This window comes from Oncorhynchus gorbuscha, linkage group LG16 (assembly GCF_021184085.1).
Source record: "Oncorhynchus gorbuscha isolate QuinsamMale2020 ecotype Even-year linkage group LG16, OgorEven_v1.0, whole genome shotgun sequence".
Taxonomy (NCBI): Eukaryota; Metazoa; Chordata; class Actinopteri; order Salmoniformes; family Salmonidae; genus Oncorhynchus; species Oncorhynchus gorbuscha.
In genome coordinates this window covers 5,545,976-5,673,545 of record NC_060188.1, presented here as the reverse complement: position 1 = coordinate 5,673,545, position 127,570 = coordinate 5,545,976, and the positions used below count along the sequence as shown (strand labels likewise).

The window sequence follows — 127,570 nt, the reverse complement described above, 5'->3', positions numbered from 1 at the left end:
AGCAGGCATGAGTACATATGTCCAGAGAGAGAGAGAGACCTACTGAACCTGCAGACAGTATGACACAACACACACAGATCACCCATACACTCTCAAAAGCACAATATTATTTTTTTTCATATATAACATTATTTTTGTGCACGTGTTTCGAAGTGAACAGCAATCACCCTCATACATAATTTGTCTTTGTCTTCCAGGCTTTGTAAAATAGAGCACTACCCAGCCCCAGTGAGCATCACCTATGCAGTACGACAGACAGACAGACAGATAGGACATCCCTCCACCCAAACCTGATGATGAGACGTCATGACGGACAGACGCATCAGCCAATGGGGACGGCTGGGGATCCTCTGAGGCACCACGATGGCAGCAATACAGACACAAGACAGCAGGTCCCTCAGAGCAACCCCCGTAACCCCTGGCAACGGCACTGCTTTATTTCAGCCACCCCTGATAACCAGACAGAGAGACAGAGAGACAGAGAGAGGGACTGCATTGTCTGTCTGACAGACAGTCTCCTTCACGGACAGACGGACTGCGGTGTTTTGAGAGAGTCTTTCACAGCCCTGTCTGTCTGTGTCTGGAGTCTAGACACCTGGCAGCCATGGTTACTTAGAGACCACCCCTCCAGAGAGAGAGGGGGAGAGAGAGGGGGAGAGACAGGGAGCTGTTTTAAATTCACGCTGCACTGTTCTGCCTCCGGAACGGTCGCTATCATTTTTGGACACCTGGTGGATTGCGATTGGCCAGAATAGGCCCCCTCCGGCTATGCTGTCCGAGTTCCAGGTCGCGGTGTGTGTGTGTGTGACATCAACTGTGTGTGTGTGACATGGACTGTGTGTGTGTGTGTGCTTGTACAAGGAAGGGAACGAGCGTGTTCCAATTCAAGATGTCATGCGTCAAAAGAAGCCGCCCCTCCCCTGGATGTATCTCAATGTGCGCTTAAGTGTTATAAAAATGTACATTGCGTGTTTTAACAGATTCTAAATATGATTCTGATATTGACAGAAAGAACAAATGACTGAATATAACGCTCTTCTTCCGGTATGTATTTTGATGTGCATATTACGGCTATACGACACCATTGAGTCAGCGTTGGTATCTGTGTTCAATTAAACATTTTTATAAAAATAAAGGTTTCAATATTCACACTAGCGTACTACTTTAGAATGCATGCCTTATACATTGCTCCATTCTAAGTGGGTAGTGTGCTAATTTGGATATTGGGGGGGGGTCAAAACTCTGGAGGTCACCGAGTCGATGTTCAGACGTGTGCTCATACAACATGATGTACAGTAGACGCCACATCATCACCATAAAGGTTAAAGGTCAGGGCTTAGGGCCCGGCCGGCATCATCTCACACGTCATGTCATCTCATCTCACCACAGTTCTTCATCCATATCTCTGTCCATCATCTCCATCACCAAAGGCTGCTGTCTCCATAAAAATGAACAAGTATTCGACTCCAATAGATTCTTAGTCCTACACGACTTGAGTTCTCAGCACCATAGAGCTGAATCAACCGTACAGAGACTCAAATATGTCATAATATAGACACCGTACAGTAACACAGTCCTCCCCATTAAATGGGGAACCGTGACTGTTGTACGGTGTCCGTATTCGGACTGTTTCAGTTTTCTGACTCCACATCAAGTGTGTCTCTCTCATTCCTTTCCCTGTATGTGGCACTCACAGTAGCGTAGCCTGTTCCCCTTACTGCAGCATTCTCACACACACAGACAGCCTCTTTAGGGTGTAGTGTACAGTACTTCAGTACTACTTTAGGGTGTAGTGTACAGTACTTCAGTACTACTTTAGGATGTAGTGTACAGTACTTTAGTACTTCATATCAGTGGACACATACAGTAATAGGGCGTACAGTACAGACAAGAGCAAAGCATAACACCACAAACCTCTTCTTCTTCTGATTCTTGATTATTCTCTCATTATTTAATGGTGTATATAAGTATTTGGCGCTGTTTAAATGTAAGATGTGATGTACTAATATAATTGTGTATAGTATTTCCTAGAGATGTTTATTTTCTATAAAATGAATATGTTATTGCTTATAAAAATGTTATTAAAAGAATCCATTCAGAAAAGAGACTTTTGGGAATGTCACTCGTTCTAAGTTGAGCATGCAGTGTTTTTTATTATTCATGTTTTCATTGTTTGAATCGATGACACTACAGCATCAATTTGTGTGAACTGTTTTTGTAACGCCAATGTCAAATATACCAGCACCTTTCAACGCTGCCCAGACCAAGAACTGTTCTTTTTTCTCATCTTCTTCCAAATCTGCACTGACACACAGACACACATTTGTGATCATTAATGACAGACTGTGAGGACAGAAATACAGATGTAAGAATAGGACATGTCATGACACACAAAGGTGCACACAGTACACACAGTACACACACACAGTACACACAGTACACACACACACAGTACACACGGTACACACACACACAGTACACACAGTACACTCACACAGTACACACACAGTACACATACACACACAGTACACACAGTACACACACACAGTACACACGCACACACCCACAGTACACACACACACACACAGTACACACACACACACAGTACACACACCAAGGTTATCATAGTTTAGTTGTTTTATATTCATGTATATTTCTAAATGTAGCTTTTTATTTTAAATTCAGTTTAGTTTCAGTTCATTTTCAGACCTGCTAGTTTTGATTTACTTTTAGTTGTATCGACATATTTCTATGCGTTGTTAATTATTATTCTGTTTCAGTTACAGTGTTATTAAGGACAGAAAGCATGCGTTGGAGCAGCAGCAATACATAAGGTCATGGGTCAGGTCATAAGTTAGGTTTGGTTTCTAAAATAAAGTCAATCTCAATGTGACTTGGATTGAAAAAGAAAGAGCGCTGAGACTGGTGCAAAACCTATGTTGTAAACACTCTTGCCCATGTTTACACCAATCCAATGCTGTTTAACTTTAGTAGCACATGTAAGAAGAATGCCATGTTTCCCTGTTAGCTAGCTATGTTTCCCTGTTAGCTAGCTATGTTTCCCTGTTAGCTAGTTATGTTTCCCTGTTAGCCAACTATGTTTCCCTGTTAGCTAGCTATGTTTCCCTGTTAGCTAGCTATGTTTCCCTGTTAGCTAGCTATGTTTCCCTGTTAGCCAACTATGTTTCCCTGTTAGCTAGTTATGTTTCCCTGTTAGCCAACTATGTTTCCCTGTTAGCTAGCTATGTTTCCCTGTTAGCCAACTATGTTTCCCTGTTAGCTAGCTATGTTTCGTAATAATTGTAATTGTGAAAGATGCATTCACAAGACGAAAGTGGTCCCCGAATATTGCGTACTACCTCACATACAGTATGGGCAGATATGTGCACCACCTCATTGCTCTCTCTCTCTCTCTCTCTCTCTCCCTCTCTCGCTGTGCTGTGTGTGCACGCATCTTGCTAGCTGTCACTCAAATGGCAAAGGGCTGAAGCTCATTGGCTAGGACCAGTGCTTGACATGGGCAGGAGTACCGGCATCTCAAATGTTCTACTTCTTGAATTCCTGCACCTCTTATTAGCTCAACAGTATTGTGGAGTTCCTGCACCTCTTATTAGCTCAACAGTATTGTGGAGTTCCTGCACCTCTTATTAGCTCAACAGTATTGTGGAGTTCCTGCACCTCTTATTAGCTCAACAGTATTGTAGAGGTCCTGCACCTCTTATTAGCTCAACAGTATTGTGAAGCTCCTGCACCTCTTATTAGCTCAACAGTATTGTGGAGTTCCTGCACCTCTTATTAGCTCAACAGTATTGTGGAGTTCCTGCACCTCTTATTAGCTCAACAGTATTGTGGAGTTCCTGCACCTCTTATTAGCTCAACAGTATTGTGGAGGTCCTGCACCTCTTATTAGCTCAACAGTATTGTGGAGTTCCTGCACCTCTTATTAGCTCAACAGTATTGTGGAGCTCCTGCACATAAATGTAAACAAAACCGGCACTAGAAATGAGTAGACACCTATTTCAGTCCAACTCAAGCACAGGCTATAACTGTAATTGCTAGGGGGCTGGCCCTCACGGGGGAAACATTTTGGGAAATGGTGGAGCACAGTTCTAGGAAAAACAGTTGCCTTCAAACTCGGGATTTGGTGGCTAATTGAGGTAAGACTAATTCTGCATGTATGAACTACACATTGACACATCCAAGCCCAAAGCAGGAGATTTAAAAAATACTTAGTAATCACCAAAACCCACCAAAAATGCCATATACAGCAATTACCCCTCCCCCCCACACACACACAAAATGTTCCCACAATGCACCATAATTGACAGCATGTTGCAGTAAAACTTTCACAGTAGCTTACTGCTGATAATAGCCCAAATGACTGTATGAATGCTAGTTTTATGTTAGTGTGGTGCAGAGCCTGTGAGCAGGGTTGTGGGTGGAAATCCTGTTCATCGCTCTCTTATGGAGTGGTGCTTGTCCACCGCTCTGTGCTCCATGTCCTTTCCCACCCTGTGCTAAAAAACTGCTCTGTGCCCCAGAGAGTGAAAAACACAGTGTAACGGCTGTTGGTGGAAGAAGGTGAGGACCAAAGTGCAGGGTGGTTCGTGTTCATCATTTATCAAATACAACTGAACACTAAATACAAAAGAACAACCAAAACAGCTCCGTCAGGTGCAAAACACACTAAACAGAAAATAACTACCCACAACTCATAGTGGGAAAACAGGCTGCCTAAGTATGGTTCTCAATCAGAGACAACGATTGCCAGCTGCTTCTGATTGGGAACCATACCAGGCCAAACACATAGAAATACAAAACCTAGACTACAAAACATAGAATGCCCACCCCAACTCACGCCCTGACCAAACTAAAATAGAGACATAAAAAAGGAACTAAGGTCAGGACGTGACAGTACCCCCCCCCCCAAGGTGCGGACTCCGGCCACAAAACCTAAACCCATACGGGAGGGTCTGGGGGGGCATCTGTCCGCGGTGGCAGCTCTGGCACGGGACATGGACCCCACTCCACCTTAGTCTGGGCCCACTTCGGTGGCACCTTTGGATCGCCGACCCTCGCCGCCGACCCCGGACTGGGGACCCTTTCAGCAGGCCCCGAATAGACGGGAGACTCTGGCAGCGCCGGAGTGAAGGGAGGCTCTGTAGCCCCAGCCTTTGGGAATCTCGAGCCACACTCCAGTCAAATTGGGCGAGCTCCACTCCAGCTCCGGTCACGACCTGTATGTAGTGACAGCAATGCCCAACATCTCCATCTCCTGGACGAATTTACCCGCCAGATTCAGCAGCGTGACAAACAACAAAAGGCATGGATTTTTGCCCAATTTTTTTTTTCAATTTCATGATGGTTTTTATTTTATTTAGTTCGTTTTGGAGCCAAATATAGAACTATACTGATTTCAAACTGGTTTGTTAATTTTTATTTCAGTTTACTAATTGTTTTTCATGATTAATTTTCATTTTGACACTTTTATAATAATATTTATTTGGTGGGTGCTTATATTTGTCCTATTTCACACATATACACACGTGTGTAATAATACCCATGTGTAAATGAACCCACACATATACAAGTGTAATAATACCCATGTGTAAATTAACCCACACATACGTGTGTAATAATACGCGTGTAAATTAACCCAGGCAGTTAACCTACTGTTCCTAGGCCTAGGCAGTCATTGGAATTAGGAATTTGTTCTTAATTAACTGACTTGCCTAGTTAAATAAAGGTTAAATAACATGTTTTTTTGCCTATCCCACTCTCCCTGAGACACCCTCTGAGTGGGGTCATAGCCAGGGTCAGCCATTATCAACAGTGACCCTGGAGCAATTAGGGTTAAGTGCCTTTCTCAAGGGAACATCAGATTTTCTTGTAGAATCAGGGATTAGGACAGCAACAGTTGGGTAGTTTCAGTTTCTCTCAAACCCCCGCCCCCATCAATGCACCACAAGAGGCCCTGAGGCATTTCGTTACAAAATTGTATTTTTATTTACATATCCAGGAATAAACCAATGAGCAAAGAAGGAGAAAGACAAGAAAGGAAAGAATATGTTGACTAAGAAACTAAATAATAATAATACTACATGTTCAGATGTGGTTGTGATGATTTAACATAGTCACACCAGACTGACCCAACACACTAGGAAGGAATCATCAGTCCAGTGTCCCTCAGTCAGGCATTTACAATGATACACTATTACAAACTAGCATGTCCTGGGATAAACACAACAAAAGCATGCTAAAGAACCAAATGGGGTTTTACAGTCTTCTGAAAACAAAAACTGTGGTTCTGGAACTGGGTTGTACACACACAACTCTTTCACTCTGTCATTTTAACATATGGGTCGGGTCCTGTTCAAAAGGAGCACACGTTTTAAAAACGTTTTTCAAAGTTAAAACAAAAATGACAGTTTTTTATTGGACAAGAACAACCCATTTTCTTCTATTTGGGGCCTAGTGAACAGGACCCAGGGGCCTGACTACAGGAGGGTGTGGCAGCCTCCCTACAGACCTTCTTTTGAAGAAGATGATAATAACAAGAGTCAATTAAATCATGAGATCTAGAAATACTAGATGAGACTCGGGCTCTTTTGTAAGCTATTGGTCTTGAACGGAGTGACTTGGGGGGGGGGGGGGGGGGGGGGTCACCACCATAGAAATATAATTACTAGAATGGACATTCCCATTAAAGTCAACGTTCTGTTATGGGTGGCCCAGCGGCTCAACCCTAGACTGGAGCCTATCGCTCGAGGACTCAACACTTCCAACTCTTTCTGATATCATCATAATGGCAGCACATACCTTGCGCAATAGTGCAAACGCTCACATGAGTCTGATGACAATATTGAATGGTCTTTGCCGCTTCTTGGCCCCAAAAGCACATGGACACTGTCCCCTTTTTTGATACACTTACCAACTGTGGCAACAAACATAGGTTAAGTAACACATACCAAATGGCACCCTATTCCCTTTTGGGGTGCACTACTTTTGACTAGGGTCTAAAGGAAGTAGTGCACTATATAGAGAATAGGGTGCCATTTGGAACTCACCCATACTCCCCATTGGACCCCAAGCCTCTGCCTATGCTACACAATGAGGGTGGAAAGTAATAATGATCACCCGGCCAATGGAAAATACTGATCAGCAGAACAAATCTCAGACAGATTATAAATACATTGTAAAATATATACACAGCAACAACGATAAAGAAAATAATATGAAAAGGAAAAGCTACAATATTACAGAACTCCTCAAATACAGCCCCTCTGGGCCAGTGCAGATTAAACGACATGACAGAGATGCAACATTTCAGACCATCGCAGATAGAAACACAATGTATAGAGCTGTCACGGTCCTCTTTTCAACATGATAGAGAAACCCGTCTGCTCTATACGATATATTTCTATTTTTTTCTGAAATGTTGTGCTCCTCAAAAAGACCAGTCTGTCCCAACGCAGTTTGCTCCTCCCACTGCAGCCAATCAGACAGACAGCCACTCTCTAAACACACCAATCACAACAGAGTGCTTTGCTGTGTACGGTGCATCGTCCAATCAAAACATGGGTCTAGTAGTGTACAACTGCAGGTAGAAACCTTTCCCCTTCTCTCACACACACACACTCCCAGCCATCACACCTTCACAGTCCTGCAGAGGGCGCCAGAACCCCACCCAGTGGACACACTCCGCCACTACAGTGCATTTCACGCAGGGGAATAGAAAAGAACCAGAAACGTGAACCTATATATCCTGGTGGATGATGACTAGCTTACATGACAGATCATGTCAACAATGTCAACAGCAACACTTTACTGGGGTGAAGTCCTCCCCTGCTAAACTGTCACTCTGAGAACTGTTTACTGACAGGTGATATGAAACTAATGGCAGGTAACTGTCAGGTATGTTTATTCGTCTGTCTGTATGCCTGATATGATTCTCAATGTCTAGTTAGACTGTCTGTATGTCTGTTCGTCAGCTGCAGGCCAAATGCCAAAAACCTCCTATATCCATTTGTGTGTGTGTGTGTGTGTGTGGGGCTGGTCTCTCTGCCTCGCTCTGTATCGTCTAGGCAGAGGTGACAGTGGTGCCGCTGCCCAGCTTAATGATCATCTGCTGGCAGTCGTGGAGGGTGCGCTTGTCCCCTAGCTTCTCCAGTGTCCGGGCTGCGTCCGCCAGCATGCCCACCCGCTGGCCCGGTGCCGACAGGAAGGAGGGGGGCAGGTAGCGACACGCCAACATCACCGCCTCAGCCTGCTCCCTCTGGCCAGGACGCATCTCACACTCCTCTGTAGAATCACACACACAACACACACAGGTGAGTTGTGGGGATACAGAGAGGGATACTACACAGATAACACTCATATCGCGCCGTGTCCCTTTCGACCTCATTATGAAAGGCTTAAAAAAGGAACACAAAACCCACAGAACTTCCAACCTTTCTCACACACGCAAACTACAAAAAACCCTCCATGCAGTTACCCGTCTTGGCTCCGGGGGTGGCTCTGCGTCTGAGCGAGCGGTCCAGGAGCTGATGTGTTCGCGTGGGACTGGCCCCAGCCATCAGCCTGGCGGTTGCCTCATGAAGAAACAACTGAGAGGGAGAGAGAACAGTGTTTGATGAGTGAGAAGTCAGAAATCTACCTAGATCAACCTGTGTCCATATACATGCATGTGCCCGTGTCTACATGTGTATGTATGTCTTCCTCCACGTCCTACCCTGCGCATGGCGGGCCTGAAGCTCTGGGCCAGCTTCCTGAGGGAGGAGAGGTCCTGCTGGAAGCCGTGCAGCTCGGCCGGGGAGGCCTGCAAGGAGAGACCCCCGGGACTGGAGCTCTGCTGCAGACGCCACACGTTAGTCCGCATCACCAGCAGCAGGTCACACAGCAGCAACTGGACCACCTGGGGAGAGAGAAAGAGAGAGAGACAGAAAGACAGAGAGACCGAGAGAGATCAAGAGAAAGAGAGAGAGAGACCGAGAGAGAGACAGAGAGAGATCGAGAGAGAGAGAGAGAGAGACACCGAGAGAGAGAGAGAGAGAGAGAGAGAGAGAGAGAGACACCGAGAGAGAGAAAGAGAGGGGTCAAGAGAGAGAAGCAAACCTTATGGTGTGCGTATTGAAAATGACATTAGTTTGAAAGGCAGTAACAGTGTGTCAGGGTGTATTGATGTATCCTGCTCATTGTGCTGTATGGGGCCCAGCTCTGTCTTGCACTGCAGGAACATTGCACCCAGCTGAGAGACACATGCAATGCAACTACAATGCACCACAGCTCTGGCCATAGCTGCTGTGTGTGTGTGTGTGTGTGTGTGTGTGTGTGTGTGTGTGTGTGTGTGTGTGTGTGTGTGTGTGTGTGTGTGTGTGTGTGTGTGTGTGTGTGTGTGTGTGTGTGTGTGTGTGTGTGTGTGTGTGTGTGTGTGTGTGTGTGTGTGTGTGTGTGTGTGTGTGTGTGTGTGTGTGTGTGTGTGTGTGTGTGTACCTTGTCTAGGCTGCTGCTGTGACAGTGTGGTCCCAGGTTGAGGCTGTCTCTCAGCAGGCCGCTGGCCCTCTCACTGTGGCTCAGACTCAGCTGACAGTTCTCTGGTTTGGTCAGCATGGCGCGCACCGCTCGGAACGTGTTCAAAGACGCCTTGGGCAACGGACTCCTGAGGACACATGAACAACTCTTTTCAGAAAGGTGGTGGAGAAGAACTGGGAAAGTGTGTGTGTGTGTGTGTGTGTGTGTGTGTGGGGAGGATAATCTGTATGTCACTCCGGAATGTTCTACTACAGCTTGGTACAGTCCCTCGGCTGTGTGTGTGTGTGCGTGTGTGTACACTCACTCTGCAGTCTGTAGACTACGGGGCAGGTGCTCGGCGGCGGGGTACAGTCTCTCAGCCGCTGCGTCGTCTCCTTGGAGCCAGTTAATGATCACCACGGCAACCGACGACCACCATTTGGAATGAAGGTCACAGCCTGGAGGTCCCAGACAAGGTTTACACACAGTCAATAAAGAAAATACACACAGAGACAGGTTATTATTGGGATAGTTCCTGTAGCTGATCTAGAGATATCAACTGTAACTCTGTTAATACACAACAGCTTGCTGGGGTTAAGTTCAGGGTTATGTTTAGGGTTAAGTTTGGGGTTAGGTTTAGGATAAGGGCAAGGGTTATGTTTTGGGTGAGGCCTAGGGTTAAGTTTAGGGAAGAGTTTAGGTTTAGGGCTAGATTTAAATGTATGTTGAAGGTTAGAGGATAGTTAGTTGACACGATGTTGACAGGTTTAGAACATCTATGTGGGACTATCCAGACATGCTGAAACACAGACACACCCCTTCATTTATCTCTCTCCCTTTCACACATGATCAAATCCAGCTGTTCTCTGGCATGTTCCCCCTCTGGCATGGTCACAACCTGCTAATACTGCAGCTATACTGATAGGCACATCTCTCCAAGGGAGAAGACCTCCGTTGCTTAACATTGGGCCAACACAGCTTTCATCAAATCAGATGGCTGATTCATCACAAAACCATTTGATGTTGCTAATTATTTCAATGATTACTTCATTGGATAAGTGGGCAAACTTAGGCAGGAAATGCCAACAACGAACAGTGAGCCATCATACACATGCATAACAAAAACAATACTGAAAGAAAAGCATTTTGTAAAGTTAGTGTGGGAGAGGTGGAAAAATTATTGTCATCGATCAATAATGTCAAACCTCTTGGCAATGACAACTTAGATGGTAGGCTGTCATTGTAAATGAGAATTTGTTCTTAACTGACTTGCCTAGTTAAATAAGGGTTAAATAAAACATACAAATGGAAAGCTACTGAGGATGGTAGCTGACTCTATAGCCACTCCTATCTGTCATATCTTTAATCTGAGCCCAGAGGAAAGTCTGTCCTCAGGCCTGGAGGGAAGACAGTCATTCTGCTACCCAAGTGTGGTAAAGCGGCCTTTACTGCTTCTAACAGTAGACCTATCAGCTTGCTGCCAGCACTTAGCAAACTTTTGAAAAAAATAGTGTTTGACCAAATAAACAAATTAACAACAGACTTTCAGCATGCTTATAGAGAATGACACTCAACATGTACTTCAATGGCACAAAATAAATATATAAGAAGAAGATTGTGGGAGCTTTACTGTTAGATTTCAGTGCAGCCTTTGATATTATTAACCATAACCTGTTGAGAAAATGTATGCATTATTGCTTTTCACCCTCTGCCATATCAGGGTTCTTTAATGGAAGCTTCTCGAATGTAAAACATGTAAAGTGTGGTGTACCGCAGGGCAGCTCTCTAGGCCCTCTACTCTTTTCTATTTTTACCAATGACCTGCCACTGGCATTAAACAAAGCATGTGTGTCCATGTATGCTGATGATTCAACCATATACACATCAGCAACCACAGCTAATGAAGTCACTGAAACCCTTAACAGAGTAGCAGTATTTGGAATGGGTGGCCAATAATAAAGTGGTTTCTTAAACTAAGAGCATTGTATTTGGTACAAATCATTACTGAAGTTCTAGACCTCAGCTGAATCTGGTAATGAACGTTGTGGCTGTTGAACAAGTTGAGGAGACTAAATTACTTGGTGTTACCATAGATTGTAAACTATCAGGTTCAAAACATATAGATTCAATGGTTGTAAAGCTGGTTGAGACTTCTGTCCGTAATAAAGAGATGCTCTGCTTTTTTGACACCACACTCCACAAAGCAAGTCTTTCAGGCTCTAGTTAGATGTCATCTTGATTATTGTCCAGTCCTATGGTCAAGTGCTGCAAAGAAAGACCTAGTTAAGCTGCAGCTGGACCAGAACAGCACGGCACGTCTGGCTCTTCCTTGTAATCAGAGGGCTGATATAAATATTATGCATGCCAGTGTCTCTTGGCTAAGAGTTGTTATAATAAATATTAATGTGTTGGAAATTCCAAATCGTTTGCATAGTCATCTTAGACACAGCACTGGCAGACACACACACTTACCCCACCAGACATGACACCAGGGGTATTTTAACAGTCCCCAGGTCCAGAACAAATTCTAAGAAACGTACAGTATTATACAGAGCCATGAGTGCATGGAACTCCCTTCCATCTCATATTAGCACAACAGCAAACCTGGTTTCAAAAAACAAATAAAGCAACACCTCACGGCACAACAAATAGCTTACAATACTCAGCAAACTGGATGCAGTCTATTATAAGCCCCTTATACCACCCACCACTACGACCTGTATGCTCTAGTCAGCTGGCCCTCGCTACATATTCATCGCCAGACCTACTGTCTCCAGGTCATCAATAAAAGCCTATGCTAGGTAAAGCTCCGCCTTATCTCAGCTCACTGGTCACAATAACAGCACCCACCCGTACCACGTGCTCCAGCAGGTACCTCTCACTGGTCACGATAACAGCACCCATCCATAGCACGTGCTCCAGCAGGTACCTCTCACTGGTCACGATAACAGCACCCATCCAAAGCACACGCTCCAGCAGGTACCTCTCACTGGTCACGATAACAGCACCCATCCAAAGCACGCGCTCCAGCAGGTATATCTCACTGGTCACGATAACAGCACCCATCCATAGCACGCGCTCCAGCAGGTATATCTCACTGGTCATCCCCAAAGCCAACATCTACCTCCCCACGCCATTTGCACACACTGTATATAGACTTTTTCCCCCCCTTTTTTTTCTTCTACTGTATTATTGACTGTATGCTTGTTTATTCCATGTGTAACTCCGTGTTGTTGTTTGTGTCGCACTGCTTTGCTTTATCTTGGCCAGGTCACAGTTGTAAATGAGAACTTGTTCACCACTGGCCTACCTGGTTAAATAAAAAGGTGAAATACATTTTTACAAATAATAATAAAAAAAACGCCTCTCCCCCATGTGACCTACTTGTTGTGTGTATGTACTGACGTATGTGTAACTGATAGATGCGCGTGCGCGTACACACACACACACACACTTTAAAATGTAAAGTATTTTGTCTGTAATGTATTTTTGGTTATGTGTCATACCCCAGTAAGAAAAGCTCCCATTGGCGTCCTAATAAATCACATCCAATCAAACGCCACTCACACAAAGAGATAGCTATGCTGACTGGGCAATCTAACACCATGCCAAGAAAAGTCTCCTTTCAAAAGCTCTTCCATCTCTACATACTTATCCAAGATGATTAGATGCTTGACAGGACAGGTAGATGGAGCGATGCGGAGGACCATGCCTTTTAACCTCCCATCTCCTCTCAGAGAAAATGAGCGAGAGAGAGAGAGAGGTGCTGAAAGGAGCGAGGCTATCTGAGGGGGCATCTCAATAGTCTAGAGTGGCTTCCTCTCCTCGTCTTTGATTGCACTGATCTGACAACACAGGGATCAGTGGAAGCAATGTCAGAAGATAGAGACATGTTACTGAAGATCAGTGTGACTGAAGGAAAGGAGATAAGAAGAGGAAGCCACTTTAGACTACAGATACACTGTCAAGTACACCCTAAATGAGAGACACCCAGTATTGTGCCTGAACTGCAGAGGTGAAACTCGGACCACAGCATATAGACACATAAATATAAGGCCAGGAGTCATACCAGTGACGGTGGCCATGTTGGATCCGATGGCAAAGGACTGGGTGTTTGCTCCGGCGGCGTCTGATGCACTAGTCAACAGCTGCAGGTACTCCAGAGCATCCGCATACTCCCTGGGGAATACACACACACAGCTTAGTTAGTTAAAAGTATTTAAAAAATACTATTAGTACTCCCTGAGGAAGGCACACACAGCTGGGTTATAGTATTTAAAATACTTATTAGTTCTCCCTGGGGAACACACACACACAGCTTAGTTAGTTAAAAGTACTTAAAAGAATATTAGTTCTCCCTGAGGAATGCACACACAGCTGAGTTATAAGTATTTAAAATACTATTAGTTGTCCTTGAGAACACACACAGCTTACAGTTGAAGTCGGAAGTTTACAAACACTTAGATTGGAGTCATTAAAACTCGTTTTTCAACCACTCCACAAATGTATTGATAACAAACTATAATTTTGGCAAGTCGGTTAGGACATCTACTTTATGCATGACACAAGTAAGTTTTCCAACAATTGTTTACAGACAGATTAGTTCACTTAAAATTCACTGTATCACAATTCCAGTGGGTCAGAAGTTTACATACACTAAGGTCACTGCCTTTAAACAGCTTGGAAAATTGTCATGGCTTTAGAAGCTTCGGATAGGCTAATTGACATAATTTGAGTCAATTGGAGGTGTACCTGTGGATGTATTTCAAGGCCTACCTTCAAACTCAGTGCCACTGCTTGATATCATGGGAAAATCAAAAGAAATCAGCCTCAGAAAATAATTGAAGACCTCCACAAGTCTGGTTCATCCTTGGGAGCAATTTCCAAACGCCTGAAGGTACCACATTCATCTGTACAAACAATAGTACGCAAGTATAAACACCATGGGACCACGCAGCCGCCATACCACTCAGGAAGGAGACGCGTTCTGTCTCCTAGAGATGAATGTACTTTGGTGTGAAAAGTGCAAATCAATCCCAGAACAACAGCAAAGGACCTTGTGAAGATGCTGGAGGAAACAGGTACAAAAGTATCTATATCCACAGAAAAACTAGTCCTATATCGACATAATCTGAAAGGCCGCTCAGCAAGGAAGAAGCCACTGCTCCAAAACCACCATGAAAAATCCAGACTACGGTTTGCAAATGAGCATGGGAACAAAGATCGTACATTTTGGAGAAATGTCCTCTGGTCTGATGAAAAAAAAATAGAACTGTTTGGCCATAATGACCATCGTTATGTTTGGAGGAAAAAGGGGGAGGCTTGCAAGCCGAAGAACGCCATCCCAACCGTGAAGCACGGGGGTGGCAGCATCATGTTGTGCGGGTGCTATGCTGCAGGAGGGACTGGTGTACTTCATAAAATAGATGGCATCATGAGGAGGAAAATTATGTGGATATATTGAAGCAACAACTCAAGACATCAGTCAGGAAGTTAAAGCGTGATTGCAAATGGCTCTTCCAAATGGACAATGACCCCAAACATACTTCCAAAGTTGTGGCAAAATGGCCTTAGGACAACAAAGTCAAGGTATTGGAGTGGCCATCACAAAGCCCTGACCCCATCCTATAGAACATTTGAGGACAGAACTGAAAAAGAGTGAGCGAGCAAGGAGGCCTACAAACCGCGGCAGGTAGCCTAGTGGTTAGAGCGTTCGTCTATTAACCCTAAAGGTTGCACTATTGAATCCCTGAGCTGACAAGGTAAAAACAATCTGTCTTTCTGCCCCTGAACAAGGCAGTTTACCCACTGTTCCTAGGCAGTCATTGAAAATCTGAATTTGTTCTTAACTGACCTCATTTTTTTTTTAATGACTCAGTTACACCAGCTCTGTCAGGAGGAATGGGACAAAATTCACCCAACTTATTGTGGGAAGTTTGTGGAAGGCTACCTGAAACATTTGACCCAAGTTAAACCATTTAAAGGCAATGCTACCAAATACTAATTGAGTGTAGGTAAACTTCTGACCCACTGGGAATGTGATGAAAGAAATAAAAGCTGAAATAAATCACTACTATTATTCTGACATTTCACATTCTTAAAATAAAGTGGTGATCCTAACTGACCTAAGGCAGGGAATTTTTACTAGGATTAAATGTCAGGAATTGTGAAAAACTGAGTTTAAATGTATTTGTCTAAGGTGTATGTAAACTTTCGACTTCAACTGTAGTTAGTTAAAAGTATTTAAAAGACGTAAAAGGCTTGTTCAAAAAGGGATTGTAGACAATTTAAGACAAAATAAGGCCTAGAATATTAATAAGTAAACATTCTGTATTTTACAACTCAATGTTAGATGGTTCTCCACGCCCTGAAAGTAGACTATGGGCATTTTTTAAATGTTTTTTTTTTACAGCCACTAGAAACATCAGCTAACTTTAGCCACCACTGGCTAAAATTCGGTGGGATTGATAAAGTCAACTTTTAAGACTTCTGCAGATAACCTGAGAACACTATTTGGCTGTGTGTTGCACCTACCCCTCTCCATCACTGGGGATCTTCTCCCCCCGGGGCTGGGCCACACAGTATAGAGCCTTCTCCAAAAGGTGTTCCCTAAAGGCCTGGGTCACCTGGGCCAGAGGGTCCACTACGGAGACAGAGAAGAATTAGGGTTAGCATAGTCATGGCAACCAATTTCGACAATGAAATCTTGTTGCCCATATTGCTTTCATCATAACCAGTTTCCATGACAGGTGTTTCCTTTCATAAAGACACAAGCTGTCCACCTGTAGAGCCTCTCAACGCTCATTCTTCTGAGGGGCTCTTGTCAATAGTTGTACACTATATACCAGGGAATAAGGTGCTATTGGTCACATACACGTGTTTAGCAGGTGTTGTTGCGGGTGTAGAGAAATGCTTGTGCTTCTAGTTCCGACAGTGCAGCAGGTGTGTCTACAGTACTGACCTGTGTTCCCTGCCTGGCTGTAGATGCTATCTTTGGGGGTGCTGCGGACGGCCCAGTCCCCGTCCACAAAGAAGCGGTGGCCCAGAGGGTGACAGAGCCACTGCATGGCCGGGGGGACACTGCCGCTGGAGGAGAGACAAGCCTGGCGGGCACTGCTCAGGAACACACGCTGGGGATGGAGAGAGACATGGAGATACAGGAGTGAGTAACGAGGTAGACTCAGAGAGACACACACGATACACTGAGCAACAAACCACACATTATAGCCAACGCCTCCCCCTCTCTCACAAACACCCACACCACTTGGTAACCGAACTATGTTACTCACGGAGGAGAAGTGAAGGAGTCTGGGTAGGCTGGCTTTGACTCTTAGGGCTGCAGAGACGTAGATCTCTCCTAGCGTGGCCACGGGGAGACAGGAGCCTGAACACTCGGCCAGGTTTACAGCACTCAGAGCCATGTGAACCGCAGACAGGTGGCTACCGCCCAGCTTACCTGCACACACACCCGTTGATTATAGACAGCTTGGCTGAACAAACACAGAAAACACACAGGATTTTCAGACAAAGACTCCTGAAAACACGCATCCATTCCTCTCAGGTCTACATAAAGTGTGTAGGAGTAGGGAGCTAGTGGATAACTCTGTATTGGACAGTAGTACTGCAGAGGAGAGAAGGTACCTACTGTGTGATCTTGGGGAAATCTGAACCCATTTAGTGTTTGTTTTATTTCCCACTGTATGAGGATCTGAGACACGTTGGTGACAACGGGACGAGCAGGGACACGTTGGTGACAACGGGACGAGCAGGGACACGGTGGTGACAACGGGACGAGCAGGGACACGGTGGTGACAACGGGACGAGCAGGGACACGGTGGTGACAACGGGACGAGCAGGGACACGGTGGTGACAACTGGACGAGCAGGGACACGTTGGTGACAACGGGACGAGCAGGGACACGTTGGTGACAACGGGACGAGCAGGGACACGTTGGTGACAACGGGACGAGCAGGGACACGTTGGTGACAACGGGACGAGCAGGGACACGTTGGTGACAACGGGACACGTTGGTGACAACGGGACGAGCAGGGACACGTTGGTGACAACGGGACGAGCAGGGACACGTTGGTGACAACGGGACACGTTGGTGACAACGGGACGAGCAGGGACACGTTGGTGACAACGGGACGAGCAGGGACACGTTGGTGACAACGGGACGAGCAGGGACACGTTGGTGACAACGGGACGAGCGGAGGCTTAAATTCTGTTTCAGACAGGGCATGTTTGAGATTGCTCAGTTTGTTCATAATGCCTGGAGGAGAAGGAGAAATGTATTGTTGGTGTAGTGCTGCTAGATGGCAGCCGGTTGTGTAGTGCTGCTAGATGGTAGCCGGTTGTGTAGTGCTGCTAGATGGTAGCCGGTTGAGTAGTGCTGCTAGATGGTAGCCGGTTGAGTAGTGCTGCTAGATGGTAGCCGGTTGTGTAGGGCTGCTAGATGGTAGCCGGTTGTGTAGGGCGGCTAGATGGTAGCATGATGGTAGCCGGTTGTGTAGGGCGGCTACATGGTAGCCGGTTGTGTAGGGCGGCTACATGGTAGCCGGTTGTGTAGGGCGGCTAGATGCTAGCCGGTTGTGTAGGGCGGCTAGATGCTAGCCGGTTGTGTAGGGCGGCTACATGGTAGCCGGTTGTGTAGTGCTCCTACATGGTAGCCGGTTGTGTAGTGCTCCTAGATGGTAGCCGGTTGTGTAGTGCTCCTAGATGGTAGCCGGTTGTTTAGTGCTCCTAGATGGTAGCCGGTTGTGTAGTGCTCCTAGATAATAATAAATAATAAATGCCATTTAGCAGACGCTTTTATCCAAAGCGACTTACAGTCATGTGTGCATACATTCTACGTATGGGTGGTCCCGGGGATCGAACCCACTACCCTGGCGTTACAAGCGCCATGCTCTACCAACTGAGCTACAGTTGGTAGAACCATGTTGGTTCAAGTTAACTTCATTGAAATGAAGTGGGAACAACGTTGATTAAAACATTGTGTTCCCAGTGGGACGTTTGGGTAGAGTCATGTATGCGTGGATGTGCGTGTGAATGCATTAATAAAACAAGTATTTTCACATCTCAACTTACTGTTGAGAATTAGAATAGTAGAATACACCATGTGCCATTTCGAAATGAGGCTGCATCAGCATTTTTGCTTGTTTTGTCAGTAAATGACAGCCACTTAATAAGCCCTTGTCAGCTAACATTTTGTAGATTGTAGTGAAAATGGTTGAATTAGTGAACGGGGGGCAGCCATTGATTTTGTTAGTCACTCACTTAGATATCATATTAAAAACTGCAAACATTTCTCTCCACCCTATTGGCATAATTTCTAGAATTGCATGAAATTAGTTATAAAATTGCTAAATCTTCTTTCCGCTCCATGGCAAAATGGTAGAATTGCAGCAAACTTGCTATAAAACTGCCTCCCTCAACACAACTTGACTTAGGGCCTCCAAAAGTCTAGGACTCTGACTGCATGTGTGGGTATGGATGTGGCTACGCAGACCCACGAGCCACTGCAGCCCCTCATGATGAGTTAATTTTTTTGTGGCCCCCACCCCCCATCAAAGTTGCCCATCCCTGGTGTAGAGCCAAGCTAACAGGAGAAAAACAGCACATTGTGTCAGAGACTGTCTTGATCTGTGATCAGGATTAAGGTGTGGATGAGCCTAATTCTGCTGACTGGAAGAGGCCCAAACACTCATTGAGAGGGAGGGTGGGGGGCTCGACCCTCCTCTCGCTGTGAGAGGTGTAGGCTGAAGGGGCTCTGCTATTCCCTCCTCCTCTCTCTGGCACCATCTTAATTGCTTAAAAATCTCCTCCCTTTCATCTTCACCAATTGGAAAAGACTTGATAGGTGAAAAGGTGACAGGCTTTCACCTGGTCAGATATTTCAGATCAGTGCAATAAAGGAAAGGAGGTGGAGAGGACGGACATTTTAGACAATTGAGCAAGAGCCATTGTGACTGTGTGAGGGGCTCAGGGAGACGACCCTCCTCTCCTTCTCATTGTGACCCTGGCTCAGGAAGACTGCAGAGTGCTTCTCCAGACCAGCAGTGCCAATGCCCACACAAAACAATGGGCCGGATCACCAGCCATCCCATTTGATTGGACAACAGTATGGACAGGAGGAGGGAGAGAAGGGGGGCCCGTTTGGCAAGCGCCCTCATTTCAGACGATAGAAATATAATAATTCCTTGAGGTCGGTGGAGCATGCATTCTTCACTGGATTAGCCTTCTGTCTGAGGAGAGTGGAGCGCAGTGGAGAAGCCAAACATGTTGACAGTCGGGCCAGATTTAGCTGGGTTAGAGTTGGGTGGTGTGAGTGTGTGGGGGGGCCCAGACCAGACGGTACTGTCAGTAAGCTTCTTCTGGCTACTCAGTGCAGCCCATCGCTCTCTCTCCAGGCAGGCTAAAACTAAGTGTGCCAGTAAACACCACACAGACCAGGGCAGGCCACAGGGAGACTGCTGCTGCTGTTCTACTTCTAACCAGGGACTGCAACAGAACACTTCCCATGGCAAGGGATGAAGGAAAGGCAACACATTTCAAAATTCAAGTCACTGTGCATGGCAGATGATGCCAAAAGCACCAAGGTTATGGGTTCAATTCCTGCAGCGATCACATCACAGAACTATTAGTCACTTTAGACAAAAGCGTCTGCTAAGATGGTAGCCGGTTGTGTAGTGCTCCTAGATGGTAGCCGGTTGTGTAGTGCTCCTAGATGGTAGCCGGTTGTGTAGCGCTCCTAGATGGTAGCCGGTTGTGTAGCGCTCCTAGATGGTAGCCGGTTGTGTAGCGCTCCTAGATGGTAGCCGGTTGTGTAGCGCTCCTAGATTGGTAGCCGGTTGTGTAGCGCTCCTAGATGGTAGCCGGTTGTGTAGGGCTGCTAGATGGTAGCCGGTTGTGTAGGGCGGCTAGATGGTAGCCGGTTGTGTAGGGCGGCTAGATGGTAGCCGGTTGTGTAGGGCGGCTAGATGGTAGCCGGTTGTGTAGGGCGGCTACATGGTAGCCGGTTGTGTAGCGCTGCTAGATGCTAGCCGGTTGTGTAGCGCTGCTAGATGCTAGCCGGTTGTGTAGCGCTGCTAGATGCTAGCCGGTTGTGTAGCGCTGCTAGATGCTAGCCGGTTGTGTAGCGCTGCTAGATGCTAGCCGGTTGTGTAGCGCTGCTAGATGCTAGCCGGTTGTGTAGCGCTGCTAGATGCTAGCCGGTTGTGTAGGGCAGCTAGATGGTAGCCTGTTGTGTAGGGCAGCTAGATGGTAGCCTGTTGTGTAGGGCAGCTAGATGGTAGCCTGTTGTGTAGCTGTACCGGCAATGATCACTGTATGCATATAATTTGTCAAATGTTATTTTGTTCTGTAGTGTCTTGTAAGCCCATTTGGGCTGGGTATCGGTAGGTGTATGACACTTAAATCATATCAATCAACTAGCTTGTAACATTGACAAGGTAGACAAGGTTAGCCTTACCCTTAGCATTTGAGCCACAGGTCAAGTCCCGTTTCCAATTTCCACCTACCGGTCATGTGCAGCTGGTGCAGGCGGTGGTAGACCAGGGCACCGTCGCGACTGCTCATGCGAGCATCCTCCCGGAGCCCCCTGGCACGGAGCCCCCCAGCCCTGGCAGCCAACCAGCGACCCACCCCTAGTCGCTGGAGGCAGAGGCGGAGCAGGGCCCACAGGGCAGCACAGGCCAGGTCCAACTGAGAGGTGGGTAAGGGGCGACCCAGGGCCTTGAGGCAGGTCCATAGGTTCTGACTGGCCTGGGCAAAGTCTCCCTATTGGGGGAGGGAGAGAGGTGGGTAAGTATGGATGGTGGGGGATGGGTGTGTGTGTTTGTTGACCTCATGAGCTTCCGACTGTTCACCCATACAATTCTTAATTAATTCACGGTTTATAGAAATATGTCCATCCAATAGAAAATTCTGTCAGAAAAACAATAGTTCCAACCCCATGCCTCTACCATATATGGTTCAAAGGTTACCAACAATTTACTCTGAGAATTTAGCATGTTTAGAGTGAATGGAATGTCATCACAAGCATAATCAAAAAGTGGTCACTGCTCAATAGAACTCTGTGGCACTGCTCTGCGGCAGGGCGGAGCTAACTTCGGATGTCAACTGACAACGGCGTTTTCTAAATGAAATCCACTGAAGACAAAACTAAAAAAATGGGGCCTAAATATATATTTATTTACAAAGCTAAAAGACTGAATTTCAATATCCACCCTCCACGAAGACAATCTGTTCCTGTTTTCATTGTGTATTTCTGAGTCTTCTCCCTTTAAATCGTCATGGAAACAGCCCCTCTCAATGTAGATTGATCAGTTATAGGCAATGAAAGACAAGGATCTGGAGGTGAAAATGACAAAGGTATCCAATTGACTTTTGAGTGGTCCAACCAGTTGAAACACCTCCAAATGATTCCACCTCATAACACCAAATTTGAAAGAGATACAACCTACAGCAGTGTAGTCTAAATGCTCACAGCAAATGAACGTTACATTTGACAACCGTGTAAAGTACAAGTTTATTCCGGTTATAATATTGTAGAGAACAATCTAATGATTAATTCTGTGTAATTTATAATGACATGGGGCAAAGAAAACTGTTTTGACATTCATTTTATAGCAACCTCTTGGATTGCCCCGTTTCTATCTACATTAGAGTGGTTCTTCCTAAAAGTTGCGTTGAACTGCAGAATTCTATGGCACGCTATTTAAGTGTCAGCCATTGTTGCCATTAATGCTAGTTACTGCTAGTTTGACCACCAGAGGGAATCTTTGAGAAGCATTTGACTGTTTTTAGTTTTGTAAGAACATAGTACACGGGATTGAATAAGAAATTTTGCTTAATTAATTTGATTAATATTATAGTGTGTCTACTCCAAGAAAAATGAAAGCCTCTGCGTTTCCATTAGGAAAATATGGCACTGTACAACGTGACCGGTCGGGAGTAGGCTACTAAGTGACTGCGAGTGAAGAGCAAAGTAATCCGAACATTTCCACACCCTAATTGCAGGCTAACCAATACCCAAATAGATTCAGTGAAAATGAAAATCTCATTGATTTATCAAGTCTAGTCCCCATGCTTGTCTTAGAGGAGTGCAAAACGGTGCAGAAAAACCTACACACTGGTAGGCTACTGCTTCAAATCCTCTTATAACAATTGGATGACTTTGGGTGTTCCAGTAAGCAACCATTTGTTGCCTTCATTAGCCTACTTTATTCCAATATTTCTGTCATTCAGTGATATTTATTCACATAGTAATTAGTTATGGAACCATCCAGATGAGGTTATAAAACAACGCAGCCTGTTGTCCTGCTGATAGCCCATCAGGGGTGGGCGACTTAAAAGAACTCCAGCACAGAGAAGAGAAAGGAGTCTTGGATAATTAAACATGTGGGTAAAATACTGTTTGACTTGGGGATTATGGTCATGGACAGTGCTATTTGCCGGTGTTATGCCGAACATGAAAGCCCAGGAAAATGAACAGGTACAGTAGGCGACAATACTGTAAAATATGCCTAATAATGCTAAACATAATGCCTAAATAAATGGACTGTTGGTCATTACTGTACGCTGCACATTTTGACATTGTATTCCATTTCCAGGGAGATTCAAGCCATCGACTCACTGATGGTTGAAGATGATGAGCGATCGGCAAAGGCAATCTGGAATGTGCTGGCACCATCGCACAACATCAACATCAGAAGACAGTTGAAGAAACTGGAGTGAACTTACGGAAAGGCTCTGTAAGACACTATCTAATGATTATTTATTTTATATTTTCTTCCTCAGAACATTAACCATCTCTTGTTTTGACCCAATGATTCGTCTGACAAACAAAGAACTTTGCGTGCTGCAGGCCAGGCATGGATCAAAGCTGGCGAGACATTCAATGACATCAAGAGATATGTTGGACCCTATGTCAGAGAGGTGTTTTTGGGACCACATCATGTCTATTGTCCTGCTAATAGCCCTTGTGAAAAACAAGTGTTGGAAAACATGTTATCTACTATCTAAGGGGATTTTATAGATCTATAATGCAGGGTTAATAGTAACAATAATAATCGTTGGATAACAGATGGGCTCTCGGGACTCATTAAGAGGCGGCTTCTATCTTCAATATAATCATTAATTCAGAAGGTTAAACCCTTAGGTTTCAGGCCTGCAGTAGGTTATGGAAACATTGTTTTCAAGTCCTCTGGTGGTTACAGTCCTAACCCTGGAACGTGTGGCACCATTGAAAGAAGCTAGTTTGATGAAAAACTTAGCTTAACTTTCTGAACATTCGAGACGTGTAGTCCACTTGTCATTCCAATCTCCTTTGCATTAGCGTAGCCTCTTCTGTAGCCTGTCAACTATGTGTCTGTTTATCCCTGTTCTCTCCTCTCTGCACAGACCATACAAACACTCCACACCGCGTGGCCGCGGCCACCCTACTCTGGTGGTCCCAGCGCGCACGACCCACGTGGAGTTCCAGGTCTCCGGTAGCCTCTGGAACTGCCAATCTGCGGTCAACAAGGCAGAGTTCATCTCAGCCTATGCCTCCCTCCAGTCCCTCGACTTCTTGGCACTGACGGAAACATGGATCAACACAGACAACACTGCTACTCCTACTGCTCTCTCTTCGTCCGCCCACGTGTTCTCGCACACCCCGAGAGCGTCTGGTCAGCGGGGTGGTGGCACCGGGATCCTCATCTCTCCCAAGTGGTCATTCTCTCTTTCTCCCCTTACCCATCTGTCTATCGCCTCCTTTGAATTCCATGCTGTCACAGTTACTAGCCCTTTCAAGCTTAACATCCTTATCATTTATCGCCCTCCAGGTTCCCTCAGAGAGTTCATCAATGAGCTTGATGCCTTGATAAGCTCCTTTCCTGAGGACGGCTCACCTCTCACAGTTCTGGGCGACTTTAACCTCCCCACGTCTACCTTTGACTCTTTCCTCTCTGCCTCCTTTCCACTCCTCTCCTCTTTTGACCTCACCCTCTCACCTTCCCCCTACTCACAAGGCAGGCAATACGCTCGACCTCATCTTTACTAGATGCTGTTCTTCCACTAACCTCATTGCAACTCCCCTCCAAGTCTCCGACCACTGCCTTGTATCCTTTTCCCTCTCGCTCTCATCCAACACCTCCCACACTGCCCCTACTCGGATGGTATCGCGCCGTCCCAACCTTCGCTCTCTCTCCCCCGCTACTCTCTCCTCTTCCATCCTATCATCTCTTCCCTCCGCTCAAACCTTCTCCCACCTATCTCCTGATTCTGCCTCCTCAACCCTCCTCTCCTCCCTCTCTGCATCCCTTGACTCTCTATGTCCCCTATCCTCCAGGCCGGCTCGGTCCTCCCCTCCCGCTCCGTGGCTCGATGACTCATTGCGAGCTCACAGAACAGGGCTCCGGGCAGCCGAGCGGAAATGGAGGAAAACTCGCCTCCCTGCGGACCTGGCATCCTTTCACTCCCTCCTCTCTACATTTTCCTCCTCTGTCTCTGCTGCTAAAGCCACTTTCTACCACGCTAAATTCCAAGCATCTGCCTCTAACCCTAGGAAGCTCTTTGCCACCTTCTCCTCCCTCCTGAATCCTCCTCCCCCTCCCCCTCTCTGCAGATGACTTCGTCAACCATTTTGAAAAGAAGGTCGACGACATCCGATCCTCGTTTGCTAAGTCAAACGACACCGCTGGTTCTGCTCACACTGCCCTACCCTGTGCTCTGACCTCTTTCTCCCCTCTCTCTCCAGATGAAATCTCGCGTCTTGTGACGGCCGGCCGCCCAACAACCTGCCCGCTTGACCCTATCCCCTCCTCTCTTCTCCAGACCATTTCCGGAGACCTTCTCCCTTACCTCACCTCGCTCATCAACTCATCCCTGACCGCTGGCTACGTCCCTTCCGTCTTCAAGAGAGCGAGAGTTGCACCCCTTCTGAAAAAACCTACACTCGATCCCTCCGATGTCAACAATTACAGACCAGTATCCCTTCTTTCTTTTCTCTCCAAAACTCTTGAACGTGCCGTCCTTGGCCAGCTCTCCCGCTATCTCTCTCTGAATGACCTTCTTGATCCAAATCAGTCAGGTTTCAAGACTAGTCATTCAACTGAGACTGCTCTCCTCTGTATCACGGAGGCGCTCCGCACTGCTAAAGCTAACTCTCTCTCCTCTGCTCTCATCCTTCTAGATCTATCGGCTGCCTTCAATACTGTGAACCATCAGATCCTCCTCTCCACCCTCTCCGAGTTGGGCATCTCCGGCGCGGCCCACGCTTGGATTGCGTCCTACCTGACAGGTCGCTCCTACCAGGTGGCGTGGCGAGAATCTGTCTCCTCACCACGCGCTCTCACCACTGGTGTCCCCCAGGGCTCTGTTCTTGGCCCTCTCCTATTCTCGCTATACTCCAAGTCACTTGGCTCTGTCATAACCTCACATGGTCTCTCTTATCATTGCTATGCAGACGACACACAATTAATCTTCTCCTTTCCCCCTTCTGATGACCAGGTGGCGAATCGCATCTCTGCATGTCTGGCAGACATATCAGTGTGGATGACGGATCACCACCTCAAGCTGAACCTCGGCAAGACGGAGCTGCTCTTCCTCCCGGGGAAGGACTGCCCGTTCCATGATCTCGCCATCACGGTTGACAACTCCATTGTGTCCTCCTCCCAGAGCGCCAAGAACCTTGGCGTGATCCTGGACAACACCCTGTCGTTCTCAACCAACATCAAGGCGGTGGCCCGTTCCTGTAGGTTCATGCTCTACAACATCCGCAGAGTACGACCCTGCCTCACACAGGAAGCGGCGCAGGTCCTAATCCAGGCACTTGTCATCTCCCGTCTGGATTACTGCAACTCGCTGTTGGCTGGGCTCCCTGCCTGTGCCATTAAACCCCTTCAACTCATCCAGAACGCCGCAGCCCGTCTGGTGTTCAACCTTCCCAAGTTCTCTCACGTCACCCCGCTCCTCCGTTCTCTCCACTGGCTTCCAGTTGAAGCTCGCATCCGCTACAAGACCATGGTGCTTGCCTACGGAGCTGTGAGGGGAACGGCACCTCAGTACCTCCAGGCTCTGATCAGGCCCTACACCCAAACAAGGGCACTGCGTTCATCCACCTCTGGCCTGCTCGCCTCCCTACCACTGAGGAAGTACAGCTCCCGCTCAGCCCAGTCAAAACTGTTCGCTGCCCTGGCCCCCCCAATGGTGGAACAAACTCCCTCACGACACCAGGACAGCGGAGTCAATCACCACCTTCCGGAGACACCTGAAACCCCACCTCTTTAAGGAATACCTAGGATAGGATAAGTAATCCCTCTCACCCCCCCCCCCCTTAAGTTTTAGATGCACTATTGTAAAGTGACTGTTCCACTGGATGTCATAAGGTGAATGCACCAATTTGTAAGTCGCTCTGGATAAGAGCGTCTGCTAAATGACTTAAATGTAAATGTAAAACTGTCAATTTCATCTGTTCTCTTTGGTCACAATGTCATAGTTTTTTTTATGAACACAGTTACCATTAAAAAATCAATATGTTTATCTCTTCCCAACTATTTTACAATCTATATGGCAGAGCTGGCATTTTTTTGGTCCTTAAATGAAACCGGTATATATTTTTATTTATCACAATTTTCTTTTACCAATTTTGGTCTTTAAATTGTGACTAGGGGGCAGTATTTTCATTTTTGGAAAAATAACGTTCCTGTAGTAAATGGGATATTTTATCAGGACAAGATGCTAGAATATGCATATAATTGACAGCAGGATAGAAAACACTAAAGTTTCCAAAACTGTAAAAATATTGTCTGTGAGTATAACAGAACTGATGTTGCAGGCGAAAGCCTGAGAAAAATCCAAACAGGAAGGGACTTTTATTTAGAAGGCTCTGCATTCCTATGCATCCCTATTGAGTAGTGAATGGGCTATCAACCAGATTACTTTTTCTATGGCTTCCCTAATGAACGTCAACATTGCATCAGTGGTCAGCTGAAGTCTCTCAGAGTGTTTGGTGCGTAAAGGACAAATGCGGCCATTATTTCTCTCTCTCCTACTAAGATGCCACCAGTCCCAGTTGATATATTATCGAATAGATATTTGAAAAACACCTTGAGGATTGATTATAAACAACGTTTGCCATGTTTCTGTCGATATTATGGAGCTAATTTGGAATATTTTTCGCCATTTTCCTGACTGCAATTTCCGGGCGATTTCTCAGCCAAACGTGAAGAGAAAAAAAAGGAGCTATTTCGCCTACAAAAATAATATAAAGTATAAAAAATGTTTAAAAAAATATATAATATAAAGAACATTGGCTATCTAACTGGGAGTCTCGTGAGTGAAAACATCCGAAGCTCATCAAAGGTAAACGATTGAATTTGATTGCCTTTCTGATTTCCGTGACCAAGTTACCTGCTGCTAGCTGGACAAAATGCTATGCTATCGATAAACTTACACAAATGCTTGTCTTGCTTTGGCTGTAAAGCATATTCTGAAAATCTGAGATGACAGGGTGATTAACAAAGGGCTAAGCTGTGTCTCAATAGATTTCATTTGTGATTTTCATGAATAGGAATATTTATGTCCGTTGCGTTATGCTAATTAGTGTCAGATGATGACAACGGTCCCGTTCACGAGATGGGGTGTCACTAGAGGTTAATGCAGGGCCGACAGACAAGTTCCTTACTTTTCCCCACTTCCACTTGATAAAGGTTCCAATTAATAACGTTTTTTTTTTATTATTAGAATATTTGATTTTAACCACAATATGATATTTTAGATGATTTTGTTTTCAAATAATTGAAAGTGAGAGGTTATAATCTGAATAAAGGGAAAAAGGCCATTCTTGAACACGGGGTGAGACATTCTTAATCATTTGTAAATAAAGCCAGTTTTGTTATTTAGAATTATTTATTTGTTTTTAGAGTGAGAGAAACCAAAAGCCCACCGTGCCTATTTTTGGGAAAATCGTCAGTCCACATGTCAAGTGTAATTCCCTCATTTACCCATGTTCTCGCTTAACTCCAGGCACACAGCGACAGTTTTTGTTGTTGCCTGATGCAGGACTCTAGTGCCAGAGGAGACTCTCAGACTGAAAACACTTCCATTCATTTAAGAAAAGACAGTCAATTTGTGCCACAGTTTAGACTATCGATAGATCAGCGTTCTAACTCCGCCCTGTGATAGTGTGGCGCAATGACAGAATGCCACCATCTAGCACTAATGGTCGCAGCATAAGCTTGTAACTTTTAAAGGAAGAACCACTGTACAGCAGTGAGTGAACACCATACACCCGATTCCCTACATAGTGCATTATATAGTGAATAGGATGCCATTTTGACGAAATCACATTCTCCATATTCTCACCCGTGCCAGGTCGAGGTCTGCCTGCTTGCGGTGCCTCCAGAACAGCACGGAGGATCCAGAGTGGGGCCTGGTGACTGGCTCTCCATAGACCAACACTCTGACCAGAACCCCAGCCACCAGCACACCATTCAGCAGCCACACCAACAGAGTGGGTAGCACCCAGTCCATCCAGCCCCACGAGTCAGCTAGGAGGAAAACACAGAGAGAGGATGACTTTTGGAGACACCCACACAGAATGACTTTTGGAGATACAACAACACATAACGAGTTTGAGACGCGCACGCAAACACACACACAGACAAAGAAGAGATGGACTTACAAGAAAATACAAATGGGAGTATTAGATGAACTCACTAGGAGTAAGATACACACCTCCGCCACCCTCCCCATTTTCTTCCCTCCCTCCATACCTGCGTTGTCTAGGCCCAGCATGATCCTGCCTGTCCCAGGATGCACTGCTTGGTTGTTAGCGGTGGTGCTGGAGCCCATCCCTCCACACAGCATGGCAGCCAGGGGATTGAGGGAGAGGAAGAGGAAGGTGAATGTGCACAGCGCCATGCGGGAGCGGTCCAGCATGCCAGCACTGCCCGGAGTGGACGCGGACGTGTCCATCAGATTGACCGCCGGCTGGACGGGAGAGGACAGAACACAAGGAGTCAGGGTTAGAAATAGAACTAAAGCAAGAGGCAGAGATGGAACTGGAACTAGAATTGTAATCAGGGAATTAGAACTAAGAACTATAATTTATTATCGTAAGTTTTACCTTCCATGATAATTGGAGACACCAATGGTTAGCCATTGAACAAAACAATGGTTTAGCTTCTCTGTTTAAGTTTGTCTCCAGCCTTGTTGCTACAGGATGCATGTTGTTAGTTATGGGTTGGGTTGCAATGGGTCTGAAACTTTCCGGGAAATTTCCGGAAATTTTCCATGGGAAGTTAAGCTCTGGAATTTGGGGAATTTTGCTTAAATTCTTCAAAAATGTTAGCTTATAACAGTGAACCTTTTTTGTGGTACAGACAAGGCAATTCTAGGTCTGTGGCATATTTTGGTTAAACTATCTCCAATTCAATGGAATTCCAACCCTCTGCATGGACAGTGCATTCATCCATCACATGTGCAGTGCACTCTTCCATCAGATGTACAGCCAATTCTCAAGATATTGCACTCTAATGAGATGCTATTGAGCCCACACTTATACACTGTCTGAGCCAAGGACTACATGCTTTCTGGTAAGTTTTGATTACAATACTGGGTGGGGTGAATATATTTTATATGACAAACATGATTATTTGTTAACTAGTAAATAGTAGCCTACAGCAAAGTGTGTTTAAATCATTTATAACTTGTTAACAATTTATGCTAGTTAGTTTCTGCTACCATGTTGGTTTTAATTGCTTGAGGCTGCTAACTGAGGAGTGTTAATTCACCTGTTTCCATACATGTTTCATTTTAAAACATTTATCTTACAAAGGAGTTGTTTAATCTAACTGCTTAACCATTGATCTTTACATGGAATTGTATTTGTTTTCATCTTTACAGGAAAATGCCACGGGCACTATCTGATGTGTGGAGACATTTCCCTGCAGCTAATGTAGAAGGAAAGGCAGCGTACATTTGCAAATACTGTGTCAAATCATACGTGCAGAATGCAACAACGATGCAGAATCATCTGGCCAAGTGCATAAAGTTCCCTCAGCGCTCACAACAAGCAACCTCTGACAAAAGTCCCTCTACTTCTATTCGAGGTGAAAATTATGAGTCAGACATCTTATCGATAGCAACAGCTCATGGTCCTCCTGGAATCAGAAGTTTTTTTAACTCAATGGAGGAACGTAGTAAAAAAAATGCTAATTAATGTCTTGCTCAAGCGGTGTATGCAACTGGTTCACCTCTGATGCTCACAGGCAATGTGTATACACCCCTCCAACCAGACATGCTTTATCTATTCATTTGCTGGATGCAGAGTTCACCAGAGTTCAAGTGAAGGTCAAGTTCAACCCTAGTTACGGGTAACATCCAGTATCCTGACTGGCTCCACTCAATGCTTTTCAGTGAGGTTTCACGTCTCAGGTTGTGAAACCCACCTTGCTGTCTTCCCCCATGGGGCTGTCGGGTTCTGAGTCGCTGCCACAGTGGGAGTAGGAGGTGGGAGAGCCCACGTCGGATGGCGGCGGGGTGGGTAGCTCGCTCTTTACGTCCGTCTGTGGGCCATCCACCTCCATGGCAACCAGGTCCTTCAGAGACTCTGGAGAGGAGTGAGAGAGGAAGGAGGAGAGAGAAGGAGAAAACAGAGGAGGGAGGTAGAGAAAGAATGGATCAACCTCACAATAGTTCAGGCCAACCTCATCACTGTTATGACAACTATATCTGTATCCATAAAATGTCTCAGAGTGCTGATCTAGAATCAGTTTAGCCTTTAAATCATAATGAATACAATTATATGGACAGGGGGAACCTGATCCTAGATCAGCCATCCTACTCTGGGACGCTTTATGAATACGGGCCCAGCTCTTGATCCGAGCACAACCAGCACTAGCTATCAGACAATGACTGCATTTCACAAAGCACTTCTTTAAGCAATTAAAAGCTTTAGCCATGAAGAATCCTTCTTCTTCATAAAGAATAACAATAGGATCATGATAAAGGGAGGATGGAAGAGAGGAAAGGGCAGGCATAGAAGGAGAAGAAGAGCCAGGGCAGGGAGGAGAAGAACCACTCACTGTTCTTCTGGGCAGACATCTTCAGGGCCATGTTCTCTTTTTTCAGTTTCTGGTTGGACTGCTGCAGGTAGCGGATGTAGTCTATTGCCTTCTTCAGAATTGCCGACTTGTTGAGCTGCTTAGCAGATGAAAAAGATAAATACAACAACTTGTTGAGCTGCTTAGCAGAAGAAAAAGGTAAATACAACAACTTGTTGAGCTGCTTAGCAGATGAAAAAGATAAATACAACAACTTGTTGAGCTGCTTAGCAGAAGAAAAAGGTAAATACAACAACTTGTTGAGCTGCTTAGCAGATGAAAAAGGTAAATACAACAACTTGTTGAGATGCTTAGCAGAAGAAAAAGGTGAATACATCTTGTTGAGCAGCTTAGCAGATGAAAAAGGTAAATACAACAACTTGTTGAGATGCTTAGCAGAAGAAAAAGGTGAATACATCTTGTTGAGCAGCTTAGCAGATGAAAAAGGTAAATACAACAACTTGTTGAGATGCTTAGCAGAAGAAAAAGGTGAATACATCTTGTTGAGCAGCTTAGCAGAAGAAAAAGGTAAATACAACAATTTGTTGAGCTGCTTAGCAGATGAAAAAGGTAAATACAACAACTTGTTGAGCTGCTTAGCAGAAGAAAAAGGTGAATAGCAGATGAAAAAGGTGAATAATACATCTTGTTGAGCAGCTTAGCAGATTGTTGGCAGAAGAAAAAGGTGAATACATCTTGTTGAGCAGCTTAGCAGATGAAAAAGGTAAATACAACAACTTGTTGAGATGCTTAGCAGAAGAAAAAGGTGAATACATCTTGTTGAGCAGCTTAGCAGATGAAAAAGGTAAATACAACAACTTGTTGAGATGCTTAGCAGAAGAAAAAGGTGAATACATCTTGTTGAGCAGCTTAGCAGATGAAAAAGGTAAATACAAAGAAAAAGGTGAATACAACTTGTTGAGATGCAGATGAAAAAGGTAAATACAACAACTTGTTGAGATGCTTAGCAGAAGAAAAAATACATCTTGGTGAATACATCTTGTTGAGCATCTTGCTTAGCAGATGAAAAAGGTAAATACAACAACTTGTTGAGATGCTTAGCAGAAGAAAAAGGTGAATACATCTTGTTGAGCAGCTATGAAAAAGGTAAATACAACAACTAGCAGATGAAAAAGGTAAATACAACAACTTGTTGAGATGCTTAGCAGAAGAAAAAGGTGAATACATCTTGTTGAGCAGCTTAGCAGATGAAAAAGGTAAATACAACAACTTGTTGAGATGCTTAGCAGAAGAAAAAGGTGAATACATCTTGTTGAGCAGCTTAGCAGATGAAAAAGGTAAATACAACAACTTGTTGAGATGCTTAGCAGAAGAAAAAGGTGAATACATCTTGTTGAGCAGCTTAGCAGAAGAAAAAGGTAAATACAACAACTTGTTGAGCTGCTTAGCAGATGAAAAAGGTAAATACAACAACTTGTTGAGCTGCTTAGCAGAAGAAAAAGGTGAATACATCTTGTTGAGCAGCTTAGCAGATGAAAAAGGTAAATACAACAACTTGTTGAGATGCTTAGCAGAAGAAAAAGGTGAATACATCTTGTTGAGCAGCTTAGCAGAAGAAAAAGTTGAATATAAATGTAATGCAAGATTTTAAGAGCCTCTGATAAACAGTATGCATTTGAATGCAACCAATGAGCTTCCCTCGATATAATACAAACACAGCATTAACGTCTTGACATTGGAATCCACAAACAAAACAGTGGCCGTGTCCCAATACCCATACTAGCGTACTAAACAGTATGCAAAAAATATATATAATGTATAGTATTTTGAAAAAAATATGCGATTGCGTTGACTCGTTAATGCTATTCATTCGTTTTGGTACAGCGTGTCAATTTATCTAATTATCAGCTGTTGTCAAACACTCGAGTCGGAAAAGACGAGTGACTTAAACTAGATCAGCCTAAATGAGTATGCAGAATGTAGTACGCTAGTATGGGTATTTGGACACAGCCAGTTACTTTTCTCTGTCAGATGATTCAGTTCTTGAAAGCTCTACTGTATCTCAATGGGAATCTCCTGCTTAAAATGTATGTTGCAAATAATATTTTGCAAATATGTTTTTTTTTAAATATACGTATATATTTCCAATATTAATACCTTGGCCTCAGTCCCGGCCACCAGGTCTTTAAGCTCAAGGATCTTGTCGTTGATGGATGAGCGGTAGCGCTTCTCGATGGCGTTGTGGGCGGTGCGCTTCTCGCCCTTGGGGGGCAGGCCCATAGGTTTACTGCTGATTGTGATACGGTTGATGGGCAGCTTGTCAGAGTCCATCATCACTGGCACTGTGGTCAGGAAGGTGCCACCACTCATCAGAGCCTAGAGGGAGAGAGAGAGAGGGAGGGAGGGAGTATGGAAGAAGAAAGAGGGAGGAGAGAGAGAGGGAGGGAGAAAGAAAGAGGGAGGAGGGAAAGAGGGAGGGAGGGAGGGATGGAGAAAGAAAGAGGGAGGAGAGAAAGAGAGGGAGGGAGGGATGGAGAAAGAAAGAGGGAGAGAAAGAGAGGGAGGGAGAAAGAAAGAAGAGGGAGAGACATTGTTTCTAAGAAGACAATCACTAAAGTAGCATCTAGATCAGGGTGTCAAACTCATTCGGGCTTCAACGACGTCCAGAGGGCCGCAATGAAAATGTGGTAGATACCATTGCCGTCAAAATGTGCAAGAAATTGTTCTCTATCCATCGTTTTTGGAATTTTGCATTGGTGAGCTGGACAGAGGAAACTGTATGAATGTAGGTCCAAGACCATTTCTACACAGTTTCCATTCAGTTTTAGTCATCATCAAGTATATTAAGTCTGTTTCCCCCTCAAACAGGCAGTATGTTTGACACGATGTCCTATACACCACAATACTTTCTATTCTTCCACTACCATAAAAATACTTTTAGACCATTTTTCTTTGGGAAAATTACCATTTCTAAATGCTGTTACTACTTTATGACATTATTATTTCTACCATCTTGTTCCTAACTGGAGTGAGTGGGTGGTCTGGGCTGTGGTGGTGGTTCCTACCTGGAGTGAGTGGGTGGTCTGGGCTGTGGTGGTGGTTCCTAACTGGAGTGAGTGGGTGGTCTGGGCTGTGGTGGTGGTTCCTACCTGGAGTGAGTGGATGGTCTGGTATGTGGTGGTTGTACCTAACTGGAGTGAGTGGGTGGTCTGGGCTGTGGTGGTGGTTCCCTACCTGGAGTGAGTGGGTGGTTTGGGCTGTGGTGGTGGTTCCTACCTGGAGTGAGTGGGTGGTTTGGGCTGTGGTGGTGGTTCCTACCTGGAGTGAGTGGGTGGTCTGGGCTGTGGTGGTGGTTCCTACCTGGAGTGAGTGGGTGGTCTGGGCTGTGGTGGTGGTTCCTAACTGGAGTGAGTGGGTGGTCTGGGCTGTGGTGGTGGTTCCTACCTGGAGTGAGTGGATGGTCTGGTCTGTGGTGGTTGTACCTAACTGGAGTGAGTGGGTGCTCTAGGATGTGGTTCCTACCTGCAGTGAGTGGGTGCTCTAGGATGTGATTCCTACCTACATTTACATTTACATTTAAGTCATTTAGTAGACGCTCTTATCCAGAGCGACTTACAAATGGTGCATTCACCTTATGACATCCAGTGGAACAGCCACTTTACAATAGTGCATCTGGTTACTTCCTATCCTGGGTATTCCTTAAAGAGGGGGGTTTCTGGGTCTCCGGAAGGTGTGGTGGTGGTTCCACCATTGGGGGCCAGAGCTGTTTTGACTGGGCTGAGCGGGAACTGTGTGGTAGGTCTGGGCCAGAGGTGGATGGTGCCCTTATTTGGTGTAGGGCCTGATCAGAGCCTGGAGGTACTGAGGTGCCGTTCCCCTCACTGCTCCGTAGGCAAGCACCATGGTCTTGTAGCGGATGGCTTCAACTGGAAGCCAGTGGAGAGAGCGGAGGAGTGGGGTGACGTGAGAGAACTTGGGAAGGTTGTACACTAGACGGGCTGCGGCGTTCTGGATGAGTTGTAGGGTTTAATGGCACAGGCAGGGTGCCAACAGCGAGTTGCAGTAATCCAGACGGGAGATGACAAGTGCCTGGATTAGGTCCTGGCCGCTTCCTGTGTGAGGCAGGGTGGTGTTGTAGAGCATGAACCTAAGGAACTGATGTTAGTTGAGAACGACAGGGTGGGGATGCCAAGGTTCTTAGGCTCTGGGAGGAGGACACAATGGAGTTGTCAACCGTTCGAGATCATGGAACGGGCAGTCCTTCCCCGGGAGGAAGAGCAGCTGTCTTGCCGGTTCAGCTTGGGTGGTGATCCGTCATCCACACTGGTCTGCCAGACATGCAGAGATGCGATTCGCCACCTGGTCACCTGGAGTGAGTGGGTGGTCTGGGCTGTGGTGGTGGTTCCTACCTGGAGTGAGTGGGTGGTTTGGGCTGTGGTGGTGGTTCCTACCTGGAGTGAGTGGGTGGTTTGGGCTGTGGTGGTGGTTCCTACCTGGAGTGAGTGGGTGGTCTGGGCTGTGGTGGTGGTTCCTAACTGGAGTGAGTGGGTGGTCTGGGCTGTGGTGGTGGTTCCTAACTGGAGTAAGTGGGTGGTCTGGGCTGTGGTGGTGGTTCCTAACTGGAGTGAGTGGGTGGTCTGGGCTGTGGTGGTGGTTCCTACCTGGAGTGAGTGGGTGGTTTGGGCTGTGGTGGTGGTTCCTACCTGGAGTGAGTGGGTGGTTTGGGCTGTGGTGGTGGTTCCTACCTGGAGTGAGTGGGTGGTCTGGGCTGTGGTGGTGGTTCCTAACTGGAGTGAGTGGGTGGTCTGGGCTGTGGTGGTGGTTCCTAACTGGAGTGAGTGGGTGGTCTGGGCTGTGGTGGTGGTTCCTACCTGGAGTGAGTGGGTGGTCTGGGCTGTGGTGGTGGTTCCTAACTGGAGTGAGTGGGTGGTCTGGGCTGTGGTGGTGGTTCCTAACTGGAGTGAGTGGGTGGTCTGGGCTGTGGTGGTGGTTCCTAACTGGAGTGAGTGGGTGGTCTGGGCTGTGGTGGTGGTTCCTAACTGGAGTGAGTGGGTGGTCTGGGCTGTGGTGGTGGTTCCTAACTGGAGTGAGTGGGTGGTCTGGGCTGTGGTGGTGGTTCCTAACTGGAGTGAGTGGGTGGTCTGGGCTGTGGTGGTGGTTCCTAACTGGAGTGAGTGGGTGGTCTGGGCTGTGGTGGTGGTTCCTAACTGGAGTGAGTGGGTGGTCTGGGCTGTGGTGGTGGTTCCTAACTGGAGTGAGTGGGTGGTCTGGGCTGTGGTGGTGGTTCCTAACTGGAGTGAGTGGGTGGTCTGGGCTGTGGTGGTGGTTCCTAACTGGAGTGAGTGGGTGGTCTGGGCTGTGGTGGTGGTTCCTAACTGGAGTGAGTGGGTGGTCTGGGCTGTGGTGGTGGTTCCTACCTGCAGTGAGTGAGTGGTCTGGGATGTGGTTCGTACCTGCAGTGAGTGGGTGGTCTGGGATGTGGTTCCTACCTGCAGTGAGTGAGTGGTCTGGGATGTGGTTCCTACCTGCAGTGAGTGGGTGGTCTGGGATGTGGTTCCTACCTGCAGTGAGTGGGTGGTCTGGGATGTGGTGGTGGCCAGGGAGGTGATGCATGGAGAGGCCACAGTAGTGACCATACAGGGGTCACGGTTCAGGGTGGTCAGCAGCAGAGACTCAGCCTTGATAAACTGGGGCTGGAGCAATACCTGAGAGGAGGAGGAGCGAGGGAGAGGGAGAGAGAGATGGAGGGTTAGACTATAAGCCTGAGGGAGCAGTTCTGTTCCATTGAAATAAATTAGAAATGAAACAAATACCAGGACAATAATAGGTTTGAATGCAAAGAACAAATCTTTTTTTTTTTTGGTGTGTTGATACTCTTAGGGTTAATGAGTCTCAAACATAACACACACACGCACTCACTCCAGGTGAACAAACTAACTTGTTGAATGTGATGTGATGCGATGGTCTGAGCTGGGGGGCTTGCTGAGGTGGTCAGGATGGGGGCCGTGGTGGTCAGAGCCTGGATGGTCATTGGCTGAACACCGGAAGGGGACGACGGCAGGCTGACCATGGGCTGGGCGGGGCCTCCTTGATGATTGACAGCTAGAAAGATAATCAGGGTCATGTTCATTAGGCACCAAATGGAAGAAAACTGCCTGAAACAAGGAGGGAGTACTTAAAAATTTGTTTCTGGGTTCAAAACGTCCTGCTGGTATGGACTCAATTGTGTTTGAAATAGTTCAAGCTGTAAAACCAGCTGTAAAACCAGCTGTAAAACTAAAACACCGTATAAACTGTCGTCACCATAAGTCTTTGGCGAGGCCAAAGTTCACATAGATTTTTTGCGTGGCTTAGTAGTGTATGACCTTTCCCCCTGGTGAGTGATATCATTATGGGATACTGGCTGAAGCGGGGAGTGGACACTACGGTACGTTTGGTAGCTATAAAGACACTTATAACAGTATGGATTATCATTGTAGGAATTACCTTTGACCTCTAGAAAACATACGATATGATGACTGTAGCAGGCAGTGTGTAACATAACAGTACAGGTGGCTGTAAAGACATTGGTCTACACAGAGTCAGTAGGTTTGTAATGCTGGGGCATGGCTGCATGGGGCAGATATCTTACTGTAGTTTCAAATCTCATTTTATTTGTCACATACACATGGTTAGCAGATGTTAATGCGAGTGTAGCGAGACACTTAAAGGGACAGTGTTGCACAGGTATGCAAGGTGTGTATATCTGAATATGGCTCAGAGAGTGTAGACAAAAAACCCTCTCAGCCTCAGGGACGGCCCTTCACTCTGACCAACGGGTATTAGATTGGGATTTTGACTGACAGTCAGCGGAGGTTGTTGAGTAACCCACTGACTCTCCTTTGGAAACATGCTGAACTACTACTGTTACTGCACCATAGAACACAACTCTACCTCCTCATAACATAACACCAAGTGGACTTTCTTCAGGGAGTGAGTGTTTGTGCTTTGTATACCAGTTTTCATTGTCAGTCCCTACCTTTCGCCTTGAGAGAGAGACAGAGAGAGAGTGGGTGAGACAGTAGGAGTGTGAGCATGTGTAAACTGTTCCTCCAGTCATGCTCTGCTCTCATCCAGACACAACAGCATGGCCCTGCTCTGCATCATAAATAAGACGTCTTAACGACCATGTGGCTCTACTACTAGCAACACATGGTGGGGTCCCTCCGTCCCTCCCATTGCCTGGCAGGACAGGGCTGAGCAGGGAGGGCCATGGGGAAACCCCTACAACCATTAAAATAGCTATGTTTCATCTCCACGTGGAAGGGGTTAGGATTAGGGGGAGTGACTCAGTTGTACGTTTCCTTGCATTCGTTTTTCTCCCTTGGCCTTATTTTGTGACTCTCATCCATTTACTACCAGCATTTCAACTATTAATACAGAGGAATGGAGACAATCTGTTCCTCACCTTTGTAGCCATTTTGGGTGCTGTAGTTAATCCGTATCTGCTGGGTGTGGGCCTGAGACTGCTGGAGGGCAGGAGAGGTGAACAGGGCTTGGGGGGCGGCGCTGAACACGGGGCTCTGGCCGGGTACAGTATGGGGGGAGGAGGCTGGGGGAGGAAGCTGGACTGGAACAGGGGCTGGGGGGAGAGGACCGGCAGGGGCAGGTCAACCTTGGGCTGCCTGAGACCCTGAGCAGCCTGGGCTGATGGAGAGCCCTGCTGGGGAGCTGGCTGCGGCCTAGGCAGTGGTACAGGGGTGGAGGTGGTGACTTGGGCCAGGGGCGACTGCTGGAAGGTGGGGGGTGGAAGGCCTTGTCTGGGGGGGAGGAACTGCGGATGATGGGGGGCCCCAGGAGAGCATCAAGGTGGGGGCTGCTGCTCAGGATTGAGGAGGTGTTGGATGGAGGGGAGGTGGTGGAGTGGGGCAGGCTGAGGGCAGGGAGGTCCTGGGTAGGGGTGACCCCTGTGAACTGAGGGGGGTCAAAGAGACCCGCCATGTCCTGGTTGAACTCCACCATGTCCTGTGTGTTGATGAGCTGCAGCATGTCTGAGGAGAGATGGGGATATAGTCAGAGTACTCCATAGATTGAGAGAAGCAGAGACAGAGAGAGACAGGGGATGCCTTGTTAACCATGACATTGCCACAGAAATCAGGAGAAGATGGTCAAATAAGGCAAAACTAAAACAAAGTAATATATGTTGAAGACTGTGATTAGTTGAATCATGTGTTAAAGCTAGACTGGAACAAACAGCTGTACACACACACACACAGCAGAGCCTTTTGTTCACTCCATACTGCACTCATTTTGAACATCTTAAAAACCTCTTGAGTGTAGGGGGAGTGGCAGTATTTTGATTTTGGATGAAAAACATACCCACATTTAACTGCCTATTTCTCAGGCACAGATTCTAGAATATGCATATAATTGTAAGATTAAGATAGAAAACACTCCTAAAGTTTCAAAAACTGTCAAAATATTGTCTGTGAGTATCACAGAACTGATATTACAGGCGAAAACCTGGGGAAAAACCAACCAGGAGGTGGCTTCTATTTTTAAAATTCCATGTTCCATAACATGCCTTCGCTCCATTTAAAGGGATATCAACCAGATTCCTTTTCCTATTGCTTCCCCATGGTGTGAACATTTTTTAGACATAGTTTCAAGCTTTTATTTTGAAAAATGAGCGAGAAAGATCACATCAGCTGGGTGTCCCCAGAATTTTGCTTGCGCAAAAGTTTGGAGCAGCCATTGTGTCTCTCTCTCCTATTGACAAAGCTAAAGTACCGGTTGATATATTATCGATTATATATTGAAAAAACAACCTGAGGATTGATTATAAAAAATAAGTTTGACGTGTTTCTGTGGACATTACGGATACTATTTGGAATTTGTCTGCGATGTCGTGACCGCTCGCGCCTGTGGATTTCTGAACATAACACGCCAAACAAATGGAGATATTTTGAATATAAAAATAATCTTTATGGAACAAAAGGAACATTTATTTTGTAACTGCGAGTCTTATGAGTGCAAACAGCCGAAGATCAAAGGTAAGCGATTTAATTTATTGCTTTTCTGACTTTCGTGACCAATCTACTTGGCGGCTAGCTGTTTGTAACATTTTGCCGACAGAGAGATGTTCTTACATAAACGCTTGGATATATATATATATATATATATATATATAGCTTTCGCCGAAAAGCTTTATTGAAATCTGACACGCCAGGTGGATTAACAACAAGCTACGATGTGTTTTGCTATATTGCACTTATGATTTCATGAACATTTCATATTTTTAGTCATTTAATTTGAATTTGGCGCACTGCAATCCAGCTGATGTTGGCGTAAATGATCTCGCTAACGGGATGGGTGCATCAGCGTGCCTCCCAATGACCAAACCACGTTTCTGAGCCTCTGAATGGAGCAGAGATAAAACCCTGTAACCCAATCGGAGCATTTCATGATTGTCAACTAAAGGCTTAAATTAAGACTTGAACCACTGGGTGACTGACTGACAGAGCATTTCTCCCATCTCTCTCGCCACACCACATGGTAATGTGTCACTTAATCTCTGCCCTAACTCCACTAGAAAAACCAAGAACTGGGCTCAAAGTGTCCCAGAGTAGGTGCTGATCTAAGATCCGCTTTGATCATAATGAATCAGATTATCATGAACACAAAAGATCTGATCCTAGAACACCACTCATACTCGGATACTTTGGGGATATGGGCCCTGATCTGAGAAGTAGAGCAGGACAGTAAATGGGGCCAGCTCAGTTTAGTCCTGGTCAGTAATGCGGTTATTATGGGCCCCTGCAGCAGAGCAGACTGGCTCTATGCCACTCTAATGGGCTCCAAAAGGGCCACAGCGAGATGGGCAACACAATACACTATGATCACAGTCACACCATCCCAGACCTGCAGCTACTTCACTACTATTCACAGCATTATGATGCACACGGTCTGTCAAAAGGACAACAACCCTGAGTAGGTGAGGATGGGGACGCAAGAAGAATTGAGTGTTGATGAAAAGGGTGATGTTTACTATGCTATGATGCACCCTCCAGGTAAACATGGCATGGTAGCACTTTACATTAGAACATGGAACTGAGTAATAGTAGCAAGTTAATTACTCACACTGAAACGTTATTCTCTAATAATACAACAGGCCTTGTTTTAGGGTAATACACTGTATAGCATACTTGTTTTATCAGCTAGAGATGCTCATAAATATTGTCTATAGCTTCTGGATTTCCAACAGAAATAAGTGGTAGGTTAGGCTATCCCAAATGAAATTCATACAGCACAGTGAGGAGGCTGTTCCCTGGCAAGGAGAAATACCATTGTGTTTAATCTTAGACCAAATCATCAAGCTAATAGTCATATGTTATAAGGACTAGGTCCAGTAATAACGGAACACACTTCATGCTTCTGCCTTTGCTCTCTGTCTGCACTGGCACACCAGTCTGACTAGCCTGGATTTGTAAACCAATGTTTTGTATGAGGTGATCACTGCCGACCAATCAGAAAGTGCCTCAGACACTTGCAATGCAGACCAGCCCCCAAGATAGAAAGAGAGGAAGCACTTGTGGTTTCAATGAGAAGAGGTTACTATGGGACAATTTAGTGCTGGGTTACTCTCGGTCAATTTTTAGGGTAGTGCATGGAATCAATGAAGGGTGAGATGCTGCAGCAGAGCAGTTGTTGGCAAACAACCAACCACTGATTATACTGACAAATAACATTAGTTAATATCACCAACGAATCGAATAGCCACCATTCAATTGAATGCACTGATGCATTAACTTAACTAGGTTCGATATAACTTAACTAATTTAAATATAAACGATTAACATTATTAATAAGACTGCAATATATGATTCATTCATACATAAATATGAATTATATATGGATGGGTAAAAAGCAACCATCAGATCATGATTCATGTTATAGACTTATTTCACGCCTCTTGAAATGAACCCGACTGGGAACGCTCGACATTAACCTCGTCGTGATGTCAGCAGGACAAGTTGGAGGGGGCGGGGCACATTAACTAGCGTCTGTTCCGTTCATCACACACAAGCTAACAGTGAACTATCAGCTCGTGTAGTATACACATTGTTTTAAGTTATCAATAACATGCAAAATAGCATATATAAAATGTCTAGAGTTAAATCAGAACCAAAACGCAAAAACGAGAGCAGCAACAACAGAAAAACAAGCACTGAACTCAGACAGTAGCTAGCTAGCTAGCTCCATACGGTTAGCTAGGATTCTCCTCGACCCTGAGAGAAGGAAGCCTTCTCCTACTACCACATTACGTTACTGTTTGAGTCTAATATAAAGCTCGTTAATTTGATTTAAGGTCATAACTAATGTAAGTTAACTAACTTGCTAACTAAACTGTACATCATTCTAAATTACTCACTGGGTGCCTATAGGTACTTAATGATACCTCACTCAGTAACGCTGTGTACAAGCTGTTTCATGTATGTGTTGCTGCTATTGCTGTCACTTGTTTAGCTAGCTAACATTCGCAACAACAACAGCTAACGCGTTACTAAGTTAAAGTTGTCCGTTTTGCTAGCTAGTTTACTAGTAAGCTTAACGTTCTTACCATCTATGTCATTGAGCAGAGCCGTGTCAATATCGCTGGGGTCATTTAGGGATATGGTTGGATCCAGATTATCCAGTGACTGATCGTCAAAAGACAAGTTCATTTTTGCTGTCTCGTTATGGTTAGCTAACTCACTGTGGCTAAAAACTTACGATTTCCACTTAAATCGATGTTTGTGTATCTAGCTACATTTGCAATTATTCCAGTGAGATAAACTCTGTTATTGATCTGTCAAATAGTGCCTTCTGTCTTCATATTGATGCCCAAGAGGCACACTTCTCACGCTAAACAGTGCTCATTGAGGATCCACATGCTTAGCCAGCTAGTTACAGAGCGCTTAATGAGTGACACTTGTTCTAGCCAACCCTCGACCACTTGTGAATTCTGACTCCCCCTTCATGGTCTCATATCTTTTTTTGACTGGCAACTCCAGGACGATATACAGTGTCCATGGTATTTACATTTGTGCATGGCTATTGCAAATAATAAAAAGCTGTGTTTCTACTACTACTACTATAATTTAGGATGAACACTGTGGGGAAATACATATCAAACGTTAATAAGCTTCTTCAAGTGCCAAATTTATCAATTGAAAGTGGAAATGTCATGTTTTTAATATTTGTTTTGTTTTGTGGTCTTTACTTATATAATGCATTAATTACGTTTTATAATCGAGAAAACGGCATTGTCCTCTGGAAAACTAAAGCATGGGTGTTTATTATGGGCTTGTCCTTAACAGCCAATCAACGCCAAGCAGGGGTGGGCTAACAACTGTTCAAGCTTGTGTGGCCCGTAGTGATGACTCTGTCTGTAGAACCAGAGAATTCGACCAATGGGGAACTCGGAAACCGAGTGGGGTGATCTGACATCACGACTTTGGCTCCCGTGGTTACATCATGTATTTCTCCTGGAGTCGTGGAGGGGAAGGGGGAGCAGGCTAAATATATGGAGGGACATAGTACAGTGCCCAGTGCGGCTTCAAAACTTTTAGGGCAAGACGAGATTAACAGGGTTGATTTAACAAAGCTCATGGAAGTCCCCTTTGGTTGGACAATGACATGTAAGCATAAAGTCAACGCAAATATTTTCTTCAAAGAATAAATAACAAAAATACATTATTCAAACCATGGTAATTAAACAATTAACACAAAGTAATGGCTCTCTAAAAAGACCATTCAATAATCAATAATAACCTTGATCAAATTATCCAATATGTGGTTTGTAGTAGGACATGTGAGCCGTGTGTGAGCTCACCAAAACACAAGCACACACAAAGGGGGCACAACAAAGGTGTGGTACTGGAAAGAAATGGGTCAACGACCGACAGTAGCACAGCTGCAAACTAGTTGTTGAATAGCAAGCAGTGGAGCAGGAGAGATATAGTATATAGGGGCCCGGCCTGCTGTCAGCAGGACTGCCTTTGTTGCCTGGGGCGATTGTTGTCCTGACTGACATGGTGCTCTTTTGAATCTGGTAACACACCAGGAGATCAGTGTGCTGCTCAACAGGCAGCCAAAGGAGCAGTCAATTATCAGCATAGATCCAAGAGAGGTCTATGGGTGTGCACTGTATTCAGTCAGGGAGATCCAGGCAGATCTAAACTGAACAAAAATCTAAAATGTTGGTCCCATGTTTCATGAGCTGAAAAAAATAAAACAGAAAATGTACATACAACATAAAAAGCTTATTTCTCTCAAATTGTGCACACATTTGTTTACGTCCCTGTTAGTGAGCATTTCTTATTTGCCAAGATAATCCATCTTGACAGGTGTGGCATATCAAGATTAAACAGCATGATCATTACACAGGTGCAATTTATGCTGGGGACAATAAATGGCCAGTCTAAAATGTGCAGTTTTATCACACAACACAATGCCACAGATATCTCAAGTTTTGAGGGAGCGTGTAATTGGCATGCTGACTGCAGGGATGTCCACCAGAACTGTTGCCAGAGAATTTAATGTTAATTTCTCTACCATAAACCACCTTAATGTCGTTTTAGAGAATTTGGCAATATGTCCAACCGGCCTCACAACCACAGGCCACGTGTAACCATGCCAGCCCAGGACCTCCACATCCGGCTTCTTCTCCTGCGGGATGGTCTGAGACTAACCACCCGGACAGCTGCTGGAACTGAGTTTGCACAGCTGAAGAAGTTCTGCGCAAACTGTCAGAAATTGTCTCAGGGAAGATCATCTGTGTGCTCGTCATTCTCACCAGGGTCTTGACCTGACTGTAGCTCTGCATCGTAACTGACTTCAGTGGGCAAACGCTCACCCCCGATGGACCCCGGCCCGCTGGAGAAGTGCACTCTTCACAGATGAATCCCGGTTGCAACTTTACTGGGCAGATCGCAGACAGAGGGTATGGCGTCATGTGGGCGAGGGGTTTGATGATGTCAACGTTGTGAACAGTGCCCCATGGTGGCAGTGGGGTTATGGTATGGACAGGCATAAGGTAGACAACAAACACAATTGCATTTTAATCAATGGCAATTTGAATGCACAGAGATACCGTGATGAGATCCTGAGGCCATTTATCCGCCGCCATCACGTCATGTTTCAGCCTGATAATGCACAGCCCCATGTTGCAAGGTTCTGTACACAATTCCTGGAAGCTGAACTTGTCCCAGTTCTTCCATGGCCTGCATACTCACCAGACATGTCACCCATTGAGCACGTTTGGGATGCTCTGGATAGACGTGTACAACAGCGTGTTCCAGTTCCCACCAATATCCAGCAACTTCGCACAGCCATTAAAGAGTGGGACAACATTCCACAGGCCAAAATCAACAGCCTGATCAACTCTATGCGAAGGAGATGTGTCTTGGTGCATGAGGCAAATGATGGTCACACCAGATACTGACTGGTTTTCTGATCCACGCCCCTACTTTAAGGTATTTCTATTCCCAGTCATGTGAAATCCATCGATTAAGCCTAATTTATTTACTTAAAAATTGACAGATTTTCTTTTGTGAACTGTAACTCATTAAAATCGTTAATTGTTGCATGAACACATCTGGAGTGTCTGCATGGACATCAACAGGAAACGATTACCTTGGCATGGGAGGGGAGGTATACAGTGGGGGAAAAAAATATTTAGTCAGCAACCAATTGTGCAAGTTCTCCCACTTAAGATGAGGGAGGCCTGTAATTTTCTTCATATGTACACTTCAACTATGAAAGACAAAATGAGAAAAATCCAAAAAATCACATTGTAGGATTTTTAATTAATTTAGTTGCAAACTATGGTGGAAAATAAGTATTTTGTCACCTACAAACAAGCAAGATTTCTGGCTCTCACAGACCTGTAACTTCTTCTTTAAGAGGCTCCTCTGTCCTCCACTCGTTACCTGTATTAATGGCACCTGTTTGAACTTATCAGTATAAAAGACACCTGTCCACAACCGCAAACAGTCACACTCCAAACTCCACTATGGCCAAGAACAAAAAGCTGTCAAAGGACACCAAAAAGAGCTGTCAAAGGACACCAGAAGTTTGCTAAAGAGCATTTGGATGATCCAAAAGAAGGGAGAATGGACAAATTTTGGTCAGATGAAACCAAAATAACTTTTTGGTAAAAACTCAACTCGTCGTGTTTGGAGGACAAAGAATGCTGAGTTGCATCCAAAGAACCACATACCTACTGTGAAGCATGGGGGTGGAAACATCATGCTTTGGGGCTGTTTTTCTGCAAAGGGACCAGGACGACTGATCCGTGTAAAGGAAAGAATGAATGGGGCCATGTATCGTGAGATTTTGATTGAAAACCTCCTTCCATCAGCAAGGGCCTTGAAGATGAAACGTGGCTGGGTCTATCAGCATAACAATGATCCCAAACACACCGCCCGGGCAACAAAGGAGTGGCTTCGTAAGAAGCATTTCAAGGTCCTGGAGTGGCCTAGCCAGTCTCCAGAGTTGAAAGTCCGTGTTGCCCAGCAACAGCCCCAAAACATCACTGCTCTTGAGGAGATCTGCATGGAAGAATAGGTCAAAATACCAGCAACAGGGTGTGAAAACCTTGTGAAGACTTACAGAAAACGTTTGACCTCTGTCATTGCCAACAAAGGGTATATAACAAAGTATTGAGAAACTTTTGTTATTGACCAAATACTTGTTTTCCACCATAATTTGCAAATAAATTCATCAAAAATCCTACAATGTGATTCTGGATTTTTATCTTCTCATTTTTAGGTCATAGTTGAAGTGTACATATAATGAAAATTACAGAACTCATCTTTTTAAGTTGGAGAACTTGCACAATTGGTGGTGACTAAATACTTTTTTGCACCACTGTATAAGGGGAAAGATTCAGGGCAGGGGAAACATGCAGTGCTATGAATAACATGGTGCAAGAAGTGAGTCTGTTGCATCACTCAGTGGGCCACTACGCCAGGTTGAACTATGAGCTTGTCTTTTGCCTGAATTTACCATGTGTGTTCACTATCATATACCAACGCCATCGCAAGGACAAATGTAATACACACAAGAAAATAACCATAAACAAAGTGTTTGTAGAGGTCACACGTTGCTAGTGTTTTATTGGTTAATATGTGCATAATCAGGTCACACAATAGAAAGCTGAAACCAAAGTAATGAATTGCAGAACAGCACAGCCATAGAACACCCACATCATCATACAGGAGGGACAAGAGTTCTCCTGACCATTTAGTCTAGACCGGAACATTTCCTATTCAGGAAAAAACAGCTGTTCCTCAACAGAACACCGGAGGACACCATTTCCAGCTCCCCTATGTCCATACTCAGTGAGCAAAACTGGTTGAAAAAACATTTAACTAGTTTTGCTGTTGAAATTACATATTTCAACCAGTTTGCGGGTAGTGAAGAGATACATTGGGTTACAATGTCCAATAGCTCATTCATGTTGCTACCCAACAGGTCGACATGTACCATAGCAACCCAACAGGTCGACATGTACCATAGCAACCCAACAGGTCGACAGGTCGACATGTACCATAGCAACCCAACAGGTCGACATGTCGACATGATCCATAGCAACCCAACAGGTTCACATGTTCCATAGCAACCCAACAGGTTCACATGTTCCATAGCAACCCAACAGGTTCACATGTTCCATAGCAACCCAACAGGTTCACATGTTCCATAGCAACCCAACAGGTTCACATGTTCCATAGCAACCCAACAGGTTCACATGTTCCATAGCAACCCAACAGGTTCACATGTTCCATAGCAACCCAACAGGTTCACATGTTCCATAGCAACCCAACAGGTTCACATGTTCCATAGCAACCCAACAGGTTCACATGTTCCATAGCAACCCAACAGGTTCACATGTTCCATAGCAACCCAACAGGTTCACATGTTCCATAGCAACCCAACAGGTTCACATGTTCCATAGCAACCCAACAGGTTCACATGTTCCATAGCAACCCAACAGGTTCACATGTTCCATAGCAACCCAACAGGTTCACATGTTCCATAGCAACCCAACAGGTTCACATGTTCCATAGCAACCCAACAGGTTCACATGTTCCATAGCAACCCAACAGGTTCACATGTTCCATAGCAACCCAACAGGTTCACATGTTCCATAGCAACCCAACAGGTTCACATGTTCCATAGCAACCCAACAGGTTCACATGTTCCATAGCAACCCAACAGGTTCACATGTTCCATAGCAACCCAACAGGTTCACATGTTCCATAGCAACCCAACAGGTTCACATGTTCCATAGCAACCCAACAGGTTCACATGTTCCATAGCAACCCAACAGGTTCACATGTTCCATAGCAACCCAACAGGTTCACACAACCATCTGATCGGAGGACAGCGTAAAAGAGTAAGCATATACATAACGCTTTCTGGTTATAAAAAAAAATAAAAAAGTGACACACATAGAAATCAACTGTTTAAAGTGACATGTTATTTTTGTTCAGTAACAAAGAATCTTCATTCAAACATCTCTATGCTTTGTCCAGCGTTAAGACATAAGAGGAACAGCAACTGTTGATTGTAAAATGTATGCTACTATTTCATAAGAGGTGGAATTAAAGCAACAGAAGACCAACGAGGACAAGAATGAAACAGAGTTCAAGCGCATTAATAACAGTTTATTCTGTTACAGTATTCTCAAACACATTCCAACATTAATGCCCAAGACAAATCATACAAATAATGTACTTGTTTGTAATATCACCCTCTAATATTTATAAATGATTGTTACAAATAATGTTTGATCTGGAAGCAGATGTTTTTAAATAAAATACATTAAGGTCTTTTTTACTTATTTGAGTATCTCATTTACAGTATAATACACATAACTTTGATAAGTATATAAGGATACTTGTAAGTAAACACATAGTTCCTATTGAAGTGAAACGTCATGGCGTTTTGTAGTTATTCATTTGGTGTTAATTGTAGAAGCTTTATAAGCATGAACTTTGAAAAGTACTGGCAAAAGAGTTTAAATGAAGAACGATTCTCTTTTACCTCAAAGGTCTGTAGCCCATGTTTTCCTGACAACAGGAAGAGAATGTTATGCCCTCATCTAACTCCATTACCTACTGTAGGTAAGCAAAGTCAAATAGAATGTTAACAGGTTAAAAGGGGCAGTCCCACTAGCAGAGTCACAGCCCACAGCTACCACCCACTGTAATCCTCAAAAATAAAAGACAGGAAGCTTTACCAGACAATTTAGACCACAGTAAAAACACATAAAACACGGTAAAAATAATGTTTTTGGTCATCCTCCCGAAGCACATCCGAACCTATTTCTGTTCCACACATGTATGTGTAAAGAGAGGAGAGCAGGGGAGCTTCCCCAAAGTAGAAAGGATCTGGGAGGAATGAATTTTCCTGCATGACATTACTGTATACAACCAGGAGACCAAACAATACATGAATGAGTTAGCCTTTCAACTTAGCGACCGACACAAAAGCTAATAATTCAGTTGGACTTTTAAACATGTACTGCAGGTAATACTCACATATTTCTGATGTATATACACATATTTATGAAAACATACGTACATGCATGTTTGCAATAACTATTTTCTGTGAAGTATGCTACCAATACGCCATCATAAATTTACAATTTGATTCGATTTTCAGTGCCATATTTCACCTGCACTATTCCTTTAATTTCCATATCAGGAAAAAGTGTCCGTTTTTCTATTTACGACTGTCTGTAAAGTCTGCTTTGTAGAGCAGAAAAGGGCTGAAATTTCATAAAGATATAAAATCATATGCAATTAGTCTAAGAAAATGTCTTGTGTCCTATAAAAACAGTTCCCATCTTATTAACACAAGGATAAACATACCGAAACGGTCAAGGGTCCAGAAGTGCATGAAGTTCATGAAATTGGTCTCATGGTAGAAGGGGAAGGAAAACATTGAAGAAAAGCCCAATATCAGAAGACACCAGTGGAGGCTGCTGAGGGGCTGGAAAGAAGCGAATGGAATGGCATTAAACACATGGAAACCATGTGTTTGATGTTGTTGATACCTTTCCACTTATTCCGCTCCAGCCATTACCACGTTCCCGCCCTTCCCAATTAAGGTGCCACCAACCTCCTCTGATTAAAATTACTAAATGAGTTTGTCATTAAAAAGTCTTTGGAAGAACTCAACATCGCTACACTTAGATAGTGTACAGGTAGTACCAGAGCAGAACGTCACTGCTGCAACTCATACGGCTGTTGTCGTGTTAGTATTAATCACATTCCATTTGTCACATGCGCGGAATACAACAGGTGTAGACCTTACTGTGAAACGCTTATTTACAAGCCCTTAACCAACAATGCAGTTTTATGAAAAATAAGAGAGTTTAAGAAAAATATTTACTAAATGAACCAAAGTAAAAAATAAAAGAGCAACAATAAAGGAACAATAACGAGGCTATATACAGGGGTAACGGTAACGAGTCAATGTATGGTACCGGTAGCCCCTGTATAATATCGATCAGAAATATTTGGTGGGTGTTACTTAGGTTCTGATTGAAAAGACTATTTTGGACCCTTTTCTTCCCTACAGTATGTACACACCACACAGATAACATGGAGGGAAGTTGACAACAGCTTTTCAAAGAGGAAAGCAAATATAAAAGCTGTGTGACAGATATTTGCTGTGGTGCCATAGGGCTTGAACCTTGACATGGCTGCTTGCAGCTGTATATATGTTTTCCTTCTCCCTTGTGAAATGCGGAGGCAGGCAGATACAGGTAAGTCATGTTTGCTATTTGGCCCTGCAGAACTATTGTGTCATAATTGAGTAACACTAGCATGAAGTCCGTCAAACAGTAGTCTTTCCTCATGCATTGCCTTTCCCTGTACCAACATTTCCCAACTGTAGAATGGGTAATGAAAGGGTTAAGGAAACCTAAAAAGGAACATGAGTAAATAATCAAAAAGAGACAACTACAGAGTGCAGCGCTAGTACATAGTACAGTACAAACCGTTAAACAAATAAATGCATCAATTATTCATAAGCTACATTTATTAAAATAACACAGTCCTCCTCTGTTTGTATAGACTATATGCCTCTGTCTGCTTTTTCAGAAGGATTTTTTCTGTTAACCTTCACACCTTCAGAGGAACATAAAGACGGGGTTTTGTTATGTTATCCTCATCCTCACAATGTTAGGTTATATCCTCCTTAGGGTAGCTAGCTGCAGATGAGATACAAGACGACAGACACATCCCACACTGACAGACGGATCAAAACCTCAATAGTAATACATGATGCAACGCGGCTGGGCAGGCAGACAGCAAGCATGGTCCTCTGCAGGAGGAGGATTGGTGTTCAGTTCAGTAGCTACACTGCTGCTTGGCAGGAGTGGCGGATAGGGGATACCTAGGTACTGCAGATGCCTCAGAGAGAGAGGTTTCCTGGGGAGAGTCTACAAGGCAAAGAGGGCATCCTCCGTCCGTTCAGCCTTCTTGCGGGTGCCGCTGGGGGCGCTGAGAGGGGGACCAGGCTCATCACCAGGGAGCGATGGTAAGGAATCGACCACCTTCGCTCGATCCTCCAGAAACTTATCAAACTCTAGAGGAAGAGGAGAGACAACCCCTGTTAACAGCAGGACATATAAAAATGGTTAGTCAGTTGTTGACTTTGCGTAGTGATCCTCATTGCTGCACCTTCTGGAGAGGCACAGTACTGCATGTTTTTGCCCCACATCAGCAGTGAAACACCTGATTCAGCCAATCAATGTGTTGAAGATCAGTAGATTGGTTGAATCAGGTGTGATGGTACTAAGCTGAAACAAAAGCCTGCAGTACTGCGGCTCTCCAGGAGCAGGATTGAGAATAACAGCACAAAGGCTGCGTTTAAACAGACAGCCCAATTCGGATCTGATTGGATTGGTCAAAAGACCAATTAAGTAGCAAAAGATCAGAATTAGGGTGCCTGTGTAAACGCAGCCTAATATATCAAGTACTAAAGAGCTGATCAGAGAATTTTGACACACAAATTAGGAAACGGAATCTATGCCACATTTAATGAGAGCTTCTACATGAGACATGCATAGTATCAAGTGTTAGTGCCCTGAATCCATCCATACCTTCACTCGTCACCCCTTCCTCACCATCTAAACCATCGCCTTTCTATTCAGAGGACAAGAAATGGAAATCAGTGAATCCATAACATTTGTGGGCAAGTCTGCCAGGAGGAGCACACAACCATTGACTCACCAAGATGCCTTACAGTAAATGGACATTGTTAGGCGTCAAAGTCGAAACATTAGTCTTCCCTTCGGTATTGAATAAGTATGGGTTGCAAAATTCTTTCCCAAAATCCCCTTGTTCTCCTTAAATCTCGGAGTAGAATTCACAGATTTCCTGCTTATTCCCTCTTGATTCCAGGAATTTTCCAACAAGTATTTCTTGAAAACCAGGGGATTTTGGGAAAGTTACAGACATGTTACAACCCTACGTACAAGTTGACTAAGCTACTTACCTTCCTGACCTCTACAGGACACCATTCACAACTCAGGGAGGTCACTCTCACGCAGTGTCATTTGTACTGACATTGAGGTACTTCAAGAACATGTACTTTCCACCACTGTGACGGACCCATGCTTCCACCATACTTCAATAGACCCATCCACTCGTCCATCCAGCTTTTCAGAACCTGTTTACTCTGCTATATCCCTTTAAGGACCTGTGAGTACCTTTCACATTCATCAGGGAGAACCACTGTAGCATCACATGGTGTGATATGATACAATACCAATGTCATCTTTAGACAGGCAGGTTTTATTCTTCACTCCAATAGATTCTCTAGATTAGCATTATGGTAGCATGTGAGAGATAGTACATCTCATAGGTCACAGTTATATCACTCTCATCATTGGTGGAAAACCATTAGTCAGATAATGAATGGATGGAAGATGGTCAACTAAAGTTTAGAACACTACATGTGATCTACCTGGTTACGTGAGATGGATAGAAATGTGACTAAAGAAAAAGAAACGAGAGAGAAAAGAGGAGAGAGAGAAGAGAGCGAGAGAAATCAAGGTAAAGAAGCTCACCACATCAGCACAGAGCCACTCCTCTATGTCATCCATGACAGAGGACTGCGATACGGGGATCTATGGAGCAAAGCCATGGACAAACCCAGCGGACGGCACAAAGCCACACAATAATAAACCCACCGCCACAACCACCCGACAACACAACAGAACAAAGAAATGACAAAAACAAAAAAAACAACAAGAAAAGATTCACCGGAGGCTCTGAGAGGAAAATGACAAATAACAAAAACATCAAACCAAAACCAAGATCAGAGGAAGAGAACACCAGACACATGGCAGTAGTCCTCAGACAGTCTCTGTGTGTGAAGGTTCCTCTTTCATGTTCAACTCATTGATTTATTATGCATAGGGACACGATTTCTAGCTGACTACATGATCTGACCAGGAGAAAATAAGAAGAATTGGGTCCCTGGGCATAGGCTATTACCAGTTCACAGGCTATTACCAGTTCACAGGCTATTACCAGTTCAGAGGCAGGCTATTACCAGTTCACAGGCTATTACCAGTTCACAGGCTATTACCAGTTCACAGGCTATTACCAGTTCACAGGCTATTACCAGTTCACAGGCTATTACCAGTTCACAGGCTATTACCAGTTCACAGGCTATTACCAGTTCACAGGCTATTACCAGTTCACAGGCTATTACCAGTTCAATTCACAGGCTATTACCAATTCACAGGCTATTACCAATTCACAGGCTATTACCAATTCATAGGCTAGGCTATTACCAATTCACAGGCTATTACCAGTTTCACAGGCTATTACCAATTCACAGGCTATTACCAATTCATAGGCTATTACCAATTCATAGGCTATTACCAATTCATAGGCTATTACCAATTCATAGGCTATTACCAATTCATAGGCTATTACCAATTCATAGGCTATTACCAATTCATAGGCTATTACCAATTCATAGGCTATTACCAATTCATAGGCTATTACCAATTCATAGGCTATTACCAATTCACAGGCTATTACCAGTTCATAGGCTATTACCAGTATTACCATAGGCTATTACCAGTTCATAGGCTATTACCAGTATTCATAGGCTATTACCAATTCATAGGCTATTACCAATTCACAGGCTATTACCAGTTCACAGGCTATTACCAGTTCACAGGCTATTACCAGTTCACAGGCTATTACCAGTTCACAGGCTATTACCAGGCTATTACCAGTTCATAGGCTATTACCAGTTCATAGGCTATTACCAGTTCACAGGCTATTACCAGTTCACAGGCTATTACCAGTTCACAGGCTATTACCAGTTCATAGACAATAACCAGGGCCCAGAGATTTACCTGGGTCAAATCACATGGTCAGGATTCTGGGAAAACTCTTGTCCCAGACCACTTCCAAGGTATTTATTTTGTCCTCGTTAGTTCTAATGAGTAGGCATGAAACTACAAGCTGATTTGATAGCTACAGTTATGTAACACTGTTAATTAGTCCAGGTCATTATGTCAATTAGCAGATCAGGAAATTCACATGAGTCAATCATTTATTGGAAGGACAACCAGCAAATCACAGGGACCACCGAAGACTGGGAATGAGGACTAATGTCATAATGACACAAGCACACACAGAGCATGAGCAACGCTGGCTGCATGACATCATGCAGTGATAGTGAGAATGGAAAGGAGAAGGTGAGAGGGTGGATGCCATGGTTTGTGTGTCATGTGGAGGTCGGAGTGACTCAGGGTACAGTACCAGCAATCGGGACTGATAGGAGAGGGGTCAATGGTCATGAAGGCTGCCCTAACATTTGCATATATGCACAGGTCTAGGATCAGCTTACACTCCTGGTTTAATGGTTCTGGGTGAAAGTATACCCATATGCACAGATCTAGGATCAGTTTACCTTCCCCAGATCCTAACCTGAACCATTCATTAAAACATCCATATCACGATGTAACTGAATCCTATCCGATCTCTTTCAATCTCCTTTTAGTTGCCGATCACAAAGATCCAAGAGAAGGAGATACTGAGAAGTTACACAGAAGTACACAAACTAGTGGTGTTGAGAGCAGAACACTATGATGGAGAAGAGATCATGTTCAAGCTACCAGGCATCTGCATTCACTGATGTCATGTCGACAATCTAGTCTTTAGAATCTCGATGATCTAACAGATCAAATTCCACTGTTGTGTACCGATATAAGAAGGACATAAACGTATCGTGCTCTTAAAGATTCTATTAGCTCTTTTGGGACTTTGACGAGAGATGTTGAAACAAAGAATCAAGGAAAACATCAACAGGTACTGTTGTGTAGGATGCTCCATACACTAGGTCACTAGCGGTAGATAGAAAACTCACTCAAAGGTAAAACAGAGGGTGAGTTACTGTAAGGGATATCCCACAGAGTCACGTGATCTGCATAATGATATGAAAGTCAGATCATATGGATTTGGCTGTCTAGCTAGCTAAACTCCTTTCCAGCAACTTCACAATGTATTGTTTTTAAGACTTACTCACAGATTCCGGTTGTTGAACATTACGCAAAGTCAACTTTGCAAAGCCAACAGGGTTGACATAGCATGGTCAACAAAGTTGACATACAGAAGTATGTGTACATCCCTTCAAATTAGTGGGATTCTGCTATTTCAGCCATACCCATTGCTGACAGGTGTATAAAATCAAGCTCACAGCCACGCAATCTCCAGACAAACATTGGCAGTAGAATGGACTTACTGAAGAGCTCAGTGACTTTCAACGTGGCACCGTCTTAGGATGCCACCTTTCCAACAAGTCAGTGTGTAAAATTTCTGCCTTTCTAGAGCTACGCCGGGTCAACTGTAAGTGTCGATATTGTGAAGTGGAAACGTCTAGGAGCAAAAACAGCTCAGCCGTAAAGTGGTAGGCCACATAAGCACACAGAACAGGACCGCCGAGTGCTGAAGTGCGTAAAAATCATCTGTCCTCGGTTGCAACACTCACTACCGAGTTCCAAACTGCCTCTGGAAGCAACGTCGGCACAATAACTGTTTGTCGTCAGGTTAATGAAATGGGTTTCCATGGCCTAGCAGCCGCACACAGCCTAAGATCACCATGCACAATGCAAAACATTGGCTGGAGTGGTGTAAAGTTCGCCTCATTGGACTCTGGAAATGCATTCTCTGGAGTGGTGAATCACGCTTCACCATCTGGGTTTGGTGGATGCCAGGAGAACACTACCTGCCTGAAAGCATAGTGCAAACTGTAAAGTTTGGTGGAGGATGAATAATGTTCTGGGGCTGCTTTTTATGGTTCTGGCTAGGCCCCTTAGTTCCAGTAAAGGGACATCTTAACACTACAGCATACAATGACATTCTAGATGATTCTGTGCTTCCAACTTTATGGCAACAGTTTTGGGAAGGCCCTTTACTGTTTTGGAATGAAAATGCCCCCGTGCACAAAGCAAGGTCCATACAGAAATGGTTTGTCGAGATCGGTGTAAAAGAACTTGATTGGCCTGCACAGAGCCTTGACCTAAACCCCATTGAACACATTTGGGATGAATTGAAATGCCGACAGAGCCAGGCCTAATCGCATGACATCAGTGCCTGATCTCACTAATGCTTGTGGCTGAATGGAAACAAATCCCTGCAGCAATGTTCCAACATCTAGTGGAAAGCCTTCCCAGAAGAGTCAAGGCTGTTATAGCAGCAAAGCGGGGACCAAGTCCATAATAATGCCCATGATTTCAGAACGAGATGTTCGACGAGCAGCTGTCGACACACCATGGTCAACAGGGTTGACATAGAAGGACCATAATTAAAATAAATAAAGTATGGTACAATATTGAACAGTTTTATACCAATCACAACAGCAACCAATGCGTCAGATCATCAACAGTATTGTAGCTAATGGGTTTAATATGTTAAATGGGTTAATGCACTAGTGTTCCAGTGTTAAAACAGGACTTCTATGCTAGTTGTCTTTAAATATGTATAGTATATTATCTCCACTGAACAAAAATATAAACACAACATGTCAATTGTTTGTCCCATTTGTTGGTCCCAAGCTGATTACACGGCATGATCATTACACAGGTGCGCCTTGTGCTGGGAACAATAAAAGGCCACTCTAAAATGTGCAGTTTTGTCATACAACACAATGCCACAAAAGTCTCAAGTTGAGGGATCGTGCAAGTGGCATGCTTGACTGCAGGAATGTTCACCAGAACTTTTGCCAGAGAATTTTATGTTAATTTCTTTACCATAAGCCACCTTAATGTCTTACTAGAGAATTTGGCAGTACGTCTAACCGGCCTCACAATCGCAGACCACGTGTATGGCGTTGTGTGGACGAGTGGTTTGCTGATGTCAACGTTGTGAACAGAGTGCCCCATGGTGGCGGTGGGGTTATTGTATGGGCAGGCATAAGCTACAGACAACAAACACAATTGCATTTTATCGATGGTAATTTGAATGCACAGAAATACTGTGAAGAGATCCTGAGGCCCATTTTTAAAAAAGGTATCTGTGACCAACAGATGCATATCTGTATTCCCAGTCATGTGAAATCCATGGATTAGGGCCTAATTTATTTATTTCAGTGGACTAATTTCCTCATATGAACTGTAACTCAGTAACATCTTTGCAATTGTTGCATGTTGCGTTTATATTTTTGTTCAGTGTAGTTCAATAAAAATGTATCTATAGACCGTTAGCTTGACAATGCATCTGACAGAGATGATGATACTTATAGCTACACAGACGTTTGAACCAGGTCGAATCAGCAATAATGATACTGTTGACAACAAATCTGATGTCAACCATAGAAATAGAATCCCTTTTAAAATGTCCGCCGGTCTATCCATTCTAGACCGACTGACTTGAATGGGGATTCCCGTTCCAGTGATTATATTTCTATAATGTCAACAGCCATGGCAACATAACACCTGTTGTGCAGCAGTAAAGTATCTGTACCTCTCCTGGGTTTAGTGTGTGACTGTTAGACATGAACTGTTTGTGACTGATGAAAACCCACACCTGGCCCTGGGGACCAAGCAAACCTTTCACGTCATCCATGAAGGGAGGATGAGAGGACCAGGACCAACAGTAGGAGGGACAGAGTGAAGGGAGTCCACATTTGTAACAGTAGGTAGGTGTGTGTTTGTATTCAGAATATGCATAACGCAGATTCACCAGCTCAGAGGTCCTAGGAGTTTAGATTCCTTTCAGAGCACACAAGGACAAATTAAGATTCTAACATCTTATTTATTCATCATTGTGTGGGTATTGTACAATTGGAAGAGTCGTCTGGCTTTTTCTAACGTGTCTCCATTCTACTGTTGGCGCTAGCTAGTTTAGCAGGGCTGGGATATGGATTGTCAGGGGGATGGATGGATGGATGGGGGGGTGATGAGGGTGCCAGCGGTGTAGGGGGATATGGATGATGGGGTGATTGGACATAGGGGGAGGACACTGAGGATGGAGTCCTCACCATTCCTTGGGTAATAAGCCAGCTGTCTATGGGCAGCTCCAACTCTGGGTTATCATCCCCTATGACCCTCAGCTGAATCAACAACAGAACAACACCTTACACAAGATAGAGGAAGCCCCAGACCAGAGCAACAGAGCACAGAGAGGAAACAGAGAAATCAAATGCAATGCAACACCCTAGACTGAAGAAGATATAGAGAGAGGAAAGGATGGGGGGGACAACCGAGAGGAAAATACCAGAATCATTCCAATTAAAAGGTGAACGCATGGGGAAAGGAGGAAGAAAATAAGGATAGTTTGAACCCTCAGCTGATCACTAAGCCCCAGACTGGCAGATACATTCCATCTGAGGCAATCTCAACTGGCACTGGAGGGTGAAGGGTGTGTAATCGCTTTGTGTAATCGGTGTGTGTGTGAGAGAGTTTAGATTTCATAATACTTTATGTCTGGCCTTACAGGTGTAGAACCTGATTACAAAGTAACTTGTTAGTACTGACTGACTGTGGTACAAGAAGTGGAATGAAAAAAATAAATACAAGAGTTTTGACAATTTGAAGGAGAAAAGGTGACATGCAAAAAGTGGAATTCAATAGCATGGTTTCCTATGACCTTTGACACCCATAACGTGACAAAATACTGTCTTACAGAGAGCAATGTCCAAGACAAGAGGAAAAAACAACACCAAACACTACTGAGGAATGACAGAATGACCAAGTAATGAGAGTTTATAGTTAAAAATGTCTAGAGAGAGTATTACATGTAGCTCTTTAGAATACCTAGTTATACTAGACTACAAGCCATGCGGTAGTATGTGCTTGTTACTCCAACAGTGTAGTTCACCATACAGAGCTGGCTAGCCATGGTCTACTACTGTATTCATCTGGTATTACTCCTGGAAAGTCAGAGACCTGTGTCCCAAATGGCAACCTATTCCCTATATAGTTCACTACCTTTTGACCAGGGCACTATATAGGGAATAGGGTGCCATTAGTGGTACAGAGAGCAGAGGTCAACTAACATCACACTACAGGCCATCACATGCAGAGAGGAGACCATGAGCTGAGAGATTAACCTTATCAGCCATTTTAACAGCACGTCAACCACACTCTACACTTCATTGTGGTGGGATGTGAATCTAAACTACATCCTCCAGCATGCTTTGGTGCACTCACCCCTCCAGTGGCGTTCTGTTGTCTGACGTCCAGAGCTGAGGCAAGCCCACCCAGGGCTCGAGGGTCCTCGTACTTCACACTGACAACACACACACACAGACAGAGAGAACACGTTAGAGGCCGTCCTACTATGTGGCATGGAGATGGTTCTGGAAGGATGAGAGTGGCTCTAGAACAGGAATGGACAACACCACATTCACAACTCTGGTCCTGGGGGACAGCATATTGCAGGCTTTTGTTCCAGCCCAGTTCTAGCACACCAGATTACATTGATGTTAGTCTAACTAGAAGACTATGATAAATAGATTTTATTCATCAGGTGTGCCATTGCAGGACTGTGACCAAAAGCCTGCACACATAGCAGTCTGAGTCCGACAGGATCAAAGCTGCAAATCCATAGTAACAGGGTTCTAGAAGCCAAGGGGAGAGCTAAGTTTGAGGAAGCCATACTTTTTGCGTTGATCTGCCAGAGAGCTGGTCCTGGTCTGAGCAAACATGTCAAAGTCGTCTCCAGGGTTGTGCCCCGACAGAGAGGACAGGGTACCACTGACACTAACCCCACCCACATCTGAGAGAGAGAGAGAGGGGGGGGGGGGCAAAGAGAGAGAGGCAGGGACGCACAGAGAGAGAGAGAGGGGGGCAGAGGAGAGAAAAAAAGGAAGAGTTGGGGCAAGAAAGAGAAATAAGAGAGGCAGGGACGCACAGAGAGAGAGACCAGTCCTCTAGAATCAATGACAGTCAGAGGAGAGAAAAAATAGGAAGAGTTGAGAGAGGGTGTAAAGGGGGGTGTGGGGAAGAAAGAAAAATAAGTAGAGGAGATCTAAATGACACAATGACAGTCATCATCCCGCACCAGTCCTCTAGAATCAATGACAGTCATCATCCCGCACCAGTCCTCTAGAATCAATGACAGTCATCATCCCGCACCAGTCCTCTAGAATCAATGACAGTCATCATCCCGCACCAGTCCTCTAGAATCAATGACAGTCATCATCCCGCACCAGTCCTCTAGAATCAATGACAGTCATCATCCCGCACCAGTCCTCTAGAATCAATGACAGTCATCATCCCGCACCAGTCCTCTAGAATCAATGACAGTCATCATCCTGGCCAGTCCTCTAGAATCAATGACAGTCATCATACTGCACCAGTCCTCTAGAATCAATGACAGTCATCATCCTGCACCTGTCATCATCCTGGGTTCTGGTCAAAAGTAGTGCACTATATAGGCAATAGGGTGCCATTTGAGACGCAAGCGCTGTTGCGCAAAGGAGCATATTCTCCCTCTTTCTCTATCTCATTTACAGAGATTTATAGAGCAGGGCTTATTTCCCATTAGAGCTCTGATTAGAAACCTTCTTACACTCCACTGCCCTGTGTGTGTGTGTGTGTGTGTGTGTGTGTGTGTGTGTGTGTGTGTGTGTGTGTGTGTGTGTGTGTGTGTGTGTGTGTGTGTGTGTGTGTGTGTGTGTGTGTGTGTGTGTGTGTGTGTGTGTGTGTGTGTGTGTGTGTGTGTGCGCATGCAGTGTGTTGCTTGCTATGGGCTATGCATCATTACAGTATAGCGTACCTAGCATCTGGTGCATTTGTATATAGTACACAGAGTATCATTTGCGTTCCTATTGAACCATTGCCCATCCTTACCCAGGCCGGCGAGCTGAGTGGACAGAGTTGAGGGACAAGAGGTAGGGTCTTGGATCAGGGTCCGGGCAGGGGAGGCTGTAGCCCCAGCCCTAGGGGAGGTCACAGGGGGGATGCTGGACGGGGGTGTGGAGGTGGCTCGGAGGCTGACCACAGCGGGCGAGCCTGGCGTTAGGTCTATCAGGTTGTCCTCTGTGGCTTCACTCAGCATCTGGAGGGAGACAACAGAACACAGTCAACACACACAGCGGTGGCTCCTGTAGAGAAAATTAACAGAGGTAGGAGGATGGAGGTAATGGAGATGTCTACTAGTCCAACACATCACTGTCCTCTACGTTAGACTACGGACATCAGAGGGCTTTACGAGAGAGAGGGAGAGAATATTCTAGTTCTCTGGAACACCACCACTATATAAAAGGTTCCATGTGAACATGGTCCAATAAGGAGGTCCATACATTACAGTAGTAAGACATGTTTCAACATTCTCCTCATTGACTCTATTCATCTCAAGACAGAGCTGGGATAGAATGGAGTGCTGTCATGTTTCAACATTCTCCTCATTGACTCTATTCATCTCAAGACAGAGCTGGGATAGAATGGAGTGCTGCCATACTTGCCTCCATTAGCTGACCACGACACAGAGAAACAGAGAAACACACAGAGACATAAACTGCTATACACATGCAGCAAATTAGCCACAAACATTGACAAATCTAAATCATATCGCATTTCAGAAAATATATTGAGAATGGACTGAAACAAATAACACAATCAAATCAAATGTAATTTGTCACATGCTTCGTAAATAACAGTTGGAGACTAACAGTGAAATGCTTACTTACCTTCCAAACAACACAGAATACAATAACAAATTCTTAGTATAACATAACAAAAATATTATTAATATACCAAAACTGTAGCACGAGGAATAAATACACAATGACTAATGGTAGCTTGGCTACATACATGGGCTACCAGTACCAATCTGATGGGCAGGGGTACGAGGTCATTGAGATAGATATGTTTATATCGGTAGGTGTAAAGTGACTAGACTACAGGATAATAAACAGTAGCAGCAGTGTATGTGATGAGTGTGGAAATGTGGGTGCGGCAACAATGTGCCTGTGTGTGTGTGTGTGTGTGTGTGTGTGTGTGTGTGTGTGTGTGTGTGTGTGTGTGTGTGTGTGTGTGTGTGTGTGTGTGTGTGTGTGTGTGTGTGTGTGTGTGTGTGTGTGTGTGTGTGTGTGTGTGTGTGTGTGTGTGTGTGTGTGTGTGTGTGTGTGTGTGTGTGTGTGTGTGTGTGTGTGTGTGTGTGTGTGTGTGTGTGTGTGTGTGTGTGCCTGTGTGTACGTGTGATGTCTGTGTGTGTGTGTGTGTGTGTGTTGGAGTGTCAGAGTAAAGTAAGCATGCGTGAGTAGAGTGCTGATCACAACAAAGTGACAGATAGTAACATTAATATCCACTCCTGTAGAGTTGTTCATAGATGTATAGATCAGTGAGATGACTCACCCCGTTATTCTGAGCCGCTCTACCCGACCGGTACCTCTCATACCTGCAACACACCACAAGTCCTCGGAGTTCCATGTAAAGAACACGGGGGCACTGGCATCAATCATACATTTATATTTCTGTCATCTATAAAACAACATGAAAGGAACGCTTGGACTTTTTGAGACCATGGAATCTTCAATAGAAGTGTATGCTTCAGACAGGTCCCCCGGGGCCCAAGATGATTAACTGTGTTCTTGTAGGGCCTGCTGAAAAAATGTGCTCCACATGCAACATCATGTCACGGCAGATATCCTTGTTCACCAGTGGACTTTGTGTAGCTGTAAGCCTATGAAGTCAAGTAAGTGTGTGTGTGTGTGTTACCTCTCGTATCGTAGGAAGATGTTGTTGAGGTCGTCGTTGACGTGCAGCAGCTCCTCTGTCACCTCCTCGTTGGAGACCCGGGAGATCAGCTCCACCACCCGCTGCTGCATGGCCCTGCACGTCCTGTTCAGCTCCTACACACACAAACACACACAGGGTGAGGAGACAGACAGCATGGCCCTGCACGTCCTGTTCAGCTCCTACACACACAAACACACACACAGGATGAGGAGACAGACAGCATGGCCCTGCACGTCCTGTTCAGCTCCTACACACACAAACACACACAGGATGAGGAGACAGACAGCATGGCCCTGCACGTCCTGTTCAGCTCCTACACACACAGGATGAGGAGACAGACAGCATGGCCCTGCACGTCCTGTTCAGCTCCTACACACACAAACACACACAGGATGAGGAGACAGACAGCATGGCCCTGCACGTCCTGTTCAGCTCCTACACACACAAACACACACAGGATGAGGAGACAGACAGCATGGCCCTGCACGTCCTGTTCAGCTCCCACACACAAACACACACAGGGTGAGGAGACAGACACAAGGTGAGGATAGGGCATCACTGATGGAAAGGTGAGTCTGTCTCTCAGTAGGTGGATGACTAGAATTCTCTAAAATGGGTCTCTAGCCAGCAGGTAGCCATACATGTCCATCATTAGACTCAGTTGTGTTACTTAGTAAGAGAAATCACAACAGCTACATTTCATTTATTGAGTCACAGTTTAACTGTATTACCTAAAGTCACCTCATAAAACAGTGGAAAGGTCACCTGATTCAACTACCTATCCATCACACCCTCAGTCACTGCCTGGTATGGCAACTGCTCAGCCTCCGATCACAGAGGGTAGTGCGAACGGCCCAGAGCATCACTGGGACCAAGCTCCCTGCCATCCAGGACCTCAAAATCAGGAGGTGTCAGAGGAAGGCCCTAAAAATTGTCAAAGACTCCAGCCACGCTAGTCATAGACTATTCTCTCTGCTACCGCAAGGCAAGTGGTATCGGAGGACCAAGTCTAGGTCCAAGAGGCTTCTAAACAGCTTCTATCCCCCCCAAGCCATAAGACTCCTGAACAGCAAATCAAATGGCTTCACAAACTATTTGCGTTGCCCCTCCCCTCTTTTACACCGCTGCTACTCTTTTGTTATCATCTATGCAAAGTCACTGTAATAACTCTACCTACATGTACACAGTACCTCAACTAACTGGTGCCCCCACAGATGGACTCTGTACCGGTAACCCCTGTATATCGTCTCGCTATTGTTATTTTGCTGCTGCTCTTTAAAAACGTGTTACTTTTAATTACTTGTTACTTTTAACAAGATCAGCATCTAGGGACAACTTCACCCTACACCACCTGTCACTTAAGCAAGTACAGGAATATTTGTTGTTCCCCTCTCCTCACCCCTAGAGTGGTGGTACTACTCCCCCTAGAGTGGTGGTACTACTCCCCCTAGAGTGGTGGTACTACTCCCCCGAGAGTGGTGGTACTACTCCCCCGAGAGTGGTGGTACTACTCCCCCGAGAGTGGTGGTACTACTCCCCCGAGAGTGGTGGTACTACTCCCCCGAGAGTGGTGGTACTACTCCCCCTAGAGTGGTGGTACTACTCCCCCTAGAGTGGTGGTACTACTCCCCCTAGAGTGGTGGTACTACTCCCCCTAGAGTGGTGGTACTACTCCCCCTAGAGTGGTGGTACTACTCCCCCTAGAGTGGTGGTACTACTCCCCCTAGAGTGGTGGTACTACTCCCCCTAGAGTGGTGGTACTACTCCCCCGAGAGTGGTGGTACTACTCCCCCGAGAGTGGTAGTACTACTCCCCCGAGAGTGGTAGTACTACTCCCCCGAGAGTGGTAGTACTACTCCCCCGAGAGTGGTAGTACTACTCCCCCTAGTGGGCTAAATGAGTTCCAACACATTTCAGTTGAGCAGCAGGGTCACTACCGCAGGGAAGGTTTAAATTTGTATTTTTATAAACTAAACAGATGGAGCGCTGTGTGTGAAATCCTTTTTTATGTTGCGTGCAATACACAGCTGTCTCAAATTCTCAATGATGAAAAGCTTCCACAGTTTGGACCAGTGACATATTTTTAGTAGGATGAGGCTGAGGGGGTGTCAGAGAAATAGAATTACTAGACTGAACGCCCCCATTCAAGTCAATGTTGTGGAATTCTGAGGGCCTCCCAAGTGGCGCAGTGGCCTAAGACCATTAGAGATTCTGGATTAGAGTCCAGACGACTCTGTCGCAGCCGACCGGGAGACCCATGGGGCGGTGCACAATTGGCCCAGCGTCGTCCAGGATTTTTCAAAAATGTTTTAAAATTGTGTGTAATTATATTTCTATGAGGATGTAGTATCTGACCCGGAGTTATAGAAATATAATTACTAGAATGGGGATCCCCATTCAAGTCAATGTTCTATAATTGTATTTCTATGCTGGATGTAGTCCATTTTCTGACCTGAAGGAGTTCCAGGTCCGAGGAGTCCTCCTGTCCAGGCACCATCTCAGTCAGCATCTCTGACATCACTTTGGTGTTTCCCCTCACTATGTCCAGTTCACTGCGCAGCCGGGCGATCTGAGGAGGACACACAGGGGTCAAGGGTCAGAGAGAGAAAGTATTCCCTGATCTGATCAAAGCTAAGTGGAGGCAGCTATGGTAGTTGTTGTGAAATTGTTATATTACTTGTTAGATATTACTGCACGGTCTGAAGTAGGAGCACAAGCATATCGCTACACTCGCATTAACATCTGCTAACCATGAAAATCTTGGGCCCTGTTTGAAAACTGTCAACATACATCCTTCCTTCCTCCCCTTCTTTGACGCAACCCTGAGGACAGGAGAAACTTGTTTTTTTTATTGGACAACGTCCAGTCAGTTCTTTTCCGTTTTTGGCCAAATGAACATGACTCTGGCAGTAGTTTAACATTAGCCGTCAGAGGCCATCTTTCTCCTCACCTGTTCAGGGTTGGCGGTGATGGGGCCCTGTACGTTGGGGATGTGTGGTATCTGTAGGATGGGGGTGAGGGGGGCGGGGGCCGGGGCCGGAGCCGGGTCGGCTGCAGGCTTGGGGAGGGTGGCTGTAGCGTGGGGCTGGATGGGGGCTTTGTACTTTAGTACAGCTGGGTCCACCTCTGGTAGACCCTGTAGAGAGAACACAACATGTAGTTAGTTAGTAGAGCTCTGTAGAGAGAACACAACATGTAGTTAGTAGAGCTCTGTAGAGAGAACACAACATGTAGTTAGTTAGTAGAGCTCTGTAGAGAGAACACAACATGTAGTTAGTTAGTAGAGCTCTGTAGAGAGAACACAACATGTAGTTAGTTAGTAGAGCTCTGTAGAGAGAACACAACATGTAGTTAGTTAGTAGAGCTCTGTAGAGAGAACACAACATGTAGTTAGTTAGTAGAGCTCTGTAGAGAGAACACAACATGTAGTTAGTAATATAATAATAATAATAAATGCCATTTAGCAGACGCTTTTATCCAAAGCGACTTACAGTCATGTGTGCATACATTCTACGTATGGGTGGTACCGGGAATCGAACCCACTACCCTGGCGTTACAAGCGCCATGCTCTACCAACTGAGCTACAGAAGGACCACAAGAGCTCTGTAGAGAACACAACATGTAGTTAGTTAGTAGAGCTCTGTAGAGAACACAACATGTAGTTAGTTAGTAGAGCTCTGTAGAGAGAACACAACATGTAGTTAGTTAGTAGAGCTCTGTAGAAAGAACACAACATGTAGTTAGTTAGTAGAGCTCTGTAGAGAGAACACAACATGTAGTTAGTTAGTAGAGCTCTGTAGAGAACACAACATGTAGTTAGTTAGTAGAGCTCTGTAGAGAGAACACAACATGTAGTTAGTTAGTAGAGCTCTGTAGAGAGAACACAACATGTAGTTAGTTAGTAGAGCTCTGTAGAGAGAACACAACATGTAGTTAGTTAGTAGAGCTCTGTAGAGAGAACACAACATGTAGTTAGTTAGTAGAGCTCTGTAGAGAGAACACAACATGTAGTTAGTTAGTAGAGCTCTGTAGAGAGAACACAACATGTAGTTAGTTAGTAGAGCTCTGTAGAGAGAACACAACATGTAGTTAGTTAGTAGAGCTCTGTAGAGAGAACACAACATGTAGTTAGTTAGTAGAGCTCTGTAGAGAGAACACAACATGTAGTTAGTTAGTAGAGCTCTGTAGAGAGAACACAACATGTAGGTAGTTAGTAGAGCTCTGTAGAGAGAACACAACATGTAGGTAGTTAGTAGAGCTCTGTAGAGAGAACACAACATGTAGTTAATTAGTAGAGCTCTGTAGAGAGAACACAACATGTAGTTAGTTAGTAGAGCTCTGTAGAGAACACAACATGTAGTTAGTAGAGCTCTGTAGAGAACACAACATGTAGTTAGTAGAGCTCTGTAGAGAACACAACATGTAGTTAGTTAGTAGAGCTCTGTAGAGAACACAACATGTAGTTAGTTAGTAGAGCTCTGTAGAGAACACAACATGTAGATAGTACAGCTCTGCTACTACAGCAGTATAGTCACTGCTTCAGATGATTCTACCTCATTAGCATGGGTTCATGTACGCCTGTTTGTGCGTGTTGGGTCTCGCCCCCTGTGGTGTGTGGATGCGTGTTGGGTCTCACCCCCTGTGGTGTGTGGATGCGTGTTGGGTCTCGCCCTCTGTGGTGTGTGGATGCGTGTTGGGTCTGTGGTGTGTGGATGCGTGTTGGGTCTCGCCCCCTGTGGTGTGTGGATGCGTGTTGGGTCACGCCCCCTTTGGTGTGTGGATGCGTGTTGGGTCTCGTCCCCTGTGGTGTGTGGATGCGTGTTGGGTCTCACCCTCTGTGGTGTGTGGATGGGTGACAGAGTGTCCAGGTCAGCCATGGGGAACTCGATGCCTTTCCTCTTCAGCTCCTCATAAATATGGACCACCCCCGTCAGGTCAGGACTACTCCTGAAGGCATCCGCCCAGGCCTGGCAACACACAGACAAACACAGAATAAGGGCTGGAAACAACCCAGTTACATCCTGGTGGACATCTGAGAGGAGTGGATAGATGAAGGCCAAACAGTGAGGGCCCAGGTGTTGTGTTGCTGACTTCAGTCCTGTGTGTGTGTGTGTGTGTGTGTGTGTGTGTGTGTGTGTGTGTGTGTGTGTGTGTGTGTGTGTGTGTGTGTGTGTGTGTGTGTGTGTGTGTGTGTGTGTGTGTGTGTGTGTGTGTGTGTGTGTGTGTGTGTGTGTGTGTGTGTGTGTGTGTGTGTGTGTGTGTGTGTGTATTCAGTCTCTGGTTACCTGCCTAGAGCTGCTCAGGTACAAGGTGTCCGCTCTCCTCCTCTCACTGTATTTAGAGAGGTTTGTTGGAGGTGTCTGGACTCATTTTGGATGTAGAATTTTCCTAACTGCAGGGTTCTCCTAACTGCTGCAGCCTGGCCTTTTACAGCTCTCTGACTGGCTTGGTGAAATGTTCACCATGTTGCTTATACCTATCCACGTATCTCAGATGTAAAAGTACCTAGGGATTTCTTATCATGTGCCATGTGATTATTATCATGTGCTGTACCTGGATCAGAGCCAGGACTTTGTCCTGTACGATGGTTGGGGGGTTGGTTTTGGGGGAGATGATTTTGACGAGGACACCATCAATGAAGTCCCGGTTAGCCACGAGGACATGAAACCGGTGGCCGCAGTTCTTTACACACGTCTCCAGCACCTAGAAATGGAAAGATAGAGGTAAAACATCAGAAAGAATGTTTACATATATCCTGTTTCCCATGCCAATAAAGCCCCTTAACTTGAAAGAGGAGAGAAAACATCAGAAAGGTAAAACATCAGGAAGTAAGAAAGTATGATAGAGAGAATGTTTACCCTTAAAGCCCCTTAACTTGAAAGAGGAGAGGAGGTAAAACATCAGGAAGTAAGAAAGTATGATAGAGAGCGAGAAACTCCCTGGAAGAAGAGAAGTGTACTCAGATATTGATAAAGAGCTGACTTATGTCATCTGACATGGAATAAAGGAGCTTTGATGCAGCTAAAAAGAAAATCAAGATCCACATAAACAAAATAAAATATGAAGACAGAGAAAACATAACAGTTGAGAAATCGCCTGAGGGAGAAGTCACAGTGAGACACAGCAGACAGCTAATTCATGAACGTGTGTTGGTGGCTTTTTGAAGCTCAGGCGTGAAGAACAAGTGTAACGGATAATAGCACTGTCCTAGTTAAACATGCAGGCGTGTTTGCAAGTGCTCTAAATGTGAAAGGTCTATTTGTCTGTTTCTCTTCCCAGAGACTGGTTGTTGTTGAGGGTGAGTTCAGACAATAAGCATCACTTAGATCTAGGCCTAGCTCTGGACGGATTCGCTCCGTCCCTGCTGGTGTGCTCATCCAGTGTTTTCCAAATGTGGGTCTTCAGCGCTTTGTGACAACTGCCAACGTATAATGGGCTTTAGAAAATACATCCCTTTGATTTGATTGGTCACGTTCTACCGGTGGGTAGCAGATTGTGGGCTCAAGACATTCCAAAACATCTCCAGATGCCCTTGGACATATGATCAGTGATGTGACCTGTATGTTCCAGGCTTTTCAACACCACACACCCTCTATTGTTCATCTGAAAAGATTTAGGTGGGTCAACATTGGGAACCCAAGTAGAGCCTGTCTCACCGTCAATCCTAGCATCACCTCCCGGTAGTTCCTGTTCCCACTCAGTCTCTTCTTCAGCGCCCGGATGGCATCTTTAGGCCTGCAGGAACACAACACATAGAAACTTAGCTAAGCACACAAATATCCTGTTAGCGTTCTGTAAGTCATTATATGAAGCTAATCTTAAAATGTCAAGTAAAAGTATGCCTGGCATTCTTGGATTAACATAGGGCTTTGGTCATGCTATCAACTCAACCCGTTGTTGTTATTGACCTAAACCATCTTAGCCGTGGCGTTGTTGATTTTGTATGAAGCCGTGCGCAGGTCTCAGGAGTGTTACCTACCTGGCAGTCTAAACACACACACTCCATTAAAGGCTCAGTGCAGTCAAAACTCAGTTTTTTGTATATTGTACAACAGCTTGTAAAACTAACACTGTAAAAGTTTGCAATAATGTGATCAGTGTTATTTCCTTATAATTGCTGGTTAAAAATATAATTTACACAGGACCTTCTAATCAGCAGGTTTTGCATGGATGGAGTTTTGGCTTGCCTGGTGACATCACTAAGCAGTATACAATAATAGACCAATAACAAAGAGAGTTCCAAACCAATAACAGATCGTTTTGAGGTTACATATCCCTCCCATTAAGCCCCTCCCATTAGGCCCTTTCACAGGCCAGCTCCCAGACGATCCTAGCTAAATTCTTGCTTGAGAAATAGTTTTGCTAAAAAAAGCTATAGATTTTTTTCTCTTACCCTTTTAATTAACAACTATTACTACAGTAATGTACTTCATTTTTACCCATAAATGATTTGACATTGAGATCAAAATCAGCTGCATTGGGCATTTAAAAACAAATCACCACAAAGATCTGAGCTTGTAAGCTCAGCAAAAAAATAAACGTCCTCTCGTGTCAACTGCGTTTATTTTCAGCAAACATAACATGTAAATATTTGTGTGAACATAACAAGATTCAACAACTGAGACAAACTGAAAAAGTTCCACAAACACGTGACTAACAGAAATGGAATAATGTGTCCCTGAACAAAGTGGGGGGGTCAAAATCAAAAGTAACAGTCAGTATATGTTGTGGCTACCAGCTGCATTGTGTACTGCAGTTCACCTCCTCCTCATGGACTGCACCATATTTGCCTGTTCTTGCTGTGAGATGTTACCCCACTCTTCCACCAAGGCACATGCAAGTTCACAGACATTTCTGGGGGAGAATGGCCCTAGCCCTTATCCTCCAATCCAACAGGTCCCAGACGTGCTCAATGGGATTGAGATCGGGGCTCTCAATCCCATCGCTGGCCATGGCAGAACACTAACATTCCTGTCTAGCAGGAAATCAGCCATACTGCTTGTTCTGTGCCTGGTGGCCTTGTCATGCTGGAGGGTCATGTCAGGATGAGCCTGCAGGAAGGGTACCACATGAAGGAGGAGGATGTCTTCCCTGTAACGCACAGCGTTGAGATTGCCTGCAATGACAACAGGCGCAGTCCAATGATGCTGTGACTCACCGCCCCAGACCATGACGGACCCTCCACCTCCAAATCGATCCTGCTCCAGAGTACAGGCCTCAGTGTAACGCTCATTCCTTCGACGATAAACTTGAATCCGACCATCACCCCTGGTGAGACAAAACCGTGACTCGTCAGTGAAGAGCACTTTTTACCAGTCCTGTCTGGTCCAGCGATGGTGGGTTTGTGCTCATAGGCGACATTGTTGACAATGATGATGTCTGGTGAGGACCTACCTTACAACAGGCCTACAAGCCCTCAGTCCAGCCTCTCTCAGCCTATTGCAGACAGTCTGAGCACTGATGGTGGGATTGTGTGTTCCTGGTGTAACTCGGGCAGTTGTTACCATCCTGTACCTGTCCGCAGGTGTGATGTTCGGATGTATCAATCCTGTGCAGGTGTTGTTACACGTGGTCTGCCACTGTGAGGACGATCAGCTGTCCGTCCTGTCTCCCTGTAGCGCTGTCACAGTACGGACATTGCAATTTATTGCCCTGGCCACATCTGCAATCCTCAAGCCTCATTGCAGCATGCCTAAGGCACGTTCACACAAATGAGCAGGGATCCTGGGCATCTTTCTTTTGGTGTTTTTCAGAGTCAGTAGAAAGGCCTCTTTCGTGTCCTAAGTTTTCATAACTGTGACCTTAATTGCCTACCGTCTGTAAGCTGTTAGTGTCTTAACGACCGTTCCACAGGTGAGTGTTCATCAATTGTTTATGGTTCATTGAACAAGCGTGTTTAAACCCTTTACAAATAAGATCTGTGAAGTTATTTGGATTTTTACAAATTATCTTTGAAAGACAGACTCCTGAAATGGGGACGTTTCTTTTTTTGCTGAGTTTATATATGTTTTTCTGCCTGCCTGTCTGTTTGCCCTATAGAAAGATCAAAGCTCATCTTAATAGAGAAAGCTCTCTGTTACAGATGAGGTAATGAGCTTCCATGAACGTCTCTCTGAACTCTGGAGCTCTGTGATGTTTCAGAGGAGAGATGAGTGTGTATATCACTGTCTGACAGCCACGGCTGAACGTATGCAGTGTATAAAACATTAACGGAGTAGTACTCAGGCAGTAGTCTCACTGACACTAGTGGGATCCTATGGGAGGGAGTTGAGGCCTTCACACTTCAGACACAAACAGACTATAGAAAGAGAAGAGCTCAGGGAATACTGGTGTGCATGAGTGTTACATCATCTCAAAAGTTCCACTTCCAGAAGTTTCAGGTAGGCAGTCTATGTTTATCTGTCTGATAAGTGGCATTAGTGCAGCTAGCTGGCATTTCTTCCACATCTATGTCCTTGTCTGAACCTAAAGAGGATTGCCTGCATGCCATTCAGTTGTCACCATGTCTGACTTCCTACACTAACACAATACACAAAGCAAATAGTAATTTGCTACTTGGTAGCCTTCACACTCAAATTACACAACACTTCAAGTAGGAGGTGGAAGTTGTAATGGAGGCGAGGGACTGATATATCTCAAAAGACATGGGTCATTGTTTTTCCTGAATTGTACTGAAATAGTGTTCTCCCAGAACTTCAGACAGCTAGCCAGTAGACAGTCATACCTGTTCACCACAAGACACTCCAGTGTTCAGTCAAGCAGAATAGAGTGACTGGGGCTGCGAGTGAGAGTCTCAGTGTGTGTGTGTGTGTGTGTGTGTGTGTGTGTGTGTGTGTGTGTGTGTGTGTGTGTGTGTGTGTGTGTGTGTGTGTGTGTGTGTGTGTGTGTGTGTGTCAAAGCCTGAGTGCATGTGGGCATGAGGAATGTGAGAGACAGAAAGGGAGAGAGAAAAAAGATAGATAAAGGGGAAGCAGAAGAATGAGTCGGGGAAGAGGAAAGAATTGTATGTTTGAATCCCTCCAGCACTCAACCAATATCAGGAGAGTCAACAACTTCTCATTAAACTCAAAGAAAAGTTAACACTAATTAGTAAAAAAGGATATTCTCATTCCATTCTATCTGCACTGCAGCTTGACCCTGTGCTTGTCTCAACTGCATGTGTGATGTGTGCCATGTAGAGAGTTTGAGAGCAGAGCAGAAGACAAATGTCTGTTGTTCACTATAACTAATGGACAATAAAGTTGTATTGTATTTGTGCACATCATTTGGATGTTATTTTTGAGTGTGATAAGAGGTTTTTGTTTGTGCGATTGACTTGTTCAGTCAATCAGTAAGGCAGCCAGCGAGCCGTCTTTCAGCCAGCCGGCCCGTCTTTCAGCCAATCAGTCAATCAGTCTTTCAGCCAGTCAGTCAATCTCAGTCAGTCAGTCAATCTCAGCCAGCCAGCCAGTCAGTCCATCTTTCAGTCAGTCAGCCCATCTTTCAGTCATTCAGTTAGTCAGTCTTTTAGCCAGTCAGTCAATCAGTCAGTCCGTCTTTCAGTCAATCAGTCAGTCCGTCTTTCAGTCCAGTCAGTCCGTCTTTCAGTCCAGTCTTTCAGTCCAGTCAGTCAGTCAGTCAGTCAGCTCAGTCCGTCTTTCAGTCAGTCCGTCCAGTCAGTCCGTCAGTCCGTCTTTCAGTCAGTCAGTCAGTCAGTCAGTCCAGTCCGTCTTTCAGTCAGTCAGTCAGTCAGTCAGTCAGTCAGTCCAGTCAGTCCGTCTTTCAGTCCGTCAGTCCAGTCCGTCAGTCCGTCTTTCAGTCAGTCAGTCTTTCAGTCAGTCAGTCAGTCAGTCAGTCAGTCAGTCAGTCAGTCAGTCAGTCAGTCAGTCAGTCTTTCAGTCAGTCAGTCAGTCAGTTTCAGTCAGTCAGTCAGTCTTCAGTTCAGTCAGTCTTTCAGTTAGTCAGTCAGTCTTTTCAGTTAGTCAGTCAGTCTTTTCAGTTAGTCAGTCAGTCAGTCTTTCAGTCAGTCAGTCAGTCAGTCAGTCAGTCAGTTCAGTCAGTCAGTCAGTCAGTCAGTCAGTCAGTCAGTCAGTCAGTCAGTCTTTCAGTCAGTCAGTCTTTCAGTCAGTCAGTCAGTCAGTCAGTCAGTCAGTCAGTCAGTCTTTCAGTCAGTCAGTCAGTCAGTCAGTCAGTCAGTCAGTCAGTCAGTCAGTCAGTCAGTCAGTCTTTCAGTCAGTCAGTCAGTCTTTCAGTCAGTCAGTCAGTCAGTCAGTCAGTCTTTCAGTCAGTCTTTCAGTCAGTCAGTCAGTCAGTCAGTCAGTCAGTCAGTCAGTCAGTCAGTTTTCAGTCAGTCAGTCTTTCAGTCAGTCAGTCAGTCTTTCAGTCAGTCAGTCAGTTTTCAGTCAGTCAGTCTTTCAGTCAGTCAGTCAGTCTTTCAGTCAGTCAGTCTTTCAGTCAGTCAGTCAGTCTTTCAGTCAGTCAGTCTTTCAGTCAGTCAGTCAGTCTTTCAGTCAGTCAGTCAGTCTTTCAGTCAGTCAGTCAGTCTTTCAGTCAGTCAGTCAGTCAGTCAGTCAGTCAGTCAGTCTTTCAGTCAGTCAGTCAGTCTTTCAGTCAGTCAGTCAGTCAGTCAGTCAGTCAGTTCAGTCAGTCAGTCAGTCTTTCAGTCAGTCAGTCAGTCATCTTTCAGTCAGTCAGTCTTTCAGTCAGTCAGTCAGTCTTTCAGTCAGTCAGTCAGTCAGTCAGTCTTTCAGTCAGTCAGTCAGTCAGTCAGTCTTTTCAGTCAGTCAGTCAGTCTTTCAGTTCAGTCAGTCAGTCAGTCAGTCTTTCAGTCAGTCAGTCAGTCAGTCAGTCAGTCAGTCAGTCAGTCCGTCTTTCAGTCAGTCAGTCAGTCTTTCAGTCAGTCAGTCTTTCAGTCAGTCAGTCTTTCAGTCAGTCTTTCAGTTAGTCAGTCAGTCTTTCAGTCAGTCAGTCAGTCTTTCAGTCAGTCAGTCAGTCAGTCTTTCAGTTAGTCAGTCAGTCTTTCAGTTAGTCAGTCAGTCTTTCAGTCAGTCAGTCAGTCTTTCAGTCAGTCAGTCTTTCAGTCAGTCAGTCAGTCAGTCAGTTTTCAGTCAGTCAGTCAGTCTTTCAGTTAGTCAGTCAGTCTTTCAGTTAGTCAGTCAGTCTTTCAGTTAGTCAGTCAGTCTTTCAGTCAGTCAGTCAGTCTTTCAGTCAGTCAGTCAGTCAGTCAGTCTTTCAGTCAGTCAGTCAGTCTTTCAGTCAGTCAGTCAGTCTTTCAGTCAGTCAGTCAGTCAGTCAGTCAGTCTTTCAGTCAGTCAGTCTTTCAGTCAGTCAGTCTTTCAGTCAGTCAGTCAGTCTTTCAGTCAGTCAGTCTTTCAGTCAGTCTTTCAGTCAGTCAGTCAGTCTTTCAGTCAGTCAGTCAGTCAGTCAGTCAGTCTTTCAGTCAGTCAGTCAGTCAGTTTCAGTCAGTCAGTCTTTCAGTCAGTCAGTTCAGTCAGTCAGTCAGTCAGTCAGTCAGTCTTTCAGTCAGTCAGTCTTTCAGTCAGTCAGTCTTTCAGTCAGTCAGTCAGTCAGTCAGTCAGTCAGTCAGTCAGTCTTTCAGTCAGTCAGTCAGTCAGTCTTTCAGTCAGTCAGTCAGTCAGTCAGTTCTTTCAGTCAGTCAGTCAGTCAGTCTTTCAGTCAGTCAGTCAGTCAGTCAGTCTTTCAGTCAGTCAGTCAGTCTTTCAGTTAGTCAGTCAGTCTTTCAGTCAGTCAGTCAGTCAGTCAGTTCAGTCAGTCAGTCAGTCTTTCAGTCAGTCAGTCAGTCTTTCAGTCAGTCAGTCAGTCAGTCTTTCAGTTCAGTCAGTCTTTCAGTCAGTCAGTCTTTCAGTCAGTCAGTCAGTCAGTCAGTCTTTCAGTCAGTCAGTCAGTCAGTCAGTCTTTCAGTCAGTCAGTCAGTCAGTCAGTCAGTCAGTTTCAGTCAGTCAGTCAGTCTTTCAGTCAGTCAGTCAGTCAGTCAGTCAGTCAGTCAGTCAGTTCAGTCAGTCAGTCAGTCTTTCAGTCAGTCAGTCAGTCTTTCAGTCAGTCAGTCTTTCAGTCAGTCAGTCTTTCAGTCAGTCAGTCAGTCAGTCAGTTCAGTTCAGTCTTTCAGTCAGTCAGTCAGTCTCTTTCAGTTTCAGTCTTTCAGTCAGTCAGTCAGTCTTTCAGTCAGTCAGTCAGTCTTTCAGTCAGTCAGTCAGTCTTTCAGTTAGTCAGTCAGTCTTTCAGTTAGTCAGTCAGTCTTTCAGTTAGTCAGTCAGTCTTTCAGTTAGTCAGTCAGTCTTTCAGTTAGTCAGTCAGTCTTTCAGTTAGTCAGTCAGTCTTTCAGTTAGTCAGTCAGTCTTTCAGTTAGTCAGTCAGTCTTTCAGTTAGTCAGTCAGTCTTTCAGTTAGTCAGTCAGTCTTTCAGTTAGTCAGTCTTTCAGTTTTCAGTTAGTCAGTCAGTCTTTCAGTTAGTCAGTTAGTCAGTCTTTCAGTTAGTCAGTCAGTTAGTCAGTCAGTCTTTCAGTTAGTCAGTCAGTCTTTCAGTTAGTCAGTCAGTCTTTCAGTTAGTCAGTCAGTCTTTCAGTCAGTCAGTCAGTCCGTCTTTCAGTCAGTCAGTCAGGTGAAAGTGTACTGATGTAGTCTGTTGCTCACCCTTCCTCCGTCTCATTGATGATGTCACAGATCTCCATGTTGAGGGTCCAGTCCTCAGCCTGCAGGCCGCCATCTGTGGCCTTCTCTAGAAAAGACAACAGGAAGTAAACAAACCTGCTCATTGGACCAAGGAGGACACTAAGTAGTAGGAAGTTTCCCCTAGACGAGCGTGAGCAACACCTAACCCCATAGGAATAATCGGTACAGCCCAAAAAGGATGAACCACCCCTTTGGGACTGGTTCCTACCTAGGTTTCTTCCTTCTAGGGAGTTTTCCTGGTGCTTTCACTTCTGCTTTTCTTGGTCTGTGGGGTTTAGGCTGGGCAGCTTGTGACAACTGCTGATGTCAAATAAATTAATAAATGAGGCCTAATTGATTGATTGACAAGATGGGGAGATGTAAAACAGGTTTTATAACAGACCTAGAGTCAGTACTCTGCCAACCCACTGTCCACTAAGCCTTGGGCTATATTTCAGTCTGACTGCGCTGTGACCTGTCTCCTTACCTCAACAAGCCGCACTAGTTAGCCTAAACTCCATGGCTTATGTTACATTACTGTGGGCATGAGAAAAGGTTGTGTAACCAAGCACGTAAAAAGAGATAACAGTAACAGGTTTTGTATAGTAAGCCAATATGTGTGATGCATTTGAACCTATTCAAACAGGATCATGGGTGTTCTCTGCATTGTCTTAGAGAGGAACGTAATGGGGGGAAACGTGACAGGATTTGGGCTATTGGCTTTTCAACACAGTAACATTGAAGTTTTATAATGACATAATTGAGCTGACGTCTGGAAGTCCACTACCACTGGTGTCGACCAATTACCGTGCTGAATTCATCCCTCCATGAAACAGGATTAAAGAACTGTGCGTGTCCCACATGGAACACAATTCCCTTTGAGCCCTGGTCAAAAGTAGTGCACTACATTGGGAATGGGGTGTAATTTGGGAAGCACACCTAGTCTCACTCCTGTTCTTGGCTGGGAGAAAATAAGGAAACTGAGCCAGCAAGAGAGAGAGTTATTTAGAGTCAAAATACAGAGCTAAGAGTTCAAATGTTTAAAAGTTAGTCATGATGACTAGACTAGCTCTAGGTTAGCTCAGTCACTCAGAACATTTCTACCTCCAGCCCAGGGGCTCAGAGCAGTGTGGCATGCCCAGGCCAGGGACCTCTCTCTGGGGCTATGTGTCCTGTTCTGGCCTTTACCTCCCCTCTCCTTCCAACCCGTCAGATCACACAGTCTACCACTGAGGCCACCTTGTGTGAAGGACTAATGCTTTTGGTGTCTGTTTCTCTCCTTTCACACTGCCTCTAATCTACATATTACTCAAATAATGTATTTACTGTGAACACAAAGACAGTATTCTGCTAACAACATGTCAGAACATGAGAAGCCAAGGTAAACAGCATGACACGGTGTTTAGCTGCCCAGGCTCAGTGTGTGAACAGCAGAGCATTAAGTGTTAAGTCTTAACCACTGCTATCTCCACTGGCACGCCCCACCTAATCTCCTCAAGTGGATTGGAAAGCGGACAGGCAGGGAGAGAGAGGAAAAGAGGGAGGGAGAAAGACGAAAATGAAAGGGAGAAGGAAAGGATCAGACCTAGTTAGGGCTGTTGTGGTCATGAGATTTTGTCCAAAGTTGATTGGGAAGCAAATAATTGCCGGTCTCACGGTAATTGACCGTTAATTAACAAACACATTTAGCATCTCCTGGCTTCCTCACATAGCCTACAACTTGAAGGTCACACGCTGCGTATGTTTGCCAGTTAGGCTCTACACCCGTTGTAAAGCGGATGAATGTGCTTCATTTTAAGGCGTTATTTGGCCACTTTAGCTGTGATAAAAACCTTAACAAAACATATAGGCCTATGGGCTAGGCTACATGAGGTGTGCGACTATGATTTGAAAAAGTTGCACAAAAAAAGGCATGTGCTGTTTCTTGCCTTACTGCACACAAGCTGGGCATCTTTTACAAGTGATTTCACTACAACCCGCAATAACATCTGCTAAATATGTGTTTGTGACCACAAGCGGTAGGCTAATATTGTCAATAGAAAAGTTTGTGGTCATATGCACAACCTTAAAAACATAGGTGCTGGGCTAATAAAGGATTCTAGTATAGAACAAGAAGGCCTGCACACCTTTAAAGCTCCCAATTCACCGCTTTAATCTGTAACGAATCTCCAGCAGGTCAGACACACAGTGTTCACATCCCAAAATATACACATTTCACCTCACATGACCAGTGGACATGACGCATGGTGGATGCAAAACACACGTGTATCTCTAATAATTAAATGAGTACATGTAATGGTTCCACAAAATAATATACATTTTAAAAATGACCAAGTGAGTAACCTGGAAGGCAAGACAAATCAAAGTAAAGGAACATATTCAGGTAAGAAATGGTCTGATATTAAACTCTTGGTTCAGACCTCTAGGAGACATGGTGCACACAAGGTGAAGCCAATACAATCCTCTTCTCATAGATTACCAGTATCTCCACCCCTCCTAGGCGTCTTAACATGTTCCATACCAATATGACTCAAAGAGCTGATGTTGTGACGAGCCTCCATGAAATGAGCAGCCAAAGTTTCTCTGGTCAAGGGCCCTGATATTACTCCTGTGTTCTGCTATCTTTGTTTTCAGAGCTCGTTGCGTTTTTTCCTACATAGACCACAAATACATTTGATCAGGTATATGTTTTGTGGAACATGTAATGATGCCCTAATGTCCTTGCACGTAATAGGGTGACTGAACATTGTGCATTTCTTCGTGAAGTTACATTTGGTGCATCCGCCACGTCTATAGTTACTGTCCGGCACACTGTCTAGAAAGGTACTGCGTGGCACTGGTGAAAGATCAGACCTCACCACCATGTGACTGATGTTGGGGGCGTGTCTGAAGACCTACCCGCTGGGGTTCTTTAAACGTCTTTTCCAGTTGTGGATCAGTGCTCAAGATGTGCCAATGTTTTTTAATAATGTGGTTGAACTGTTTACCAAGTGGGGAGTACTGATGGCAGCATTAAATGCGTTGGTCAGGAGAGCGGGGAGGTTTGGACGTGAGGCTGTCATCCTGGGTCATATTTTTACAACGTTCCCTTGCGTCCTGCAGCCATTCCTCTGGGTAACCCCGCTGTCTGAAACGCTCATCCAGTTGGGCGGTTTGTTTGACATAGTCACTCCGTGTACTACAAATGGGGAGGTTATTTTTTAGGTGTGTAGGGTGGAAGCGGTCTCCGCGTAATAAGGAATTTCTGTCAATCGGCTTCCTGTATAGATCCGTACTAACCACCACCCATCCCTCTAACTTAAAATGTCAAGAAGACGTATTTCACAAGCAGTGAATTTCAAATGTTCACTGTTGTATTGATGGAGGAGTGGAATCGATTAAGTTCCTCCGCTGTGCCCTGGAATAAAACAAATATGTGATCAATTAAGAGTTTCCAGAGTCTAATATGGTGCAATAGTGGATTATTAGGGCTAAAAATCACCTTCTAAAAAATAAAAACACATACAGATTGTGAGTAAAACATTTAAAAGTGTTCACCCTCACAAGGCTCCAGGCCCAGACGGCATCCCCAGCCGCGTCCTCAGAGCATGCGCAGACCAGCTGGCTGGTGTGTTTACGGACATATTCGATCAATCCTTACCCCAGTCTGCTGTTCCCACATGCTTCAAGAGGGCCACCAGTGTAACTGTTCCCAAGAAAGCTAAGGTAACTGAGCTAAACGACTACCGCCCCGAAGCACTCACTTCCGTCATCATGAAGTGCTTTGAGAGACTAGTCAAGGACCATATCACCTCCACCCTACCTGACACCCTAGACCCACTACAATTTGCTTACCGCCCAAATAGGTCCACAGACGATGCAATCTCAACCACACTGCACACTGCCCTAACCCATCTGGACAAGAGGAATGTGAGAATGCTGTACCTATGTGAGAATGCTGTTCATCGACTACAGCTCAACATTTAACACCATAGTACCCTCCAAACTCGTCATCAAGCTCGAGACCCTGGGTTTCGACCCCGCCCTGTGAAACTGGGTACTAGACTTCCTGACGGGCCGCCCCCAGGTGGTGAGGGTAGGTACTATCTCCACCCCGCTGATCCTCAACACTGGGGCCCCACACGGGTGCGTTCTGAGCCCTCTCCTGTACTCCCTGTTCACCCACGACTGGCCATGCACGCCTCCAACTCAATCATCAAGTTTAGGGACGACACTACAGTGGTAGGCTTGATTACCAACAACGACGAGACGGCCTACAGGGAGGAGGTGAGGGCCCTCGGAGTGTGGTGTCAGGAAAATAACCTCACACTAAATGTCAACAAAACAAAGGAGATGATTGTGGACTTCAGGAAACAGCAGAGGGAGCACCCCCTATCAACATGGATGGGACAGTAGTGAAGAGGGTAGTAAGTTTTAAGTTCCTCAGCGTACACATCACAGACAAACTGAATTGGTCCACCCACACAGACAGCGTTGTGAAGAAGGCGCAGCAGCGCCTCTTCAACCTCAGGAGGCTGAAGAAATACGGTTTGTCACCAAAAGCACCCAAACTTCTACAGATGTACAATCGAGTGCATCCTGCCAGGCTGTATCACCGCCGGGTACGGCAACTGCTCCGCCAGCAGCCGCAAGGCTCTCCAGAGGGTAGCGAGGTCTGCACAACGCATCACCGGGGGCAAACTACCTGCCCTTCAGGACACCTACTCCACCCAGGAAGGCCATAAAGATCATCAAGGAGAACAACCACCCGAGCCACTGCCTGTTCACCCCGCTATCATCCAGAAGGCGACGTCAGTACAGGTGCATCAAAACAGGGACCGAGACTGAAAAACAGCTTCTATCTATTTCAAGGCCATCAGACTGTTAAACAGCCACCACTAACACTGAGTGGCTGCTGCCAACACACTGACTCAACTCTAGCCACTTTAATAATGGGAATTGATGGAACTTGACGTAAAAATATATCGCTAGCCACTTTAAACAATGCTACTTAATATAATGTTTACATACCCTACATTACTCATCTCATATGTACAGTGGGGCAAAAAAGTATTTAGTCAGCCACTAATTGTGCAAGTTCTCCCACCTAAAAAGATGAGAGAGGCCTGTAATTTTCATCATAGGTACACTTCAACTATGACAGACAAAATTAGAAAAGAAATCTAGAAAATCACATTGTTGGATTTTTAATGAATTTATTTGCAAATTATGGTGGAAAATGGGTCCTCCTCTTTTTAATAGAGGCCATCAAATCTCTTTTCTCACACAATTGCATAGCCTACAGAAATGTTGAGCAACATGAGCTCACATTAAATGTTTGATTAGATTTTCGATACAATTTGCATTGATGTCAGAGTGATTAGAGGGACAATAGAGTGCTGAGTACCAGGCAGTTAGCAAGTTTGGTAGGCTACTAATGACAATCAGCAGCATCAGCTCTTGGAGTAGGCTAATTACCATGACTAAACGGTCATGTGGAATTTGACTGCCCTCATGACTCTTGACAACCGGTGTGGAGGTAATATGGTCACCCTAACAGCCCTATACAGAGTCATCCTTTTTGAGGCCTCTATTCATGGAACAAGACAGCCATTACAGCCAGAGCTTTGAAAATAGAAGAGAGACTGATTGGGTGCAAGTTCAACCCAGGCTCCACCCCCACTCCCAGTGCCATTGAGTGAAACCAGTACAACCAGTCACGTGGCCACACAGGCGGAAGGCTGTGCCATCCACTGCCAACTCCACAAATCTCCATTTCAGATCCCTCTTCGCTCCCCGTCTGTTCGCTCGCTCTATACCCTCTTCCTCAATCCCACTACCCCCCCCGTCTGTCTTCCTCCCTCAATCCACTAATGCATAGCTCTGAGATAGACATTTGAAATTGGCTCATTATATGACCCAAACATGTATCCATGGTTACCAAACTATTTCTCTGTCTTATAGTCTTCTTTTCAACATCTTGTCATAGAGGGCTTATTACCAGAGTGCTCCAACCCATTAGGGACAAATACATGGGCCTGCCAGCTACACTAACCCTTCCACTAATGGAGATGGCAAGCAGATTGTTCTGTTTCCTCCAGGATGTGTAGCTGCTTTCCCTCTATGATGGTCTCTGTCTCTTTAGCAGCTAAAAGGAAAGAGATGGAGTCAGCATCTAGGCCAACTGTACTCTGAGACAGAGTAGTTTCACGAGTATCAAACCTCAAGCCACCGCAAACAAACACAACATCCACACACACACTGCAAACATCAACACACACTTGCTAACACACACACACACAACATCCACCAAGCCTCTCTCTCGCTCCCCTCCCTCCACCCCCTACCTGTCAGGCCACTTAAGGTAATGAGAAAGGACAATTAAGATTCACAATGCAAACCTCATCAGTAGGGTTGCTGCCTGTTCTGTTGCCCTGTCTCTGAGTGCTCTCCCATTTCCTCTGTGGGAAGTGAACCTGATCCCTTTCCCCTGTCTTGCTGCTGCTGTACTGTGGTGTTGGGTACCACTCTCACCACCAGCACTGTATCCACACGGACAGACAGAATACCTTTATGGACAGCACAGTACAGTGAGCACTCAACCAGAGAGATAACACACTGGGGCAGATGATTTAAAGCTAGTAGCTCATAAAGAAATTAAAGATCCACTCTGCTGCTCGCTGGGCACAGTGTGCAGTGACCTGAGCAGACCGCTCTCGGAGCTGACAATGATGATGATGGTAGTAGGGACTTAGCCTAGCTGGTGTGGTGGTGTTCAGCGGTGGCCATCTAGGATGACTTGGCACCAAGCTGGCCGGGTAAGCAGGGCAGTGGGCAGGGGGACACACCCTGGCCTGTAGGCTACACTCACAGCAATGAAAGACCCTTCTTCTGCACCTCCTCAGACCAACTTCCTTCTAGCCTGGTCCCAGATTGTGACCATGATGACCAATGGAGTTGATAAGGCAGCACAAATATATCTGGAACCAGGCTAACTTCCTTCCTCCAGAGTATACCCATGATATGTTCCCATTCTGATTTCACACAGATGCATGACTAGGGGCTAATAAACTGTGGCCATTATCAGCTTCAGACATCAATATCTCATCTTCGGAAAAAGGCCTAACCATGAGAAACTGGACTGAATGCATGGGAAACTGTTTGTGCAATCTGCCTGGGTGACATCCTAGGAGATTCTCTCAGAGACAATGCAGAGAGGACAGCTTACCCCCCCACCTTGTCTTCTGTCTAGTTTGTTAGGCTATACATTTGTTTGTCTAGTTTGTTAGGCTATACTGAAGACCTTTATAACATAGGATAGTTATGGTTGTAGCTAAGGCCTTGAGCAGTAAGGATACAGTACCAGGGCCTAAAATTAACACCTGCGGGTAGATTTTGTCATTGGTGGGTAAAATGTCTATTTCACCAGCCACTTTGGCGGGTTGTCAGAGCTCCACAGTGCAAGCATTTCACTCGCATTTGTGAATAAAAAGTCGAGTTCGATCACATTTATAGTCAAATAAATGCTCCAGTAGCTTTTTTCAAAGTATTTTTGCTGTTTTGTTTCATAGCTGGTAAATTAAGTCTATGAACTACGAATCCTATACAGCCTATTCGATCTTACGCTGGAACCCTGGGTGCATGCGAAGAGTTGAGCGAAAGGTGAATTTTTATAAGTTCATTTTTATAAGCGCTGCGCACAGGCATAAAAATTGGTCTAATTTACTTGACCCGAAAGTCTCTGCAGTGAGACTGGTCCTTGTCCATTTACATTGTGTTGTTCACAGGCTAGGTTGTTTTTCTATGTTTGAGTTTCAATTGCAAGGGAAGAGAAAACAACGCCTCTACTAGTCAGACTCAATCACAGGCTCAAACATGACTGGAGCCGCGCTACCACGGTAACCTCCCACCCTTAAATGGGCAGGTGAAAATGTTTGTCTCATCTGTGATAGTTTGGTTTAATGACGCAGGTCACAAAAAAATTAAATTAAACAATTTAACACATTATTTCTTACTAATAATACATGTATTGTTTCAGAAACATTACAAAGCATGCTCATCTGTTTTTTTGTGTTTTGGTTGGTATAATTTTAGCAGGGAAAAAAAATCGGAGTGGCTGGTAGAAACTGGGTGGTTCGAGCACTGAATGCTGATTGACTGAAAGCCGTGATTGGCTGAAAGCCTTTGGATATCAGACCATATACCATGGGTATGCCAAAACATGTATTTTTACTGCTCTAATTACATTGGTAACCAGTTTATAATAGCAATAAGGTACCTCGGGTATATTGCCAATAAGGGCAAGGGCTGTATCCAGGCACTCCACGTTACGTCATGCTTAAGAACATTCCTTATCCGTGGTATATTGGCCATATACCACACCCCCTCGGGCCTTATTGTTTAAATCTACCTGCCACAGTGGCTGGTGGACCAAAAAGTGAATTGTATGTACAGTACTAAGATCTTCATAACATAGAATAATTATGGTTGTAGCAATGGCCTTGAGCTGTAAGAATAATGCACAAAGACCTTTAGAACATATGATATTGATATAGTTGTAGCTAATGTCTTTATAAAACATGTATAGCCTAACTATTCTATCCATTGAGCCCTGGTTAGTATTCTGCCATGTTCCATTGTTCGTGCAATCCAATAGTTTTTCTGTGGATGTAGACATGCTGTTAGATAATCAGTGACTCTATCAATGAAGGACACAGTCCCTGCCTGAGGGTACATAGGCCCAGTAGAGTCCTACCTAGCCTCAGCCCAGTCCCATCCAATCATCACAACCACATCTTTACACTTTATCACAGAGTCTGCACCACCTGGGGTTGGCAACAGTCCATTGTATTACATTTTATTTTATATTATTAACCTTTATTTAATCTGGGCAACCCATTGAGACCAGGGTCTCATTTCCAATGGTGCCCTTAGAACAACAGTTGAAGGAATGTGAGAAACCATTCAACCAAATTACAGTTACAACATTTCAAATGAATTACAATACACTAAAAAGGGCAGTAGTAACAAATATATACAATCGATAAAAACAAGAGCCCAAAATTCACAATTTGGGACCAAATAATCAAGTTTTAGAGTGACTTGTAAGTCATTCCAGGACAGAGGGCCATAGTAACTGAAAGCAGTCTTCCCTAACTCAGAGGGGACCCGCGGAACCTCTAGTACCAACCAGTCTAGAGACTGAGTCTTCTAGTTACTAGATTTCCAATTTAGAAGTGAGGTAGTATGGGACTTTCTGGAGAAGTGCTTTATATATGAGTAATAGCCAATGTTGGGCCCTTCTGGTCATCAGAAACTCCCAAGCAGCTATATAAGAGACAATGATGCTTATGGAAACTATCACCAGTGATAAAACGCACAGCTGAGTATATAGTCACAGAACTTAGAAGTCCACACTTGTTAAACAGCCCTCAAAAGCAGCAAGCCAATAACACTATTTAAAAAGAAAATGTAACTTATAATATGGAGGTGCTATAAAAGTTGTCAAATAGCTTAGACCCCCCCTCACCTAGAAGTGAAAAATGATTCCTGCTTTACCACATCTAGACCAATCCCAACCACAGAGATCAATCCGTTATTATCCTTCTGTTATCTCCCAAATCACAGGCCGGGAGCAGGGCCTGGAGAAATGTCCACAGACTGAGCCAGTTACACCTGTTGCAGGGGTAAACAAACTAGGCTAACTGAGCTTTAAGATATTATGACTGTGATTATAAAAGCCTTAGAGCTGTTCGTAAAGCTAACTGTCATGGTTATTAGTAAAGTAGATAGAAGATCTATGCACACTACAGGGGCAGAATGACAGATTTGTACCTTGTCAGCTCGGGGGTTTGAGCTTGCAACCTTCCGGTTGCTAGTCCAACGCTCTAACCACTAGGCTACACTGCCACATCTACACTCTAACCACTAGGCTACCTGCCACCTCTACACTTTAACCACTAGGCTACCTGCCACCTCTACACTCTAACCACTAGGCTACCTAACCAGGGTGACTATTGTAAAGTGGCTGTTCCACTGGATGTCATAAGGTGAATGCACCAATTTGTAAGTCGCTCTGGATAAGAGCGTCTGCTAAATGACTTAAATGATGTAAATGTACACAGTGGACCAAGCCTATAAAATCAGGCATCCCCTATCCATATAATTTTGCGTGCCCTACTGTACAAGGCCTCAGTATGAACCTAGCTCTGGTCCAGGGCATTATGTGTGGCTTACTGAGCTACAATAAACCACACAGACAGGGTGGAAAATAAAAGCCTGAAGGTAGTAACAGGTTAGGCTACACAAAATGCAATTTCCATTAGGTATTGGGCTAATCAGGAACACAGAAGAGCTTCTAACATGTTTATTTTCTTATGCCTTTAAATGCCCATAAACACTTGTCAATATTTCAGTCCAAATAAACACTGTTGAAGCTGCTCGTCCCAATGACAGTGCAGGAAACTGCCCGGAAAAAGCTATGTGTTTAGGAACTGCAGGAGGGAGGGCACTGATGGGAAGGAGGAACTTTGAGGGAAGCTACAGGGGAATGTCGACTAGCTTCCTCATCACCATTCATTACAATCCCAACTGACCGAACTACCACCCTAACAACTGAGCCCATGGAGAAAAAAAAACTGGCAGGTAGCCTAGTGGTTAGAACGTTGGGCCAGTAACCGAAAGGTTGCTGGATCGAATCCCGAGCTGACAAGGTAAAAATCTGTTGTTCTGCCCCTGAACAAGGCAGTTAACCCACTGTTTCCTGGGTAGGCAGTCATTGTAAATAAGAATTTGTTCTTAACTGACTTGCCCTCCTAGTTAAATAAAAGTGAAATAAAAATCTAGGTCAGCTGTGTTTGTGTAGTCACTGAAAAGCTGGCAACATAGCCGCCTGCTTGAAGGGTGTTTTGCTAATGTGTCATCAGTATTTGTGAGAAAGCTCATTTTTCAGCATAGTCAAGGGTCAAATGACGTATCTTCCCGTTTATCCCCTTCCATTATCAATGTCATGCCTGTACCACTGAGTGTGTGTACGGATTTAAAGAATACAGACCAACTGTTCGAATGTGAATTCATTAATTACTTTAAAAGCACTAGTCACTATTTGGCAAATGAGACCGCACATCGTCATTCATAAACTATTTCAATTGAAAAACTGTTCCCCAGCTGTTGTATCTTTGCATTTCAAAACAAAGGCGAATCCAGCAGAAAACTCCCTCGTGAAATCATTTCGCTTTATTTGGAGGAAATGTGTACTTTCCAGCAAATGTGCAACCTTGATTCCAATTAGCTTAGCTAACGTTTGCATGGGCTAGCCGCGAACCGATATTTATAAGGTTACTGTAGCTGGTCGATGATGCTACAGCTAGCTAGCTTAGCTCGCTACTGGTGCTTCTGAATGCCGTACAATAACACATGTAAGTCACCATTCAAACCTTACAGTATGGCTTTATAAGACCTGATTACACAGTATCTATAGCTGGTAACTTACCTAAGCACTGGCCCACGGGAGTGCTGTACGGATTGCCCAGTAAGAACTCCATCTTTATGACAACAAACAATACCCACAGAATGACAGAAGCTGGAAGAGATGCGCATTATCTGCAAGTCCCTCCCACTGAGCAACCACATTGGAAGATAAAACTGAGATATCAATCTGTATGGCTGAATTTATTGTCGATCAAAATTAGCAGCAATCCAGGGTATGTTCACCACCAACACTAAAGATAGCTATCTATGCACAAGAGCCAAGCCTTTGCTGGATGTGATCGATGTTAAATGTTACTGTTCATGTTATGTATCACCACCTGCAGAGATTGGGAGTCCCATAGGGCAGCGCACAATTGGCCCAGCGTCGTCCGGGTTTGGCCGGTGTAGGCCGTCATTGTACATAATAATGTGTTCTTAACTTACTTTCCAAGTTTAAAAAAAGGTTACATTTAAAATATTATATATATTAATAATAACAATAAATTATTGTTGTTTGGGGAAATTACTTTAAACCTTTCCCTACAATCTGTACTATCAAACTATTGTTGTTGTTTGAGTGAATTGATTCTGAATATCCTGGTAATTTCTAACATACTGCACTCGATGGGATAATCTAGCTAGATAAACTGTGGGTTACATGGCATATTTCAGGAAATCCTGACCAATACAGCGCTGACCCTGGCTAGAAGAGATAAACATTTATGATTCCCTTGATTCTAATAATTGTAATTTAAGTACATAATATTCACAAATAAATAGTAATGCTTACATTGGTTCGCACAGTGCATATCGCATATAGCAACTGTATCCTCTGTGAAACTGTTTAAAACTGTTTAGCTATAAACGTTTCCGTGTTCCATGTAGCCCAGTCCTGCTGCCTGGTTGCTAGGCAACATGATACATCTTTGCGCAGCAGACGTGTGTTTGAAAGGTATGAGGCTGATAACATACATTTATTTTCAAATTACTTTGTTGTTTGGTTTTCTTGTGGTCTCTCAAAACAGCAGCTTGTGTGTGAGAGAGAGAGCAATCTGATACCTTTTTAATTTAGCAGAAATTAGGTTACTCAGCTCTGGCTTGTTGTGTTGTGTTACTGCTGAAAAAGTACTAGCTACTATTAGCTAGCTAACGTTAAATTACTGTATTATAGCTATCTATATAAACGTTTGCTTACAATATTTATAGCTAGCCACCGTAGCTAAGGTTAGCCAGTTAACCTAGCATAAATACATTATACACAGTTTGTGTTTATTTGTTATTGCAAAACAGCCACTCAACTCTACAAAGCTACGTACCTGGCAGGATTGTGATGACACTGAGACTTACTGTTTATCAATCAGAAAAACATTTGTCAAACCTACAACCACCGCCAGACAGTGGCATTGAATACAGCATTTGATATTGCGCTGCCCTTCTCTCCACAGTAACAGTACAGGGTAGAGAGTCAGGGGATCCAGAGACATTAGCAGGATGAGCAGGCTATATGATACCGCAGAGCCCAGTTTGGTGGACGAGGAGCTACTGCAGAAGGCAGTGGAGGAGCAAGGCCCTCAAGACCAGGCTGGGCAGATTGCCAAGGAGGAGGGCATGCAGTATGACGAAGTCTGCCAATTGCGCCTGGACTACAAGAGTAAGATATTTGACAGATGTTGATGTTCTTCATTCATTTGCATACTTATTGGTGCAGGCATGTCATGTCCATTGTCCACAGAGAGAAGGGCAATAGTTGCAGTGGAAATAGTTTTTATTCCATACGTTGTCCCTATTTTTTATATTTTTGTCCATAGACATCCTGAAGATTGATCACCTGTGGCAGTTCACGTCTCTGACCAAGCTACAACTGGACAATAACATAATTGAGAAGATTGAAGGACTGGGGCGCCTCACTAATCTGAAATGGCTGGGTAAGAAAGCCGTCTCTCACAGACCCTGAATATGTTCCACATACAGTAAATGTTAGACAGATAATGTATGTGTTAAACTGTATATAGCTAGATCAAGATGACTATATTTTTTGTCACTAAAAGACAAGCCTTTCACTGTTACAAGGCTATTATGGCCTAGCTATCAATATTATCTTTCTCTTTATCTTCTCTTCTCCTCTAGATCTGTCCTTCAATAACATTGAGGGGATCGAGGGGTTGGATTCTCTGGTGAAGCTGGAAGACTTGAGTCTCTACAACAACAGAATCTCTGTCATCGAGAACATGGACACACTCCTAAACCTACACGTTCTCTCTATTGGGAACAACTTCCTGGCTCAGTTGGAAAATGTGATTAACTTTCATACACTACATACATGTATTGTTTATGTTTCAAATTATGAATGTAAACTCTCAAATTGTATACTGTAGAATATTTGTGACAAAATATGTTATTTTTATGGCATGGGCTGGTATTGCATGTTTGCTGGACACTGTAGGAATTGCAATCAACCATATCCTCTGATTCCCAGGTGATCTACCTCAGAAAGTTCAAGAACCTGCGCACTCTCAACCTAGCTGGAAACCCCATCTGCAAAGAGGACCGCTACAAGATCTTTGTTGCTGCCTACCTTCCAGAGTTGGTTTACTTGGACTTCAGGCTATTGGATGAACAAACAGTGAGTGACGGAATAGGGTGAAATTGCCCCTTGACACTTATATTGGGTCAGTCTTGTAATCCCCCCACTAATGGTTAAGGTTAGGATCGGGGAGGGGAAGCTGATCCTAGATTTGTACCTATTAGAAACACATCTCTGGCGTTAGAGCGACAGGCACAGGAGAACCAATGGGCTGACAAGGTTGTACAGTATATATATGTGCTTGTATCCACACCAACATACCATAAGTCTTACAAAACACAAGTCTTACAAAATAAGAGATTTATGCCTAGGCTCAGGGACATTCCTGTCCTGATGAATTAAAGCATTGATGTAAACGAGAGCATTACAAAACGGTTAGTCATGGATTACAAACGTTTCCCCTGGGAATCAGACAGCTGAATAAGCACCATACAAAAAGCAGAATCACAAAACTACTGAACTGACAAACCTTTACACATCCCATCCATATTGTAACCACAGATTTAAAGAACAGTTCCAAAGGTCTAGTTTATACATTTTTCTTCAAGCACTGCACTGGATATACCATTAGTTTGTATTAATACATGAATACCTTGCTTTTTTTTACTCTACCAACCATTTGGGCAGGCATTGAACATTAAGTATTTCCTTATGTAGCGAGAGCAGGCATTTGGAAAATACCAGTATGCCATTGAGGAGATGCGCCACAATGAGGCCCAGGAGAGAAGGGCGATGGATGCTAGGCAAGAGCAAGAGGACGAGCTGCAGTTGCACAGGGTAACCTACAAAAAACCTACATTCAGAGCAAAGCATACATTCTATATCCATGTGTGCATTGAGCTTGAAATCATTGGGTAACTCTGCCATCTACTGTTGTGTGTGTGTGTGTGTGTCTTCCCTACTTACAGGATGCCTTTGTGGAGTTCTTGAATGGCCCATATCTGTTTGACAGCATGTACGCAGATGATGCAGAGGCAGCCAAGCTGGCCTACCTCCCCGGAGTGTCTGTACTACTAGAGACATATCCTTCTCCATACTCTGTTCTCTCAGTGTCAGTCTATTTGGAGCATGCCTTCTCCCTTCGACAACATGCCCTTGATTTGATGGATGGCTAAAAGCAAAGGCAGGTGAAATAATAGTAGAATGATATATATGGTTGTAAGATAGGGATTTCAAGGAGAGAAAAAAACTGGAAAATAACACAAGTCGATTATTCTACTGTTGCATCGAAGGCTCCTTCCTTGACTCTGTTCCTACATACAAGAGCCACCTGGTGGCGCTGTGTGTGCAGGTGTTTGAGATTGGCTTGGTACAGCGCGGCCGGAGGGAAGACGAGGTCAAGTCCTTCTTTGACTGTTCCAGAGAAGCCGTGGACGACAACCAGCAGAGAGCAGCACAGATCGCTGCAGACTTTGAGAAAGCCAGGAGACAGGTGCGTCATGGGACTGTAGCTTTTAAGGTCATGTCAAGAAGGGATGCCGCTAATGTCAAAGTGATGTCAAAACCTGCATATCCGAGTAGAGTCGGGGAGAATTTTAGCATTTTTGCTAACACTAAAGCTTTTCCTAACCTTAACCTAATTCTCCTAACCTGCTACATTGATTCTCCTAACCTGCTGCATGGGTTCTCCTAACATGCTACGAAGAGTAACTCCTGATATTAGCGGCATTCCATCTAGTCAAAACCGGCTTTCACTTGCACTGACAGTGAAATGGTCCCGTTTGAGAGCATCAGTTCAGCGCAGACTGGCAGATTACAAATCTTAATTAGTAGAACAATCGGCAAGTCTAATTGGAAAATGTTGGCCACACAATTGGCAAGTCTAATTGGAAAATGTTTTAATTACAGTTCTTCCCTGCCCATGCAACCTTTATCAATATGTAGAAGTTTTTAAAAATCCCAAATTAGCACTCCTACTCTGAGATGCTTTATAATAATAATAATAGATGTAATTTATTTTGCGCTTTTCATTATACAGATAATCTCAAAGATACTAAAAAACAATACAAAAGTACATGTAGTTCTTGGGCTGGACAATGGTCTTCAACAGAGGCTAAATATGAATATGGCCCATAGAATTCAACTGACTCCTATCGGCCCCATCTCTATGGAGGGATGTAAGTGTCAAAATACATTTCATTTGAATTATTTTGGAACAAATATTACGTATTTAATGTATTTACATGCACTGAATATCTTCTTGGCCATACAGATAATGTAAGAGCCATGTTCTTTAGAGAGTTTGGCAATTGAGGTTTTCTGCATGATGTGCATTTGCATGACACTACAACATTCTATGGCAGCCATGCTAGTGCTGCATTAAAATATAATGTGGAATATAATGTCTAGAAGGAGCATTGTGATGTATTTACATGAAACTTTCAAATTCTATGGCAGCTATGTTAGCGCCCCATTAATATTATATGGGGAATATTTAAATAATGCTCTGTAACTGAATGTCTAGAATAAGAACAATATTCAAAAATATTACTGAAATATATGGCTCTGGATAATGGTTTAACAAACTGCTGAAAAAAAACCTGATAGCAACAGTTGAACAAAAACGGTGCTATTTTTATCGTTTCAAATCCACTGTACATGAATCTTACAAATCACAAAAAAAATCATGCAAATCACACATAAATGTTGTGTATTTCCACGTGGCCACACACCCAGGTGATGTTTGAGATACAGCAGGCCACAGACGCACATCTCCTGGAGGCCCAGCTGAACCACTGCAGCGAGGAGATCAACCAGCTCTGTGACAGCCTCATGACCCAGGAGCTGCAGCTCGTCGACCAGCTGGAGGTGTGTGTGTGTGTGTGTGTGTGTGTGTGTGTGTGTGTGTGTGTGTGTGTGTGTGTGTGTGTGTGTGTGTGTGTGTGTGTGTGTGTGTGTGTGTGTGTGTGTGTGTGTGTGTGTGTGTGTGTCTGTCTGTGTGTTGTTAAAACTTCTTGGTGACAGGGGGGCAGTATTGAGTAGCTTGAATTAATAAGATGCCCAGAGTAAACTGCATGCTACTCTGTCCCAGATGATAATAAATGCATAGTATCAGTAGTATTGGATAGAAAACATTCTGGAGTTTCTTAAACTGTTTGAATGATGTCTGTGAGTATAACAGAACTCATATGGCAGGCGAAAACCTGAGAAAAATCCAACCAGGAAGTGGGAAATCTGAGGTTTGTAGTTTTTCAACTCTTTGCCATTCCAATATACAGTGTAAATGGGCCTAAGGCTTCCACTAGATGTCAAAAGTCTTTAAAACTTTGTTTGAGGCTTCTACTATGAAGGGGGAGAGAATGAGAGGGGATTGAGCCAGGTGTCTGGCTGAGTGGTACAGGCTCGTGACGAGTTCACGAGAGAGTTAGCTCTCATTCCATTGCTTTTCTACAGACATAGGAATTCTCCGGTTGGAACATTATTGAAGATTTATGATAAAAACATCCTAAAGATTGATTCTATACTTAGTTTGACATGTTTCTACGACCTGTAATATAACTTTTTGAGCTTTTCGTCCGACGTTCGGCTGGACCTGAACGCGCGTTTGGATTTGTTTACCAAACGCCCTAACAAGAGAAGCTATTTGGACATAAATGATGAACTTTATCGAACAAATCAAACATTTATTGTGGAACTGTGATTCATGGGAGTGCATTCTGATGAAGATCATCAAAGGTAAGTGAATATTTATAATGCTATTTCTGACTAATGTTGACTACACAATATGGCCGATATCTTTTTGGCTGTTTTGTTGTTTGAACGCTGTACTCAGATTATTGCATGGTTTGCTTTTTCTATAAATTTTTTGTTGAAATCTGACACAGCGGTTGCATTAAGGTGAAGTATATCTCTAATTCCATGTATAACACTTATATTTTCATCAACATTTATCATGAGTATTTCTGTAAATTGATGTGGCTCTCTGCAAAATCACCGCATGTTTTAGAACTACTGAACGTAACTCGCCAATGTAAAATTACATTTTTTGATATAAATATGCACTTTAGTGAACAAAACATACATGTATTACATGTATGTGTAACATGAAGTCCTATAAGTGTCACCCGATGAAGATCATCAAAGGTTAGTGATTCATTTTATCTCTATCTGTGCTTTTTGTGACTCCTCTTTGGCTGGAAAAAATGGCTGTTTTTCTGTGACTTGGTGGTGACCTAACATAATCGTTTGTGGTGCTTTCGCTGTAAAGCCTTTTTGAAATCAGACACTGTGGCTGGATTAACGAGAATTTTATCTTTAAAATTGTGTAAAATACTTGTATGCTTGAGGAATTTTAATTATGAGATTTGTGGTTGTTTTGAATTTGGCGCACTGCACTTTCACTGGCTGTTGGCGAGGTGGGACGCTACCGTCCAACATATCCCAGAGTTAAGATCTACATTATTGGCCTCCCTTAAATCTGAACTCAATAACTTCTAAGAGGTTAGGAGTAGAGGTTTTTACGGATCCACCTTTACCAATCCAAGATACCCGATCTGGGACCCGATTAGGGGCGGATCCAGAATTCTAAATAATGTCATGGGTCTGGGTCGGATCTCATATGATTGTCTCGGGTCTCTGGTATGTGTCCTTTTTTGCCCTTTTTTTAAATTACATTTTTTACTTTGACCCCTTTTACTCCCCAATTTCGTGATATCCAATTGGTGTTTACAGTCTTGTCCCATCGCTGCAACTCCCCTACAGACTCGGGAGAGACAAAGGTCGAGAGCTAGGCCGGCCAAACCTCCCCGAACTCAGACCAAACCCAGATCAAACCCGGGTCTGTAATGAAGCCTCAAGCACTGCGAAGCAGTGCCTTAGAGAGCTGTGCCACTCGGGAGGCCTTGGGTCTGTGTCATTTTAACTGACTTGTCTGGAAGGACCCGTACAGAGCCGAATGTGACTGCTGCAGTAGTTGTTGTTGACCAATCATTAGTCATCAAAGCGTCAATAGACTACAGTCATATAGGCTCTGTGTGTGGCAAAAGTTAGGAGATATGTAATCATTGGACGATGGACCTTAGAGTGAAATGCTTACTTACAGGCACTAACCAACAATGCAATTTAAAAATAAAATACATTTAAAAAAGAATGAGAAAGCGCATGCACTGCATCCTCAATTACCCTAGCTAGCTAATGTTAGCTAACTTAACTAGCTAGCTTCTCAAGGTTTGATGCAGTCAAAACAGGTACTGTGTAATCATATTGGATGATAAATAATCTAGCTATGGCAGCTATTTGTTTACTATAGTGCGTTTTGGCTTGTTGGTTGGTTGCTGTCTGTTGTCTCTCCCTCCCAGCTCCCTGTGTCACTCCCTCTCAGCGGCACCTTTCTCTTCCTCCTCTCGCGCTTTATCAGCTCCGGTTAATAAAGACGCTTAAAAAATGGGTCTCCATATTTTAAAAATATATATATTTTTTTTAAGTATGCATATTGGGTACAGGTGAGAAAGCCCAAGGTCCATATCAGAACAGGTCCAACTTCTTTTGGCCCGTGAAGACCTGTAGTTAGGAGGCCCCATAATGCAGAAACTGTTAACCTAGGTGACCTCTGGGTGATCTCCCTGAGGCCAAGTGCCAATGGCTATAAATTCAGCCATCGGGAGTTTCAAATGATGGAGATGTCTAATATGCGACTCACTCTGACCCAAGTGGTTTCGACAGCCTTGATTTATGTTGTGACCAGGGGCCCGGAAAACTTGGAGAACCAACAGATAAGCAAGAGTATTTATGCTTTACTGCATTTACATTTACATTTAAGTCATTTAGCAGACGCTCTTATCCAGAGCGACTTGCCCTTGAGGTTGGCAGATTGCTACAAAGCTCTCAGAGGAACATGTCTGTCTCCCCATATGCATACCGTAATTTCCGGACTATAAGCCGCTACTTTATTCCCACACTTTGAACCTCGCGGTTTATACAATGACGCGGCTAATTTATGGATTTTTCCCGCTTTCGCAAGATTCATGCCGCCGCCAAAAAACTGAGCACCGTCACATAATGTGACGTAAATCGAGCGTGCTCAAACTTCCCATCATTCTGATTACTTTTTTGTTACAAGCCGTGTTTCGTTAAAGCCTATTTATTTTTGTTACAAGCCGTGTTTCGTTAAAGCCTATTTATTTTTGTTACAAGCCGTGTTTCGTTAAAGCCTATTTATTTTTGTTACAAGCCGTGTTTCGTTTAAAGGCTGTGTAAAGTTCAGTTGTTTCAATGTACCGGTAGGCACCTGCGGCTTATAGACATGTGCGGCTTATTTATGTACAAAATACATATTTTTTAATAATTCAGTGGGTGCGGTTTATATTCAGGTGCGCTTAATAGTCCAGCAATTACGGTCTGTCTGTCTGTCTGTCTGTCTGTCTGTCTGTCTGTCTGTCTGTCTGTCTGTCTGTCTGTCTGTCTGTCTGTCTGTCTGTCTGTCTGTCTGTCTGTCTGTCTGTCTGTCTGTCTGTCTGTCTGTCTGTCTATTAAACCTTTAAATATAGAAGTAATTCGCCTTATCTTTGGGTACAGCATTTTCCACACCTTGAGAAAATCAATTAGTGTGTGTGTGTGTGTGTGTGTGTGTGTGTGTGTGTGTGTGTGTGTGTGTGTGTGTGTGTGTGTGTGTGTGTGTGTGTGTGTGTGTGTGTGTGTGTGTGTGTGTGTGTGTGTGTGTGTGTGTGCACGGTTGATGTATCAAATCAAATCAAATTTGATTTGTCACATACACATGTTTAGCAGATGTTAATGTGTGTGTAGCGAAATGCTTGTGCTTCTAGTTCCGACAATGCAGTAATAACCAACAAGTAATCTAATTAACAATTCCAAAACTACTGTCTTATACACACAAGTGTAGGGGGATAAAGAATATGTACATAAAGATATATGAATGAATGATGGTACAGAGCGGCATAGGCAAGATACAGTAGATGGTATCGAGTACAGTATATACATATGTTAGTGGAATTTCTAAATTCCTGTATGTTTTATAGCCAAATCAAATTCGCACTCGCTCTAGTTCATTAATGAGGTGTAAGTTCATTAATTATGCATGAAGTAGATCGAGACCAGTCTTAAAAGCCAGGTAAACAGCGTTTAATTCAAAAGAGTACTAAACACATACACATATTTCCACAGGTTATAAACTGAAAATGACGTCAGCGTTTTCTAAACGTTCTATCTATTTCACCAGTAGAGTGGCCCCCTAGCTCTCAAGCCTTCGCGTTATCAGCACGAAGTCAAGGTCAGTCAGTATAAATCAACATTCTAGACAGTCTGGAGATCGGCCGTTCCTGCCACCTGGAGTACAAATGTATGAATTAAGGAACAGACCTTCATTGTTACTAAACTCCTGACTACATTATATACAATTGGGAATGGGAGCAAGAGAGAAAATTCACATGTACAGTACATTATAAAATTTGGACTAGTCAGTTCTGATTGGAATGTATACATAATTAGTAATTTCAACCATAATTTCCTCTAACAACATATGAGATGAGTATGTAAACAAAATGGCATAGTTAAAGTGGCTAGTGATACATGTATTACATAAAGATGCAGTAGATGATATAGAGTACCGGTACAGTATATACGTATACATATGAGATGAATAATGTAGGGTATGTAAACATTATATTAGGTAGCATTGTTTAAAGTGGCTAGTGATATATTTTACATCATTTCCCATCAATTCCCATTATTAAAGTGGCTGGAGTTGAGTCAGTGTGTTGGCAGCAGCCACTCAATGGTAGTGGTGGCTGTTTAACAGTCTGATGTCCTTGAGATAGAAGCTGTTTTTCAGTCTCTCGGTCCCAGCTTTGATGCAACTGTACTGACCTCGCCTTCTGGATGATAGCGGGATGAACAGGCAGTGGCTCGGGTGGTTGTTGTCCTTGATGATCTTTATGGCCTTCCTGTAACATCGGGTGGTGTAGGTGTCCTGGAGGGCAGGTAGTTTGCCCCCGGTGATGCGTTGTGCAGACCTCACTACCCTCTGGAGAGCCTTGCGGTTGTGGGCGGAGCAGTTGCCGTACCAGGCGGTGATACAGCCCGCCAGGATGCTCTCGATTGTGCATCTGTAAAGGTTTGTGAGTGCTTTTGGTGACAAGCCAAATTTCTTCAGTCTCCTGAGGTTGAAGAGGCGCTGCTGCGCCTTCTTCACGATACTGTCTGTGTGGGTGGACCAATTCAGTTTGTCTGTGATGTGTATGCCGAGGAACTTAAAACTTACTACCCTCTCCACTACTGTTCCATCGATGTGGATAGGGGGTGTTCCCTCTGCTGTTTCCTGAAGTCCACAATCATCTCCTTAGTTTTGTTGACGTTGAGTGTGAGGTTATTTTCCTGACACCACACTCCGAGGGCCCTCACCTCCTCCCTGTAGGCCGTCTCATCGTTGTTGGTAATCAAGCCTACCACTGTTGTGTCGTCTGCAAACTTGATGATTGAGTTGGAGGCGTGCGTGGCCACGCAGTCGTGGGTGAACAGGGAGTACAGGAGAGGTCTCAGAACGCACCCTTGTGGGGCCCCAGTGTTGAGGATCAGCGGGGTGGAGATGTTGTTGCCTACCCTCACCACCTGGGGGCGGCCCGTCAGGAAGTCCAGTACCCAGTTGCACAGGGCAGGGTCGAGACCCAGGGTCTCGAGCTTGATGACGAGCTTGGAGGGTACTATGGTGTTAAATGCCGAGCTGTAGTCAATGAACAGCATTCTCACATAGGTATTCCTCTTGTCCAGATGGGTTAGGGCAGTGTGCAGTGTGGTTGAGATTGCATCGTCTGTGGACCTATTTGGGCGGTAAGCAAATTGGAGTGGGTCTAGGGTGTCAGGTAGGGTGGAGGTGATATGGTCCTTGACTAGTCTCTCAAAGCACTTCATGATGACGGAAGTGAGTGCTACGGGGCAGTAGTCGTTTAGCTCAGTTACCTTAGCTTTCTTGGGAACAGGGACAATGGTGGCCCTCTTGAAGCATGTGGGAACAGCAGACTGGGATAGGGATTGATTGAATATGTCCGTAAACACACCAGTCAGCTGGTCTGCGCATGCTCTGAGGGCGCGGCTGGGGATGCCGTCTGGACCTGCAGCCTTGCGAGGGTTAACACGTTAAAATGTTTTACTCACCTCGGCTGCAGTGAAGAAGAGGCCGCATGTTTTGGTTGCGGGCCGTGTCAGTGGCACTGTATTGTCCTCAAAGCGGGCAAAAAAGTTATTTAGTCTGCCTGGGAGCAAGACATCCTAGTCCGTGACGGGGCTGGTTTTCTTTTTGTAATCCGTGATTGACTGTAGACCCTGCCACATACCTCTTGTGTCTGAGCCGTTGAATTGAGATTCTACTTTGTCTCTATACTGACGCTTAGCTTGTTTGATTGCCTTGCGGAGGGAATAGCTACACTGTTTGTATTCGGTCATGTTTCCGGTCACCTTGCCCTAATTAAAAGCAGTGGTTCGCGCTTTCAGTTTCACGCGAATGCTGCCATCAATCCACGGTTTCTGGTTTGGGAATGTTTTAATCGTTGCTATGGGAACGACATCTTCAACGCACGTTCTAATGAACTTGCACACCGAATCAGCGTATTCGTCAATGTTGTTGTCTGACACAATACAAAACATATCCCAGTCCACGTGATGGAAGCAGTCTTGGAGTGTGGAATCAGATTGGTCGGACCAGCGTTGGACAGACCTCAGCATGGGAGCTTCTTGTTTTAGTTTCTGTCTGTAGGCAGGGATCAAAAAAATGGAGTCGTGGTCAGCTTTTCCGAAAGGAGGGCGGGGCAGGGCCTTATATGCGTTGCGGAAGTTAGAATAGCAATGATCCAAGGTTTTGCCAGCCCTGGTTGCGCAATCGATATGCTGATACAATTTAGGGAGTCATGTTTTCAGATTATCCTTGTTAAAATCCCCAGCTACAATGAATGCAGCCTCAGGATGTATGGATTCCAGTTTGCAAAGAGTCAAATAAAGTTTGTTCAGAGCCATCGATGTGTCTGCTTGGGGGGGATATATACGGCTGTGATTATAATTATAGTATATTATAGTACACGTGCAAGAGTTCATATGGAAACTCTCATTTATAGAAGAATGTTTGGAGTGGTTAATTAATACATTTTTATTTTCCATTTGATATCAAAACACACATTTCAATTTGAGATACGTTATTCATATGTCAATAACTATTCTCCTTTTTCTTCTATAGGACATAATCAAAGATTTTGAGAGGAACATTTCAGACATGGTTGCCGGATTCATTGAAGTTGTTCAAGGAATATATCCTTTTCTACCTTAGGTATTTATTTCAATATAACTAATATAACTAAACATTGCATGTGTATTATAATGGTGTTGCAGTGCACTGATGCAGTTATTCAAATCAGGGTCTGTATGTACCAAGCGTCTCAGAGTTAAAGTGCTGATTTAGGATCAGTTTTCCAATTAATAAGATGACATGGACAGGGAGGACCTGATCCTAGATCAGCACTCCTCCTCTGACACGCTTGATATACAGTGTACAGTGTCAGACAAAGTCTCCTTGACACAGACCCACTTTCGCCCAGTGCCGAGACTTAGAGAACCACCATCACGAGAAGCTACTGGAAATCGCTGTGGCAACCCTGGAGCGAGTGGCCAAGAATGAGCTGGAGGAGGATATGCCAGATGATGTCCGAATGGTCAGTGTCAGAAAGTCCCTGTGTCTACAGCAAATCCTACAGGCCATGGTCAAAAGTAGTGTACTATATGTTAAATAGGTGGCTATTTGAGACTCAGTCTAAATAGTGTTTCCCTACCCCTTTCTCAACCCTGTCTCTTATCTCCACAAACATTTTCAAATATTGTCAAAGACTCCAGCAACTCAAGTCATAGACTGTTCTCTCTGCTACCGCACGGCAAACTGCACCAGAGTGCCAAGTCTGGGATCAAAGGGCTCCTACTCCCAAGCCATTAGACTGCTAAATAGTTAACTAAATAGCTACTTGGACTATATGCATTGACCCTTTTTGCACTAACTCTTTTTGACTCTATGCACACACACTGGACTTTACCCACACACTCACACATACTTACACTGATACTCCAACACAGACAGCGCTTTTAGACCGTATTCAGAAGTATTCAGACCGTTTGACTCTCCACATATTGTTATGTTACAGCCTTATTCTAAAATTGATTAAATGATTTTTCCCCCTCATCAATCTACACACAATATTCCATAATGACAAAGCAAAAACAGGTTTTTAGACAGATCCTCTCAAACTCTGTCAGATTGGATGGGGAGCGTCGCTGCACAGCTATTTTCAGGTCTTTCCAGAGATGTTTGACTGGGCTCTGGCTGGGCCACTCAAGGACATTCAGAGACTTGTCCCGAAGCCACTCCTGCGTTGTCTTGGCTGTGTACTTAGGGTCGTTGTCCCGTTGGAAGGTGAGCCTTCTCCCCAGTCTGAGGTCCTTAGCGCACTGGAGCAGGTTTTCATCAAGGATCTCTCTATACTTTGCTCTGTTCATCTTTTCCTCGATCCTGACCTCATGGCTTGGTTTTGCAATTTGCACTGTCTCTGTGGATATTAAAAGCTAGTCTACCAGTCCCTGCCTCTGAAAAACATCCCCACAGCATGATGCTGCCACCATCATGTTTCACTGTAGGGATGGTGCAAGGTTTCCTCCAGACGTGACGCTTGGCTTTCAGGTCAAAGACTTATTGTTTCTCATGGTCTGAGAGTCCTTTGGTTGCCTTTTGGCTAACTCCAAGTGGGCTGTCATGTGCCTTTTACTGAGGAGTGGCTTCCGTCTGGCCTCTTTACCATAAAGGCCTGATTGATGGAGTGCTGCAGAGATGGTTGTCCTTCTGGAAGTTTCTCCCATCTCCACAGAGGAACTCTGGAGCTCTGCCAGAGTGACCATCGGGTTCTTGGTCACCTCCCTGACCAAGGCCCTTCTCCCCTGATTGCTCAGTTTGTCCAGGCGGCCAGCTCTAGGAAGAGTCTTGGTGGTTCCAAATTTCTTCCATTTAAAAATTATGGAGGCCGCTCTGTTCTTGGGGACCATCAATGCTGCCAACATTTTTTGGTACGCACCCCAGATCTGTGCCTCGACAAAATCCTGTCTCTGAGCTCTACGGACAAGTCCTTCGACCTCATGGCTTGGTTTTTGCTGTGACATGCACTGTCAACTGTGGGACCTTATATAGACAGGTATGTGCCTTTCCAAATCAAGTCCAATCAATTGAATTTACCACAGGTGGACTCCGATCAAGTTGAAGAAACATCTCAAGGATGATCAGTGAAAACAGGATGTACCTGAGGTCAATTTCGAGTCTCATATTAAAGGGTCTGAATACTTACGTAAATCGGTATTTCTGTGTTTTATTTTTTATACATTTGCTAAACTTTTGCTTTGTCATTATGGGGTATTGTGTGTAGATTGATGAGGATTTTTTATTTACATAATCCATTTCAGAATAAGGCTGTAACATAACAAAATATGGATAAAGTCAAGGGGTCTGAATACTTTCCGAATGGACTGAACACGCTCACTTGCACATAACACTTCCACACATGCACACATTTGCCACACACACACTTCCACACTCATCATATTGTATTCTGCATTGTTGGGAAGCATTTCACTGTCATTTACGAAGCATGTGACAATTAAAATTTGATTTAATATTGTATGTGTACATGCTCATCCATATTGCACTCAAACACACTGCACACAGTCCAACTGTATTCTGTTCTTACTGCTTTTCCACCCTCACTTCTCTGACAACATTTCCACTGTCACTGCTATTGAAACTACAGATCTGCTATCTTAATTTAATCAGTCTGTTGTCACAGACAATATACCGGCACAGCAGAAAATGCATATTGTAGTGTATTCAAGGTTTAAAAAGTCTTCTAAAGTTTGTAATTGCCCTAACAAAAAAAAAGTCAACCAAAACAAAAAATGTATATTCATTATAATCCACATATTTAATATTTCCTGTTTTCTTGTTGTGAGAAGCAGGGTCAAATTAAAATCTGTAGCACCTCAGCAGCACTTTCCCCAGTGGCACTCAGCAGTATTTTGATCCCACTGGTGCCATGGTGAAGTTTCCCCTCGGTACAGATTTTCGGATCAGCTTTCCCTCCCTCAATCCTAACCTTGCCCATTATGTTGAGAATGAAAAACTGACTCAAGATCTGTGTCTTGGGGTAATTTCAGCCTGCATCATTCATCTGTGTTACACCGTGTCTGTCTGTCCTCCCATGCAGCTGTTTGTAGACAAGGACACAGTGATCAATGCAGTCAGCGCCTCCCACGACACCCACCTGCTGAAGATCGACAACCGTGAGGACGAGCTGATGACACGCTGCAACAGCTGGATGAGTGCTCTGATGAAATCGGTAGGCAGGGGAATGCATGGAAATAGGATGACATACATTGTATTTCTATGCGGAATGAGTTGAAATAGGATGACATACATTGTATTTCTATGGGGAAGGCAAGACATTGCCACAAACACTCAGTATGACAGTTTACAGTTTTCCACCATGAAGAATACCTTTTCATTTGTTGTTGTTTTGTCTCTTATTCGCCTGTCCATGCAGGTACAAGATGAAGAGGTGAAGCGGAATCGCAAGCGCATCTCAGAGATTCACAACTACATTGACTACGTTAGGGATCAGCTGGATGAGATGCAACATGAGCACCATTGATTAAGAAGAGGGGAAAGGAAATATAGCAGAAGAAACCATCCGAACACAGATTCAAGCCTCATAGACAAGCCTCGGGCATACAGCAAATGCCCTTATTTTCATACTTACTTATTTCCATGAACCTGGATTATAAGAACATTGAATTGTGTCAAAATGAAATTCATTATTTTAATGAATCCTCAGTGTTATTTCCCTTGTGTTCATTTCCAGAAACAGGCAGAAATGTTTGTCTATTCCTTACTGGTTCATATTTCAACTCTTTAGGACAACTATGCCATCGACTGTGTGTGTTTTCTGTGCGCGTGCGTGCGAGATACACTAACCATGCATAACCATCAACACCCAACCAAAACCATTCAACTAAACATGTTATGTTTAGATTATAATCGTTGTATTCTATAATACATTTCAGAACGAATAGAGAGTAGGGTCCAAATATATACGTTTTCAACCTTAGTACAGAACTGTAAGAACGCTGATCATTCATATGGATATTTTTTAGTGGAAAGTAGCGTAGAAATGTGCAACTACACATCCCAGAATACATTTCCGAAGACTATCCAATTACGTTTCCGTTCAAATGAGGAGTGCACATGTCCAGCCAATCAAATAGGGTGATTCTGAGTTGTCTAAAGAAACGTTGATGTTCTCTTAAAGCCAGTACACGTCCAGAGTGAGCTATCCTAAGGCCGGGGAGGAGTATAGTAAAGTGGCAGGCTTCTAGATACTGCTGGTCAGTAGCCCCTCTCCATATTAAGAGCTTCCTCAGTCTGTGGTTCATGACTGTTGCAGTCGGGGATACGCACGCATTAGCGCTCATCATGCCTGTTCGAGCTGAGTGCTGCAGCAGTGCGGCCCGTACATCCTCGGCCTCTTATCCCTCCTCCGCCGATCAACACGCACCAGCCCGGGGTAGCTACTTCGCTGCTGTACAGCGGTTCACAGTTTCGAGGACATCAGAAGAGCAAAGGAAACTCGTATGATGTTGAGGTCGTTTTGCAGGTAAATACTCTTGCTTTTAAGAAGCTTGGTATAATGGATGGCATGTTTACTAGCTGACCATGTAAGGTTGTCTTGTCACTGCTGCTAACGTTACTGACTGCCAACCACCACTGACCAGCAACCGATTTAGCAAACTAACCAGGTGAACTAGCTAGTTAGCAAACAAACTAGTTTAACAAGCTTGACAGCAAGCAATCTGTAGTTAGCAGCTAGATGGCCCATTCAAATCGACTGTAAATGTTAGTAAGCCCTCTTGGGCCCCCTAGGGTTGTCGAGAGAGAACAGCCAGCTAACTGGCAGTGAGATGAACATTTTGTTTATGCAAACATTTGGATATATGAATACTGGCATTAACATGCATGATGTATGTTAACATATGGCCTAGTTGCTAAATGACATAGGTGGCTAGCATTCAGCATGTTCATTGGTGTTTTCACCGACAGCTGACTATTGAATAATATAATAATAATAGGCCTGCTCATTCATTTGACAAAACCGCTGAAAATATCTGAACTCGTTAATAGCCTGGTTGTCATTTGTGAAGGCACCTGATGGGTTCTTGTTGTACACACACTGACATTGTGACCACTTCACTTGAATACCACTCATTGTGCGATTGTTTCCTGCAGCATGTGACCATGGAGGACTCTTATCTGTGTGGTTACCTGAAGATCAAAGGCCTAACTGAGGTAAAGTGGAGCAGAACTGGGTCAGATACAGTGTACATCTACCTTACCCCTCACATGCAATGATATAATAATATAATAATAATAATATATGCCATTTAGCAGACGCTTTTATCCAAAGCGACTTACAGTCATGTGTGCATACATTCTACGTATGAGTGATGATGTTGTCGTGGGTATTTAAGCCCCTTTTGGGAACTTATCATGGCAGGGGTCAGTGTAAGCCAAGTGCAATGCGGCTTTCCAGCCCCAATTGAAATGTATACTGGTACAACCAACCAATGTGAAACTGGCATGCATTATGACAACATGCTAAAACAACAAGCCAGAGCCAGCTATTGACCAATTTGTAACACCAGTATGAAGGCCTATCTGTTACGTTGCAAAAGTGTCTTGTCTGAGCACTGTATACTGTATTTGGATGTTTAATCTTACATGGATGTATTGACTGACTGCCTGACTGACTGCCTCTAAAATGGTGCAGACAGTCAAAGAACAGGCCTGTGTACTGCAGCTCTCTGCCTGCATTGTCTGTTTACAGCAATGTCTACAATTCAGAGGGTGTGTGGTACAAAATGTGATTGCTGTGCACTTTCTCTCACTGGCAACACAAATAAATATTAGGGCTCTTCCCACTCTCTCCTTGTAAATTACACAGATCCCTACTCTTTCCCCGTTCACTTCCTTTTCCTAGAGAATTAGTTGTGAGTGACTCAAAGGGAATGCTCAGGGAAATGGTGCACTTTGTTTACTTAAGGTGCTACCCACCACTGATCTGGCACCTTGGCATAGTGTTACAGTGAGTTGGGGTTGTCCCTCCCAGTTTTAGTTTTTCTGTTCTTCTGTTTGTTGCCTAATGAATATGACCCTGCATTAAAAAGGCATTGCTGTTTGTTATTGATGGCATTCCTGTGTGTGACACTTAATTTGTCACTGCACCAGCATGTGTTCCAGCCAGAAACCCTTCCTCAAGGAACCTTGGTATCCATGACTGTAGAGTCAGATTATGGTAAGTGGGAGCACAGCTAGATCCATGTATTCAGGTCTATACCCAGAACATAATTGGTCATATTTACCTAGTTTGTTGGACAACTTATGTGTGTGACTGTAAGAACAGCTGTTTCACAACCGGCTGTGATTGGGAGTCCCATAGTGCGGCACACAATTTCCACAGCATCGTTAGGGTTTGGCCGGGATAGGCTGTCATTGTAAATAAGAGTTTGTTCTTAACTGACTTGCCTAGTTAAATTTAAAACAAAGTGAGTGCCGTGTATAACTAAAACACTCTTTTGTTAGTGAAAGTCCTTACGGAGAAGGAAACATGGTCGTAGTCTCTAATGCTCTAGGAACCAAAGCAAATGGCAAGGGACTTACCTGAGCTTGTCCAATAAACAAAAAGATTAGCTACGGTGTTCACTAATGAACCCAGTTCTTAGTCTGTGTTTCTGATCCTTGCAGGAGTATCCCACTCTCTCCACGTCCTGTTCCTGATCCTTGCAGGAGTATCCCACTCTCACCACGTTCTGTTCCTGATCCTTGCAGGAGTATCCCACTCTCACCACGTCCTGATCCTTGCAGGAGTATCCCACTCTCACCACGTCCTGTTCCTGATCCTTGCAGGAGTATCCCACTCTCACCACGTCCTGTTCCTGATCCCACTCTCACCACGTCCTGCAGGAGTATCCCACTCTCACCACGTCCTGTTCCTGATCCTTGCAGGAGTATCCCACTCTCACCACGTCCTGTTCCTGATCCTTGCAGGAGTATCCCACTCTCACCACGTTCTGTTTCTGATCCTCGTAGGAGTATCCCACTCTCACCACGTTCTGTTCCTGATCCTCGCAGGAGTATCCCACTCTCACCACGTCCTGTTCCTGATCCTTGCAGGAGTATCCCACTCTCACCACGTCCTGTTCCTGATCCTTGCAGGAGTATCCCACTCTCACCACGTCCTGTTCCTGATCCTTGCAGGAGTATCCCACTCTCACCACGTCCTGTTCCTGATCCTTGCAGGAGTATCCCACTCTCACCACGTCCTGTTCCTGATCCTTGCAGGAGTATCCCACTCTCACCACGTCCTGTTCCTGATCCTTGCAGGAGTATCCCACTCTCACCACGTCCTGTTCCTGATCCTTGCAGGAGTATCCCACTCTCACCACGTTCTGTTTCTGATCCTCGTAGGAGTATCCCACTTTCACCACGTCCTGTTCCTGATCCTTGCAGGAGTATCCCACTCTCACCACGTCCTGTTCCTGATCCTTGCAGGAGTATCCCACTCTCACCACGTTCTGTTTCTGATCCTTGCAGGAGTATCCCACTCTCACCACGTTCTGTTTCTGATCCTTGCAGGAGTATCCCACTCTCACCACGTTCTGTTTCTGATCCTTGCAGGAGTATCCCACTCTCACCACATTCTGTTTCTGATCCTTGCAGGAGTATCCCACTCTCACCACGTTCTTCGCAGGAGAGATCATCAGTAGAAAGAGGCCCTTTTTAACCAGGAAGTGGGACGCTGACGAAGATGTGGACCGCAAGCACTGGGTATTTATTTGAAGCTCTCGATGTCATTCAGTTCATATTCCCATTAAAGCGTAGTCATTTGGTGTTTTCTTCTTTTTAACAAACACTTATTGGATGCAGCATTGTGTTTCAGTTTTTAATTGTATTTGAGAAAAAGTACAACTAAAACATTTGTTTTGTTTCTTTCTAGGGTAAGTTTCAGGCTTTTTATCAGTATGCAAAGAGCTTCAACTTGGACGACTTTGATTACGAAGAGCTGAAGAACAGTGACTTTGTCTTTATGAGGTGGAAGGTGAGTCCATTATCACCTGACATTCCATTGATCTCTCTTTCTCTCTCCCTGTATGTACTTGAATCCTTCCTCTGTCTCTTTTGTCCTTTCTAACATGGCCATCTAGTGACTGTTTTGTTTCTTGTTCTCTCCCTTACAGGAGCAGTTCCTGGTCCCGGACCACACCATTAAAGACATCAGTGGGGCGTCCTTCGCTGGTTTCTACTATATCTGCTTCCAGAAGTCCACAGCCACCATTGAAGGCTACTACTACCACAGAAGCTCTGAATGGTACATAGTTTGGGTCCCAAATGGTCCCATATGGGTCCTGGTCAAAGTAGTGCACTATATAGAGAATAGAATGCTATTTGGGATGCAAACACACTATGGAGTGTCAATATTTTAGATTACTTGTTCAAATCTGATAGATGCACTGTACAGTTTGGCTCTTTGGGATATTCAGATTGAGTACATATTTTGATAGTTGCTAGTACTAAGCATACTAGGTCATGTTAATACATCTTTGGTAGATAGTTAGGTTCTGTACCAGTTGTTTTGTGTGCTGATCTGATGTGAACATACAGGGATGTGGCTACTGGCTAGCTGCTCATTCTTGTTCCCCTTGTTCTCTTTCAGGTACCAGTCGTTAAACCTCACCCATGTCCAGGAACACAGTATGCCCATCTACGAGTTCCGGTGATACCCGCCCGCTGGCAGAGGGGACTTTGATTGGCACTGCCCTAGAGACTTGCTTATGGAGGGGGAGATGAACTGACCAATCATGCCAAGGATGTACCTATCAGTATTCCCTGGCGAAAGGGAGAGAACAATGGAAGGAGGGAGGGATAGACAAAGAACAAGGCCACCGACCGACAGTTTTTCCCAGCCTGCCTTTCTCGACTTTGCATCAGCTGGGATCAACAGCACTTTTTCTTTGGTTGTTTTCTCTTCCCCACTCTTTCTCCATTCAGCTTCCTGTTTTTGAAGCGACTTTTCCTCTTTCCACCATGTTGAAAACGCTTTCCACTTTTCAGTTGGGAATCCCCCCCAGCCCCTCTGAAAATGGGTCCCCCAGCAGTCTAAGATTTAAGTACAAAGTTTGATATTGCATTTTAATTTGTCTCAATGAATTGAGGCCTGATTGAGATTGACCGAGCTACAGAGTGGGCAAGCAATCCTGAAAAGATGATCTCCATAAGGTCTTGAGGTGTGACATCATCAAGGGTGTGCTCAACAGAATATTGATGGTCAATGATCTGACACGATGCAAGATCTGACGGCTTAGGCGGATGACGTCTTGGTGAAGGTTGATATTTGAAGGCAGGGCATAATCAGATGTGTTGTGGGCTATTGAAACACATAATACCACACCGATGGCTACTTTAAATCTGTCCTCTCTCTGAGATGGTGGAGTCGACATCGTCTGACCTATAGAGGGAGTCCCCATGCCCTAGTTCATATTGGCGGACATATTTCCAGGCTGCTGTTACTGCTGCTTTTTGAAAAGCCTCCTACCGTTCCCTGCCTCAACCAAGTGAACTGATAAAGTGATTTACGCTTCACTCATTTTTCTATGCAATTTACAAAAAAATGTCTTATCCGGCGCTTACCTACTTTCCATTTTATTTTCAGAAAGGACTTTTAAAAAGTATTATGATGATGGACGTGAGTGATCACACGGCCACCAGAGTATTTATTGAAAATGAATATTGTTAATTTACATGTGTATAGATATATAATAAAGAGTTGTTTTTATTCACCAGGCTTTTAAACTGCTTTGACACAGCTATTTGAGGGTAATGCTCTGGTGTCTCGTTATGTATGGTGGCTCTGAAGTAGTGATGGAAGAGTGTGTGTCGTTCAGATTGAGCTTGGGCTGCATTTAGAAAGATCAGAATTGGCCTGCCTGTTTTTCACTAATTGCTATTTGGACCAATCAGCTCTTTTTCAGAGCTGATCTGGTCAAAAGACAAATTTAGTGAAAAATATCAGAATTTGGCTGCCTGTCTAAATGCAGCCAATGAGTTGTCTGTGTGGTAATGCTAATGCTAGAGCGCTACAAATCAAAGTGGGTGCAGTGGACTAAATGCCATGGGACAGATGAGAGTGAGCTAGTATAGAGTTTTGGCTGGATGAAAAGATGAGGTATAGAAATACAATGGTTAGAATGGGCACATGTAAGTATTTCATAAGACATTGATGACCAAACAAGATATGGATTTTGTGTTGGTACTGTGCAGTATGCTGCGTTTGGACCTGACTCAACACATGTACAGTATTGCTGACAGTCAATCATTTTTAACGAGGTCGACCCATTCTGTTCATTTTATTTCTACGTTTCTGATGTATTGAATGTGGCAGGCAGCTAACTGAGCTGTCTCCTCTGCGTTCTTCACTTTGCCCCTAATTATACCAACGGACAACCGGTGTGTCTCTCCTGTATCATTCTGGCGTCTTTTCCATTCACTGAATGAGAAATGGTGGCGTTGTTACAAAACCTTGACATGTGAAGAGATGTGTTTTCTTGGAGAGTATAAAATAAACTGACAAGAACTTCTCTAGTGAAAAGCTTTTGAAAAACCTTATGCCTTAACTGTAAGTTTGTACAGAGCCCTGTTTTATAACAACGTTGGAGTTGAGTCATGACTGAATTGTTAAAGCATGTTTGTGCGATTTCAGTTGGAGAGAAATGACACATCAGCCCTCAAAAGACCTTTGAATGCCAGTGAGTGTACTGGGTCATGTTCATTAGACACCAAATGGGAGAAAAGACAAACGTGAAGGGACTACCTGGACTTGTTTTCAATTTCTGTTAATGTTTGATAACGTTTCACTATGGTGTGCCCTAATGAACATGACCCTGAATTAGATGACATCACATGACCGGTGTCAACCAGGAAGTGAAACTACTTAGCCTACCTCATTGGTCAGTTTAATGTTCCTCGAGCCAGCATAAATAACATTACTACACTAAAGAGCAGGTTTGGACATAAAGAATGGCAGATTAATAAGATTTTATAGAAATATGCTATTTAAGGATGTCCTCTATGTCTGCGGAAGTTGGTTTGCTTTCACAAAAGACATTTGATAATAAGTATCCTTTCAAGACATTGCTCTGCGGAAGTTGTTTATTTTCACAAATTTTTGCTGTCTGGACACTCTGATTTTTTGCTGTCTGGACTGCAAATGACTGGTTTGCTGTCTGGACTGCACTATGAGACTTGCTGTCTGGACTGCACTATGAACTGACTTGGTTTGCTGTCTGGACTGCACTATGATCTTGGTTTGCTGACTTGAACTGACTTTTTGCTGTCTGGACTGCACTATGACCTGACTTGGTTTGCTGTCTGGACTGCACTATGAACTGACTTGGTTTGCTGTCTGGACTGCACTATGACCTGACTTGGTTTGCTGTCTGGACTGCACTATGAACTGACTTGGTTTGCTGTCTGGACTGCACTATGAACTGACTTGGTTTGCTGTCTGGACTGCACTATGACCTGACTTGGTTTGCTGTCTGGACTGCACTATGAACTGACTTGGTTTGCTGTCTGGACTGCACTATGAACTGACTTGGTTTGCTGTCTGGACTGCACTATGACCTGACTTGGTTTGCTTTGCTGTCTGGACTGCTGTCTGGACTATGAACTGACTTGGTTTGCTGTCTGGACTGCACTATGACCTGACTTGGTTTGCTGTCTGGACTGCACTATGAACTGACTTGGTTTGCTGTCTGGACTGCACTATGACCTGACTTGGTTTGCTGTCTGGACTGCACTGCATGAACTGGTTTGCTGTCTGGACTGCACTGACCTGTTTGCTGTCTGGACTGCACTATGACCTGACTTGGTTTGCTGTCTGGACTGCACTATGAACTGACTTGGTTTGCTGTCTGGACTGCACTATGACCTGACTTGGTTTGCTGGACTGCTGATCTGACTTGGTTTGCTGTCTGGACTGCACTATGAACTGACTTGGTTTGCTGTCTGGACTGCACTATGAACTGACTTGGTTTGCTGTCTGGCACTATGAACTGACTTGGTTTGCTGTCTGGACTGCACTATGAACTGACTTGGTTTGCTGTCTGGACTGCTGTCTGGACTGCACTATGACCTGACTTGGTTTGCTGTCTGGACTGCACTATGAACTGACTGGTGTTGCCGTGTCCATGTGCCAGCTCCATTCTCCAGGTAACAAAGAGTGTGACATACATTATTTCCTTTGTTATTGATCAAGCTACAAGAATGGACAAAAAAGTTAGTTGAAATTGCAAATTAAGCTTTGATTTATAAGTTGTGTCAGTTGAGTTCAATGAAGTCAATTGGATTATATGATACAGGAGGAAGAGTTGATGTGTTCACTATGGTGGCTGTTTTTACAGGTGACTGACTATCTGAAATCATGGCACTTTACAGAGAGATTTTATGAGAAAGTTTATGGATGGAGGAAATTGAAAGAATGAGGTTCCATCAACATTGCAATAAAAGTATTCCTAAGAAACTGTCTTTCTTTTCTTCTGTGGGTGTTTCTGTCATGTTTATATTATAGTTATCCATTACTTAGTAACCCTAACCCTAACCCATACATCCACTTCCAATCTAATAACTGTCCATATGAATATATATTTAAATTAACATTGACCAGAGTATAACATCTATAAATATAAATGTTCATATATCAAATCCACACTGACAAAGTATAGAATACGAAACAATACCCATTTCTCCCCATATACTGGACATGAAATGTTTCTTCTTGACCAATACAAACAAGCATGATAACATATATAAAGTGCTTCCTGTGAAGTCCACCCTGAAAAAGTTATTTCCAGCTCTTATGAATGCCCAATAGGGATCCAGATCAGGGTACCAAATTATATGTGAAAATACCCTAACTGGCTCCTTATTGGGCATATTCATGTGTCTCATTGGTAGATTCTATGGGACAGAGGCAAAGTGTGTCAACTACAGAAAATGCAGGGTAGATGGGCTCAGTGAAAGTGGTGTAAAATGTCTGCAGGAGAGTCACCATGTCAGAGGTGACACTATACAGAGTCAGAGTGCCAGCAGGCCAGTCCAAATACACTCCCACCAGGTTAGAATCTGTGGGAGGGGCACAAACTGGAGTCCTTTCTCTATTATGTCTTGCTGAGAAACCTCCATCATCTGTGCAGTAACAACTCCATGACATTTCATTCCAGCCTAACCAACTTTTGTGCCCGTCCTCCATCTTGGGTATCCCTCTATACGTTGCTGCAATCTTAGTCTTTTTACTACCAAATTCAAGTTCCCAGTAACAGCGATCAGAAATACTCTCTACACAGCAACATTTGCCAGGCTGAATCTGTCAGGGTGATCGGCGTATCGCTGCACCTCCCTTGTTTTTGCAACGTTTCTTCTATCTTCACTTATTCGCAGCATTTTGTTTGCTGTGTTTGAATCTGGTGTAAGCTGGCATGCATCTGTAAATGAAAGAGGGGTGAGGAAGGACTGGAGTTTCAATCTGTTTACAGATTGGAGGCAGAGAAAGTTTGCTGGCTGGTAGAGCCTTGATTCACAGATTTAAAACCACCACAGATAAAACAATACAAATATAGCTTACATTTCAAGAGCCTCCATTTTTCCCTGCTTGATCCAAGACGGTCAATACTGAAAGTTGAAAACCAGAACTGTGAGCATATATTTTACAAGTAGTTTATCTGGCAAATGTGTGGCTAACATTGGTATTACTGCAATTTCGGGGCCAGAGCAGTTTTATTGAAACAATTCACTTAATCACATTTTGAAATGTGTTTAGAATGCAACAGTCAAACAACTGAATTATGATCACTGCTCTATATACATGAAGGTGTTTTTAAATACCATACGTATCGAGAGAGTACTAACATAATGTATGGTTTTGTCCCCACTCCGGGGCGCTCAACATCACCAGGCTACTTACCACCGGTCCTGCCAACCCATCTTTATGCACAGAGCTGGGTTGAAATGCCATGGCTTCCTACCTCAGTGCTCCCTATATTTCGCTCATCAGATGGTAACCCCCGCCACCGAGAGGTCCAAGGTTGACATGGTCATTTCTCTGCTTACTGGACGGGCATTGGATTGGGCCACGGCTGTCTGGGACAGAGGAGAGGAAGAGCTGGGTTCCTATAGCGTTTCATGGCTCTGTTCAGGGAGTCTTCGACCGTCCACCGGAGGGCAGAGAGGGGGTGAGCACCTGCTCCAACTATGGCAGGATGGCCAGACCACGGCAGAGTACACGTTCACCTTTCAGACAGTGGCAGCATCCAGCAGATGGAACGAACCAGCGCCCCGCACCCTATTCAGAAGAGGATTGCGTGAAGAGGTCCAGACGGAGTCGACGTACCCGAGACGACAACCTATCCTTGGATGCCCTCATTTATATCTAATAACTGGGTACCCAAATGCCGGAAGACCCGTTTACCCTTTCCCTGTGGTTCCACATCGGTTGAGAATCCTGTGGTTGCCCTTCAGCCCAACATTCCTGAGGTTTTTTTCCAAGGCCCGCACCACCTGTCTCCCTCCTCATCACCCATGGAACTGTGCCATCGACCTGTTTTGCAGGCTCTGTGCAGCCGCATCTATCCTCTGTCGGTGGCTGAAACCAAGGCGATAGAGGAGTACATCCAGGAGGCTCTCCAGCAGGGTTTCATTCGCACATCCACCTCCCCTGCTTCTTCTTCGTGGCCAAGAAGGACGGAGGATTGCGCCCTGCATCGATTACAGAAATCTGAATTACATCACCATGAAGAACCGCTACCCTCTTCCCTTGGTGCCGGCCACGATTGAACAACTCTGCGGGGCCTGGTTTTTCACCAAGTTGGACCTGCAGAGTGCCTGCAATTTGATCCGCGGGGGGATGAATAGAAGATGGCCTTGAGCACAATGTCTGGTCATTACAAGTGCTTGGTGATGCCATTTTGGATTAGCCAATACTCCATCAGTGTTTCAGGCATTCGTCAACGAGGACATGCTTGGATGCCAGGTGGTCGTCTATATCGACGACATCCTGGTCTACTCAGCTACCTTGGAGGAGCACATCGCTCAAGTCCGAGTAGTCCTAGAACGCTTCCTGGCCAATCACCTGTACGTCAAGGCAGAGAAGTGCCAATTCCATCAAGAGGAGGTCTCCTTTTGGGTTACCAGATCGGCCAGCAAGGAGTCATGATGGATGAGAGGAAGGTGGATGCTGTCAGGTCATGGCCAGTCCCAACCACCATAAAGGGGTTACAACATTTTTGGAGATTTGTCAACTTCTACCGACGATTAATTAAAGAACTTTAGCTGGATCGCCATTCTCACTTCTCTCCTCAAGGATGGTCCCCGGAAGTTGGGATGGAATTCTACAGCTGACGAAGCCTTCAGCATACTGAAGGGTCGTTTCACCTCCGCCCTGTTGCTTAAACATCCAGATCCTACGCTGCCCTTCATGGTGGAGGTGGACGATTCAGAAGTAGGTGTTGGGGCTGTCCTGTCCCAACGTCAAGGTAATCCCCCGAAATTGTATCCGTTTGCATATTACTCAAAAAAGCTGTCTTCTGCAGAGAGGAACTATAATGTTGCCGATCGGGAGCTGGCATTAGAGGAGTGGAGACACTGGCTGGAGGGCACCCAGGACCAATTTCTCATACTCACCGACCATTGGAACCTGGAGTACATACTGACGGCGAGGTGACTCAACCCGCGCCAAGTCAGATGGGCCCCTTTCTTCACCAGATTCGATTTCACGCTGACATATCGCCCAGGTTTTTTAAAAACATCAAAGCCGATGCCCTGTCCTGTCTCTATGATTCGGGAGAGGTTCCTGTTTTGAGTGCACCCATAATCTCGCCCCCTCGAGTCGTAGCCCCCGTGCTCTGGGACGTAGATGTGGACATTCGCCAGGCCCTGGAGAGGGAACTCGCACCTGCAACCTGTCCTCCTGAGTGCACCTACGTTCCCACGGGGATAAGGAATCGGCTATTGACCTGGGCGCACACAGCTGTTGTTGCTGGACATCCAAGTACCATTCAGTCCATCTCTGGAAAGTACTGGCGCAGGATGTCACTCGTTATGTCAACTTCTGTTCTGTATATGTGCCCAATCCAAATCGCCCAGAACACTCCAGCAGGGAAACTCCTTCCCCTTCCCATGTCTCAGTTTCCCTGGTCTCATCTGTCCATTGATTTTGTCACTGATCTCCCCTCTTCCGGTGGTTTTACAACCATGTTGGCCATAGTGGACAGATTCTCTAAACATGCCATTTCATCCCTCTCTCTGGTCTCCACTACCACTCTCCAGGTCACTGAAGCACTGTTCCAGCAGGTCTTCCGGCACTAGGACTTTGTGGAAGTTATCGTCTCCGATTGTTGCCTCCAATTCACATCACATGTATGGAAGGTTTTCATGGAGAAGCTGTGGATCACGGTCAGCCTCACTTCCGGCCTCAGTCTAACGGGAAGGTGGAGAGGATGAACCAGGAGCTGGGGAGTTTTCTGAGGAGCCACTGCCAGGACCGGCAGGGGGAGTGGGCCCGATTCCTTCCTTGGGCTGAATACGCCCAGAATTAATTGCGACACTCCTCCACCGGGCTGACTCACTTCCAGTGTGTTCTGGGTTATCAGCCCGCCCTGGCTCCATGGACTCTTGAGCCAGATCGAAGCTCTTGCGGTGGAAGAGTGGTTTATCTGCGCAGAAGAGGTATGGAACGATGCCCACGTGAGACTCCAGCGCGCTATCTGCCATCAGAAAGAGCAGACGGATCGCTACCGCAGTGAGGCTCCCTTATTCCATCCTGGTGATCACGTCTGGCTCTCCACCAGGAACCTCCCGCTCGCCTGGGGCTGTTCGAGGTCCTCCGGAGGGTCAACGAGGTAACTTACAGATTACAACTCCCCCTAACTACAGAATCTCACCATCTTTTCACATTTCCCTCCTCAGGCTGGTGGTTCCCGGTCCCCTGGCTGATGCCATCCCCCACAACACCCCTCCGCCTCCCTTGTACATCGAGGGGAGCCCCGCTTATGCCGTCAGATTACTCATGGACTCCTGACACCGTGGGGGTCGGCTCCAGTATCAAGTGGACTGGGAGGTACGATCCAGAGGAGCGGTGTTGGGTTCCGGTGGATGACATTCTAGATCCCAACATCATCTGAGATTTCCATCTTTGTCTTCTGGACCGGCCCGCTCCTCGCTCTCGGGGCAGTCCTCCTGGCCAGTATCGTCCTGCGGCTGGAGCCGTGCATCGGGGTTCTACTAACCACCGGTCCTGGCAACCCATCTTTACGCACTCCTGGCAACCATCAGTACACACACCTGCGTCTTGTCAGTCACACCTGGACTTGATTACTCCCTTGATTACCTACCCTTTAAATAGCACTCTTTTGTTATCAGTCACCATGTACTATTGCTTATGTTTCTATGTCAGACACTTCTCTTGAATCATTATTATTAAACTCACTAACTGCACCTGCTTCCTGACGTCACTTATTTGTGCTCAACATGTTTAGTGATTACTACAATATTATTTTTGTGCAAACTGTATATTCCCTAAATATGAATGCAGATGATGCATAATGCAGCTCAGTGCCTCTAGTTTACAGTGTGGATCCTCCAGTACAGCAGATAGCTGCTCTACTCCTGATTCCTCTGGATAGTTGAAGCTCAGATCCAGGTCTTTAAGGTGTGTTGAGTTTGAACTCAAAGCCATGGCGAGAGAAACACAGCCCTCGTATGTAATTCCACAGTGAGAGAGAGTGAGAGCCTGCAGAAAAAATGGAGGGAGGATGAAGGTTGGAGGGAGGTTGAGGGCCAGACATTTTCACTGAAGAGCAAAAACAAGCAACCTTTTTTATTTCACATGCTAAAGCACCTTTCACAATCGCTTACTAATTTGGCCCTGAACCTTGGCAAAAATGTCAATGCAAAATAGTGAATATGTGTAGCAGTGGGGATTAGTGAAACCTCGGCCTGCAATCTCGCCACTTGCACTGCCGAAATGGGCCTTTCCCATTAGACACACCATGTCATTTCATCATGGAAATTTGAATAATATTTGGTAGGGACGTTGATCAATGACATGTCAACCTTTATTCACCCAATCAAAAAGTTAGCCAAAAGGTGAATTTCCAATGTGTTATCACCATGCTTTCAAACATCTAAAAGCACAAGCAAATTCCAATGGAAAAACAATGTCTCATTTTAGGTTTAGTTGTCACTCAAATATCTATCACTGCGTTTTCAACCATTTAAAAGCACAGAAAAGTTCAAATGGGAATACAATACCAGGTATTTTGTTAATTTATACAACAGATCTGCTTCATCTGATAGCAGAACAACCCTGCCCTGTGCAACTGGGTCCTGGACTTTGACGGGCTGCCCCCAGATGGTGAAGGTAGGAAACAACATCTCCACTTCGCTGACCCTCAACACTGGGGCCCAAAAGGATGTGTGCTCAGCCGTCTCCTGTACTCCCTGTTCACCCTTGACTGCGTGGCCATGCACACCTCCAACTCAATCATCAAGTCTGCAGACAGCACACCAATAGTGGGCTTGATCACCAACAACAACGAGACAGTCTACAGGGAGGAGGTGAGGGCACTCAGAGTGTGGTGTCAGGAAAACAGCCTCTCACTCAACGTCTACAAAACAAAGGAGATTGTCATGGTCTTCAGGAAACAGCAGAGGGAGCACTCCCCTATCCACATTGAAGGGACAGCAGTAGAGAAGGTGGAACGTTTTAAGTTCCTGGGTGTACACATCACAGACAAACTGAAATGGTCTACCCACACAGTGTGGTGAAGAAGGCGCAAATGACTGAACAAATAATTTAAAATGATTTGTTCAGTCATTTAATCATAATTTTCCCAACAAAGGTAGTTGTTGTGAAATTGTTAGATTACTTGTTACTGCATGGTCGGAACTCGGAGCACAAGCATTTCACTACACTCGCATAACATCTGCTAACCATGTGTATGTGACCAATAAAATGTGATAAGTGTCTGCTAGAAAAAAAGTGTAATTAAAGTGGCACTTCAATCTCCTTTTCATCTCATTTAACGACCGGTTTAACTCAACAAAGGGCACATCTCAATAGGTGGTTCAGGTACAGTAAGTCACAAGTGGGGGGGGGGTGGGATTTCCTCTTTTGTTCTCTATGATTCCTCTATTGTTCCTCAAGCAAGTGGGAGGCCGATGAAATCACAACTTCCCAACAAACCAACTGCTTGAGTGCTGTCCTACTTGAAGTTTGCAGATGTGTCTATAAAACACTATTTTGCTCCAAAAAAAATGTTGTTAACCTTTAGCGTGTGTACATTATTGTATTTATACTTAGTGTATTGCTTTTCAACAGGAAAAGTTCTAAAATCACTGGAGGACAAACTGGAGGAAAAAGCAAGCCCAAAAAGCAACTTTATTACTGACAGAATTGTTTACTTGAGGCCATACAATGTGACTGACTGAGGCACTTGAAATTCCATGACATCAAAAATATTATATGTTAATGTTTTTTTTTTAAATAGAGCTGTCCTAACAGCCTGATCTCACCTCAGAATATCCCTATTGTACTGGACATACTGCATTATACAAGAAATACACACCTTTCCTCTCTGGTCATCATGGAATTCCATTTTGTCATCATAAAATAAAAATAAAACAATACCTCTGACTGCTCTACCAGAAAACTTAGTCACACATTGTGGAAGTGAGGTTGTTGTGACCGTAGAACCAGAGCCAAAAGAAGAGATGTCTTCCTCATTGGTCAGGATGATAAAAAGACTATCACAAAGAAGGAAGGATGGGATGACAACATGACTCCAACACCATCATTCAATTTGCAGATGACAACAGTGGTCGGCCTGATCACCAACAACAATGAGACAGCCTATAGGGAGAAGGTCAGAGACCTGGCCGTGTAGTTCCAGGACAACAACCTCTCCCTCAACGTGATCAAGACGAAGGAGATTATTGTGGACTACTGGAAAAAGAGGACCGAGCACGCCCCCATTCTCATCGACGGGGCTGCAGTGGAGCAGGTGGAGAGCTTCAAGTTCCTTGGTGTCCACATCACCAACAAACTAACATGGTCCAAGCACACCAAGACAGTCATGACAAAACCTATCCTCCCTCAGGAGACTAAAAAGATTTGGCATGGGTCCTCAGATCCGCAAAAGGTTCTACAGCTGCACCAGAGAGCATCCTGACTGGTTGCGTCACTGCCTGATATGGCAACTCCTCGGCCCCCGAGTGGTGGTGCGAACGGCCCAGTACATCACTGGGGCCACGCTTCCTGCCATCCAGGACCTCTATACCAGGCGGTGTCAGAGGAAGGCCATGAAAATTGTCAAAGACTCCAGCCACCCTAGTCATAGACTGTTCTCTACCACACGGCAAGCTGTATCGGAGCGCCAAGTCTAGGTCCAAGAGGCTTCTAAACAGCTTCTACCCCCAAGCCATAAGACTCCTGAACATCTAGTCAAATGGCTACCCACTATTCACCCCCCCTCCACACCACTGCCACTCTCTGTTGTCATCTATGCATAGTCACTTTAATTAACTCTACCTGCATGCACATACTAGCTCAACTAACCGGTGCCCCGCACATTGACTCTGTACCGGCTCCCCCCTGTATATATTGTTATTTTTTACTGCTCCTCTTTAATTACTTGTTACTTTTATCTCTTATTCTGTATTTTTTTGAAACTGCACTGTCAGTTAGGGGCTTGTAAGTAAGCATTTCACTGTAAGGTCTACACCTGTTGTATTCAGCGCATATGACTAATAACATTTTATTTGATGGCATGGGGGAAGGAAGGGGGGCATGGAGGATGAATCACACTCCATGACTCAAATTATACAGTCTGAAAAAAAAGGAATTTCCTGCTTCCTTGAATGCCTGCCAGATCTCCATGGGGAAGAAGGCATGGGGTGTGGTGGAAGATGAATCATTCTCGTTACCTTTATTTAATGGTCTGAAAATAAGTTTCCAGTGTGAAGCTACTTCCCTGAACGCCTACCGTCCTCAAGAAACTGTTGAACTTTTCCTGTTGAAAAATGATATCCAAGTATAAATACAGTAAAGTATGATTGACCAAAACAGTTTAGACAACTGGAAACTTCAAGTGAGATGCATTCAAGGAGTTGGTCTGATGGGAATCTGGATGTCATCGGCCTCCCCCTTGCTTGAGGAACAATAGAGAACAAAAGAGGAAAGGCCCACCCTCCAGCATTATACAAAGAATGGTTACAATTACTATAAATATAAATAGTAATTATAATTATAATTATAAATATTAATCCACTTTACACACACAATGTTAAGCAGTGAACTTGAAAAAAATACAGGTTTCAATGTACACTGAAAAAAATAAACGCAACAATTTCAACCAAAATAATATTGCCGTATTGTTCAGTCTGCAGAAATGTCCTTCTTTCATGTTGTCACGTTCGTTGTATGGAGGAGACCAAGGTGCAGCGTACATACTTCTTTTATTAAAGCAAGAACACTGAACAAACTATCAAAACGAACCGTGACACTAATATGCGTAGTGCAGACAGACAACTAAACATAGACCAAGAACCCACAAAATACCCAATGAATATTGCTACCTAAATATGGTCCCCAATCAGAGACAACGATAAACAGCTGCCTCTGACTGCGAACCAAACTAGGCAACCATAGACATATAAATACCTAGACATACAAAACCCCCTAGACATACAAAAACCCCTAGACATACAAAACCCTAGACAATACAAAAACTAAACAAACCACCCTCATCACACCCTGACCTAACCAAAAAAATAAAGAAAACAAAGATAACTAAGGTCAGGGCGTGACAGTTTTGTTGTTCAGTCTGCAGAAATGTCCTTCTTCCATGTTGTTTTATTGTTCAGTCTGCAGAAATGTCCTTCTTTCATGTTGTTTTATTGTTCAGTCTGCAGAAATGTCCTTCTTTCATGTTGTTTTATTGTTCAGTCTGCAGAAATGTCCTTCCATGTTGTTTTGTTGTTCAGTCTGCAGAAATGTCCTTCCATGTTGTTTTATTGTTCAGTCTGCAGAAATGTCCTTCCATGTTGTTTTATTGTTCAGTCTGCAGAAATGTCCTTCTGATGTTTTATTGTTCAGTTTTGTTTTCAGTCTGCAGAAATGTCCTTCTTTCATGTTGTTTTATTGTTCAGTCTGCAGAAATGTCCTTCTTTCATGTTGTTTTATTGTTCAGTCTGCAGAAATGTCCTTCTTTCATGTTGTTTTATTGTTCAGTCTGCAGAAATGTCCTTCTTTCATGTTGTTTTATTGTTCAGTCTGCAGAAATGTCCTTCTTTCAAGATGTTTTATTGTTCAGTCTGCAGAAATGTCCTTCTTTCAGTCTGTTGTTTTTATTGTTCAGTCTGCAGAAATGTCCTTCTTTCATGTTGTTTTATTGTTCAGTCTGCAGAAATGTCCTTCTTTCATGATGTTTTATTGTTCAGTCTGCAGAAATGTCCTTCTTTCAAGATGTTTTATTGTTTCTGCATGTGATTTTTATTGTTCAGTCTGCAGAAATGTCCTTCTTTCAAGATGTTTTATTGTTCATGTTGTTTTATTGTTCAGTCTGCAGAAATGTCCTTCTTTCATGTTTTATTGTTTTGATTTTTATTGTTCAGTCTGCAGAAATGTCCTTCTTTCATGTTGTTTTATTGTTCAGTCTGCAAAATGTCCTTCTTTCATGATGTTTTATTGTTCAGTCTGCAGAAATGTCCTTCTTTCATTGTTTTATTGTTCAGTCTGCAGAAATGTCCTTCCATGTTGTTTTATTGTTCAGTCTGCAGAAATGTCCTTCCATGTTGTTTTGTTGTTCAGTGCCTGACCACATTCACACATTATGTGTAACTCTGTATAGTCTTTGCATCCTTACTAGCTTTCTGACATTAGTGTGTTCCCACTGGCACTGTTTAAAATATTGTGTCCATATTAATTAGCATGTGCCTCAATCCCACTGAACTCTGCTGTCACCTGTCAATGTGTCTGCTAGAAAAAGGTGCATTTAAAGTGGTACTCCAGTCTCCTTTTCACCTCATTGAGCTGTCCTAACAGCCTGATCTCACCTCAGAATATCCCTATTGTACTAGACATACTGCATTATACAAGAAATGCACACCTTTCCTCTCTGGTCATCAGGAAATTCCATGTTGTCATCATAATAATTTAAAAAACAATACCTCTGATTACTCTGCCAGAAACCTTAGTCACACATTGTGGATGTGAGGTTGTTGTGATCCTTAGAACCAGAGCCAAAACAGAAGAGATCTTTCTTGTTTGTCAGGATGATAAAAAGACTATCACAAAGAAGGAAGGATGGGATGGCTTGGGGGAAGGAGGGGTGGGGCGTGGGGTGTGGAGGGAGAGGATGAATCAGTCTCACTAACTTGAATGTTGTGGTCTGAAAATAAAGAATTACCAGTTTGATGATACTTCCTTGAATGCCTGACAGTTCTCTACGGGGAAGAAGACATGGTGGAAGAGGATGAATCATTCTCGTTACCTCGAATTTAATGGTCTGAAAATACGTTTCCAGTGTGAAGCTACTTCCCTGAACGCTACTTCCCTGAACCCAATGTGTAAGTCGCTCTGGATAAGAGCGTCTGCTAAATGACTTAAATGTAATGTAAATGTAAATGAACGCCTACCGTCCTCAAGAAACTGTTGAACTTTTCCTGTTGAAAAGTGATATCCCAAGTATAAATACAGTAAAGTATGGTTGAGCAAAAGTGTTTTTTAGACAACTGGAAACTTCAAGTGAGATGCATTCAAGGAGTTGGTCTGATGGGAATCCGCATGTCATCGGCCTCCCCCTTGCTTAAGGAACAATAGAGAACAAAAGAGGAAAGCCCCCCCCCTTTCCCCGTTAGGCACGGCTGCATGGCGCACCTGTGAGCTTGGGGGTTGCCGGTGAATCGGGCCTTCCCACCTCGGTCTCCAACATTAAGCTGCTTGTGTCTCGCCCAGGACCCTCGCACAGCTCCGGGAACCTATCCAACCACTCTGCGCCCTGGTGCAGGTTTAATGTCTCCCCTCCCGTCGGCGGAGCACCAAAATGCTTTTCGTTCAACCTCAAACCTTTTTGCTCTGTGAACTGTGGCCTCTGGCGAAGGACGGGCGGGGGAAAGGAGGGCAACCTCCCCAACTCCGCCTAGCCACTAGCCTCTGCGTAATACAAAAAAACAAAAAAAAAAGAGTAAAACTCTTAACAGTGGATCACTCGGCTCGTGCGTTGATGAAGAACGCAGCTAGCTGCGAGAACTCATGCGAATTGCAGGACAGATTGATCATCGATACCTTGAACGCTTTGCCATCAATCGGAACCCCTGGGTTTCCGCGACCGGGGCAGTCCCCCTAAGTTCAGACCAGGACCGCTTGGTGGGAGTGTTGAGGGGCCTCGGCTTTCTCTCCCCGGTGCGCCCCTCCCTTCCCGCCTCGACGGGAGGCGCCCACGTTCCCCGCATGGTCGACCCTAAAAGGGATTAATATGCCGGTGGACTCTGTCTCAAAAGAGGAAAGGCCCACCCCCCACTTGTACTATGCAGAGGTGACACCACAGGTTCAGAAGTGGTGTGGCAAAATGTATATTTTATTTTCTGAGGGCTTGAGTTTTTCCTGATCTCATGTTTAATTTTTTATTTATTTAACTAGGCAAGTAAGTTAAGAACAATAACTCTTATTTACAGTGATGGGGCTGGGATTAAAAATATCAAATATAAATATAGGACAAAACACACATCAAGACAAGAGAGACAACACAGCCATACATAAAGAGAGACCTAAGACAACATAGCAAGGAAGCAACACAACATGACAACAACATGGTAGCAACACAACATGGTAGCAGCAGAATGGTACAAACATTACTGGGCACAGACAACAGCACAAAGGGCAAGAAGGTAGAGAGAACAATACATCAAGCAAAGCAGCCACATATCCAGAGCATCTCAAAGGGTGGTGACATGTCTGGTGAACAAGCAGGCCATGAAAGAAGTTGAAAAATGTTCAGCTTTGTTTCAGAACATTCAATTTGGCAATAGCTCTTGTGGAAATTCCTGCAGTCAGCATGCCAATTGCATGCTCCCTCAACTTGAGACATCTGTGACATTATGTTGTGTGACAAAACCACACATTTTAGAGTGGCCTTTTATTGTCCCCCAGCACAAGGTGCACCTGTGTAATGTGCATTCTGTTAAATCAGCCTCTTGATATGCCACACCTGTTAGGTGGATGGATTATATTTGCAAGGGATAAATGCTCACTAACAGAGATATAAACTAATTTGTGCACAATTTTAGAGAAATAAGCTTTTTGTGCATATGGAACATTTCTGGGATTTTTTTATTTCAGGTCATGAAACATGGGACCAACACTTTACATGTTGTATTTATAGTTTTGTTCAGTATAGCTGTTATTGGCAGATAATTCTGGAACTCTTTCTTATTGGTCTATTAGTTAATTTACCACCTGGCAGGCCAAAACTCCATCCCACCAAAAAAGGCTGAAATAGATGGTTGCGGTGGCACGTGCCTGTAATCAAAGTCACTGGGAGGCAGGTTTAAGTACATTGAGATGTGGGTCGAGGTTATATTAGAAGTTTAGAATGTTGAGATGTGGGTAGAAGTTATGTTGGAATTTAAACTAGGATTCTTTCAAAGTATGTATTGTAGGTATGCCGTGAATGGCGTCACGGTTGGTGAAAGGAAGGTGAGTGTAGCCAGTTCAGCACCGCTGTAACTCTGCGTTGTGTGTGGTTGAAAGAGACTATAAACGTGGACTTTGGAGATCAGGTAGTTTTAATCAAGCAGAACTGACTCATTCGAGGAGCTAGCCATCGTTCACACATACAATAGCCTGCTAATACCTTAGCTAGCTATTAACCACATGTTGAATTCAGAATGTTGATATCA

At 44.5% G+C, this 127,570-nt stretch overlaps 4 protein-coding genes and 1 pseudogene across 10 annotated transcripts; 3 read left to right on the top strand and 2 right to left on the bottom strand.

The window, feature by feature from the left end:
* Positions 1 to 5,982: 5,982 nt before the first annotated feature.
* Positions 5,983 to 43,500, bottom strand: srebf1 (sterol regulatory element binding transcription factor 1). The gene is given in 21 exon segments (XM_046306062.1): positions 5,983 to 8,301; positions 8,495 to 8,606; positions 8,732 to 8,914; positions 9,493 to 9,658; positions 9,836 to 9,968; positions 13,580 to 13,689; positions 16,045 to 16,153; positions 16,472 to 16,640; positions 16,800 to 16,966; positions 21,030 to 21,288; positions 28,861 to 29,045; positions 29,271 to 29,487; positions 30,948 to 31,108; positions 31,584 to 31,698; positions 33,720 to 33,938; positions 37,124 to 37,267; positions 37,501 to 37,664; positions 39,010 to 39,184; positions 39,187 to 39,350; positions 39,353 to 39,592; positions 43,162 to 43,500. Coding segments are annotated over 21 exon segments (3,516 nt in total). The 5' UTR covers positions 43,265 to 43,500; the 3' UTR covers positions 5,983 to 8,080.
* Positions 43,501 to 49,234: 5,734 nt separating this feature from the next.
* On the bottom strand, positions 49,235 to 89,783 carry LOC123999900 (TOM1-like protein 2). Of its 7 annotated transcripts, none has more exons than XM_046305929.1 (17): positions 89,695 to 89,783; positions 77,439 to 77,523; positions 70,467 to 70,545; positions 69,364 to 69,513; positions 68,643 to 68,777; positions 66,761 to 66,946; positions 66,263 to 66,379; positions 63,790 to 63,923; positions 63,427 to 63,469; positions 62,535 to 62,543; positions 61,921 to 62,128; positions 60,727 to 60,844; positions 60,277 to 60,355; positions 59,106 to 59,177; positions 53,671 to 53,730; positions 52,702 to 52,744; positions 49,235 to 52,184 (listed from the first exon to the last, which is right to left on the bottom strand). In XM_046305929.1, exons 2-17 carry the CDS (start codon positions 77,474 to 77,476, stop codon positions 52,039 to 52,041), a joined length of 1,617 nt encoding a protein of 538 aa, XP_046161885.1. In that variant the 5' UTR covers positions 77,477 to 77,523; positions 89,695 to 89,783; the 3' UTR covers positions 49,235 to 52,038. The 7 variants fall into 7 exon arrangements, with proteins under 7 accessions (XP_046161885.1, XP_046161880.1, XP_046161882.1 ...); XM_046305924.1 differs by lacking the exon at positions 89,695 to 89,783 and adding an exon at positions 88,927 to 89,077; XM_046305926.1 differs by lacking the exons at positions 59,106 to 59,177; positions 89,695 to 89,783 and adding an exon at positions 88,927 to 89,077.
* Positions 89,784 to 89,791: 8 nt separating this feature from the next.
* On the top strand, positions 89,792 to 105,337 carry drc3 (dynein regulatory complex subunit 3). Its single transcript, XM_046305932.1, has 13 exons — positions 89,792 to 89,856; positions 90,350 to 90,555; positions 90,713 to 90,829; positions 91,032 to 91,198; positions 91,381 to 91,527; positions 92,146 to 92,265; positions 92,397 to 92,509; positions 92,746 to 92,920; positions 94,165 to 94,296; positions 101,666 to 101,736; positions 102,014 to 102,137; positions 104,718 to 104,849; positions 105,054 to 105,337. The coding sequence occupies exons 2-13, from the start codon at positions 90,396 to 90,398 to the stop codon at positions 105,159 to 105,161; spliced, it is 1,566 nt and encodes a 521-aa protein (XP_046161888.1). The 5' UTR covers positions 89,792 to 89,856; positions 90,350 to 90,395; the 3' UTR covers positions 105,162 to 105,337.
* Positions 105,338 to 105,763: 426 nt separating this feature from the next.
* On the top strand, positions 105,764 to 111,400 carry gid4 (GID complex subunit 4 homolog). The gene is given in 7 exon segments (XM_046305933.1): positions 105,764 to 106,032; positions 106,034 to 106,163; positions 106,793 to 106,852; positions 109,283 to 109,390; positions 109,560 to 109,661; positions 109,801 to 109,931; positions 110,277 to 111,400. Coding segments are annotated over 7 exon segments (687 nt in total). The 5' UTR covers positions 105,764 to 105,940; the 3' UTR covers positions 110,341 to 111,400.
* A 14,460-nt stretch (positions 111,401 to 125,860) lies between these two features.
* Positions 125,861 to 126,024, top strand: LOC124000934 (annotated as a pseudogene).
* The last annotated feature ends 1,546 nt before the right edge of the window (positions 126,025 to 127,570 follow it).

Bases quoted from the DNA above. Each gene is read 5' to 3' on its own strand.
- LOC123999900 (XM_046305924.1), bottom strand. From the start codon at position 88,978: ATGGAGTTCTTACTGGGCAATCCGTACAGCACTCCCGTGGGCCAGTGC. The intron at 77,524-88,926 runs GTAAGTTACCAG...TGTCTTTTCTAG, and splicing joins TCCCGTGGGCCAGTGCTTAG to AGAAGGCCACAGATGGCGGC. The intron at 63,470-63,789 runs GTAACACACACA...GGTGTGTTGCAG, and splicing joins ATCTTCCTACGATACGAGAG to GTATGAGAGGTACCGGTCGG.
- drc3 (XM_046305932.1), top strand. From the start codon at position 90,396: ATGAGCAGGCTATATGATACCGCAGAGCCCAGTTTGGTGGACGAGGAG. The intron at 92,921-94,164 runs GTGCGTCATGGG...CCACACACCCAG, and splicing joins TTGAGAAAGCCAGGAGACAG to GTGATGTTTGAGATACAGCA. The intron at 102,138-104,717 runs GTCAGTGTCAGA...CCTCCCATGCAG, and splicing joins TGCCAGATGATGTCCGAATG to CTGTTTGTAGACAAGGACAC.